The sequence below is a fragment of the Pimephales promelas genome, chromosome 16 (assembly GCF_988280905.1).
Source record: "Pimephales promelas chromosome 16, fPimPro1.hap1.1, whole genome shotgun sequence".
In the NCBI taxonomy this organism is placed as follows: Eukaryota; Metazoa; Chordata; class Actinopteri; order Cypriniformes; family Leuciscidae; genus Pimephales; species Pimephales promelas.
In genome coordinates, this window is record NC_142784.1 from 17,228,804 (window position 1) to 17,372,982 (window position 144,179).

The following is a 144,179-nucleotide window of genomic DNA, read 5'->3' on the forward strand; positions in this document are numbered from 1 at the left end:
TTTTTCACCCAAAAAAAAAAAAACGTAAGGGGTACCACTGTCGTTTTTTTTTTTCGGGCCGAATTTTTGAGTTTCGATATCTAAGCTCTGGAAGGGGCTAGAGCCTCCATTTTTGCACTCAGGTCTAAGTCTCATGGCCCTCTATCAGAATCCAGAGTTTTGGGAAGATTGGAGAAACTTAATTTTTCGCCCAAAAAAAAAAAAACGACAGTGGTACCCCTTACGTTTTTTTTTTTTTGGGCGAAAAATTAAGTTTCTCCAATCTTCCCAAAACTCTGGATTCTGATAGAGGGCCATGAGACTTAGACCTGAGTGCAAAAATGGAGGCTCTAACCCCTTCCAGAGCTTAGATATCGAAACTCAAAAATTCGGCCCGAAAAAAAAAACGACAGTGGTACCCCTTACGTTTTTTTTTTTTTTTGGGTGAAAAAATAAGTTTCTCCAATCTTCCCAAAACTCTGGATTCTGATAGAGGGCCATGAGACTTAGACCTGAGTGCAAAAATGGAGGCTCTAGCCCCTTCCAGAGCTGAGATATCGAAACTCAAAAATTCGGCCCGAAAAAAAAACGACAGTGGTACCCCTTACGGTTTTTTTTTTTGGGCGAAAAATTAAGTTTCTCCAATCTTCCCAAAACTCTGGATTCTGATAGAGGGCCATGAGACTTAGACCTGAGTGCAAAAATGGAGGCTCTAGCCCCTTCCAGAGCTGAGATATCGAAACTCAAAAATTCTGCCCGAAAAAAAAACGACAGTGGTACCCCTTACGTTTTTTTTTTCAGGTGAAAAATTAAGTTTCTCCAATCTTCCCAAAACTCTGGATTCTGATAGAGGACCATGAGACTTAGACCTGAGTGCAAAAATGGAGGCTCTAGACCCTTCCAGAGCTGAGATATCGAAACTCAAAAATTCGGCCCGAAAAAAAAACGACAGTGGTACCCCTTACGTTTTTTTTTTTTGGGCGAAAAATTATGTTTCTCCAATCTTCCCAAAACTCTGGATTCTGATAGAGGGCCATGAGACTTAGACCTGAGTGCAAAAATGGAGGCTCTAGCCCCTTCAAGAGCTGAGATATCGAAACTCAAAAATTCGGCCCGAAAAAAAAAACGACAGTGGTACCCCTTACGTTTTTTTTTTGGGCGAAAAATTACGTTTCTCCAATCTTCCCAAAACTCTGGATTGTGATAGAGGGCCATGAGACTTAGACCTGAGTGCAAAAATGGAGACTCTAGCCCGTTCCAGAGCTGAGATATCGAAACTCAAAAATTCAGCCCGAAAAAAAAACGACAGTGGTACCCCTTACGTTTTTTTTTTTAGGGCAAAAAATTAAGTTTCTCCAATCTCCCCAAAACTCTGGATTCTGATAGAGGGCCATGAGACTTAGACCTGAGTGCAAAAATGGAGGCTCTAGCCCCTTCAAGAGCTGAGATATCGAAACTCAAAAATTCGGCCCGAAAAAAAAAACGACAGTGGTACCCCTTACGTTTTTTTTTTGGGCGAAAAATTACGTTTCTCCAATCTTCCCAAAACTCTGGATTGTGATAGAGGGCCATGAGACTTAGACCTGAGTGCAAAAATGGAGACTCTAGCCCGTTCCAGAGCTGAGATATCGAAACTCAAAAATTCAGCCCGAAAAAAAAACGACAGTGGTACCCCTTACGTTTTTTTTTTTAGGGCAAAAAATTAAGTTTCTCCAATCTCCCCAAAACTCTGGATTCTGATAGAGGGCCATGAGACTTAGACCTGAGTGCAAAAATGGAGGCTCTAGCCCCTTCCAGAGCTGAGATATCGAAACTCAAAAATTCGGCCCGAAAAAAAAACGACAGTGGTACCCCTTACGTTTTTTTTTTCAGGTGAAAAATTAAGTTTCTCCAATCTTCCCAAAACTCTGGATTCTGATAGAGGGCCATGAGACTTAGACCTGAGTGCAAAAATGGAGGCTCTAGCCCCTTCCAAAGCTGAGATATCGAAACTCAAAAATTCGGCCCGAAATAAAAACGACAGTGGTACCCCTTACGTTTTTTTTAGGGCGAAAAATTAAGTTTCTCCAATCTTCCCAAAACTCTGGATTCTGATAGAGGGCCATGAGACTTAGACCTGAGTGCAAAAATGGAGGCTCTAGCCCCTTCAAGAGCTGAGATATCGAAACTCAAAAATTCGGCCCGAAAAAAAAACGACAGTGGTACCCCTTACGTTTTTTTTTTTTGGGCGAAAAATTACGTTTCTCCAATCTTCCCAAAACTCTGGATTCTGATAGAGGGCCATGAGACTTAGACCTGAGTGCAAAAATGGAGACTCTAGCCCCATCCAGAGCTGAGATATCGAAACTCAAAAATTCAGCCCGAAAAAAAAACGACAGTGGTACCCCTTACGTTTTTTTTTTTAGGGCGAAAAATTAAGTTTCTCCAATCTTCCCAAAACTCTGGATTCTGATAGAGGGCCATGAGACTTAGACCTGAGTGCAAAAATGGAGGCTCTAGCCCCTTCCAGAGCTGAGATATCGAAACTCAAAAATTCGGCCCGAAAAAAAAACGACAGTGGTACCCCTTACGGTTTTTTTTTGGGCGAAAAATTAAGTTTCTCCAATCTTCCCAAAACTCTGGATTCTGATAGAGGGCCATGAGACTTAGACCTGAGTGCAAAAATGGAGGCTCTAGCCCCTTCCAGAGCTGAGATATCGAAACTCAAAAATTCTGCCCGAAAAAAAAACGACAGTGGTACCCCTTACGTTTTTTTTTTCAGGTGAAAAATTAAGTTTCTCCAATCTTCCCAAAACTCTGGATTTTGATAGAGGACCATGAGACTTAGACCTGAGTGCAAAAATGGAGGCTCTAGACCCTTCCAGAGCTGAGATATCGAAACTCAAAAATTCGGCCCGAAAAAAAAAACGACAGTGGTACCCCTTACGTTTTTTTTTTTGGGCGAAAAATTATGTTTCTCCAATCTTCCCAAAACTCTGGATTCTGATAGAGGGCCATGAGACTTAGACCTGAGTGCAAAAATGGAGGCTCTAGCCCCTTCAAGAGCTGAGATATCGAAACTCAAAAATTCGGCCCGAAAAAAAAAACGACAGTGGTACCCCTTAAGTTTTTTTTTTGGGCGAAAAATTACGTTTCTCCAATCTTCCCAAAACTCTGGATTGTGATAGAGGGCCATGAGACTTAGACCTGAGTGCAAAAATGGAGACTCTAGCCCGTTCCAGAGCTGAGATATCGAAACTCAAAAATTCAGCCCGAAAAAAAAACGACAGTGGTACCCCTTACGTTTTTTTTTTAGGGCAAAAAATTAAGTTTCTCCAATCTCCCCAAAACTCTGGATTCTGATAGAGGGCCATGAGACTTAGACCTGAGTGCAAAAATGGAGGCTCTAGCCCCTTCCAGAGCTGAGATATCGAAACTCAAAAATTCGTCCCGAAAAAAAAACGACAGTGGTACCCCTTACGTTTTTTTTTTCAGGTGAAAAATTAAGTTTCTCCAATCTTCCCAAAACTCTGGATTCTGATAGAGGGCCATGAGACTTAGACCTGAGTGCAAAAATGGAGGCTCTAGCCCCTTCCAAAGCTGAGATATCGAAACTCAAAAATTCGGCCCGAAATAAAAACGACAGTGGTACCCCTTACGTTTTTTTTAGGGCGAAAAATTAAGTTTCTCCAATCTTCCCAAAACTCTGGATTCTGATAGAGGGCCATGAGACTTAGACCTGAGTGCAAAAATGGAGGCTCTAGCCCCTTCCAGAGCTGAGATATCGAAACTCAAAAATTCGGCCCGAAAAAAAAAACGACAGTGGTACCCCTTACGTTTTTTTTTTCAGGTGAAAAATTAAGTTTCTCCAATCTTCCCAAAACTCTGGATTCTGATAGAGGGCCATGAGACTTAGACCTGAGTGCAAAAATGGAGGCTCTAGACCCTTCCAGAGCTGAGATATCGAAACTCAAAAATTCGGCCCGAAAAAAAAAACGACAGTGGTACCCCTTACGTTTTTTTTTTTTTGGGCGAAAAATTACGTTTCTCCAATCTTCCCAAAACTCTGGATTGTGATAGAGGGCCATGAGACTTAGACCTGAGTGCAAAAATGGAGACTCTAGCCCCTTCCAGAGCTGAGATATCGAAACTCAAAAATTCAGCCCGAAAAAAAAACGACAGTGGTACCCCTTACGTTTTTTTTTTCAGGTGAAAAATTAAGTTTCTCCAATCTTCCCAAAACTCTGGATTTTGATAGAGGACCATGAGACTTAGACCTGAGTGCAAAAATGGAGGCTCTAGACCCTTCCAGAGCTGAGATATCGAAACTCAAAAATTCGGCCCGAAAAAAAAAACGACAGTGGTACCCCTTACGTTTTTTTTTTTGGGCGAAAAATTATGTTTCTCCAATCTTCCCAAAACTCTGGATTCTGATAGAGGGCCATGAGACTTAGACCTGAGTGCAAAAATGGAGGCTCTAGCCCCTTCAAGAGCTGAGATATCGAAACTCAAAAATTCGGCCCGAAAAAAAAAACGACAGTGGTACCCCTTACGTTTTTTTTTTGGGCGAAAAATTACGTTTCTCCAATCTTCCCAAAACTCTGGATTGTGATAGAGGGCCATGAGACTTAGACCTGAGTGCAAAAATGGAGACTCTAGCCCGTTCCAGAGCTGAGATATCGAAACTCAAAAATTCAGCCCGAAAAAAAAACGACAGTGGTACCCCTTACGTTTTTTTTTTAGGGCAAAAAATTAAGTTTCTCCAATCTCCCCAAAACTCTGGATTCTGATAGAGGGCCATGAGACTTAGACCTGAGTGCAAAAATGGAGGCTCTAGCCCCTTCCAGAGCTGAGATATCGAAACTCAAAAATTCGTCCCGAAAAAAAAACGACAGTGGTACCCCTTACGTTTTTTTTTTCAGGTGAAAAATTAAGTTTCTCCAATCTTCCCAAAACTCTGGATTCTGATAGAGGGCCATGAGACTTAGACCTGAGTGCAAAAATGGAGGCTCTAGCCCCTTCCAAAGCTGAGATATCGAAACTCAAAAATTCGGCCCGAAATAAAAACGACAGTGGTACCCCTTACGTTTTTTTTAGGGCGAAAAATTAAGTTTCTCCAATCTTCCCAAAACTCTGGATTCTGATAGAGGGCCATGAGACTTAGACCTGAGTGCAAAAATGGAGGCTCTAGCCCCTTCCAGAGCTGAGATATCGAAACTCAAAAATTCGGCCCGAAAAAAAAAACGACAGTGGTACCCCTTACGTTTTTTTTTTCAGGTGAAAAATTAAGTTTCTCCAATCTTCCCAAAACTCTGGATTCTGATAGAGGGCCATGAGACTTAGACCTGAGTGCAAAAATGGAGGCTCTAGACCCTTCCAGAGCTGAGATATCGAAACTCAAAAATTCGGCCCGAAAAAAAAAACGACAGTGGTACCCCTTACGTTTTTTTTTTTTTGGGCGAAAAATTACGTTTCTCCAATCTTCCCAAAACTCTGGATTGTGATAGAGGGCCATGAGACTTAGACCTGAGTGCAAAAATGGAGACTCTAGCCCCTTCCAGAGCTGAGATATCGAAACTCAAAAATTCAGCCCGAAAAAAAAACGACAGTGGTACCCCTTACGTTTTTTTTTTAGGGCAAAAAATTAAGTTTCTCCAATCTCCCCAAAACTCTGGATTCTGATAGAGGGCCATGAGACTTAGACCTGAGTGCAAAAATGGAGGCTCTAGCCCCTTCCAGAGCTGAGATATCGAAACTCAAAAATTCGGCCCGAAAAAAAAACGACAGTGGTACCCCTTACGTTTTTTTTTTTGGGCGAAAAATTAAGTTTCTCCAATCTTCCCAAAACTCTGGATTCTGATAGAGGGCCATGAGACTTAGACCTGAGTGCAAAAATGGAGGCTCTAGCCCCTTCCAGAGCTTAGATATCGAAACTCAAAAATTCGGCCCGAAAAAAAAAACGACAGTGGTACCCCTTACGTTTTTTTTTTTTTTGGGTGAAAAAATAAGTTTCTCCAATCTTCCCAAAACTCTGGATTCTGATAGAGGGCCATGAGACTTAGACCTGAGTGCAAAAATGGAGGCTCTAGCCCCTTCCAGAGCTGAGATATCGAAACTCAAAAATTCGGCCCAAAAAAAAAAAACGACAGTGGTACCCCTTACGTTTTTTTTTTTTGGGCGAAAAATTACGTTTCTCTAATCTTCCCAAAACTCTGGATTCTGATAGAGGGCCATGAGACTTAGACCTGAGTGCAAAAATGGAGGCTCTAGCCCCTTCAAGAGCTGAGATATCGAAACTCAAAAATTCGGCCCGAAAAAAAAAAACGACAGTGGTACCCCTTACGTTTTTTTTTTTCAGGTGAAAAATTAAGTTTCTCCAATCTTCCCAAAACTCTGGGTTCTGATAGAGGGCCATGAGACTTAGACCTGAGTGCAAAAATGGAGGCTCTAGCCCCTTCAAGAGCTGAGATATCGAAACTCAAAAATTTGGCCCGAAAAAAAAAACGACAGTGGTACCCCTTACGTTTTTTTTTTTTCAGGTGAAAAATTAAGTTTCTCCAATCTTCCCATAACTCTGGATTCTGATAGAGGGCCATGAGACTTAGACCTGAGTGCAAAAATGGAGACTCTAGCCCCTTCCAGAGCTGAGATATCGAAACTCAAAAATTCAGCCCAAAAAAAAAAACGACAGTGGTACCCCTTACGGTTTTTTTTTAGGGCGAAAAATTAAGTTTCTCCAATCTTCCCAAAACTCTGGATTCTGATAGAGGGCCATGAGACTTAGACCTGAGTGCAAAAATGGAGGCTCTAGTCCCTTCCAGAGCTGAGATATCGAAACTCAAAAATTCGGCCCGAAAAAAAAAACGACAGTGGTACCCCTTACGTTTTTTTTTTTTCAGGTGAAAAATTAAGTTTCTCCAATCTTCCCATAACTCTGGATTCTGATAGAGGGCCATGAGACTTAGACCTGATTGCAAAAATGGAGACTCTAGCCCCTTCCAGAGCTGAGATATCGAAACTCAAAAATTCAGCCCAAAAAAAAAAAACGACAGTGGTACCCCTTACGGTTTTTTTTTAGGGCGAAAAATTAAGTTTCTCCAATCTTCCCAAAACTCTGGATTCTGATAGAGGGCCATGAGACTTAGACCTGAGTGCAAAAATGGAGGCTCTAGCCCCTTCCAGAGCTGAGATATCGAAACTCAAAAATTCGGCCCGAAAAAAAAAACGACAGTGGTACCCCTTACGTTTTTTTTTTTTCAGGTGAAAAATTAAGTTTCTCCAATCTTCCCAAAACTCTGGATTCTGATAGAGGGCCATGAGACTTAGACCTGAGTGCAAAAATGGAGGCTCTAGCCCCTTCCAGAGCTGAGATATCGAAACTCAAAAATTCGGCCCGAAAAAAAAATGACAGTGGTACCCCTTACGTTTTTTTTTTTTTGGGCGAAAAAATAAGTTTCTCCAATCTTCCCAAAACTCTGGATTCTGATAGAGGGCCATGAGACTTAGACCTGAGTGCAAAAATGGAGGCTCTAACCCCTTCCAGAGCTGAGATATCGAAACTCAAAAATTCGGCCCGAAAAAAAAACGACAGTGGTACCCCTTACGTTTTTTTTTCCAGGTGAAAAATTAAGTTTCTCCAATCTTCCCAAAACTCTGGATTCTGATAGAGGGCCATGAGACTTAGACCTGAGTGCAAAAATGGAGGCTCTAGCCCCTTCCAAAGCTGAGATATCGAAACTCAAAAATTCGGCCCGAAATAAAAACGACAGTGGTACCCCTTACGTTTTTTTAGGGCGAAAAATTAAGTTTCTCCAATCTTCCCAAAACTCTGGATTCTGATAGAGGGCCATGAGACTTAGACCTGAGTGCAAAAATGGAGGCTCTAGCCCCTTCCAGAGCTGAGATATCGAAACTCAAAAATTCGGCCCGAAAAAAAAAACGACAGTGGTACCCCTTACGTTTTTTTTTTCAGGTGAAAAATTAAGTTTCTCCAATCTTCCCAAAACTCTGGATTCTGATAGAGGGCCATGAGACTTAGACCTGAGTGCAAAAATGGAGGCTCTAGCCCCTTCAAGAGCTGAGATATCGAAACTCAAAAATTCGGCCCGAAAAAAAAACGACAGTGGTACCCCTTACGTTTTTTTTTTTGGGCGAAAAATTACGTTTCTCCAATCTTCCCAAAACTCTGGATTCTGATAGAGGGCCATGAGACTTAGACCTGAGTGCAAAAATGGAGGCTCTAGCCCCTTCAAGAGCTGAGATATCGAAACTCAAAAATTCGGCCCGAAAAAAAAACGACAGTGGTACCCCTTACGTTTTTTTTTTTTGGGCGAAAAATTACGTTTCTCCAATCTTCCCAAAACTCTGGATTCTGATAGAGGGCCATGAGACTTAGACCTGAGTGCAAAAATGGAGGCTCTAGCCCCTTCCAGAGCTGAGATATCGAAACTCAAAAATTTGGCCCGAAAAAAAAACGACAGTGGTACCCCTTACATTTTTTTTTTGGGCGAAAAAATAAGTTTCTCCAATCTTCCCAAAACTCTGGATTGTGATAGAGGGCCATGAGACTTAGACCTGAGTGCAAAAATGGAGACTCTAGCCCCTTCCAGAGCTGAGATATCGAAACTCAAAAATTCAGCCCGAAAAAAAAACGACAGTGGTACCCCTTACGTTTTTTTTTAGGGCGAAAAATTAAGTTTCTCCAATCTCCCCAAAACTCTGGATTCTGATAGAGGGCCATGAGACTTAGACCTGAGTGCAAAAATGGAGGCTCTAGCCCCTTCCAGAGCTGAGATATCGAAACTCAAAAATTCAGCCCGAAAAAAAAAACGACAGTGGTACCCCTTACGTTTTTTTTTTAGGGCGAAAAATTAAGTTTCTCCAATCTTCCCAAAACTCTGGATTCTGATAGAGGGCCATGAGACTTAGACCTGAGTGCAAAAATGGAGGCTCTAGCCCCTTCCAGAGCTGAGATATCGAAACTCAAAAATTCGGCCCGAAAAGAAAAAAAAGACAGTGGTACCCCTTACGTTTTTTTTTTTGGGCGAAAAATTAAGTTTCTCCAATCTTCCCAAAACTCTGGATTCTGATAGAGGGCCATGAGACTTAGACCTGAGTGCAAAAATGGAGGCTCTAGCCCCTTCCAGAGCTGAGATATCGAAACTCAAAAATTCTGCCCGAAAAAAAAACGACAGTGGTACCCCTTACGTTTTTTTTTTCAGGTGAAAAATTAAGTTTCTCCAATCTTCCCAAAACTCTGGATTCTGATAGAGGGCCATGAGACTTAGACCTGAGTGCAAAAATGGAGGCCCTAGCCCCTTCCAAAGCTGAGATATCGAAACTCAAAAATTCGGCCCGAAATAAAAACGACAGTGGTACCCCTTACGTTTTTTTTAGGGCGAAAAATTAAGTTTCTCCAATCTTCCCAAAACTCTGGATTCTGATAGAGGGCCATGAGACTTAGACCTGAGTGCAAAAATGGAGGCTCTAGCCCCTTCCAGAGCTGAGATATCGAAACTCAAAAATTCGGCCCGAAAAAAAAAACGACAGTGGTACCCCTTACGTTTTTTTTTTTCAGGTGAAAAATTAAGTTTCTCCAATCTTCCCAAAACTCTGGATTCTGATAGAGGGCCATGAGACTTAGACCTGATTGCAAAAATGGAGGCTCTAGCCCCTTCCAGAGCTGAGATATCGAAACTCAAAAATTCGGCCCGAAAAAAAAATGACAGTGGTACCCCTTACGTTTTTTTTTTTTTTTTGGGCGAAAAAATAAGTTTCTCCAATCTTCCCAAAACTCTGGATTCTGATAGAGGGCCATGAGACTTAGACCTGAGTGCAAAAATGGAGGCTCTAACCCCTTCCAGAGCTGAGATATCGAAACTCAAAAATTCGGCCCGAAAAAAAAACGACAGTGGTACCCCTTACGTTTTTTTTTCCAGGTGAAAAATTAAGTTTCTCCAATCTTCCCAAAACTCTGGATTCTGATAGAGGGCCATGAGACTTAGACCTGAGTGCAAAAATGGAGGCTCTAGCCCCTTCCAAAGCTGAGATATCGAAACTCAAAAATTCGGCCCGAAATAAAAACGACAGTGGTACCCCTTACGTTTTTTTTAGGGCGAAAAATTAAGTTTCTCCAATCTTCCCAAAACTCTGGATTCTGATAGAGGGCCATGAGACTTAGACCTGAGTGCAAAAATGGAGGCTCTAGCCCCTTCCAGAGCTGAGATATCGAAACTCAAAAATTCGGCCCGAAAAAAAAAACGACAGTGGTACCCCTTACGTTTTTTTTTTCAGGTGAAAAATTAAGTTTCTCCAATCTTCCCAAAACTCTGGATTCTGATAGAGGGCCATGAGACTTAGACCTGAGTGCAAAAATGGAGGCTCTAGCCCCTTCCAGAGCTGAGATATCGAAACTCAAAAATTCGGCCCGAAAAAAAAAACGATAGTGGTACCCCTTACGTTTTTTTTTTGGGCGAAAAATTACGTTTCTCCAATCTTCCCAAAACTCTGGATTCTGATAGAGGGCTATGAGACTTAGACCTGAGTGCAAAAATGGAGGCTCTAGCCCCTTCAAGAGCTGAGATATCGAAACTCAAAAATTCGGCCCGAAAAAAAACGACAGTGGTACCCCTTACGTTTTTTTTTTTTGGGCGAAAAATTACGTTTTTCCAATCTTCCCAAAACTCTGGATTCTGATAGAGGGCCATGAGACTTAGACCTGAGTGCAAAAATGGAGACTCTAGCCCCATCCAGAGCTGAGATATCGAAACTCAAAAATTCAGCCCGAAAAAAAAACGACAGTGGTACCCCTTACGTTTTTTTTTTAGGGCGAAAAATTAAGTTTCTCCAATCTTGCCAAAACTCTGGATTCTGATAGAGGGCCATGAGACTTAGACCTGAGTGCAAAAATGGAGGCTCTAGCCCCTTCCAGAGCTGAGATATCGAAACTCAAAAATTCGGCCCGAAAAAAAAAACGATAGTGGTACCCCTTACGTTTTTTTTTTGGAAGAAAAATTACGTTTCTCCAATCTTCCCAAAACTCTGGATTCTGATAGAGGGCTATGAGACTTAGACCTGAGTGCAAAAATGGAGGCTCTAGCCCCTTCAAGAGCTGAGATATCGAAACTCAAAAATTCGGCCCGAAAAAAAAACGACAGTGGTACCCCTTACGTTTTTTTTTTTTGGGCGAAAAATTACGTTTCTCCAATCTTCCCAAAACTCTGGATTCTGATAGAGGGCCATGAGACTTAGACCTGAGTGCAAAAATGGAGACTCTAGCCCCATCCAGAGCTGAGATATCGAAACTCAAAAATTCAGCCCGAAAAAAAAACGACAGTGGTACCCCTTACGTTTTTTTTTTTAGGGCGAAAAATTAAGTTTCTCCAATCTTGCCAAAACTCTGGATTCTGATAGAGGGCCATGAGACTTAGACCTGAGTGCAAAAATGGAGGCTCTAGCCCCTTCCAGAGCTGAGATATCGAAACTCAAAAATTCGGATATCTCAGCTCTTGAAGGGACTAGAGCCTCCATTTTTGCACTCAGGTCTAAGTCTCATGGCCCTCTATCAGAATCCAGAGTTTTGGGAAGATTGGAGAAATGTAATTTTTCGCCCAAAAAAAAAAACGTAAGGGGTACCACTGTCGTTTTTATTTCGGGCCGAATTTTTGAGTTTCGATATCTCAGCTTTGGAAGGGGCTAGAGCCTCCATTTTTGCACTCAGGTCTAAGTCTCATGGCCCTCTATCAGAATCCAGAGTTTTGGGAAGATTGGAGAAACTTAATTTTTAACCTGAAAAAAAAAACGTAAGGGGTTCCACTGTCGTTTTTTTTTCGGGCCGAATTTTTGAGTTTCGATATCTCAGCTCTGGAAGGGGCTAGAGCCTCCATTTTTGCACTCAGGTCTAAGTCTCATGGCCCTCTATCAGAATCCAGAGTTTTGGGAAGATTGGAGAAACTTATTTTTTCGCCCAAAAAAAAAAAACGTAAGGGGTACCACTGTCGTTTTTTTTTTCGGGCTGAATTTTTGAGTTTCGATATCTCAGCTCTGGAAGGGGCTAGAGTCTCCATTTTTGCACTCAGGTCTAAGTCTCATGGCCCTCTATCAGAATCCAGAGTTTTGGGAAGATTGGAGAAACTTAATTTTTCGCCCTAAAAAAAAAAACGTAAGGGGTACCACTGTCGTTTTTTTTTTGGTCCGAATTTTTGAGTTTCGATATCTCAGCTCTGGAGGGGGCTAGAGCCTCAATTTTTGCACTCAGGTCTAAGTCTCATGGCCCTCTATCAGAATCCAGAGTTTTGGGAAGATTGGAGAAACTTAATTTTTCGCCCTAAAAAAAAAACGTAAGGGGTACCACTGTGGTTTTTTTTTTCGGGCTGAATTTTTGAGTTTCGATATCTCAGCTCTGGAAGTTTCGATATCTCAGCTATTTTTTCGCCCAAAAAAAAAAAACGTAAGGGGTACCACTGTCGTTTTTTTTTCGGGCCGAATTTTTGAGTTTCGATATCTCAGCTCTGGAAGGGGCTAGAGCCTCCAGTTTTGCACTCAGGTCTAAGTCTCATGGCCCTCTATCAGAATCCACAGTTTTGGGAAGATTGGAGAAACTTAATTTTTCGCCCAAAAAAAAAAAACGTAAGGGGTACCACTGTCGTTTTTTTTTTTCGGGCCGAATTTTTGAGTTTCGATATCTAAGCTCTGGAAGGGGCTAGAGCCTCCATTTTTTGCACTCAGGTCTAAGTCTCATGGCCCTCTATCAGAATCCAGAGTTTTGGGAAGATTGGAGAAACTTAATTTTTCGCCCAAAAAAAAAAAACGTAAGGGGTACCACTGTCGTTTTTTTTTTGGTCCGAATTTTTGAGTTTCGATATCTCAGCTCTGGAAAGGGCCAGAGCATCCATTTTTGCACTCAGGTCTAAGTCTCATGGCCCTCTATCAGAATCCAGAGTTTTGGGAAGATTGGAGAAACTTATTTTTTCACCTGAAAAAAAAAAAACGTAAGGGGTACCACTGTCGTTTCTTTTTCGGGCCGAATTTTTGAGTTTCGATATCTCAGCTCTGGAAGGGGCTAGAGCCTCCATTTTTGCACTCAGGTCTAAGTCTCATGGCCCTCTATCAGAATCCAGAGTTTTGGGAAGATTGGAGAAACTTAATTTTTCGCCCAAAAAAAAAAACGTAAGGGGTACCACTGTCGTTTTTTTTTTCGGGCCGAATTTTTGAGTTTCGAGTAAGGGGTACCACTGTCGTTTTTTTTTTCAGGCTGAATTTTTGAGTTTCGATATCTCAGCTCTGGAAGGGGCTAGAGTCTCCATTTTTGCACTCAGGTCTAAGTCTCATGGCCCTCTATCAGAATCCAGAGTTTTGGGAAGATTGGAGAAACTTAATTTTTCACCTGAAAAAAAAAAACGTAAGGGGTACCACTGTCGTTTTTTTTTTCGGGCCGAATTTTTGAGTTTCGATATCTAAGCTCTGGAAGGGGCTAGAGCCTCCATTTTTGCACTCAGGTCTAAGTCTCATGGCCCTCTATCAGAATCCAGAGTTTTGGGAAGATTGGAGAAACTTAACTTTTCGCCCAAAAAAAAAACGTAAGGGGTACCACTGTCGTTTTTTTTTCGGGCCGAATTTTTGAGTTTCGATATCTCAGCTCTGGAAGGGGCTAGAGCCTCCATTTTTGCACTCAGGTCTAAGTCTCATGGCCCTCTATCAGAATCCAGAGTTTTGGGAAGATTGGAGAAACTTAATTTTTCGCCCTAAAAAAAAAACGTAAGGGGTACCACTGTCGTTTTTTTTTCGGGCTGAATTTTTGAGTTTCGATATCTCAGCTCTGGAAGGGGCTAGAGTCTCCATTTTTGCACTCAGGTCTAAGTCTCATGGCCCTCTATCAGAATCCAGAGTTTTGGGAAGATTGGAGAAACGTAATTTTTCGCCCAAAAAAAAAAAACGTAAGGGGTACCACTGTCGTTTTTTTTTTCGGGCCGAATTTTTGAGTTTCGATATCTCAGCTCTTGAAGGGACTAGAGCCTCCATTTTTGCACTCAGGTCTAAGTCTCATGGCCCTCTATCAGAATCCAGAGTTTTGGGAAGATTGGAGAAATGTAATTTTTCGCCCAAAAAAAAAAACGTAAGGGGTACCACTGTCGTTTTTATTTCGGGCCGAATTTTTGAGTTTCGATATCTCAGCTTTGGAAGGGGCTAGAGCCTCCATTTTTGCACTCAGGTCTAAGTCTCATGGCCCTCTATCAGAATCCAGAGTTTTGGGAAGATTGGAGAAACTTAATTTTTCACCTGAAAAAAAAAACGTAAGGGGTACCACTGTCGTTTTTTTTTCGGGCCGAATTTTTGAGTTTCGATATCTCAGCTCTGGAAGGGGCTAGAGCCTCCATTTTTGCACTCAGGTCTAAGTCTCATGGCCCTCTATCAGAATCCAGAGTTTTGGGAAGATTGGAGAAACTTATTTTTTCGCCCAAAAAAAAAAACGTAAGGGGTACCACTGTCGTTTTTTTTTCGGGCTGAATTTTTGAGTTTCGATATCTCAGCTCTGGAAGGGGCTAGAGTCTCCATTTTTGCACTCAGGTCTAAGTCTCATGGCCCTCTATCAGAATCCAGAGTTTTGGGAAGATTGGAGAAACTTAATTTTTCGCCCTAAAAAAAAAAACGTAAGGGGTACCACTGTCGTTTTTTTTTTTGGTCCGAATTTTTGAGTTTCGATATCTCAGCTCTGGAGGGGGCTAGAGCCTCAATTTTTGCACTCAGGTCTAAGTCTCATGGCCCTCTATCAGAATCCAGAGTTTTGGGAAGATTGGAGAAACTTATTTTTTCGCCCAAAAAAAAAAAACGTAAGGGGTACCACTGTCGTTTTTTTTTCGGGCCGAATTTTTGAGTTTCGATATCTCAGCTCTGGAAGGGGCTAGAGCCTCCATTTTTGCACTCAGGTCTAAGTCTCATGGCCCTCTATCAGAATCCAGAGTTTTGGGAAGATTGGAGAAACGTAATTTTTCGCCCAAAAAAAAAAAACGTAAGGGGTACCACTGTCGTTTTTTTTTTTCGGGCCGAATTTTTGAGTTTCGATATCTCAGCTCTTGAAGGGACTAGAGCCTCCATTTTTGCACTCAGGTCTAAGTCTCATGGCCCTCTATCAGAATCCAGAGTTTTGGGAAGATTGGAGAAATGTAATTTTTCGCCCAAAAAAAAAAACGTAAGGGGTACCACTGTCGTTTTTATTTCGGGCCGAATTTTTGAGTTTCGATATCTCAGCTTTGGAAGGGGCTAGAGCCTCCATTTTTGCACTCAGGTCTAAGTCTCATGGCCCTCTATCAGAATCCAGAGTTTTGGGAAGATTGGAGAAACTTAATTTTTCACCTGAAAAAAAAAACGTAAGGGGTACCACTGTCGTTTTTTTTTCGGGCCGAATTTTTGAGTTTCGATATCTCAGCTCTGGAAGGGGCTAGAGCCTCCATTTTTGCACTCAGGTCTAAGTCTCATGGCCCTCTATCAGAATCCAGAGTTTTGGGAAGATTGGAGAAACTTATTTTTTCGCCCAAAAAAAAAAACGTAAGGGGTACCACTGTCGTTTTTTTTTCGGGCTGAATTTTTGAGTTTCGATATCTCAGCTCTGGAAGGGGCTAGAGTCTCCATTTTTGCACTCAGGTCTAAGTCTCATGGCCCTCTATCAGAATCCAGAGTTTTGGGAAGATTGGAGAAACTTAATTTTTCGCCCTAAAAAAAAAAACGTAAGGGGTACCACTGTCGTTTTTTTTTTTGGTCCGAATTTTTGAGTTTCGATATCTCAGCTCTGGAGGGGGCTAGAGCCTCAATTTTTGCACTCAGGTCTAAGTCTCATGGCCCTCTATCAGAATCCAGAGTTTTGGGAAGATTGGAGAAACTTATTTTTTTCGCCCAAAAAAAAAAAACGTAAGGGGTACCACTGTCGTTTTTTTTTCGGGCCGAATTTTTGAGTTTCGATATCTCAGCTCTGGAAGGGGCTAGAGCCTCCATTTTTGCACTCAGGTCTAAGTCTCATGGCCCTCTATCAGAATCCAGAGTTTTGGGAAGATTGGAGAAACTTAATTTTTCGCCCTAAAAAAAAAACGTAAGGGGTACCACTGTCGTTTTTTTTTTCGGGCCGAATTTTTGAGTTTCGATATCTCAGCTCTGGAAGGGGCTAGAGCCTCCATTTTTGCACTCAGGTCTAAGTCTCATGACCCTCTATCAGAATCCACAGTTTTGGGAAGATTGGAGAAACTTAATTTTTTTCCCAAAAAAAAAAAACGTAAGGGGTACCACTGTCGTTTTTTTTTTCGGGCCGAATTTTTGAGTTTCGATATCTCAGCTCTGGAAGGGGCTAGAGCCTCCATTTTTGCACTCAGGTCTAAGTCTCATGGCCCTCTATCAGAATCCACAGTTTTGGGAAGATTGGAGAAACTTAATTTTTCGCCCAAAAAAAAAAAACGTAAGGGGTACCACTGTCGTTTTTTTTTTCGGGCCGAATTTTTGAGTTTCGATATCTCAGCTCTGGAAGGGGCTAGAGCCTCCATTTTTGCACTCAGGTCTAAGTCTCATGGCCCTCTATCAGAATCCAGAGTTTTGGGAAGATTGGAGAAACTTAATTTTTCGCCCTAAACAAAACGTAAGGGGTACCACTGTCGTTTTTATTTCGGGCCGAATTTTTGAGTTTCGATATCTCAGCTTTGGAAGGGGCTAGAGCCTCCATTTTTGCACTCAGGTCTAAGTCTCATGGCCCTCTATCAGAATCCAGAGTTTTGGGAAGATTGGAGAAAATTAATTTTTCACCTGAAAAAAAAAACGTAAGGGGTACCACTGTCGTTTTTTTTTCGGGCAGAATTTTTGAGTTTCGATATCTCAGCTCTGGAAGGGGCTAGAGCCTCCATTTTTGCACTCAGGTCTAAGTCTCATGGCCCTCTATCAGAATCCAGAGTTTTGGGAAGATTGGAGAAACTTATTTTTTCGCCCAAAAAAAAAATGTAAGGGGTACCACTGTCGTTTTTTTTTCGGGCCGAATTTTTGAGTTTCGATATCTCAGCTCTGGAAGGGGCTAGAGCCTCCATTTTTGCACTCAGGTCTAAGTCTCATGGCCCTCTATCAGAATCCAGAGTTTTGGGAAGATTGGAGATACTTATTTTTTCGCCCAAAAAAAAAAAAAACGTAAGGGGTACCACTGTCGTTTTTTTTGTCGGGCCGAATTTTTGAGTTTCGATATCTAAGCTCTGGAAGGGGCTAGAGCCTCCATTTTTGCACTCAGGTCTAAGTCTCATGGCCCTCTATCAGAATCCAGAGTTTTGGGAAGATTGGAGAAACTTAATTTTTCGCCCCAAAAAAAAACGTAAGGGGTACCACTGTCGTTTTTTTTTTCGGGCCGAATTTTTGAGTTTCGATATCTCAGCTCTGGAAGGGGCTAGAGCCTCCATTTTTGCACTCAGGTCTAAGTCTCATGGCCCTCTATCAGAATCCAGAGTTTTGGGAAGATTGGAGAAACTTAATTTTCCGCCCTAAAAAAAAAACGTAAGGGGTACCACTGTCGTTTTTTTTTCGGGCTGAATTTTTGAGTTTCGATATCTCAGCTCTGGAAGGGGCTAGAGTCTCCATTTTTGCACTCAGGTCTAAGTCTCATGGCCCTCTATCAGAATCCAGAGTTTTGGGAAGATTGGAGAAACGTAATTTTTCGCCCAAAAAAAAAAAACGTAAGGGGTACCACTGTCGTTTTTTTTTCGGGCCGAATTTTTGAGTTTCGATATCTCAGCTCTTGAAGGGGCTAGAGCCTCCATTTTTGCACTCAGGTCTAAGTCTCATGGCCCTCTATCAGAATCCAGAGTTTTGGGAAGATTGGAGAAACGTAATTTTTCGCCCAAAAAAAAAAAACGTAAGGGGTACCACTGTCGTTTTTTTTTTCGGGCCGAATTTTTGAGTTTCGATATCTCAGCTCTGGAAGGGGCTAGAGTCTCCATTTTTGCACTCAGGTCTAAGTCTCATGGCCCTCTATCAGAATCCAGAGTTTTGGGAAGATTGGAGAAACTTAATTTTTCACCTGAAAAAAAAAAACGTAAGGGGTACCACTGTCGTTTTTTTTTTCGGGCCGAATTTTTGAGTTTCGATATCTCAGCTCTGGAAGGGGCTAGAGCCTCCATTTTTGCACTCAGGTCTAAGTCTCATGGCCCTCTATCAGAATCCAGAGTTTTGGGAAGATTGGAGAAACTTAATTTTTCGCCCTAAAAAAAACGTAAGGGGTACCACTGTCGTTTTTATTTCGGGCCGAATTTTTGAGTTTCGATATCTCAGCTTTGGAAGGGGCTAGAGCCTCCATTTTTGCACTCAGGTCTAAGTCTCATGGCCCTCTATCAGAATCCAGAGTTTTGGGAAGATTGGAGAAACTTAATTTTTCACCTGGAAAAAAAAACGTAAGGGGTACCACTGTCGTTTTTTTTTTCGGGCCGAATTTTTGAGTTTCGATATCTCAGCTCTGGAAGGGGTTAGAGCCTCCATTTTTGCACTCAGGTCTAAGTCTCATGGCCCTCTATCAGAATCCAGAGTTTTGGGAAGATTGGAGAAACTTATTTTTTCGCCCAAAAAAAAAAAAACGTAAGGGGTACCACTGTCGTTTTTTTTTCGGGCCGAATTTTTGAGTTTCGATATCTCAGCTCTGGAAGGGGCTAGAGACTCCATTTTTGCAATCAGGTCTAAGTCTCATGGCCCTCTATCAGAATCCAGAGTTTTGGGAAGATTGGAGAAACTTAATTTTTCACCTGAAAAAAAAAAAAACGTAAGGGGTACCACTGTCGTTTTTTTTTCGGGCCGAATTTTTGAGTTTCGATATCTCAGCTCTGGAAGGGGCTAGAGCCTCCATTTTTGCACTCAGGTCTAAGTCTCATGGCCCTCTATCAGAATCCAGAGTTTTGGGAAGATTGGAGAAACGTAATTTTTCGCCCGAAAAAAAAAAAACGTAAGGGGTACCACTGTCGTTTTTTTTTTTTGGGCCGAATTTTTGAGTTTCGATATCTCAGCTCTGGAAGGGGCTAGAGCCTCCATTTTTGCACTCAGGTCTAAGTCTCATGGCCCTCTATCAGAATCCAGAGTTTTGGGAAGATTGGAGAAACTTATTTTTTCACCCAAAAAAAAAAAAACGTAAGGGGTACCACTGTCGTTTTTTTTTTCGGGCCGAATTTTTGAGTTTCGATATCTAAGCTCTGGAAGGGGCTAGAGCCTCCATTTTTGCACTCAGGTCTAAGTCTCATGGCCCTCTATCAGAATCCAGAGTTTTGGGAAGATTGGAGAAACTTAATTTTTCGCCCAAAAAAAAAAACGTAAGGGGTACCACTGTCGTTTTTTTTTTCGGGCCGAATTTTTGAGTTTCGATATCTAAGCTCTGGAAGGGGCTAGAGCCTCCATTTTTGCACTCAGGTCTAAGTCTCATGGCCCTCTATCAGAATCCAGAGTTTTGGGAAGATTGGAGAAACTTAATTTTTCGCCCAAAAAAAAAAAACGTAAGGGGTACCACTGTCGTTTTTTTTTCGGGCCGAATTTTTGAGTTTCGATATCTCAGCTCTGGAAGGGGCTAGAGTCTCCATTTTTGCACTCAGGTCTAAGTCTCATGGCCCTCTATCAGAATCCAGAGTTTTGGGGAGATTGGAGAAACTTAATTTTTTGCCCTAAAAAAAAAAACGTAAGGGGTACCACTGTCGTTTTTTTTTCGGGCTGAATTTTTGAGTTTCGATATCTCAGCTCTGGAAGGGGCTAGAGTCTCCATTTTTGCACTAAGGTCTAAGTCTCATGGCCCTCTATCACAATCCAGAGTTTTGGGAAGATTGGAGAAACGTAATTTTTCACCCAAAAAAAAAAAACGTAAGGAGTACCACTGTCGTTTTTTTTTTCGGGCCGAATTTTTGAGTTTCGATATCTCAGCTCTGGAAGGGTCTAGAGCCTCCATTTTTGCACTCAGGTCTAAGTCTCATGGCCCTCTATCAGAATCCAGAGTTTTGGGAAGATTGGAGAAACTTAATTTTTCACCTGAAAAAAAAAACGTAAGGGGTACCACTGTCGTTTTTTTTTCGGGCCGAATTTTTGAGTTTCGATATCTCAGCTCTGGAAGGGGCTAGAGCCTCCATTTTTGCACTCAGGTCTAAGTCTCATGGCCCTCTATCAGAATCCAGAGTTTTGGGAAGATTGGAGAAACTTAATTTTTCGCCCTAAAAAAAACGTAAGGGGTACCACTGTCGTTTTTATTTCGGGCCGAATTTTTGAGTTTCGATATCTCAGCTTTGGAAGGGGCTAGAGCCTCCATTTTTGCACTCAGGTCTAAGTCTCATGGCCCTCTATCAGAATCCAGAGTTTTGGGAAGATTGGAGAAACTTAATTTTTCACCTGAAAAAAAAAACGTAAGGGGTACCACTGTCGTTTTTTTTTTCGGGCCGAATTTTTGAGTTTCGATATCTCAGCTCTGGAAGGGGCTAGAGCCTCCATTTTTGCACTCAGGTCTAAGTCTCATGGCCCTCTATCAGAATCCAGAGTTTTGGGGAGATTGGAGAAACTTAATTTTTTGCCCTAAAAAAAAAAACGTAAGGGGTACCACTGTCGTTTTTTTTTCGGGCTGAATTTTTGAGTTTCGATATCTCAGCTCTGGAACGGGCTAGAGTCTCCATTTTTGCACTCAGGTCTAAGTCTCATAGCCCTCTATCACAATCCAGAGTTTTGGGAAGATTGGAGAAACGTAATTTTTCGCCCAAAAAAAAAACGTAAGGGGTACCACTGTCGTTTTTTTTTTCGGGCCGAATTTTTGAGTTTCGATATCTCAGCTCTTGAAGGGGCTAGAGCCTCCATTTTTGCACTCAGGTCTAAGTCTCATGGCCCTCTATCAGAATCCAGAGTTTTGGGAAGATTGGAGAAACATAATTTTTCGCCCAAAAAAAAAAAACGTAAGGGGTACCACTGTCGTTTTTTTTTTCGGGCCGAATTTTTGAGTTTCGATATCTCAGCTCTGGAAGGGTCTAGAGCCTCCATTTTTGCACTCAGGTCTAAGTCTCATGGTCCTCTATCAGAATCCAGAGTTTTGGGAAGATTGGAGAAACTTAATTTTTCACCTGAAAAAAAAACGTAAGGGGTACCACTGTCGTTTTTTTTTTCGGGCCGAATTTTTGAGTTTCGATATCTCAGCTCTGGAAGGGGCTAGAGCCTCCATTTTTGCACTCAGGTCTAAGTCTCATGGCCCTCTATCAGAATCCAGAGTTTTGGGAAGATTGGAGAAACTTAATTTTTCGCCCAAAAAAAAAACCGTAAGGGGTACCACTGTCGTTTTTTTTTTCGGGCCGAATTTTTGAGTTTCGATATCTCAGCTCTGGAAGGGGCTAGAGCCTCCATTTTTGCACTCAGGTCTAAGTCTCATGGCCCTCTATCAGAATCCAGAGTTTTGGGAAGATTGGAGAAACTTAATTTTTCGCCCTAAAAAAAAAAACCGTAAGGGGTACCACTGTCGTTTTTTTTTCGGGCCGAATTTTTGAGTTTCGATATCTCAGCTCTGGAAGGGGCTAGAGCCTCCATTTTTGCACTCAGGTCTAAGTCTCATGGCCCTCTATCAGAATCCAGAGTTTTGGGAAGATTGGAGAAACTTATTTTTTCGCCCAAAAAAAAAAACGTAAGGGGTACCACTGTCGTTTTTTTTTTCGGGCCGAATTTTTGAGTTTCGATATCTCAGCTCTGGAAGGGGCTAGAGCCTCCATTTTTGCACTCAGGTCTAAGTCTCATGGCCCTCTATCAGAATCCAGAGTTTTGGGAAGATTGGAGAAACTTAATTTTTCGCCCTAAAAAAAAAACGTAAGGGGTACCACTGTCGTTTTTTTTTTTTCGGGCCGAATTTTTGAGTTTCGATATCTCAGCTCTGGAAGGGGCTAGAGCCTCCATTTTTGCACTCAGGTCTAAGTCTCATGGCCCTCTATCAGAATCCAGAGTTTTGGGAAGATTGGAGAAACATAATTTTTCGCCCAAAAAAAAAAACGTAAGGGGTACCACTGTCGTTTTTTTTTTGGTCCGAATTTTTGAGTTTCGATATCTCAGCTCTGGAGGGGGCTAGAGCCTCCATTTTTGCACTCAGGTCTAAGTCTCATGGCCCTCTATCAGAATCCAGAGTTTTGGGAAGATTGGAGAAACTTAATTTTTCGCCCTAAAAAAAAAACGTAAGGGGTACCACTGTCGTTTTTTTTTTCGGGCTGAATTTTTGAGTTTCGATATCTCAGCTCTGGAAGGGGCTAGAGCCTCCATTTTTGCACTCAGGTCTAAGTCTCATGGCCCTCTATCAGAATCCAGAGTTTTAAGAAGATTGGAGAAACTTAATTTTTCGCCCGAAAAAAAAAACGTAAGGGGTACCACTGTCGTTTTTTTTTCGGGCCGAATTTTTGAGTTTCGATATCTCAGCTCTGGAAGGGGCTAGAGCCTCCATTTTTGCACTCAGGTCTAAGTCTCATGGCCCTCTATCAGAATCCAGAGTTTTGAGAAGATTGGAGAAACTTAATTTTTCGCCCAAAAAAAAACGTAAGGGGTACCACTGTCGTTTTTTTTTTCGGGCAAAATTTTTGAGTTTAGATATTTCAGCTCTGGAAGGGGCTAGAGCCTCCATTTTTGCACTGAGGTCTAAGTCTCATGGCCCTCTACCAGAATCCAGAGTTTTGAGAAGATTGGAGAAACTTAATTTTTTGCCCGAAAAAAAAAACGTAAGGGGTACCACTGTCGTTTTTTTTTTTTTCGGGCCGAATTTTTGAGTTTCGATATCTCAGCTCTGGAAGGGGCTAGAGCCTCCATTTTTTGCACTCAGGTCTAAGTCTCATGGCCCTCTATCAGAATCCAGAGTTTTGAGAAGATTGGAGAAACTTAATTTTTCGCCCGAAAAAAAACGTAAGGGGTACCACAGTCGTTTTTTTTTTTCGGGCCGAATTTTTTTAGTTTCGATATCTCAGCTCTTGAAGGGGCTAGAGCCTCCATTTTTGCACTCAGGTCTAAGTCTCATGGCCCTCTATCAGAATCCAGAGTTTTGAGAAGATATGAGAAACTTAATTTTTCGCCCGAAAAAAAACAAAAAAAAAACGTAAAGGGTACCACTGTCGTTTTTTTTTCGGGCAGAATTTTTGAGTTTCAATATCTCAGCTGTGGAAGGGGCTAGAGCCTCAATTTTTGCACTCAGGTTTAAGTCTCATGGCCCTCTATCAGAATCCAGAGTTTTGAGAAGATTGGAGAAACTTAATTTTTCGCCCGAAAAAAAAACGTAAGGGGTACCACTGTCGTTTTTTTTTCGGGCCGAATTTTTGAGTTTCGATATCTCAGCTCTGGAAGGGGCTAGAGCCTCCATTTTTGCACTCAGGTCTAAGTCTCATGGCCCTCTATCAGAATCCAGAGTTTTGAGAAGACTGGAGAAACTTAATTTTTCGCCCGAAAAAAAAAAACGTAAGGGGTACCACTGTCGTTTTTTTTTTTTTCGGGCTGAATTTTTGAGTTTCGATATCTCAGCTCTGGAAGGGGCTAGAGCCTCCATTTTTGCACTCAGGTCTAAGTCTCATGGCCCTCTATCAGAATCCAGAGTTTTGGGAAGATTGGAGAAACTTAATTTTTCGCCCAAAAAAAAAAAAACGTAAGGGGTACCACTGTCGTTTTTTTTTTTGGTCCGAATTTTTGAGTTTCGATATCTCAGCTCTGGAAGGGGCTAGAGCCTCCATTTTTGCACTCAGGTCTAAGTCTCATGGCCCTCTATCAGAATCCAGAGTTTTGGGAAGATTGGAGAAACTTATTTTTTCACCTGAAAAAAAAAAAAGTAAGGGGTACCACTGTCGTTTTTTTTTCGGGCCGAATTTTTGAGTTTCGATATCTCAGCTCTGGAAGGGGCTAGAGCCTCCATTTTTGCACTCAGGTCTAAGTCTCATGGCCCTCTATCAGAATCCAGAGTTTTGGGAAGATTGGAGAAACTTAATTTTTCACCCTAAAAAAAACCGTAAGGGGTACCACTGTCGTTTTTTTTTTAGGGCAAAATATTTTGAGTTTCGATATTTCAGCTCTGGAAGGGGCTAGAGCCTCCATTTTTGCACTCAGGTCTAAATCTCATGGCCCTCTATCAGAATCCAGAGTTTTGAGAAGATTGGAGAAACTTAATTTTTCGCCCGAAAAAAAAAAACGTAAGGGGTACCACTGTCGTTTTTTTTTCGGGCAGAATTTTTGAGTTTCGATATTTCAGCTCTGGAAGGGGCTAGAGCCTCCATTTTTGCACTCAGGTCTAAGTCTCATGGCCCTCTATCAGAATCCAGAGTTTTGAGAAGATTGGAGAAACTTAATTTTTCACCCAAAAAATAACGTAAGGGGTACCACTGTCGGTTTTTTTTCGGGCAAAATTTTTGAGTTTCGATATCTCAGCTCTGGAAGGGGCTAGAGCCTCCATTTTTGCACTCAGGTCTAAGTCTCATGGCCCTCTATCAGAATCCAGAGTTTGGAGAAGATTGGAGAAACTTAATTTTTCGCCCACAAAAAAAAACGTAAGGGGTACCACTGTCGTTTTTTTTTTCGGACCGAATTTTTGAGTTTCGATATCTCAGCTCTGGAAGGGGCTAGAGCCTCCATTTTTGCACTCAGGTCTAAGTCTCATGGCCCTCTATCAGAATCCAGAGTTTTGAGAAGATTGGAGAAACTTAATTTTTCGCCCGAAAAAAAAAACAAAAAACGTAAGGGGTACCACTGTCGTTTTTTTTTTTTCGGGCAGAATTTTTGAGTTTCAATATCTCAGCTCTGGAAGGGGCTAGAGCCTCCATTTTTGCACTCAGGTTTAAGTCTCATGGCCCTCTATCAGAATCCAGAGTTTTGAGAAGATTGGAGAAACTTAATGTTTCGCCCGAAAAAAAAACGTAAGGGGTACCACTGTCGTTTTTTTTTTTCGGGCCGAATTTTTGAGTTTCGATATCTCAGCTCTGGAAGGGGCTAGAGCCTCCATTTTTGCACTCAGGTTTAAGTCTCATGGCCCTCTATCAGAATCCAGAGTTTTGAGAAGATTGGAGAAACTTAATTTTTCGCCCGAAAAAAAAAACGTAAGGGGTACCACTGTCGTTTTTTTTTTTCGAGCCGAATTTTTGAGTTTCGATATCTCAGCTCTGGAAGGGGCTAGAGCCTCCATTTCTGCACTCAGGTCTAAGTCTCATGGCCCTCTATCAGAATCCAGAGTTTTGAGAAGATTGGAGAAACTTAATTTTTTGCCCGAAATAAAACGTAAGGGGTACCACTGTCGTTTTTTTTTCGGGCCGATTTTTTGAGTTTCGATATTTCAGCTCTGGAAGGGGCTAGAGCCTCCATTTTTGCACTCAGGTCTAAGTCTCATGGCCCTCTATCAGAATCCAGAGTTTTGAGAAGATTGGAGAAACTTAATTTTTCACCTGAAAAAAAAACGAAAGGGGTACCACTGTCGTTTTTTTTTTTTCGGGTCAAATTTTTGAGTTTCGATATCTCAGCTCTGGAAGGGGCTAGAGCCTCCATTTTTGCACTCAAGTCTAAGTCTCATGGCCCTCTATCAGAATCCAGAGTTTTGGGAAGATTGGAGAAACTTAATTTTTCGCCTGTACCACTGTCGTTTTTTTTTCGGGCCGAATTTTTGAGTTTCGATATTTCAGCTCTGGAAGGGGTTAGAGCCTCCATTTTTGCACTCAGGTCTAAGTCTCATGGCCCTCTATCAGAATCCAGAGTTTCAAGAAGATCAGAGAAACTCAAAATTTCGACCCGCCAAAAAAAAAAAACGAAAGGGGTAACACTGTCGGTTTTTTGGGGGGGGGTCGAAATTTTGAGTTTCTCTAATCTTCTTGAAACTCTGGATTCTGATAGAGGGCCATGAGACTTAGACAATTCTGACTTTATATCTCACAATTCTTACTTTATATCTCATAATTCAGACTTAATATCATGCATTTCTGACTTTATATCTCACAATTCTGACTTTATAACACGCAATTGCGAATTTATATCACACAATTCTGACTTTTTATCTCGAAATTCTGACATTATATCACGCAATTCTGACTTTATCTTGGAATTCTGACTTTATATCTCACAATTCTGACTTTATATCTCGCAATTTTAACTTTATAACTCACAATTCTGACTTTATATCTCACAATTCTTACTTTATATCTCATAATTCAGACTTAATATCATGCATTTCTGACTTTATATCTCATAATTCTGACTTTATAACTCGCAATTGCGACTTTATATCACGCAATTCTGACTTTTTATCTCGCAATTCTGAGAAATAAAGTCAAAATTGCGAGATATAGAATTGTGAGAAAAAAAGTCAGTATTGTGAGATAAAAAGTCACAATTATTTATTTTATTTATATATTCAGTGGCGGAAACAAGCTTCCATAGGTAGGACATCATTAGACCAACATGACAAACATTTTTTTGCTCCTGAGACTTCCATAGAAAATACTATATGTATTTTTTTTTTTTATATTTAAACGACTTTTATTATTGATTGTATCAGGGTGAGAAGAAAGTTTCAACCGATATAAAAAAAGTCTCTAAAAAAATGTCCTACCACAGCCCTAATCTGCTTAGTTGTGATTGCAGAATACATAACAGTGAAAATACATGCTCAATTTCAGTAAACAAAAACAGACAAAGAAACAGGTTTCTGCTTGAGGAATCATTTATTCACAGGTTTGGCTTGTTGCTGAATGCACCACTGTTCAATGCTACTTGGAAGCAAAGACTCTTCTTCCAGGAAGTCAAGCCTAAATAACATTTGATGGGACAGACAATGGACAAGCGATGGGTGTACATCTATACAAATATACAATGTGTAATCAATGCTTGTGCACTGAATTTTGCATATGAGCTAGATTATTTCCTTTATTATAATGACTTGATCTACAACCTATTCAAAAATAGGTCGATCACGGATTGTTTTCTAGTCTAATTTTGACAAGCAAGTACAGAAGATACATTTTAATTAAAAAGCAAATACATGCTATACCTTAAAGAACTACTCATTTGGACTTTGTGCTTTTCATTTACCCCTTCACGGCGTCACCGGAAGCCTTTACATGCTGGAGGCTTCAATAAGCAGTTTAACAATGTTAAATATCGAGAAGCAACAAACAAAACCAAGACTGGTCTTCACTGAGACTAGTTGCTTGTGGATGGGGTCAACATGTAGGGCTACTGATGGTACAGTAATGGATATTAAAATGATTATCACTCATACTCAGAACACATGCAAGACTGACACACTGTCCTTTACAGTGAATGTGCAAACATATACGACATTTTGAGCCCAGAAGATCAATTTATTAGTGAACTGTATGTGTTTGAGTGTGTCTGTCTGTGTGTAGCCAACTACTATGTTGGGTCCCACTTTATATTAGGCATCTTTAACCTCTATTTACAGTATTTACAACACAATAATATTGTTACTGTATATACTGCACAATTATTAAAGTACTTATTGTGATCATGTTGTATTGACAAACACGTTTGCTGATTTTGAGATGGGAGACTGGTAAGGTAAAAGACAAGTTTTGTTAAGTTTAAGAGTAGAATTAGGGGTAGGATAAACAGTGTTATTGTACAGTAGTTCTCATTACAGAAATGACATGCAGGTATTTTATAATGGTACAATGTAAAAACACATGCTTGTAAACAATAAGTGCATTGTATCAAATGACTAGCCTAAATGTTAGTATGTCTAGTGGTTTAATACACTTGGGTCCTAATATAAAATGGGTCCATGTGTTGGAATTTAAACAGTTATGAATAAACTGCTTTTAAAAATGAACTTAGTTATCACCTTCATTAAGATATCCATCCGCTTTTTAAATTGTTTTACAATCTTAAGGTAAAAAGTGAATAATGATGTACTGTTTTTTCTTGTCTCCACCACACAAAATGCTTCTGATCAATCAGTGGTCGTATTTCAAAAACAACGAACGATACATTCAAATTAAAATTGACCTTTTGCTAGTCAGTTCACTTCTGAACACACACACACACACACACACACACAAAAAGTTATTTTGACTATGATATTACATAAAAAAGACAAATATGTACAATCTTAGTCCAACCATTAAAATCACTAGTTAAAATCGCTAGCGTACATTTAGAACGTTTTTGTTTCCCATTACATTACAATTTTTAAATTAATCAATTAAACTGTTCTCTTGTCAACCGGTGTGCACTCTGAACACAAATTCCACGAAGTAGCTTTACAATCTATCAATCTATTTATCTTCATGGAGAGTGTTGACAGAACCGAATTTACTGACGAAGATATTAATTTAGCAGCAGCAGTTGGGCTCATATATATATATATGCGTAGATGCCACATTCAACCGCTACAGACACATGTGTGCGCCCGTCATCTTGGAACAGTCAGCATGTCGTCACTCACAGTAAGAATCAATGATGCCACAACATTGCAGTTTCAGGTATTGAAACCACTGAGATTTAAACACCCGAAGAAATGGGATAAACTTTCACAGGTGAGAATGTGTTGGTTTGTGTATTAATATGTATTAACTAAACATTACATCTTTTTACTATGGTACTTTTTAAGGTTTACTTTTACTATGCCAACTTTTTAATGTATAGTTAGCTGACAACTTTGTCTTTTTGTATTGTGTTAGTTTAGCAAATTCATCTGTTAAAGTGTATTGCAGATATACAGATTCATGCGTCTAACTACGGTTGCAGAGGCTCAGTCAGCTTTGACTGTTCCAATCTGGGGGACGGTTAGTTCACAAGTGAACTAAAGGGATAGTTCACTTTGAAATTAATTTTTGATATGTTTTAGCTCACCTCAAGGGCATCCAAGATGTAGGTGTCTTTGTTTCCACAGTATTTTCAATTTTGATATTTTTAGGTCAAACCGTTCTTGTCTGTCAGTCATATAATGGAGGTCTATGGGGTCCACCTCAAAGAGCATGCACAGAGAAGTACACAAACCGCAACAAATCTCACACAAACCGCTCGTTTTGTGTCTTAGGCCATCAATGTGTACTTACATTTACGAGTCATTAAATCATGTTTCATTTGAACTTCTCTGTGCATGCTCTTTGTGGTGGTCCCCATATACCTCCATTATATAAGTGACAGACAAGGAATGGTTTGACCTAAAAATATCAAAATTGAAAATACTGCGGAAACAAAGACACCTACATCTTGGATGCCCTTGAGGTAAGCTAAAAAATATCAAAAAATTATATCAAAGTGAACTATCCCTTTAAGTCGCTAATGAGGCATCTACGTTCTAGTCATTCAACGTCATACATTGTAAACCAGCACCGATTATTTTAAGTTCAAACAAGCATTTCTACAGCCACATACATCAATAAATCTTCAACTATTCAGGCATTTTACACATTTTATAAAGAACATTCTATAGTCTAACTGACAGACAGAAACCAATATGTTTCTCAAAAATGCTGAAATAAATAGTTATAAAGTTAAAATAAAATGTATAAACCTTAAATATTGAAAATATAAAAAGTTAATACAAAAGTTAAAAGCCCACATACAAGATTTTTGCACTGAAAGAGGAAATGCTAAGACATCGGAGACTTTTTAGGGATCAAACAGATGGCGTGTGTGTGTGTGTGTGTGTGTGTGTGTATGTGTGTTCACTTGAAACCGAGTGGTAGGTTTGGCTGCATTACTCCCTATCCAACACTAGAGGATGCACAAGAGAGGTGGTTTACTGTACTAGGCAAGATACGAAGGCAGATTGTGACCAACTCAATCTCATCCTATGGCGTCACATAGTGACACTTATGACAATGCGTATACATCCAACGCACATGGCACCCTTTAGCGTCAATATAACACGCTTCGATTATGGGTAGGTTTAGGTCTTGGGTAGGGTTAGGGTTAGACCACTATGAGGTGTCTTCTGGCCTATATATATCTGCGTCTCATATTGACGCTAAAGGGTGCAATGTGCGTTGGATGTATACGCATTGTCAAAAGTGTCACTACGTGACGCCCTAGGATGGGAACGTGCTGTTGTGACAAGAGGGGCTGCGTCCAAAATCGCATACTCTCTTGAGTAGGTACTTATGCACCTGCTAAAGAAGTACATTCTATATAGAATTAGTGTAGTATGAATGTAATACTATTTTTTATCATGTGACCAACCATGCGTCAGTTACGTCGCTTCACTGCAATTTACAAAACCTCTCCCGTGGCCTCATGGGATAGTAAGCTGTCCATCATATGCACACTTCGGAATCTCGCCGGAAGTAGGAGGTCATCAGGGTACTTTTTTTTAGCCTATAGTACTTTGAATTCAGACATACTACTCTTGTGACATGCTGTTTTTCGCCTACTATATTAGTAGAGAATGTAATTTCAGATGCAGCCATGGTCTACAAACAAAACCTCATGTAGCACCAGACATGTAGTTACGATGAAGCGAAAACTCTGACAAGGACTTCTCCTTTCCGATGAAAAACCGATGCTAAAAGTAAAAGATTATTTTTACACCTATTCAGGTGTGCTGCTTCCTTCTCCCATCCTCTCCTAGTTAATCACATCGGTTCCACGTAGCAAAACGTTCGATTTCAAAAACTGTCATCCTTTGCTATTCACACTTTTACTAGTCAATTTACCTTTTACTTAAAGGTCATTTTCCATCCATTTCTGCCCAGACTGGGTGTGTGCTTAAAACGGTGATGTGGGAGAGCGGACGGTCTCAGCCGAGCTGGGGGAAATGTCCTCGGACTCTGAGGTGAAGTCTGCCGGCGAGAAGGTCGGGCCGGTCCCGGGGGTGCAGGGGAAGGTGCTCTGGGTGGCTTTCACATCCTGGTGGCGTCTTCGTCTGAAAACCTGCCTTTCCTTATCAAGAGGGGTGGTCTGGGGAACACGAGAGCATGGGAGTGTTATTAACTGCTCAGGAATCAACGGGGGGAGAGTTCGGATAGTGCAGAGATAAACAGGTGTGGACACGACACTTGGTTGTGTGGATTATAATTAAACAGTGACTACGAAAGACGACTTAAATCAAAGTCTTTGAATTAACACTGAACTGTGGTTAAAGTGTAAAAACAAGCAAATATGGTGGTGAACTATTTAGATATAGTGCACCAAGCATAGTGTACTCTTTATCTGATTAATAAAAAGGCTCATTTTCTTTCCAGCATTTTTTTTCCCTAGAATTATTTGTTTAGCTATGAAGAGTTCAGATGCAAAAGCCTCTAAATGCCATTTGAAATTTTCTTCTTTAATGATGATTTTTATCAAACTTGTATATTTAAATTCAGTAATTTCACTTAAATAACAATTAATAGGTAATTATCATTGCCATTTAAGTGAAATCACTGAACTTAAATTTACAAGCTTGATAAAAATTATCATTCTAGAAGAAAATTTCAAATGGCACTTAGAGGCTTTTGCATCTGAACTCTTCATATATATATATATATATATATATATATATATATATATATATATATATAGACTACATACACATACATTACCATAAATAATGTTGGGGTTGATCTGATTTTTTTTTAGTAGTAGTAGTCTCTTATGCTCACCATTGCTACATTTATTTGATCAAACATACAGTAGCCTAAAACAGTAATATTGTGGAATATTAAAATAACTATTTTTATGTATTTTAAAACATAATTTATTCCTGTGATGGTAAAGCTGAATTTTCAGCATCATTACTCCATTCTTCAGTGTCACATGATGCTTCAGAAATTATAATATGATGATTTGCTGCTTAAGGAACATTTATTATTCCTAATGTTAAATACTCTTGAGTTTCATGGCAGGATACTGAAATATAATTTTTCTGTAACAATCTGTACTGTCCTTTTTGGTCAATGTAATGCATCTTTGCTGGATATAAGTATTATTTCTTCTTCCCAAACCTTTATATATATATATATATATATATATATATATATATATATATATATATATATATATATATATATATATATATATGTACACTGATTCTTATCTTAGGACAATTTTGATTAACTGTGGTGACTACTATATTGTATATATGTTATTGTTATTATATATTATCATTTTTTATTATCTGTAAATCTTTCTTTTGTAAAATTGTAACATTAAATTTAATTCAACAAGTATGGCAATAAATTGTTTTTATTGACAATTTACACAAACATTAAATCTGTATCATGAAGGTTTTTTTTTTAAGGTTTATCTTTGAACTTTTTTTAACTAATCAAAATGAGTTTTTTTTTTCATTGTGGATTTTACTTTCCACCAACACATGCTTGTGTACTTTCAGTGTGTTCTATATCCAGCACAGGACCGCACATTCAAACTAGTGTTTAACCCATAACCAGCAGTGTCATGCATAAATAAGTGTACACTTCAACTGTACAAGCTTCTTAGACCAGTAACATAGAGCAAAGAAAGGGAAAAGTGAAGCACTGACAAACACAATTCAGCACAGCACCACCAGAAAGCATGAGCTGAGAAGCATGAATGGCATCCCCACTATATGGACTATGGAGACTGCCAGCACGTTGCCATGGAAACACTGATGGTTTGAGCCGCTCTGTGGGCGTACCTTATCCAATACATCCCTGGGTTCGGGTAGCAGTCCAAAGACCCTGAACGCTTGATGGAAAACCCCTCGTCCGGCTGAGCAGGGAGAAATGAGTGGAACTCAATAGATTAGATTTGTATGTCACCGTGTAAAACAGCACAAGCTTTGAGCCATGAAGTGCTGTTCAATAATGGTGTGATGTTTAGAGTTTTACAAAACAGTAGCAGTGAGCAAACCAAGTGTTGAGAATGTTTCACCACTTCTATACAAACACTCAGTTTGGGAAATAAAAACAACTGTATGTGAAGCTAATGAAACGGTAAACATGCAAAGCAATGTGCTAGCAAAGTATGCTAAATGTTCATATATATTTGGGGTCAGTAAGAAACAACAATATTAAAGGAGAACTCCATGCAGCGCAAATGAACCTTTGGTCTAATTACACATTGGTACCTACAGTAGTCGACCTGGCTCTGAAATTTGTTTTCATGATAATCAAATGAAAATGAAGAGTTTTATCTCTAAAAACGGTTTAGCGTATACGCTAGTATATGGGGGCATAAGTAAAGAGAAATTGATTATCATGAAAACAAATCTCAGAGAACGGTTGACTTTTTACCGATATTTTATTAGACCAAAGGTTCATTTTGCGCCAGAGTTCTCCTTTAAGCAGCACACGTATTTTAAACAGCAATAAGAAATATTTCTTAAGCACCAAATCAGTATACTAGGATGATTTCTGAAGGATCATGTGACACTAAAGACTGGAGTAATGATGCTGAAAATACAGCTTTGACATCACAGGAATGAATTGCATTTTAAAATATATTAAAGCTGCAGTCCGGCATTTATTCTCTTTGTCGCCATCTCTGTTCGAAATGTGCAATTGCTGTCATTTGTGGCGATCAGAATATCAGTTTTGTTTAAACTTTTTTGTTTGTTCAAAATTAACAAAATTTAAATAATGAGTCATTAATTCAATCCTTCTTCTAAAACGTGTTGTCTTACCCTGGTTCACTGTGGTAAGCATATTATTAGTGTTTATATCTTAGACCTTTACATTTTTACCTTTAAATTTACATAAGGATTTAGTCATTTTATGCAATTGTCCGAAAAGAAAAGAAAAAAACTATTTGGGCTAATTTGATCCAGTCCCTGACAACAGTGCTGACAGTCGTTATATAAGCAGAAAGCAGAGTCAGAGGAGGAGATGTCACAGCCATAAGAAAGCAGAAGGATGAAGTCTGCCAGGAGAGAAGAGGAATGAGAGAAGAACGGCTGATGGATGAGTTATAAGATAAGAGCACAACCTCCAGAACACTTTAAAACCTCAAACTATATTTAAGAATAATGTTCCAAAAGACAAAGGCTGTTGAATCTCAAAACAATGCTAATTGCATAAGTTGATTTTTCACATCTCTTGCAGAAAAGCTCACATACCTGAACAAGAGAAAAATACAATCCTTTAAAGGGATTGTTGAAAATTATCCCATAATTTACTCACTCTCAAGCCATCAGGTGTATATGAGTTTCTTCTTTCCGGCCAGAGGTCACTCTTCCGTCGAAACTCAACTCGCGTACGACTGTTGCCGAAAGCCAGTGATTATAGTTTATAAAGTTATAAAAATGGATATTGTCTTACAAAAACGTATCGCTTTGCTTCAGAAGGCATTTATTAAGCCTCTGGAGCCATATGCATTACTTTTATGATGGATGGATGCACTTTAAATTGTGCTTCAAAAACTCCCCCTTGAATCTACTCACTCCCACTATAAAGCTTGTAAGAGTCCAGGATATGATTGTATTTGGCTGATAGAAGCAACTCATATACACATAGGATGGCTTGAGAGTGAATAAATTATGTGATAATATAAATTTTTGGGTGAACTAACCCTGCCATGCCAATAATAGTCCACTAAAATATAATGGCTGCCTATAAAGTGATCATCTGTGCACCAATGATTGATTTGAGAATATTGGCTTTAATTCAAGTGGATGATATAAACTGTCATAAAGAATATAAACATTTAAACATAATAGCTACAGTATATAGATGATTCTTACTGCTATGACAGTGACTCCTGCAGTGGTGCTGTTGGCTTTGGGCCCCGTGTTGAAATGTTTCTTAATCTTGCCGGCCACAGACAACTGGTGCTGATTCTCACACATTCTGTCATCCTGAGAAAGAATAGGAAAATACCTCCATATATCATTTACCTTCCAATAGTACATATCCATAAATCTGTAATTTAAAAAAAAAAAGTCTTACATTAACCCAGGGATGGTCTAACACCTGTAGAGCTGTGTATCTCTGGTCAACGTCCACCTGTAGCATGCAGGTGATAAGTGTCTGTAGAAAAAGCAAGTAAGAAAGAGAGATAGTGAGGTCAATCTTTTTTTCCAGAACTTTCAAACTGTTTTGTTACACCAACCTTTGCAGAGTCAGATACATTGTCCCAGTATGGAAGAGGAAAATCCAGCTGTCCCATCAGAATGTGCTCAAAAAGAGCCTCCTGATTATCTGTGCTCCTGGACAGATATGCAAATAGTTTATGAATATTCATAAATATTTATTGTGCTGTTACAATAAGAACTGAAGGCACATCTCAAACTATCTATTCTTGCATATGTGCATGTCAAAATAGAATGATAGAAAACGACCACTAGAGGGAGTAAGACATCACAATTTAACTTTTTTTTTATTCAAGCAAAATATATTTTGTACAAATACATGTATTAAACATTATGCATACAATACAAAAAAAGAAAAAAAATATATATATATATGTAAAAATGGAAAAGAAAAGGGGCAAGGGGATAATTAAATAAATATCGGAATAAAGGTGCATTTAGGTATACAAATATCAAATCAATATTTTGTAAAGCTCACAGATTTTTTAAGTCTTGACAGCTTAATTATTGTATTAGAGTCTTATTATTATTTTGAATAATAGTCAAAATAATTAATATTCTTAATATTCTTATAATTGTCTCTGATACTGTTTACACAGCCTTACTTTAGTCAAAAAACTCACAAAATTGGACAATTAAACTGCGTTCTACTTGTATAAAATTTGAGCTGAAAAATTCTCTAAATTGAACCTATGCTTAAAAGTCACCAAGAAACGAAAATAGACAATTGTTATTTTTTTTATGAAATATTGCAGCATTAATTATAAATGGTTTAAATGTGCAAATCAGTCTCAAACTTTTATGAACTTCCCCTCCCATTTGCATTGCTTCTCCTCTGATTACGCGTTTATTGGCGTAAGGGCGGGACAACCTGTCACTCAGATGAGATCGACCTATAGCAAGCCACAACAATCCAATCAAGTCCCGCCCTAGTCTATTCCCGCCGCAAGTCTATCACAACTTCTGTTTAATGCTGACTTTAACTTACAATGATGCTGTACTTACTCGCGGAAAGGAGGGAAGCCACAAAGCAGAATGTATGTTATGACTCCTGCCGCCCAGATATCTACCTTCAAGCCATACCTGTAACATGGAGAGAAAAACACAATATGACTTTCATACTGACCATATTTGAATAACACTCCCAATGCTAATGAAGACGTGACTGACCCAGTCTCTGCGACAATCTCTGGAGCTACATAGGTCGGGGTGCCACATATAGTGTAAAGTGGACCGTCCACAACTGTTGCCAAGCCAAAATCCCCCAGTTTCAGAGATTTGCTCCCATCTTGGTGCTCATAGACCTGAAGGACATATAAACATAAACAAATCTACATCAACCTACTTGATATTTAGGTTCTTTTTTAAAAATACAATTATAATTAAAATATGAAATATAATTTTAAATGAAAGTAAATAAAATATATAATACAATTAAAGCTGCAGTGTGTAGTTTTTCCTCTTAGTCGCCATCTCTGTTTGAAATCTGCAATTGCAGTAATTCATGGAATTATCAACTTTACGTGGGTTGTACTTCGACACGGCACAGCGCGGATGAATCCAATATTTTGAGGATAATGTGCGGCTGTCAATACTGCCATTAATAAGTTTAATTATCCACCAGTACCACTGGAATTAGAAACATTACTACAAGTTTACCGCTTTGAATCGAGCTACGGGAACCAGATAGTTTTGAACACTGGCTGGTTATGTACTTGCTCAAAAATTTATTTTGGATAATTTTTTACTCAAAACAGTTACGGACTGTAGCTTTAAATAATATAATTTGCTTCATTAAAATATAATGCATTATAAATCAAATAAATACAATTTTATATTTTAGCACCTGTTGAAAGGGGAAGCTCAAATGCTTTGTCTGATTTGTTTGTCTGAACAGTTTGATGGTGTAGAACTGGTTAAAAAAAGTGAATCTCTGCGGAGTCAATTCAGAGCATGCATTAACCTTATTGGTCACAACTTGTGTATATGTGATAGGCACAATAGCCTTTGTACATGAGTTTCAACACAGTGTTGTGTCTGATAAGACGGGTAAAATAGTCTCAGTATTCAGTTGATCTTGTTTTAAAGCTTGAGTAAGAAGGGTTATTTAAGGTTTCTGTACTAGAGAGGAGGGGGAAAAACATTTAAGTTCTGACATTTATTCCAAAGTGCATTTGTGAAAGTAACACTGAGATCCTGTCATTTATAGTGACAATATTCTCTGGTCAATACATTAACACCCACCAGGAGATTCTCAGGTTTGATGTCACGGTGAACAATGTTAAGGCAGTGCAGATATTTGATAGCGCTGGACAGGTTATACAGCATCCCGCTGGCGTCCCGCTCTGTGTATTTGTTGGAGGAGGTGATGGCATCAAAGAGGTCGCCACCCTGTTCAGGCACACACAACTTCACAGATTATACAGGAACAATATCTGAGCAGTCAAATTTAATGCATCCTACAAAACTTTACTGAAAAGTAGTCAGTTTTATATTCTAAGAAGTCAAACAAAAAATAAAAATAGAATATAAACTTTGTTATATATATATATATATATAAAGATGTCTCTTATGCTGTCCAAGGTTGCATTTTCCATTTATTTGATCAAAATATAGTAAAAACTTTAATATTATAAAGTATAATTAAAATTTAAAATATACATTTTCTATTGTGATATATTTAAAAAAATATATTTATTCCTTTGATGGCAAAGCTGAATATTTTTAATATTATTTGGTGCTCACACATAATTTCTTATCAATGTTAAATCATTTGCTGCATAATATTTTTATGTATTTTTATCTATGATTATTTGATGAACAACAAAGCATTTGAAAGAGAAGCATTTATTTGAAATATAATTTTTTTTAACATTATACTTTTATCTACTGTTACATTTGATTGGTTTAATGCATCCTTGGCCTTGCTTAATAAAAGTTACTATTAAATAAAACATTTTAACTTAGGCGAAAACTAACAGGACTCCAGACTTTTATTTTTTAACTAGGAGAACTGTAGCCCCTTACTGAACATTTTAGGAGCACAAGCTGAAAATGTACAGTCACACCTTAAATCTAAATACTTGAAAAGTACTTGAAAAGTGCACGAATTTCACTCTTGAAAGGTTGTATAAACCCTGAAATGAACAATGTAAATACATTTGACTATGTCGGTCACAATACCATGATTACAGTTAGTGTTACTGCATTAAATCCATGGTGAATGTTGGTGATTTGTGGACTGAAAAGCCTTCTATAACTTCGTTCATGGCACAATGTTTCTCCTGGTTTTCACATCAGCACTGTTTGATCTGATATGGTTTATAACAGAGAATTTTGCGCAGAGTTTGAATGCTTCTCACTAGATCTTGCAGAGATGTTATAAATTCTGCTGTGAATTCAAATACTTTCACAATGCATCTCCCAGTTCTGTGTAATAACAGTGTCGTGTGACCGTGTCGTGTGATCTAAGCAAACAAGTAGCTCGGTTTCGTTCCACTTTCATTACATTTACATTGTTTGGTGTTTCTAATATCATATGCAACAAAAATGGCAGCTCTTATCAGTTGGACAATGTGGTGGTCACGCCTGTGCGACATCTAACAAAATTTGTTCGCACCGACAGGAGAAAAAAAAAATTGCTCATAGTCTGGAGCTTTGACTTTTATAATGTGAATGTCATGTATCACCTTGACCAGCTCCATGACCAGGTAGAGCTCACTGTATGTGTCCATTTCTTCAATCAGCAGAACAATGTTCGGATGCTTAACTCTCCGAAGAATAGACACCTCGTTCTGGATCATGTGTTCCTGCGAGCCACAGAGAAGCCATGCAATGTGATATAGTGATCTTGCATTCTTAAGTGCAAAGTGCACACACATATTTATGCATTTGACTGAACAGGATTCAGAGATATTAAAGTCTCACTTTTCCCCTGCATTTGCTCTTGTTAATGATCTTCAGAGCGTAGTCTCGGCCTGTGGATCTCTCCATACACTCTCGGACCACGGCGAAGTTCCCGTCGCCAATCATTCGTCCCACTTTGTACCTCTCGGCTATGGAAGCAGGAACCTGAGGACAATCCTCCATCAACTCAGCTAGAAGGGTAAAAAGATGTGGGATGTAACATTCTGATGAAGATGATAAAACAATAATTACAGACTTTTGTCAAAGTTTCCCAGGTTCCTCACCTTCACTGCCCGGCCCATCGCCTTCATCCATGGAGCTGCACACCTTGGTAGAGGCCAGAGAGAGAGAGGAGCCACTGTGCTGAGAGCCCTACCAGAGAGAGGCAGTCATTTTACAATGTATTTTGGACCTAAAGGATTATTAGGAACACCATACTAATACTGTGTTTGACCCCCTTTCACCTTCAGAACTGCCTTAATTCTACGTGGCATTGATTCAACAAGGTGCTGAAAGCATTCTTTAGAAATGTTGGCCCATATTGATAGGATAGCATCTTGCAGTTGATGGAGATTTGTGGGATGCACATCCAGGGCACGAAGCTCCTGTTCCACCACATCCCAAAGATGCTCTATTGGGTTGAGATCTGGTGACTGTGGGGCCATTTTAGTACAGTGAACTCATTGTCATGTTCAAGACACCAATTTGAAATGATTCGAGCTTTGTGACATGGTGGATTATCCTGCTGGAAGTAGCCATCAGAGGATGGGTACATGGTGGCCATAAAGGGATGGACATGGTCAGAAACTAAGCTCAGGTAGGCCGTGGCATTTAAACAATGCCCAATTCGCACTAAGGGGCCTAAAGTGTGCCAAGAAAACATCCCCCACACCATTACACCACCTCCACCAGCCTGCACAGTGGTAACAAGGCATGATGGATCCATGTTCTCATTCTGTTTATGCCAAATTCTGACTCTACCATCTGAATGTCTCAACAGAAATCGAGACTCATCAGACTCATTAGAGAATATATATATATATATATATATATATATATATATATATATACACACACAGTATATTTACAATGCTAACAGCACATTAAAAGTGCAATTTCACTTGTTTAATCAACAGAATGCAAACAAATACATATAACAGAACATCATCAGTTATTAGAACAGGGTAATGTTGTCAAAATGTTGTTGTAAATTAGGTCAATCACAGAAAGAGTGGAAATGGAGCAGGCACACAGCCAGGTCAAGAGTCTGGTCTGCTGTTGCTAGGAAACATTTTGAGTGAACGTGGAATAATTTAATATAGATGTGTTCAGTTGCAATTGAGTTTGATTCAGTACTATGTTGGCAAATTAAAGCACCTGAAATATAATCAGAGTCAAACAGAAATATGAAAGTGCTTGATGGTTTTGCTTGATGCAGTGAAAGACACTACACATATGAACAAGGCAGTTCCACATAGACCAACATCATATAAATAAATGGTATTTTATTAAAAGTCTTTTTTAGCACATTACAGCAAATGCAGCAGATGCGAAATATCTTTAAAGTGACAGTTCTCACCCTTCGTCTCCTCAGACTGGCTGGACTGGTGGGAGATGGACTGGGAGATTTGCCTGACCGTGGGGTCGATAGCTGACTTCCTGCTGTTCCATTAGCTGAAATTCAGAGGAACAAGTTGGTAAATGTCAAAGATTTTATTAGGAGTGTCCTAGTCCTATTTCACCCCAAAATGACAATATATTTTGCACAAAGAAATATATATATATAAAAAAAAAAACATTAATTGATGCATTAATTATTTCAGTCTTATATGACTTTTGGTGATTCTATGGGTCATCTCTCGCCATAATATGCAAGATGATTTTCTCAGGTTGCCATGTCTTTCCCCTACCTCCCCTTTACATGGCTCGGGACTCGCACACAAATAATAACACAAATGGACAATTTAGCGTCTCCAATTCACTTACAATGCGTGTATATATATATATATATATATATATATATATATATATATATATATATATATATATATATATGTGTGTGTGACACTGGACCACAAAACCAGTCACATCACAATTTTGAAATTGAGATTTATACATCATTTGAAAGCTGAATAAATAGGTATGGTTTGTTAGGAGATGATAATATTTGGCCGAGATACGAAAAACTGAGAAAAATTGCCTTTAAAGTTGTTCATTTATGTTTACGATTGTGTTGCATTCACTTACAAAAAATAATGTTTTATATATTTAAGGTAGCAAATTTACAAAATATCTTCATGGATCATGATCTACTTAATATCCTAATGATTTTTTGGCATAAAAGAAAAATCAACCCATGTACCCATTTAATGTATTGTTGGCTATTGCCACAAATATACCCGTGCTACTTGTGACTGCTTTTGTTATCCATATATATATATATATATATATATATATTTATAACATATATATATATAAAACAGTGAGTATATCTTCCATAAAATTATAGAAGGCTTTTCAGTCCCCAAATAACCAACATTCACCATGGTTTTATTAATGCATATATTTTTTTTTGGTATTCTTATTTGCATAATATAATTCAATACATTTTCCATATATTATATTTCCTTTTATATTTTATATTTCCTTTTATAGATATATTTCTAGTAAAGGTGTTGATTGTTGTTTTTATTTATTTATTTTTAGCTCAAATTGCACATTGCACTGTGCTTTACTTGTTTTAATATATTGAACAGGCTTGTATAAATATAGGCACATAATGCAAAATGCAACCAGTCAGTAAAGGTAAGAGTGCTATAAGAAAATGATTGAAATATACACACAGGCGTAAAGGCTACTTCAAGCTATCTCACACAACTTACACAAGATTGCTTAATATTTTAAAACAAGTCATGTATGGTATTTTAATTGCAATATGAAATCCAAGTATTGATCTCTACAACACTACAACAAACAGTTGCTTCAATATTAGAAGCATACACATGTCAGGCGCTGCTTCGAAATTAAGACGAAAACAAGCCTCACAGCCATAATATTAACCCTTCATTTAGATACAATGACAAACAAAACAAAAATTATCGCCTACTTCAATTCCTCTTCATCACCTCAAAACAAGAAAAACAAATGAAAACCAAAATATCTCTCCAAAAGAAATCATTTTTATGAATTTGCCGCACAACACAGTGTCCTACCTGCTAAAAAGTGCGGCAGGCGGCCAGAGCAAACTGCGATTCCTCCTGCGCTCATAGTGACTGTGAGGATGAATGAGTGTGTGAGAGGAGGAGAGGATGCATGTAGTGTGTTCCTGCTGGCTGCGCACACCTTACGTCATAAACAGCCACAGAGGGAGGAGTTTATCTCATAAACATGCCATATCGTAGTTGCACTGCTGTCTGTGTGGGTGACTATAAAGATCTCAGAAAAGATCTCATGGCAAAACACTGTGGAGATGTTTCCGAACGGCGTAAGTGCAGCCGAGTGGATGACGTGGTGTTTCGAGTGGATATCTGAAGTATCACCACGGAGTGTGTGAATACAAATTAAGCTGTTTGAAGCCCTGATTATGCTATGATTCAGATGTTCGGCCACTAATGTGATTCCTTTCAAAGCTTCCCAGAGCACATCAAGTAACCAATAAAGCAATCTCAGTCTCAAATATCAATGTTACTCTATGTTTGTGTCACTGTGATCCGCATATTAATAGTGCTCCCTCGCCATCTGTGATACACTATCACAGGCGGACATAATTCAGCATGTGGAGAGTGAGACTGCATCATCATAATGTTATATTTGGAATGTAAAACAGATTTGAAGGACTATCAGATCAGCCTTCATTTATGCGTGTGATTACCGAACAACAAATTTGGGTGAGTAAATGCAGCTAGAGTGGGGAAAATTAGTCAGAGAACTTCACTTTCAAACTAGATCAGACTTCATATATAGTTTCTGATGGGTGGATGTTGGTGATTAGAGGAAAATTTTATTTTATATGAACTATTTTAAACTAAAAGTTTGTGGTGGGTAATGTTTTTTAGTGTTTTGGAAAGAGGTCTCTTTTGCTCACCAAAGCTGCATTTATTTAATCAAAAAAGCAGTAAAAACAGTAATATTGTGAAATAATATTTTCTATTTTAAATATATTTTGAAATGTTATGTATTTCTGTGATGTTAAAGCTGAACTTTCAGCATCATTACTCCAGTCTTCAGTGTCACATGATCCTTTAGAAATCATTTTAATATACTGATTTGGTGCTCAAGAAACATTCATATTATTATCAATGTTTAACATAGTTTTGCTCCATAATATTTTTTGTGGAAACCATAATATTTTTTTTTACAGAATTCTATAATGTTCAAAGTTTAAAAGAACACCATTTATTTGAAATATAAATATTTTAGAAATCATTACAGATGTCTTTTCTGAAAAAAAAATAAATCGTACCTCAAACTTTTGAACAATAGTTTATATCTATATGCAATAAAACATAATTATTGTTATGATCCAGCCAATTTCACATGTATAAAATAAGGTTCTTGTCTCACGCCATATTTTGTTCTTATTTAACATAGAATACTATTTTATTTCATGATATAAATATGTTGTATATAACAATAAATATTCAACTTGGCCATTTGACTTCCACCAAGTCAAATGGCTGGCAAATATCATTTATTTAATGTAAATTGTCGATTTTAAATTTAAAAAGGCACAAAAACATGTTAAATAAAGTACAATCAGTAAAAAAATCCATATATTTAAGCATAGCATAGTCTTAAACTACTACTACATAAGTGATGGCTTATGATTTTGGTGGAGAATTTTTTATTTTATGGCAAATGTTTATACTCAAATCTTAACATGAATTGTGGGTTTCCTAATAAACAGATCTTTCAGACAGCTAAATCAAGCCAAAATGAAACAAGCACCTGCAATGTTCTTGGGGTTCAAAATCATTTTAGTATATATTTTCTATAAAAACGTATTAAAAAATGATAAATTGTACATTTCTTCCCACACTAGCCCAAAAGGGAATGACTAACCCTATAGCATATCAAAGTGCATCAAACTTCAAGATTCAAACTTGATGTTTACAGTGTTCAGCATTTTAATATCCATTAATTCACTTCATTGTTTTTGCTTAGTCCACTATTCTTTTCACTATTCTATTGTCTTGAAATAAATACAAAAGGCACCAACAATGTATTGCCAGCCAACACATTTTCTAATTTAAATATCCATTAAAATATCTCATTTTCTTCCATTTCATTTACTGATTTAAGCATCACAACACCACACCAAACATCCCTTTTATCATTTAGCAACTTTTTTCCTCTTATCCCCAAGGTTGGTGCTGTTTGAATGAGCTTTCAGATCAATAAAAAACAATAAATCTAGGTTTGTTTGTCCAGACTGCATAGCAGATCTCTGTTCCTTGAGACCTTCTGCCAGATTGTGGATGAGTTATATTTGAGATAAGGTACCTCTGTTCTCCCAAAACAACATTAGCAATATCTCTCGTAAACAATTTGGCCCGACCACCCAGTTAAAATGCTCATCTACGTTATGTTCAGACTGTTTGAACTATTTCAGAGAATGAGGTTGATATACTCATACTCGTACCGCCTCATTACAAAACAACGTGCGTGCGAGTCCATTCTAAGGGCTCATTTTGTACCTTGCCGGAATACTATATTTGAAGAACAGGCTCGAGCTGAAGCACAATAATTGTTCTGTTTTTGTTGTTGTTTTTGACATGTCTCTATACTGCTTACAAAGTGGCGGATGAATGCCTGGTGTTTACCTGGAACATCAACAACAGGAAGTGATGACTCATGATCTCCTGCAGGAAAAATAATGAAACTTGGATGTTCAGGACAACTTTTCATGGATTTGTTGTTTAGTTAGGAACACATACACACAATCCTGTTTTAAACTGAAAACACACTAATGGACAAATGCACAAAAATAGGCTGTCTAATTGCATGTAACCGGAGATGGTTGTAAAACGTTTGAGCATCAGTACCTCAGTGGTTGTTTGTGCTAGATATCTCAAAATTTCATATATGGTTGCTTGCCACATTTGGCTACTGCAAATATAACTCACTTGGATATGTACAACACAATCAAAGGTAATGTGAAAAATACAAAGAGTTCTGTTGTTACTATGGGTGAGTTGTCACTTGCAGGGGATAGATGTACTGAGAGGTAATTTGCTGAGATAACACCCACACTATGCAATTTTTTGCATAAACATCATTGAAGAACAAAGAAAAACTAACGTGAACAATTTAAACTGACAAAGAACTTTTTTTTTTTTTACTTTAAAATGTAGTGCAAAACAATTGCCACGTTTGTTTGTGTGGGTGTGGGTGTAAGTGTACTGTTTTCCTGTCAAATAAGGGTTCAGTCACTAGCTATGTTTCCATGATCCATATATTTCTATGTGAATTATGAGATATTGCATAAAAAAAACACTTGATGAAAGCATCAACCATAAATTCTATGAATGTGCACAAAAACCTTTGAACATTTACTCATCAGAATTTATCATATGGGTTGGTTGTAACATTTTTAATAAACTGCCCCAAACAGCCATAACATAGCTAAATGTTTTAGCATGTAGAAGTTATAGATAAAGCATCAAATTAAACTAGAGAAAAAGCTACTTCAGGTCATGAAAATAATTGTATCTACAATTCAATGATTGTCTTTCTTACCTGAAAATCGATTTTTTCGAACATAAAATCTACACATTTACTAACAGTCACATGCAATTTCTTCTGTGAGCTCAAAAAGAAGATGGTAGTGTATGATAAAGATGATATTACCACAGCTCTTTTCTGACCTGTCAAACTGACAGTGTTATCTAACCCCGTGTTATAATACTCCCCGGTCTCCCCCCACACAAAGATCAGAAATGTGTCAATATTGCACACGTATAATGTAACACAGCAAAAGGGTGGCAATGTGTCATAAACAGAGAAGCATCCAGAACCTTGCAGAAAAAAAAATGTCTTAAACTAGTCTAAGATCAGGTCTCCTAGCATGACCAAACCAGTTAAGACGATCTACTTTGCTGGTTTCAAAATAGTTTGGGCACATTCAGTTATCCAGATTGGGAGATCAAATAGCCAACAGATAAACTAGTTAAACTCCAATGAGAATATAATATAATATAATATAATATAATATAATATAATATAATATAATATAATATAATATAATATAATATAATATAATATAATATAGAATTAAAAATAGAACAGAATAGAACAGAAAAAATATAACAAATATAAATATAAATAAAACAAAAATAAAAATAGACTAGCATCTTTATTTTCTATTCAAGAAATGTTCTGGTTTTGGAGTTTGCTTGAGCAGAGCAAATTAAATTATTATAATTTTTTTTTTGACAGACTACAGACTACAACACAAAATGCAGATAGAATAGAATAGAATAGAATAGAATAGAATAGAATAGAATAGAATATTTTCTGGCTGTTAGTGTTGGAGTCTGCTTGAGCAGTGCAAATAAAACCAGTTATACGCTGAGTGAGTTCAAATTGGTTCAGTATTTTAAGCCTCCATTAGGCTGTGTAGGATGGAATTCAATTCTAATCATTCACTTTTGTAAAAGTTAGTTTTTTGACATTACCAAAACTCTACAGTTACTCTACAGAGCTCCAGCCAATCAGATGGAGAGACTATGAGTAAATGACGAGTGTCAGGCAAATTAGTTGCCTAATTTGGGACATCACTCCTCAAGCCTCTTCTGAGAATGCTGAGAGTGATTTGGAGATAATTAAGGCTATAAATCACACTCATCCATGTTTAAAATGTACAACTTTGAATTCTGAGACAGCAATGAATAAACTGACAAGCACCCAGTTTAGATTTCATGAATGTCAGCCTACTACACTCAACCTACAGTTTACAGCTAAATGCTTGTGTACTGTATAAGCATGATGGGACTATTAAACAACAGTCTGTTCTGAAGAGACGTACCTGAGCAGCTGGAACCAGGGGACTTGCTCCTTCTCGAGCGTCCACCGCTGCGGGGAGAGCAGCGGCCCTGCATGGGAGAAATACGGCCGTACGACTGCGATTTCATCACCCTGCACTCTGAGAAAGGGAGCAAAAGAGAAACACATCTCAATTCAGTCAACACTCAGATCCTCCTGTCTCTGTAACACACACCGAAGAGAGTCTCATCTGTGTGGACGACCCGATGCCACTGCCAATCAATCAACCGTAACCTCTGTCGGGCTCCTGGAGGTCTGATCAGAGGAGATCTGACAGGCTGGGTTGCTCTCAGACCAGATCAATATGTATATCAATAGGATTTTGAAATAGCTCATAGTCTGATGCCTGTTTCTATATTGACGACATCAATGCCAATTAATTTAGTTTTAAAAGTTTTTAATATAGTAACTGTGTTATAATAATAATTAATTACAAATGTCAGTAAATTGTACTGCTAAATAAAAATTCCTATCTTAAAATATTATTTTGTTTAAGAAGTGGGATTTTAATGGTAAAGCTTTCAAATATATGCAAAACAACAACAATGAGACAGCAGGAAACAAAGGCTACAGTCAGCTAATTAAAAGATTATTATCTAATGTTATGAATTCGACTTTCAAATATTAAAATGTTGGAAAATATGTGCATTAGTCAAAACAGCTTATTTAAATTTAAACCTAATTGCTAACCACTAAAACAGAATTTGAAGCTACTTACTTATTTTGACAATCACAAAAGTAACTGTGGTGAGTGGTACAGTTGTTGTTGGTCTTAAGAAAACAGTCACATTTTAAAAAGGGAGGGATACATTATCCATTAACTTACCACTCTCATCCAAAAGGAAGTCATCCTGGTAGCGGAACTTCTCTGGGCCGCAGGCAATAAATATATCATCCTCACCAAAGAAGTCCTGAAGGCATGATATCTATGAACACAGCACAGGTAGACTTATTATTCACCTAAACATCAATGCATTTGAAAGAACATTTCTGTTCAAAAGTTTGTGGGGTCGTAAGATTTTTTTTAAAGTCTCTTTTGTTCACCAAAGCTGCATTTATTTGATCAAAATACAGTTAAAACAGTAATATTGTGTGAAATATGATTACAATTTAAAATAACTGTTTTCTGTTTTAATATATTTTAAAATGTAATTTATTGCTGTGATGGCAAACCTTTTCAGCATCATCAGTAGTCTTCAGTGTCACATGATCCTTCAGAAATCATTATAATAGGCTGATTTGTTGATCAGGAAACATATATTATTATTATCAATGTTGAAAATAGTTGTGACGCTCAATCATTTTATGGAAACTGCAATACCTTTTTTTATAGTTTTTTTAGACAATATAAACGATTTTACTGCCACGTTTGATCAATTTAATGTGTTATTGCTTTATAAAAGCATTGACGTATATTATTATTTTTTTTAAAACCTTTTGACCATATGTATTTTCTGAGATCATTATATAAATATAAACTTAAGCGATTCCCAATATAACATTCATTATAATAACATAATTGATATATATATATATATATATATATATATGTTGCATGTAAATAGATGTGTTTTTAAATTACATATAAAAGAAATCGCATAAATATGAAGCTAAATAAATGAATTGGCTAAAATAGGCTAAGTAAACTAATGCATTCATATTAAGTCAATAAATCAAGGCTCAGAATGTTAGGGTCATTTTGATCAGTGTTTTAAACCGTGTTTGAAATTCTTAAATTGTAAAGGTCAGTGATCAGTGATTCATACAGCTGCATGAATGAGAAGGCGGTTTAGCATCTCACTTTTATGCATCATTTACACATACCATTGAGAACATGTTGCTGTAGCAACTGTGACGTCATAACCAAGAGCAGAGTAATGACTCAGTCAGGTGTCAAAAACTGACCTAATGCTCAAGCTGAGCTCAAAAAGAATGAATCATCCGATATTCAGTGATATTACAGCAGTATAAATGGCATCACTGATGAGCCTAATGTATACTGTAAGTGATCTTTTGCGTGCAAGCAGAGGGTTAGTTGAACATAATCTTTTGCACATTTAGCCTACTGTAAATGTCAAAAATAAAAGTTACTCATGGGGGTAGTTTGCATTTTAGAATAAAATAAAAAGAGCAATGTTGTGCATAAATTACAGTTAGAAAGAGTTTAATTTGCTTTAAATCTGAAATGTAGGCTTAATACCTTTCTGTAAGCCAAGGAGTGTGAGTCCAGCTCACCCTCTCTGGATGTAATTTGGGTGGAGCTAGAAATTCCAACTAGACCCCAACCCTACCCATAATAACTATCCCTCCAACCATTGGATCAACAGAGGTGGAACCAAATACTGAAGGTCAAGCTCAACCGATGATGTCCAGACAGAGGGTGCTGGATGTCATTTGGCTCTGCAGTGAGCATAAACGCCTCATCTATTTGATGACATGCGTGTATTGTCAACAGAGGCTCACAATGCGGAGCAAGGCAAAAGGAATTGCAGAAAGTCATGTCTATAATGCCTTAATGCCTTCAGACCCTGCAACCATTCCAATGGACAGCACATGGTTTTTGGATCATGTTTTTTAGACTAATTTATACATTGAAGAAGTTTACATACATTTTTGATCATTATAAACATTTAGGTCTGTAGTTTAAAAAGGACTGGGCGATATGACGACACATGTTGCTGATAAATTAACAATATTGTTTGATATTAACAAGACAAGACCAAAAAACTTCCATTGACTAATTTAAACTGCACACAAAACCAAATAATAACTTTAAACATGCCATTTGCAATCCAGTGATCATTTCTCCTGACCACCACAAGATGGCACAAGCACTTAATTTTGCAGATGCCACGAAGCAAGGAGTCAGGACTACAGAACTAATTCTTATAAGCAATACTTGTTCTTCCTCTGCCCAAGATGTCAGCATTTCAACTCATCTCTAAGGCTACTGTGGGCACCTGCCATTTCTCAGCACCTAAATATCATACAGTAGTAACAAAATGGGCTATTTGAGGGCACAGTGCAGTATGGCACACTTCAAAAACCTGATGGCAAACACCACTCACATTTAGGTCAGAAAAATCAAGAACAGTCTAGGTTACTAGTAACATTCAAACAGACAATGTTATTCACCTAATATGGCATCAGATTACATTCAATATATACAGATCAGATAAGCCAGTCTGGAAAACTAGCCTCCCTACATTTTGCTTTGATTGCAGTGTAAATCTTTTGGCTTTAAGTCAGTCTGTTGGCAGGAACCGCTTGTACCAGGCAGGAGCTGTGGAACCTCAAAAACATACACTAATCTGATGAATCATGTTTTTAATCCATATCTGCCATCTGAAGTGATGACTAAAACTGCACAAGTAAAGCACTTTTCAAGTGAAAAGATGCCAAGATATGATGTACACCTACTCCATTCATTTGGATAAGACTCTGAACCTCTTAAAATATAGAAAAAAACGTTTTTCAGACTTCAATGTGGATGCTGGTTGAATTTATAGCCTACTAAAACAAAGCTAGTAGGTAGCATCAAGTCAATGTACCAGTGTTCAGAAGGATATAACTGGTCAGGAATTACAGCAAGCACCATCTATGAGGATGTATCATCAATAAATCAGGGTGATACAGAGACATGACCTTCTCTGTGGTTCTTTAATTGTGATTAGCAGCTGTATGCGAGAGTTAATGAGCACGTCCTGCAGGTTTATGTCCTGTTTGACAGGAAGCTTTTCACTGGGACTTCCTCAATGCATTACTAGGAGCAGCTCATCTGCAAAGCCATTACTGACACTTATCTAAAGAGAATCTAATGCAGAAATGCATAGTGGATAAAGCCTTTGAGAGGTTAGGCCCAACTATCAAACCAACATGTTCTCTTTACAAAAAACAGAAAACCCAAATGGCAAACATGCATCCATAGGTCACAGTATCCACAAAACGCTCTTCTTATTGTTCACATTTCACAAGGTTATTTGTCTCTTAATACATCTGGGTGGTACGAACGGACACACACGATTAATTCACTATTTCCAAGGATACTGTTAAAGGTGCATCTTCTGTAGCTTAAAACCTTAAACTTAAGGCTGGCCCTCACTAAAATATTCAAAATGTGAGACCACAAACATGATGAAAAAAAAAAACAAAACAAAAAAACAATCATGATGATAAAAAAAAATCATTGATTTAACAGTTTTGTTCCTATAGAACACATGCCGCAATGTGACCAAGACAGCACAATACACACAAACTGTGTGAACACGGGAAATCTCACAAAATCTTTAGAGTAAACAAACATGGCGGACAATGGGCAAAAAGAAATGTAGGGGTTGGGTTTTTCCAAAAAGGAAAAAGGTTTGAATAAAGTAGTATTGCTTACATCAGCTCGCTTTCTGATTGGGTTTGATTTCGGTGCGATAAATCAATAAATCAAAGACATGGTAATAATAGTACAAACTAAGCCTTTGTCAATAATTTATAGTGTTTCGCACTGTGATGTCCCAAATTTCCATTACACTGCTATCAAAGTTTTAGATCACCTGTGTGGGGGTTGCCTCCCATTTCAGCAGAAGGATTTTTCTCAAGGAAACACATTAGCATATTTGCTAGAAATAGTCTGTCTGGGTTCTGAGGTCCTGTGGGGGAGGAACAGCGCTGAATCTGTCATTGGAAGAGTAAGGGAAATCCGGGTCAGATTGAAGAATTGCACACTGCACAGACAGACTAGATGCTGAGATGAAAACTGGATTAAATGAAATGTAATCTACCATCATGTTATCAGAGTGAAACTACATTTCATTATGCTTTGGTTGAAAGAAAGTATGTGTAAATTAATTGGGAGAATGGATACAGTTGAAACTATCATCACTGCTGTATTTAAAGGATTAAAAGCACTACCTTAAAGGTTGTATCAGTGATTTCAAGCCCAAACAAAAATGATCACATTCATCTAATTTTCCCTAACGATCCGCTAGTTGCCCGCCCCATAAGCATGCTGTCAAAAAACGTGTCTCTGTAGGCAGCCTAGGCGCTGAGATCTGCACACAAAAACAAATGGGAACAACCACCACGCAAAATCAAAATAAATAGTGTTCTAACTAGAGCCCGACCGATAAAGGATTTTGAAGGCCGATACCGATACAAATATTTTTGGGTTTTAAAATCCGATATTCCGATATATCGGCCGATATTTTTTTTTATTAAATATTGTTGGATTTCACACACATGTAAAAGAAAAGCTAACTTTTCTGCACAAGATACGTTTGATACTTTTTCTCTATGTCTAAATTTTCACTCCTCGCAAGTATAACTTACATTTTACAATGCAGAGACTGTAACTAGAGTTATGCTAGTTATAAATACAGTAATCATTACTTTATTTAGGCAGAAAAAGTTCATTGTGGTTTCCAAGCTCATTAATGTTAACGTTAGCGGTCTTCCACGGATGATAGTGGCATTAGCCTGCTTTGTGGTTATAGTCTATGATGAGCCAGAATTTAGCAATAGAAAACATCATACTGCAAGTTGTAAAACATACATTTTCAATAAAACAGGCCAAGGAGAGATGATTGAAGCGTGTTTCGTCCGTTTTTATTGTATTTTTTAAATATTCATTTATCGGCCATTATAACTGCCGATACCGATATTATGGAAAATGCCTAATACTGGCCGATAATATCGGCCGGCCGATATATCGGTCTGGCTCTAGTTCTAACCAATCGCCTGCACACAAAGTCGGACCTGAAGAAAAAGCCAGCATCTATCAACGGACCAGGGAGGAATACTGACATTTTTCGCCAAACAAACAAATAATAATCGGGAAGAAAGGCTTTTGAACGGTGGAGAGAACTCAAAGAATTGAACATTTTTAAATCGGGGTTCGGGGAAACGATGTTGCACTGTTTCTTCTGGACAGGTGAGCAGCTTCTAGTGCTGACTTTTTTGTATGTGAACTGTGTGTGGAATATAATTCTTTAAAAAATTATGAGTGAAGCTCGACCAAACTTGGTTAGCTCTAGCGAATATCAGATTGTGATTTAGTGTGTGAGTTGTGTTTGTTATTTGTGTCGACTTTGATGTGTGGCCGCAACATTGCAAAATTAGCAATAACACTAGCCTACGTTCAGGACTAACTTCAGCCGAATAATAATAATAAGCTGTTATAATATTATTCCAGAGAGCTGTTGTTACCATGAGTTTTCCCCATAACGTTAGATCTGTGGCAATATGACTGATTCTGATATGTTTTATCATACTGTTGTTTCCAGTGAAGCACCAGCAAAGCTAGCTGTATGATATGACATGGTTCAACTGCAGATTTTATATACATCATTATACTTTGTAATAAAAGCAGCCAAGTTCACATTTTACAGTTCACAGAATGAGCCATCATTGAGGTAGACTGTCAATCTGAAAATAGAGTGCTTTTGTCACTTTAAGAAATCATGATGCACGAAACGGGAGGGAGGGGTGAGCTAACTTGGTTTATTTGGGATCTCACTTCAAACACAAACAGAAGTGACATTACCCACAATCACTGATACAACCTTTAAACTCATCCAAAATAAAAATGCTGTCATTATTTACTTCCCTCATTTAATTCCAAACCCATAAACTGCTATTTTGTTCAGAGGATTCTGAAGAACATTCATTCACACAGTTCTTTTCCATACACTTTAAAAAAATGAAGGTTAATTGATTGGAATTGATGTTTCCATGAATGTTCACCAATTTCCTGGTAAAATGTCCTGATAATTTTTCTCAGGAAATTTTAATTCTGGAGTAAACTGAACTAATCATTTAAGATCAATTGAACATTTTAAGTGTAGAAATGGTTCTTTATGGGAAAATACACACTTCAACATCAACATGTTAGTCTTGTCTGCTCTATGGCCTTAGTCTTTTTCAGTAGTTCATTGAGGTTTGACCTCCAGCTACCACACTGTACTGTGCGTGCTACTATAATTCAACCCACCTCCCACTGAGACTTAATGGAGGCAGATGGGCAATCACAGTTCAAACACAGCCAGATTCCCCTATAGCAGACATCTGTTCATTATCATCTGTCACAAAGCAAAACAAATAAAAATTGGATTTAAAACGAGACACTAAAATATGGTTCATTTCCCTGCCATAGATCTGAACGAGAAAACACAAAATAAAAAGTGAACACAACAGCCAAGCCAACCACAGTAAGATGGTGCAGCTGGGAGAGTATTGATTTGCTCTCGGCACGGACCCAGTGACACAGCAGCAGCAGTGCAGGCCGCCACGTGTCCCAGCAAAAACCCACAGAGCATCGATCTGGACACACTCCCGCTGTTAACACTCGGAAGCTTTCATCGGGAAACGCAGGCAGCCTGTGCTCACCCATGCCACTCAGAGTCTCTTAAACAAGCTAAAAACACCAGGGCAGGACTGTGGAGGGGACGTTTATTCAATCTCAAAGTTTTACTTTCCTAATGAGACTCCAATGTGACTATAAAATATCAATGAGTGACTACATTTATTTATGAGGGGTGCAGTGTGCATTAATAAAAGGCCATTCGCAAATGATGTCTAATCTACACAATCAGAAAATACTTCCTGTGTTGGGTATGGGTAATAGCATCCTGGTTGAGAGTTTTCATTTATTATTGAGAGGTTTATGGGGTGGGAATGCACCATTAGACTTAACCTTGCATGCACTGCTTCAGCATGATGGCCAATCAGAAGATAAGGAATCGCGAATCTTGTTAGAAATGTTTACAATCCTGAAGGTGGCACTTGCGGTGCTTCTTTACAGACGGGTTTCTTTTTAGTTGTTGCTGTTAGGACAATAATGCCACTTTGCAACATAATGGACAAAAGGTGTGGAAACCCTGTGAATAAGATATATGAACAAAGGAAATTGAAAACAAAACCAATTCTTGATGCTGACCCATGTATGTTATGTCAGTATATTTATGTGCTTATAATTTGAAATGACCGTTGAAAAGCACTGTTTGGTCTGAAAGGACTTTAAAAATGTAAAAATACATTGAATATTGAGGTGCATTACATAAGTCCAGCAGTGGCAGATAATGAGTAATGACTCACTCCATAAATGCAAGTCAGCGTGTTGCAGTAACATGTGGCCCCGTTACACACACACACACACACACACACACGCACACACAGGTTTAGAATGGAGTCAGCGTACTGTCAGGAATGACTGTACATTTACATGGCTTACAGACCTGATTTAGTGTTCAAAACCAACAATTAAAATCCTGCTGGTAGATGGGGTATTTATACATTTCATTCTAGATACTGGTTCTTGTTTTTTTTTTTTTTTTTTGGATGGCTCTTTGAAGTTCTAAGTAATATCTTTAAAGTTTGCAGTTTGTTTAGTACTCTAAAAAACTAAAATGCATTATAATTTATTTTCATATATATATAACCAAGGAGAGTATATAAACAAATAATTAGTGCACAAAAAAAGAGGACCATTATTTATTTTTTTAAGACTGACTGAAATCTGTTCTAGACTTTTTAATAACTAAACTAAGAAGCCACTTTTAATAATTATATCTCACCACTCTAAATGTAACCTAAAAAAATATAATAAAAGGAATTGTAAGATTTTAATTTGATTCCATTTTAATAGACTAATTGTTAATAAAATGTTTTATTCCTTGATTTAATTACCGTAATAATAAATATGATAATAACTATTGCACAACACATTTTATTATTAATAAAGCTTTATAATTTTTTTTTACTTTTTTTTAGGCTAGTCCTGCTTTTTGATTATTTAAATTGAACTGAAGCTTAAAAATGGAATCAGAAAAAAAAATAACCAGAAAACATGACATTATGATAAAATTAGCAGAATTTGGAAGAAATAAATTAAAATTAAAAAATTAAACTGATTTCAAATAGTCCTAAAAATGTGTCCTAAAAACTTTTATCAAATTACTAAAATTGTATTGATTTAAGACATGCTTTTGTTTACTACAATTTTATGTAAATATATCACAGAATACAAAATACATTAAAAAAAAAATCCAGAAAAGATTTCATGAAATCCAGAAAAAAGAAAAAAAAATCACTATACTGATTCTACTGACACAGCTCTGCCAAGTGCTCTTCACGAGAGGGACATCCTGTAGGCAAATGCTTCATTCAACCCCGCAAGAGTCTGACACAAGCAGAAAAAAAAATCCTCTAATCCTACACAGCCACTGTTCAACCCTCATGAGCATGACCTCCTGTGGAAATCACATCATTGTCCTCTCAGCCTTCATTTATGGCAAAGGCGACAGGAGACACATGCCACCCAGGGGAATTAAAGGGGAAATGCCTGTCTGTCTGCCCTCGGGCTGTCTCACTTGATAAGAATAATCTTACATAAAGATGCCAGTGGCATCATCACAAAAGGCTTCAAAAGAATGGTGGATTATAACCAGGGATCACTTCACTGTGCTAAGTATGAAAGAAACTTATGTTTCTTTATTGTTGGCAGATTAGTGGTGACATAAGTCTATGTGTAAGCAATGTCACCATTCCTTCCCATTCTGACATTCAGTTTGGAGTTCAGGTGTTTGTCTTGACCAGGACCACACCCCTAAAATGCATTGAAGCAACTGCCATGTGATTGGTTGATCAAATAATTGCATCAATGAGAAATTGAACAGGTGTTCCTAAGAATCCTTTAGGTGAGAGTATGTTTGTTTGTATTTATTATTTCTGTCATGACAACTCAGATTATTTGGCATGGTAATGTTAACATGTTTGGTCAATAGAAAACGCTGGCTAAGTATTTGAATGCCGAGCAGTGAACTCATTGGCTACTGATGCAGCAAGAACCAATCAGCTGTGCTCTTTAGAGAATGATATGATTGCAATAAGATTGAGTTAAGGACCTATCAGCCTGCACCATCTAGATCTATTTCCATACACCATAATTGCTTTGGATAAAAAGTACGGAGATAATAAAATAAGTATATACTTTAATTAAATGCTATCTTTTAGTTCACATATAGATTCTGTCAGGCTGAGCATTCAACTTTTATCAGAAATCTCCATCTGGAGCACTTTCACCAAATGCAAAGTGTGATAGCTTGCTCATCAGGAAGCATTCCTCATAAATGCTTGTCAACAGATCAACAAACCAATAATAACACTCTAACACATCTCAAAGCTTGCATCAGTCGCTCAGAAGATAGGGCAGGAAGTAATTGCCATGTAAAAGCCACATTTTTATTTCAGGTATTGTTTATAAGAGAACAATTCATGGTGAAATGCCCATCTCACTAAGTGCTTTCACACTAAGAGGCAGAGGGCCGTGGGAGAGCGGGACGAGGCCGGTGGCGTGAATACTGATGAGCAATACCTATATCTCGTATCTCTCACGGAGGAGCGGAAGCATAAAAGGAGGAACAACAAAAGTGGAGAGATGTCTCATCAGATGTCACTCCACCTCTCTCACGGCCCTCGGTCTCGTCCTGCTCGCCACAGTGAATCTTCTAAATTTCCGCTCCATGAAATATCTAAAGGCGGTCTTCCTTGAGTTGATTCACTGTGAATTACAAATTGCACTAGCTTCTAAACACTAACATGAAATGTTTTGAATGATGTAGAAATAAAACAAATATTATATAGCATTCTAAAGCCAATTTTGCCTAATTAATGCTTCGCATAATCAATGCCTCATGAGAGATGCCTGTTTCATTGTAAATCCTGAGCATCCATCATCCCAACCCAGGCCTGTATACCATCACCACTGCACCCCTCCTGCCACAGAGGCTGTTCCTAAGCAACCACCCCCAGCAACCAGATTGCCATAGAAACCGAACAGAGAGAAATTACAGAGAGGGGAGAGACACACTCGGGATGTGGAAAATTGGGGGGATATTCCACACTGTTTGCTTATTACACCTAAAATTTTGATTTCAGGATGTTTAGGTAAATGATATATATTTTAATGGCCTATATACGTAATATATCACTTGAATAAGTGTGTGTGTGTGTGTGTGTGTGTGTGTGTGTGTGTGTGTGTGTGTGTGTGTGTGTGTGTGTGTGTGTGAGTGCTGTCAAATCAATTGATTGTGATTAATCGCATCTTAGACAAAATGTTATGTGTGTGTGTGTGTGTGTGTGTGTGTGTGTGTGTGTATTTTATGTTAGAAGCAATTCATCGATTTAACAGGACAGTGCAAGTTTGAGATGAGTAGTGCATCACCAGTGTCTCTGTATTTGCTGCGGTGGCTTTAAACAGAAGGAAATAATGTCACTGAAGGCCATCGTGTTTAAGGCCCTCAGGAGACAGCTTATCACTTTATCAGCCTTTACCTTGCTCTGTCAGATCTTCTTCACCACAGTATTTACCTTTCTCTCCCTATCAGATCTCTTTTGCTCTTATTCAAGCAACATTAAACACAAAAGATCCAGGGAAATTCATATCTCAGCATGATAACCGCAACAATTAAATGAGTGAATATACTGAAAGCACCATAATATGGTGGCTTAGTGGTTTAATATATGAGCTTGTGAAGCTGCGGGATCAGAGGTCAGAAGAGAACTTTGACTCTTGTGCCCAGAAGTAAAACATTTAAAGGTGCCATAGAATGTGAAATTGAATTTATTTTGGCATTCTTAAATAACAAGAGTTCAGTACATGGACATGACAGTCTCAAACACCATTGTTTTCTCCTTCTTACTTAAATCTCATTTTTGAAAAATACCCCTGAAAAATAGGCGAATCTCCACATAACACCGACTGTGACGCAACAGTATGACTCCAAACATTTGCACATGCCAGCCCATGTTCAATGAAAGGTGGAACTGCGCAGCCGAAGCATGGCAGTCGCTCAGTGTTTGGATGTACACATGAACACAAAAGTATTTTTTAGTTCCTTCATCCGAGCCTCTGAAGAAACAATGGGTTATTGGGTTGTTTCTTCAACTTGGGCCAAGTGCTGGAGTCGTTAATCTTTCACTCAAAATCGTTCAATACTGTATGCATCAGTAAGTCAAGCCAGTGACTAAAATATCAACTTCACATCGTTTCTTTTAGTAGGATGAAAATAATCTTAAGTACAGAAAATATATAAATTATATACAGAAAAAATCAATTATATAAAGAAAGCGATCAAAGAACAATCTTTCCACACTTGCCAAATTCGTTATGAATTCAATGACGCACGTTACACTGCAGAACGAAGCTCTTACTGTGTCATCATCGTGTCTGCATTGGTGAAAGCATTAGAGAGAGTGCAGAAACTGCTTTGCAATGATAATCTCTTCATCCTCGCGATCGACAGACTGTCCTATGCTTGCTCAATGCTCATCACGGCAACATTTTATGTGATGGGAATAGACCTAAATACTTCAAAAACATCTCACGATTCGTTAATCTCGTTAGCTGTAATAGTAAAAAGGTATAATAGCTGTAGTAAAAGTATTCGAGAGAGTTTCACGTGTAATACATAGCTATTTCATATGCAAGCATGTCAGCCAATCACAGGAGAGGCCGGTTACACACAGCAGACACGCCCCTTCAAACTGAGCGTTCAAATCAGAGGCTAAAATCAGGCTAGGAAAAATGCCTTTTATTTATAAATTATGACTATTTTTGATCTAAAAAAAAACTTACTAACACTATAAGGGCAACCCAGGAAACATAAAATAATTAAAAACATTCTAGGGAACGTTTAACCACACGTTGCTTCAATTTATAGAAGCTTGATTTAGCCACAGATTTTTTTTTTGTTTTTTTTTTTTGCAAAGGTAATAAAAGTGAAGCTATTTGCAACTTTTTAAATGAAACTTTAAAATTTTTTACAATTTTAAATTTTTTGTAATTATTTTTTTCTCCTCATAATTGCGAGTTTATCTCTCACATTTTTTCCCTCTAATTCTAACTGAGAATCGCGTAATATAAATTAAAATGCATATAATATAAATTCAAATTTTCAAAAAAAAATTCAAATTTGAGATAACTGCAAATTGCAAGATGTAAACTTGCAATTCAAAGAGAAAATAGAAAAAAAGTCACAATTACTTTTGTTTTATTCCATGGTGGAAACAAGCCTCCATACCAAACAGTTCATCCCTAGTAAAATGTATTAGTCTTAATAAGAAAATTACTAAAAAAAAAAACAAACAAACAAAAAAAAAACCTGAAAATCTAACAATAAAAGCTAATTCAAAACATTAATGATTACTATGATGGTATCTAGATAATCATAAAATTACACAAACTTAAAATTACAACAAAAAAGTATTCTTCACACCACACCACACTTTAAAGCAGAGAGCATCTCATCTACAGTTCTCCATGTTTGTTTGGAATAATGTTTGAAAGTAGTCCCAGCATTTAACATAACAAATTAGTCTCAAAACCACCAACTATTACTAACACAAACAGAAAGCTCTAGCAACTGTTTTCACCAAATAAATAAAGGAAAAAGCAGGGCACTGAAGAGGGAAAGAGTAAGCACACCACTTTACAATTGGCCCGAATGGCAGTTTATGAGTAGATCAGAGTGACCTCTTTGAGATGATGACGCATTTACCTTTAACCCTTTGATGCACAACATGGGTCTAAATAGACCCGACTCAGTTTTCATTTTCTATATCTTTGCAAGAAATTAATTTCATCATTCAGTATTCCAGGTATTCCTCAATTAACTTGTTTTTGATCATCACAAATCCTTATTTTTATTTTTCCTTTCTTACTTTTTGAATAAAAATAGTTTTTGTATAGCAACCCCTCTAATGCGCAACATGGGTCTAAAAAGACCCGTATTCATTTCCTATGGTATTTCAGTGATGGCTGAGTGTTTTCTTTGCTGAATCTTTAAAATATATGTATTTTATCATTTGTTATTCCAGGTATTCATTAAATATCTTGTTTTTGATTTCCACAAATCATTGGGTTTATTTTTCCTTTCTTACTTTATAAACAAACACAGTTTTTGTATTTCTACATCAATTTTACATACATGGGTCTAAAAGACCCGTGTTCATTTCCTATGGTATTTCAGTGATGGCTGAGTGTTTCTTTGCTGAATCTTTAAAATATATGTTTTTTTTTTATCATTTCTTATTCCAGGTATTCATTAAATATCTTGTTTTTGATTTCCACAACTCATTATGTTTATGTTTCCTTTCTTACTTTATAAACAAACACAGTTTTTGTATTTCTACATCAATTTTACATACAAGGGTCTAAAATGACCCATATTCATTTGCTATGTTATTTCAGTGATGGCTGAGTGTTTCTTTGCTGAATCTTTAATTTAAAATATGTTTTTTAATCATTTCTTGCAGGTATTCATTAAATATTTTGTTTTTAATTTCCACAAATCATTTTGTTAGGGTTTTTTTTTTATTATTATTTCTACATCAATTTTGCATACATGGGTCAAAAATTATTATTAATCTTATTTTATTTTAACCACAGACTTTTTTATATATATTGTAAAAGATTACAACATAATATCTCAATATTAGGCTATGGTTACCTTGACCTTGTAAACCTATTGAGAAATTACTTGTGAGAAGGAGAAACATGTCCAATACTATTAGCTAGCTAGCTTTTGACATATTCTAGCTAGCTAATGTTAACTATACACTAAAAAAAAAAAATGTTTTTTAAAGCTTATTTACATTTAGTAGGCCTAACAGTTCATAATCATTCATATGCTGAAATGATTCTTATACTGAAATCATTCTATGATTGAAATGATGCCCAGCTTTGCTAAAGACAGAAAAGTCAGCAACTGGTGTTCCCAGAGCACCAGGCCTGTGTGCAAGGAGCACAAACATGTAGTTGTCATTTGTGAGGCATGTAAGCACTAAGATGGCAATTTGAGATGCCGCTGTACCAGTGTGATTTTATTTTTTCTGTTTTCTTTTCTTTTCTTTGATCACATTCACCACAATTCAATACAGTTACACTACACCACAGTTCAATTTCAGTGTTATCAGTTATCAGTTATCTGTGATATGTGAATGCTATGCGAGACAAAGTGGCAAATAAACATTTCAAGTGTTAAATGTGTTGTCTAAATTACTTCGATGATTAATTTAACAAAATGTTGTCTTTATTCTTTTGTTTTATTATGCTTGATAAGTCCATTTGATATAGTAACACAAAACCTATGAAAAAAATGAAAAAAAAATATTTTTGGTAATTGAAAAAAATATTTTTTTAATATTTATAAATCATGAAATTTATAGATAATGGAATATTAAATGCTTAAATAAATTGATCTCAAAAGATAAAAAGAAAAGAAAAGTCCAGCCATGCATTAAATAACATAGCAAATGAATACGGGTCTTTTTAGACCCATGTATGTAAAATTGATGTAGAAATACAAAAACTGTGTTTGTTTATAAAGTAAGAAAGGAAACATAAACCCAATGATTTGTGGAAATCAAAAACAAGATATTTAATGAAAACCTGGAATAACAAATGATAAAATACATATATTTTAAAGATTAGCAAAGAAAACACTCAGCCATCACTGAAATACCATAGGAAATGAATACGGGTCTTTTTAGACCCATGTTGCGCATTAGAAGGGGTATCCATAGCTTGCGCATCAAAGGGTTAAGGAAACCAGGACACACACAAAAATCTTGTTTGAGTAACCAAGGTTAGACTCATGAGACTAACTTTGCTTTATTTAAAGCTGAATGAATTAAATTAAAGCTGCATTTCTGAACCACAAGCATCTCCTGATCTGGCTTCTGACAAATAAAGCTTATATAGTGCATCCACTGATCTATTCAAATAGTACTTTCAACCAAACAATAGTGTCATTACTGCTACATGCATCCAATACAAAAGCTGAATTATCAACTTAAAAGACCTCTGTACCTACCAGTTTACCATCCACCGAATAAAGCCTCTTGACCACTCCAGAGTCCAGTTTGATGGCATCTGTGATATCTGTGAGAACCTGTTCAAACGAGTGGGCCGTCTTCTTGTTGAGAAGGATGCGCACGGCCTTCCGAGGCTTCACCCCGCTGCGGATTATGGTCACCAGTTTGGGCCGGATGAAATCCTTGTTATCTTTGATTTCTAAAGACCCACTCTTGGCGCTAGCCAGAGAGGAGGGCACACGTGCTGATCCAACGGTCTTGGCGTTGACCGACCAGTTGGGGTTGACATTCTTAGTGTATTCCAACTTCTTGTAAGGCTCAATTGATCCACACACATAGCTCTCCCCTGTGATACAAAATAAAATCACAGAAATAATCAGTGAGAATATAATCAGATTTCTAAAGGAATCATGCAGGTTGGTTTTCTGAACCGTTTCAACAAGATTCACAGAACATATTTTTTTTTTACTTTTTTTAATTCATGAATCAGAAATTGAATTTCTCTCATTAAAACATAAAGGTTTCAAAAGGTGGTTTTCACAGTGATGCCATAAAGAACCCTATTTGGTTCCCCAAAGAACCTTTCTTAAAATAACTATTAAAAGAACCATCTTAGTGTTTAAGAAATAAACAAACTTTACTGTAAGGGAATGTTCCATGGATGGAAAGGTTCTTCATTGGACTGTAAACGCCAATAAAGAACCTTTATTTTTTAAAGGACCCATGACGTGGGGTTATTTTATTATTTTATAATGTTTCCTGGGTTGCCCTTATAATATTAGTATGTTTTTTAGATCAAAAAAAGTCATAATTTAAAAATAAAAGGCATTTTTCCTAGCCTGTGGTGCCTCTGCCATGGTATGGAGTACAATATGTGTCTCGCATGCACGCTCGCTCAAGATTACTGGATATTTTAACTAATTTACGGTATAACTAGTCGATCACGAGTGGCTCAACAGGTAGATCTATAGATAAACTCATCTTTCAGGCATTTGACCGACCGGGTTGACACTTCAGCGTGAGAAAATTGTTGCTTGGTAGATCAGTCGATTTATTTTCAGACGTTCATCGAGGCCAGCTCTGTATTGGCCCAAGTTGAGGAAACATCGTCGATGAAATGTTTGGACCGTACAAAACTTTGGAAAGTTGTGTCACCGCATTTCCAGAGAAAATACAATTAACCCATTGTTTCTTCATTCGAGAGGCTCGGATGAAGAAACTAAAAAATACTTTAGTGTTCATTAGTACATCCGAACACTGATCAACTGCCATGCTTCGCTCGTTTGCAAGCCATGATATCTCTCGAGGAAAAACTCAAACCGTGTTCGTACTTCCTAGCTCATTTTCTCATAGGTGAGCCACAGTCTCTGGACGGGCAAAGCAAGGGGAGATTACCTTTCCTCCGTATGACGTCATATGGAGGAGATTCAAGATTAGCCCGTCTGAGCTTCCATTTTCTCAAAGGCAGAGAAAGATAGACAAAGCTACACCGATTGAAATTTCTAACCACTGGGGGTAATATACAGGCTAGGGGAACTCATATAATGTTAAACAAAAAAAAACAGAAAGTGAAAATTTCATGGGACCTTTAAGAGTATTGACTTAAATCTTTGTTCATCATAAACAGCTTTTGTCTGGCTTTGGAAAACTTGTATGAACCACTTTTATATGTATTTCTTTCTTCTGCTTTGGTTAACCATATTCTTAAAACAAACCCTAACAGTAACTCTATAGTAAGTACATGCAGTTTATTAATATTAGTCCATACTTATTTGTGTAAGTACAATGTAATACATCACCTTCAAATAAAGTGTAACCCATAATTCTATTATTGGGTAAACTATGCCCTTAATGAGACTATCCTATGTTTAGTAACATGAGGACAGAAGAAATTTCATACATGTGAGTTAAGACAGTCAATAGACATTTAAGCTCCTAAAAAGTAGTCCATAATGACGGAGAGGTCACACAGTGAAGGTTAAGTACCCAGCAGAGACTAAAATATCCTACAACTCCCTCATTTACATTCATTCTCATTGCTGCCAGGTGTAGAATAAATTAATGAATGAATGGTTGGGTGGCCCACAGAAAACACCAGAAATACCACTGCTATAATCAAATCAGAGTCATTTAACACTCAATTCAAGGACCAACTTATATTTAATGATTTCAGCTCTCAGGCTTGATCTATTGGTCAACATTGAGAGAAAGGGTCGGGAGTGGTATGGAGATGAAGAAGCAGTTAAATATTGATGAGGATTTTAATGTGATTGGTTTACATCACAGGGCACTCTGGTATCCGCTCACAGACAATACAAGTTTGATCCTTGTTCAGGACTACAACCCATGCTCTGTTTGCGGAGTCAGAGACCCTGGATATAAACACAACAAGTAAATAATACAATGACTTTTCACATAGTAGATTATCTGATTGTTGCACACATCGCATATGTTATGTGCTTAATGGGTTTTGATTGGGTCAGAGGAGCATATGAAAAGAACTGAAAAATTCATAGAACTGAAAAACCCATATTTTGCATCAAATTTTAAGTTCAGTAGGCTACATTTGACTTGCAGTAAGCTAATTTTTTTATACCTTTTTTACACTTTAATTTTTAGAAGCTGATTCTGCAATAATCTGATGAGAGACATTATGTATGATTCATGACTTATAAACCATTTAAGTTTAGATCTATGTTCAAAAAAGGAGGTGAGGTGACAGTAAAATAGGTTAATGATGTCCTCAAATGGAGAATGGGCATTTAAAACCCAAACAATCTAAATCAAGACACACGTGATGAACAGCACCATGTGCCTCAAACTGAAAAAGAAACGAAATGTATAGCCTACTGATGTCCCTAAACCTGCCCAGGTTACTGACACCCAGTCTCACCTTCCACCAGCTGCTCCATGCTGGTAATTTTCGACCCGTCAATGGCATAAATGGTCCGGACCCCCTGAGGCAGATTTACATTATCTGATAAGGAGCGGGTGAGGTCTGCGAGCAGAGCGTCGAAAGACCTGAATCTGTCGTTGGAGATAGCGTACACAATCCCTTTAAAGTACCGGTCTCCATTGCGGTAGAAGCGGACTTTCTTGGCTTTCTTCTCGGAGCTCAGAGTCTGTAAGGTGCGGGTTCGGTACAGGCTGCAGTGGGCGCTGTGCGTGGGGCTCGGGAGGCCGTTCGCCCGTGAACCAGCGCGGCTGTATCTTTGTGCTTTGTCCCGTTCGTCGAAATGCTCCAGCTCCATGTCAACACCTGGGACTGTAGGGTAGCTATGGAAAATTGTGTGGAAAAATGTGAGCAGATGAGTCATATTGAATTATTGTTATTTATTTGCATTCATTAACGTTTTTTTTCCCCACTTCTTTTGTTTGCATACTTATTAATACAATGCAATGCATTTTAGGCTATAAAGGCTAAATAAGCTGCTGGAAATATAGCCTACATTTCCGTTTGCTTATCAAACTGACAAAATAGGCCTATTTAATACAATTAAATAATAAAATTAAAAAAATATATAAAAATGATCTATTTGTGTTTTAACAATAAACATTAAAGTATTAAAACACGATCTTTTAATAATTCATACTATTGCAAGTTATTTAAACACGCCCAAAGGATAGGCACAATGAAGAATTCGCGATTTATCAATTAAAAAGCGATATTAATGCACTAATAAATCCAACTGTGCCATGTCTGATATGGTGCATCTTGATTAAAAGACAAAAAAATATATATGCATCTTACTTGTGCGCGTGTAGCTATCCGATGAGCACAGTCCAAAGCACACATCTAATAGCTTGACATCTCTTCGAGATGCTGGTGATGGGATGGGCTGCAGCCGGTGTCTTTCCCTCTAATACATTGCAGAGAGACTGGCGGTCTTTGTCGTATTCGTGGAGAAATAAATCCCTCAATGAATGAATACGAGCGAGCAGGGCTGTGTCTCAAAACCCAGTTGCCTACCTAGACAACTTAAATGCGGGTCCTCGTGGGTGGGGAGCTGTCCGGCAGAGACGCTCCAATGGTAAGCTCTATTCAAACGGTCTTAGTTAAATAAATTAGCTATGATAGCATGTTAACTATCAATAGTGAACACCCACTATTGTACGCTTAAGGGAGATCATTTAGCCTATTGCACCAATGAGAATCGTATATGAACGTTATAGGCTAGAACCAGTTATTTTTCATAACAGCATACAAGAGACGCCTGGTCATGAGTTGGATATTGTTTGCATATTTGTTATTTTTTTTGTATTTAAAGTTTAACCCTACTGCAGGTTATAACCTATATATATAATTAATATTAATTATTAAATTAATAATTATTTTGGAATTTAATACCATTTTACTATTTGTATAGCTACAATTACGTTTAGCATAAATATTTACAATTTTAGGATATACAAGTATACTACTTTTTAATTTAAGTCTAATTTTATTGGTTTATTTTTACGTTTCTTTAAAAGTGGATGAAATTCACCTCAAACTAAGACGGCTAGATTTCCATTTCATTCCAGGACATCAACTGACATTCACAACATTAAAAAATGATAGTAATGATTAATGAGATGTCTAAAAACAACACCATTTTAAATATATGTAGAAGCTAACATCAAGTCAAAACCTACACGTGACATTTGCTGGAGTTCCATCTAAATATGGGTAAAGAAAGTTCATTTGCTACATATGCAGCTATCTTGTATCAGTCATTATAACAACATAATGCAACTTTTCTTCTAGTGAGCTGGTACAATTTACAAAATGTAACACTAGATGGCAGTATTTACTTAAAAATTAATTAATCTGAAAAAAAAAAAAAAGCAGCAATAATGGATTTCACTGGATACAAACTAGATTATATATGCAGTTTAGATGTGAACCGGAGGCCAAAAGGAAATATTTATACATAGAGAAAACAATGTTTTGTATGTAATAAAAGCTGTTTCGGGGCACTTTGATCAAGCTATAGGTTGACCTCATCAAGAGTCTTGCCTATACAGCAGGTCCATGAATCAATTCAAAGCGATTATTCCAATAAAAAGAAATTTAACATCACATTGTGTTTAAATTAGAGTACATACAAAAAAAAATAGGTTTTAAATGTTTAATTTATTATGTCAGATTCAGTCATTGAGCAAATCTAGACTTGTGGTTAAACGTAAATAATGCTTAGACATTATTTATGCTGTCAGTACATTGAAATGAGACAACTATTTTGAGAAGACATACACATAGTGTTGATGCTTATAGTGAGATGTCATTACAGTTCAAGGTAACATTTATATATTTTTCTATAGTCAAGTTAAAAGATTAAAAGGAAAAAGTGCAGCCATTTTTTAATGAGAAAAAAAAAAACGACAACTGCATAGAGATGTTTGATGAGTGGTCAGTATCTACAGTGGGAGAACACCACATACAGTCATGTTGCTGTTTATATTAAATATAAGCCTCTTTAACTTAAAATGTTATTAAAATATATACTTTAAACTACTAGATTTTACACATTTTCCAAAAAGTCTGATTTCTCTGGCTTTTAATTAATCAGATTTCTAATATCGGACCTAATCCAACTCCATATGCAGTTATATTTTTATTGCACTTATTTTCGAAATATCAGTGTCTGTTCCAGTAAGGGTTAAAGTGCGTTTTAATATTTTAAAACATGAAAAACCCTGAAAGTACCAAGAGCAAACAGGTCTGAAGATAAAAAAACAACTACCATAAAGCATTCTTAGAATATATATATTAAAGCTTAGATATAGATTTCTTCTTAAATATAAGAATATTATATTTGTTAAGGCTCTATGGGAAAATCATCAATTCCACCTTTGGCTCGCACTTTGTTTTAAGGGTCCATTTATAAGACACAAACCACACAAAACTACTGACGTTTACGCAAATATGATCCATCTAAACAATGGATATGTGATATTTAGAGTTTACAATGCTGGTGAAGTGTAAGGCAGGGTCAGGAATATTGGCATGGCAATCAGTCAGTCAACTTGTAAAGGGAATTTTTGACTTGAATTTACCAGTTTAACCAGTGAAAATAGTAAACATGACAGCACAATTAACTGTATTTACTGCAGTGAGGCCTTTGGAATTCAGTGTCAGTCACATACAAATAACATGGACAACGATCCATTCACTTCTTCAATCTTTTTTTGAAAGCAAAGCCTTTTGGTTTGCTCTTAAAAATGGACACCCGAAACAAGAGGTTTGAATCTAAAACTCTACTTTTGGTCTTTATGTTTCTCAACTTGACTGTCTGGCTCTTTGACTTTATAGTCAGCCAGAATGGCATGGGCAGTCTCTTTGCCGGTCTTCTTGACCATTGCCTTGATCCCCAGGTTGTCGATATTGAAAGCGGTGACGCCCACATTGATGGCTGAGTTGACAGCATGGTCTGTGGCCTGGCCCGCTTCCGCCCCATACCTTGATTATAGACAACCCAGATTAAGTAAAAGAGAGGATGGGGTGATGAAAGAGGTGATTGAAAAATAAGCTTTAGGAGATGAAGAGTACCCAATGCAGAGCAAAGCGGTTAAACATACATGCAGGGATTCAGTCATTTCTCTAGAGAAAAATTATCTGATTTAAAAAATGTCAAATTAATCCTACAGATGGCATACAAATGTTTATGTTGTAAGTGCAAAGGTCTAAATTAAAATGGCCATTACTTTTAAGCACAGTTAGAAAAGGGAAAGATGGTTGTTAACAAAAAAAGATATAAAACGAACAAACTGAATATGATCTTATATGAGCTATATCACCAATTATTTCCCATTTTTAAATATTGGATAATTATTGAAAATATTAAAACATAGAATGGTATTTAAACTTATTAGTACAGTATAAGAGGATTTACACATTGTTCAAAAGTTTGAGGTCAGTAAGATTTTATATTCACCAAAGCAGTGTTTATTTGAACAAAATGACATGCATTAATATTGTGAAATATTATTAAAATATTATTTAAAATTCTTTTAAAATGCAATGTATTCCTTTGGAGTAATGATACTAAAAATTTAGTCTTCAGTGTCACATGATCCTTCAGAAAGGTGGTGGTTAAAGACTTCTTATTATTATCAATGTTGAAAACAGTTCATATTTTGGTGAAAACAGTGATACTTTTTTCCAGGATTCTTTGATCAAAAAGAGCATTTATTTGAAATATAAATTATGTCTTTACTGTCCCTTTTGATAAATTTAAGTATTAATTTATTTAAAAAAAAACTCACTGACCATAAACTTATGAACAGTAGTGTTTATACTGTATACTGTACTGTATATCTTGGTCAAATTGTGATTATGTTTGCCATCCGATCCAACCCGGTAAAACGTTCTGCTGATCCAACAGCATAATGAAAGTCATAATTCAAAGGTTCAAAAGTTAAGAAAAATGAGATGAATTACTTTTGCTGTTAGAAACAGATATTCATTCCATCACTGAGCTATGGATCAGTGTGCAAAGCAACACAGGATGCCAATGGACGTGATTTTATCATGTCCAATAGATCATTAGCATTGCGTGCAAGAGCTGACTGATTCAGACACATCCATAAGCTTCAGCCATGCTCCTGACCATTAATTAAGGCCATTTTACAGGGTGCAGGGGAAAAAAAATCTACTTGTTTTCAATTGGGGTGTCTGAAATGTTCCCCAGACCCCTAAATCTGTAAACAAATACATGGAAGAAACTAGTGTGAGAGCAGTTTATTTTTCTGATCAAAGTTACTGGTGAGCAACTGCAAATGCAGAAAGTTAAAACATTGGTACGAACAACTTAAATGCAGGTGAAATGATCTGAGAACCTTGTGGAGTTACTGTACTTACTTATGTTTTACCGTGGTAACCGTCTCTGCAGCAACACTCTTTGCAATGTTCTTTGCTGCAACCTCCAACCCCGTCCACATCGTTGCAAAACCTGACAAAAGTATAGAGGCTTCGTTAGTAGTGTAATGTGATAAGCACATTTACTGGAGCACTGGCAGCATTTAACTTTTGTAATAAATGTATGTTTGCAACCTTAGTCTTGGTATTTATCATTTCAATGATTGTCATTTACTCTCGGTATTCAATTTTTTTTTCCGAATAAATCACTTGGCTTGCTTTTTTTTTCTAGGGTCTGAACTGTCTGATCAATAACGTCAATGAAACAATAATTCTAGTTGCTTTGGAAGGAAAGAGTCTGACAGAACATAAATAAACAGTGAGTAAAGTAAGTGTATGTGACCAACAACAGCAAACAATAGCATAATTTCTGGGTTAAATGATTCACTTCACCTTGAACTCCACTTGCTGCAACCACCATGGCACCGTCAATATTGGAGCGTCCATCCCTGTCTTTCTTCAGAGACTCTGGGATTAGCTTCCCTCCGTGTTTCTTCACATGGGGTGCCAGCTCTCGGCCAGCATATCCAGCAACAGTGCACAGTCCATCCACTAGAACAGTAAAGAACGTGTTTTTTTGCCCAAATCATCCACGGTAAATTAAGTGCATCTCATATTTATTGACTACTGGTTTTATCAACAAAATGAGGAATTCCCAAAGATAGTAACATGATTTGACCTTCCTTACCAAGGAACTGGCTGACTTTAACTGCTCCTCCTGTGGCCTGTTTGGCCACATGGAGGCTTCTGGTTACCGTTGGGCTGACTTGGGCAGGTTTGTCCTCTGGAGTGATGTGGTCTCGTAGTTTGGATGCCCCTTTATGTATGGCTTTCCCCGTGTACTCCGCCCCCTTCACCAACCCCCAGCTCAGCCAAGAAGCCCCTGTCGATATATTTCAAGAAGTAAACAGACTACGCTGCTTTAAATACTGTACATTATAAAGTGTTTCCTGTCTCTTTTATTATACAATTCTTTGTTTCTAATTCTTTGTAGGACTTTCTAGGGGTATTTTTGGTGGCAAGTAACAATTGTTTAGGTTTTTGTAGCACAACACAAATAGTTGGACAATTAACCAACTGTCCTAAATGCTTAAAACACTAGGGCCCGGTTTCACAAAAAGGGCTTAGACTAAACCAGGATAAGGCCTAAGCTCAATTACAGTAGGACATTTAAGTGCTTTTATAAACTTGCCTTAGAAAAAAAACAAACAAAAAAAAAAAACTGGTGTGCATCTTGAGAGAAAACAATGGCAGAGACATATTTTATGATATGCAAGTACAAGTTGCTTTCAGTAAAAACAGCTCAAACATACATTTTAGCCTGGGACTAGGCTTAAGCTTTATCTGTGAAACCGGGGGGTTTATGATTTCTAAATCCACAAAGTGATAAACAATGACAGTTTTCAGTTTTTATGTGTTGTCAATGTATTTTTTATTAATGATCCTAAAAATAAAAAAAAATCATAGGCATAACTGTTTATATGTCTATTTGGCATCTGGTGAAAATATAAGTTACTTAAGCATTATGTAAATATAAGTTTTTACTTAAGACATTTGAAAAAGCTGTTGAATTAGAATACAACTGATCTGAAGATACTCTACTGTTCAACACACTTTAATCCCATAAGGATACAATTAATGATCCAAAGTGACAAATATATTTATAATATTACTTATTAAAGATTTCTATTTTTAAATAAATGCTGTTCTTTTTAATGTTAAATTCATTCAAAGTTATTCATTATATTTATATTGTGTGTATATATATATATATATATATATAGTATACACACACACACACACACACACACACACATATAACGAATATATAAATGAATATAGAATACACACACAAACGAATATAGTGAAACTATTTTTAACATTAATCATGTTCATGAGCATCAAATCATTATATTAGAATGATTTCTGAAGGCTTGTGACACTAAAGACTGGTGTAATGATGCTGAAAATACAGCTTTTCATCACAGGAATAAATTACTTGTTCCTAATAAAATACTTGTAATTAACTAATATATAATAGAATAGAAATATGACTTTTTATTATTTGAAATCTTAATAATATTTCACAAAATTCCTGTTTTTACTATATTTTAGATCAAAATAAACAAAGCTTTGGTGAGCATGAGATATTTCTTTAACAACCCCAAACATGTTAAATAGGTCTCATTCATTATTTTTATTCAAGCCTTATTTAGGGAGATCAGACCCCCCGGCTTACCAGTCAGGATCCCCTGAGCCACCTTCTCGCTCCATTCAGGAAGAACCTTGTCCTCCTCAGCAGCAGAGGGTGCTGCTTCAGCTGCAGAAGGGCCCATCGGCACCTTCTGACCCAGGTTAATGGTATCGGCTGCGCCATCTGATGCCTTGGAGACACAGGATAGCGGGCAACAGTTAAAACAGAGCATACTAAAGAGTGCAAAAGCAGGCTCAAGCAACCACTAAAAGCAAATGGTGACTTGTAGGATGACTATATGCACATAAGCTGGTATTGTGAATGACACAAGGAGGAAATGCTTCCAGATTTTTCCCTGTTTGCCAAAAAAACCCTTTGTTGTCTCTAAACACTTGAGCCAGTGAGTCAGCATGGTCTGCTACAACAACCTGTTATTTCCACAACAATGGGGGTGTTTGTCCTTTACAGGGAACAGCGGCACTTGGTTCCAAACTCAGCAGCAGCTGCTCTGTGAAATGACTTCTAAAAACATTATAATGTTGTTGTTTTTTTCTTTCTGACTCTCATAACCACAATAATATGATTATGACTCAATATAAAGCAACTGAATTTAAAAGACAAAGAAGAATGATGTGGGTGAGCTACTGTTACACTTGGCTGCGCTCTCGTCGACAACTATCCTGTGGTTTGAAGGGAAACAAAGGTGTTCTTGGTTTGCTAAGAGCATTACAGCTAATTAATTCTCCTTCTCATGTATGCTCTCAATCCATGGAACCGCAGGGGAGTGTGCCAGATAAAACGCGCAAGCCAAGCCCGCTCACTATTTCATGATTAATGAACATAATACCCAAAGCCAAAGTTGTAAGAATGGTCTTGAATATCTGTGTTACAGGCAAAGCAAGCAGCATTAAGCATAAAAGCACTGTAAGGACCACATGAACTGTCAAGTGCATTAAGTGATAAAAGATACAGCACATCAAACAACTTGAAAGTATTTTTTTAAATCAAGTAATAATGTAATTCTAGAAAATCTATCTATCCATATTAGTACTGGCCATTAATGTGCCTGGAGTCTTTGTCTTATGTAAGGGGTAAACATATTTGTTGTAAAACCTTTTAGTTAGTCCACTTTTAAGTCTAGCACTCCAATGTGATACTTGAAGATCAATCTGCTGTGTTGTTATTTGTAGCATACATATACACAACCCAAATGCACTTGTCATTCAGTGGTCCTGCAATGCTTTAGTACCTTATATATATCTTTTAAACTCTCAAATACACCTGAAATCTGTGAAGATAGTAAAGGGTTAATGAGGCAGGCAGGTGCAATGAAATGTGCCCAATGCAAGTAACATGCAAAAATCCGATTTAAAGGCCATTCCAAACACATGCACTTAAAGTGTGTGAACATTATGCATCTAAAATACATAAAAATGTTACCACAGTGTAAAATTCTTGATTCTAGTCTGTTCTGAAGAAAAAAAGAAAAACTCAAAAAAATACCAAATAGGGGCAGCAACAAGTGAGATACTGGAATTAATATTAAAAGCAGCAGAGATTGAGTCAGAGACAAACACAAAGTTTGAGACGATGTTGAGCAACCACACCTGCTCTGAAGCCACAGCTGACCCCCGTGTTTCTGAGGTGGGACCTGAGGGGACACAGGGACAGCTCACCTGGACACGCAGGTCAGTCAATTGAGAAAGTACATTCTGGAATAGTTCAAGTTCCTTCTGGGGAAGCTCGGAAGAAAGGACCACCCCAACATACGAGCCCGGGTTGGGAGCCATCATGTCAGGGAACATGTAGACCCCAGTGTTGCACAGCAGGACTGGGGAGTCAGAGGCCATCAATGGGTAAAGCCAGTCACAAACCTGAAATTAGAACAGTTTTAACTTTTAAAGTACCTATACAATCAAAGGGCACCTACTGGCTGATATGAATGTGTCGTAATGTTGGGCCTTACCCAAAATCCACCCAAATGTGGGCAATAAAAAGTTGATATAAATGATCATATAAATGATTTATCAAAAATATACAAATCACGTGTCTTATTTTTAAAAAAATACCTTAAACTAATATTAATATCGCCTTAAAAATAGTGATTTTAAAAGCCTTACTTTACAGACCAAAATTCTACTAAAATCTAAGTACTAAAATTCATTTAAATAAATATTCTTTTAAAGTAGCGCTTTTAAAGTACTGTCTTTGCTTGTGAGACCTGTAGTGACCTGATATTGCAGACTATTGAGCTACAAGAAAAAAGAAAAAAAAGAAAAAAACATTGCTGTTTCTCATCCAGCTGCTGACTGACAATATCTTTTCTTTAGTTAGATATGTAAAGGCTTATCTATCTAGAAGGGTTGCTATTTATCTAGTGCAAAGTTATAAATGGAAATTGGCCCTTGTATTTCTAGGGAGGATCACAATCTAAAGTTCAGGTCTGGATTTCCTTCAAGTTGAAATGGTGGACAGCTCTGCAGTTGATTCATTCATCGTGTCCTCATGACTGCTAGCATTAAATTGGATTACCGTCAAAGCCTAAAGCGCAGCAACTGGAGGCTCTTTATTCAGCTTCATGACACAGCTAATATATGACCTCAACGTCCATGTGGAGAGATGATACAGTTTACTTTAGGACGTTAGAGTCTTTGGGCCAAGGGTCCAGAAGTCATGCAAGGCTTACATATTAATACTCAATTTTCTGATTTCCATACAATCACCTAATGTTGTGAATTGTGAATTTACATTAGGCATATTATCAAAGGTTATCACAAACAACAGCATGGTTCAAGTGTAAACTCGTCTCATATTGTGTTGTTTATATTGTCTCTCTTTAAAAAAATAAAATAAATACTACCAAGTCATTAAGCTCATTCTGTAACACCACTCCACCAGATAACTGGGGCTGTCCCAGGATGATGTCACTCGGTGAAAGCTTATTGGATATTAGCAGTGAGCATACACTCACATGACACCATTAAAAAACAACAGATGAGGTCAGCCTTTATTTAAAACAACACCATCTCAAAAGTGAAGGGAGTTTTAGAGCCAGACAAATTGTTGTGAAAGTAGGTTACAGGCACCATGACTTGAAACAAGCCTCCTTGGACCATTATGTCCAAATTCCTGGAATTTAATAAATCTTCTAGTCTCTATGGGTGAAAAGAGCATGCAGAAAGCAACAGTTTTTGGTAGAATATCACAAAACTTGCCTAAACTGTGTCTGGGTCACAAAAAACCTTTTGCTGATAATTTACTCACCCCCATGTCATCCAAGATGTCCATGCCTTTCTTTCTTCAGTCGAAAAGAAATTAAGGTGTTAGATAAAAACATTCCAGGACTTTCTCTATAATGGACTTCATTGGGAACCAAACGGTTCAAGGTCCAAATGAGAGTTTCAGTGCGGCTTCAAAGGGTTTTAAACGACACCAGACGATGAATAAGGGTCTTATCTAGGACCCTTCGAGTCATGACTCGAAAAGATTTTTTCATTTTGATGAGCGAGTTCGAACAGGAGAGTCACGAACGCTCATCACAGAACTGAGCAAGGCGAGCATTTGTACTTATAAAACTTAAACTTTTTGGTCCCACTTTATATTAAGTGGCCCTAATACCTGTGAACTTACATGGTTACTATATATGTACCAAGTATGTAAGTACAGTGTAAGTACACATTGGTACATAGTATTTACAGCTGTAATATTTGTGTGACTACACAAATGTAATAACACACTGAAAGGTATGGGTAAGTACAAATGTGTAACAGGACATTAGTAACAACACTTTTTTCACTATAGTAAGTACACATGTGTAACAGGCACTATGTAACTACATTTTGTAACAATAATGTATTTACACACGTTCTTCCACTTCCACACAGTCTTCAATACTGTAGTTACTAGTTTGGAAGGCACTGAAACTCCACTGAAATCATGATAATTCCTATCATCCCAAGACGTCATATAACTGACGTTTTGGGACGTCTTTTGACCATACGTCAATATTCGCCTTTTTAGGGCCCCCTTAAACGTCGGTAGATGAGGTTATGGGATCCTAACTCTACCCCATACCTAAACCTAACCCTAAACCTAACCCGTCACCTACCTGACGTTAAAGGTAAAGCGTCAGTTGTATGACGGCCCGGGATTGCCATCTACCGACGTTTAAGGGGGCCCTAAAAAGGCGGATATTGACGTATGGTCAAAATACGTCCCAAAACGTCAGTTATATGACTTTTTAGGATGAGACTGTGTTAGTGTATACCATGTATTTATTGTATGACTGGCAGGACTCGTGCTGAATTACAGCTAAAGTTTCCCCTTGTGGTATTAGTGTACTGTACTTACACGGTAACTCCTCAGTAACTCTGCAATTGATTGAATGTGTTAAACAATCATAACTTACTGTGTATAATAAAAACAACTAGACCTCTGTACAACTCTGTGTTAACAGTGTACTTACATGGTAACTCCTCAGGAAATGTCTACTTAACATAAAGTGTAAAAGGGCCATAACTTACTGTGTATAGTAAAAACACCAAAACTCTGTACATTGTATTAAGTTAACTTACACGGTAACTCCTCAGGAAGTGTCTACTTAATATAAAGTGTAAAAGGGCCATAACTTACTGTGTATAATAAAAACAACCAAACCTTTGTACAACTCTGTATTAACAGTGTACTTACACGGTAACTCCTCAGGAAGTGTCTACTTAATATAAAGTGTAAAACGGCCATAACTTATAGTGTAATACACAAAACCCAAAGCTGTGGCAACACTCTATTAACAGTGTTACATGGTAACTCCTCAGTAACTCTGCACTTGATACAAAGTGTAAAACAGCCATAACTTACTGTGTATTATACAAAACCCAAACCTCTGTACAACACTGTATTAACAGTCTACTCACGTTGTAACTCCTCAGGAATGGTCCACTTGATGCAGTGTAAAACGGCTTCAACTTAACGAGTAATATAAAAAAAGACCCAAACCTCTATGCAACACTGTATTAACAGTGTTACATGGTAACTCCTCAGTAACTCTGCACTTGATACAATGTGTGAAACGGCCACAACTTACGGATTCATCATGATTTCAATGGAGTTTCAGTGCCTATTGAAGACTGTGTGGAAGTGGAAGAACGTGCGTAAATACATTGTTGTTACAAAATGTACTTACATAATGCCTGTTACACATGTGTACTTACTATAGTGAAAAAAGTGTTGTTACTAATGTCCTGTTACACATTTGTACTTACCCATACCTTTCAGTGTGTTATTACATATGTGTAGTTACACACATATTACAGCTGTAAATACTATGTACAAATGTGTATTTACACTGTACTTAAATACTAAGTACATATCTAGTAACCATGTAAGTTCACAGGTATTAGGGCCACTTAATATAAAGTGGGACCAACTTAAACTTTTTTATTTATTTTTTGAATGGCCGATCGTTTTGCTTGATAAGACCCTTATTCATTGTCTGTTGTTGTTTAAAACCCTTTGAAGCTGCACTAAAACTCTCATTTGGACCTTGAACCGTTTGGTTCCCATTGAAGTCCATTATATGGAAAAAATGCTGGAATGTTTTCATCAAAAACCTTAGAAAGAAAGAAAGACATGGGAGTAAATTATCAGCAAAAGATTTTTTTTAAAGTGAACTACTCCTTTAACCCACAAAACGTAAAGATAAAAATAAGAAATTGTACGCCGTGGGAATGGAATAAGGCCGGTGGCGCAAGTATTAAGCGCCACTTGCACCCAAAGATCGGTCTCAATGCCCACGGAGGAGCTCCAGAAGGACAAAAAGAGGAGTGATGACAGAGGACCAGGCCCTGAATTTGTGTTTCATTTCATTACACTTGATGTGGCAGTCATCCATGAGGCAGTCATGTGTTTTTATTTGGGGGATTATATATAGATTAGATTCATATAACATTTTTGCATATTAAAACAATGAAAATTTGGGGAGGACATTGTAATTGTCATTAAAATAATAATAATAATAAAAAAAAAAACTTAATGTTCCTAAAACAGGCTTAAATTTTCACACGCAAGTATTCCCTATTGTGATTTCTTACCTGTAGGAAGGCAGGTGGTCTGTTTGGAATCCTCTCTGAACACTCATTGGTGAACTTTACGATGCGTAGGTACCCTGGGTAAGAGGGAGCGCTCACTTGCCCCTCAGGGGTAACAAAGAAGATCTGCACTCCTTGAGGAAGGAAAAAGAGTTCCTCCCCATCCTCCCCCAGACTCTGAAGAGAGGGTGTGGAATTAGACGTTTGGCTGTAGAACTCATCACCAACCAAGGAGAGCTCGCCAGAGTCGGTGCCGTAGGAAATGGTCAGGTGTCCGTCAGCGGCCTGAGGGCTGTACTCAGGGGGCTGGTCGCTTAACATATTGGGTTGCATAGTTGTTGAGACCGGAACAGGCCCACCTGAAGCCCCTGCAACGTTGGAAGGGAGCATCTGCGGTGGAGTTGGCCTCTCCGGTTTGACTTCAGGGTAGAGTTTCTGAGGGGCTGCGCTGCTATCCGAGGTCCCCAGCATGGCTAGACGGGTGGTGATGTTGTTGAGGGTCTCCTGCATCTTGCGCTGCATCTGCCTAGCCGCTTCCCAGGAGGAACCCACACACTCTACACCCTGCGAAGGCACACTAAGAGCCCTGAGGAGGTGCTGCCGTCCCTGCTGGTACAGTTTTAGTGCCTCTGCGTTGTGGCCCGCCTCATCCTCAGTCAGGCCTTTATTGATGCACTCAAATGCCTTCTCATACCCATCTTTGATCACTTGCAGCCTGGCTTGGTCAAATGCCTCTTGCTTTGCTTGCTCCATAACTGAAAGTAAAGGTCAGAGTCAACTCCAAGTACTTTAATATGTTATAATTGTGTAGGCTATCATGTTCCCACTATAGTACTTTTCTAAAGAAAGAACTTATCAACTTAAGTTCAATTCAATTATTATGCGTATTCATAGAAATTAAGTCAAACAACCTTTTCTGCCACATCTTTCCTGGCTTATAAGCACTGAACCAGCTTACACAGAACATGACCGTGTCATATGAGAATTTACAAACAAAACACCTACTTAACATTGCGACGTGACATTCAAAATAAAAGAAGAGCTGGTAGTTTATCGAGTGAATCTTGAAACACGAGTAACTTATTAAGTATTAAAGCCACAAAATCCAACATAATAAGAGTGTAACTGGCTAACAAGCTTTCATAAAGCCCACAAACCCCTGCCTCTCACTGGTAACATTCAAGGCATTTAACCAAGCATTTCCATTTGGTAACTCACCAGGAGATGAGATAAATGACGTGAAATATGGAGTTTAATGTGTGTTTCGCGTTATTCCGGGTTTGTTGATTGAACAGCTTCAGCTCTCTGACAGCTGAGCTGCTGCTAGACTTGTGCGTGTCTGTAGCGTGATCAAATAAAGAAGTTTATCTAGCATAGATTGCAGCCCGTCCACTACACATGCACTTCCGCGTTCAGTCACCTGCTGCGTTTTGAGGTTCCTGATTGGTCAGAGGAGTTTGCTCGCCTAGTTCACGTATTTTAGTCAAGCGTTTTTTCCACCAACATTAACAACAACAGCAAAAAAGTGTATTTGGTACTAAAGTAACGAATATGCTTAGTATACGTTAACAGATAAGCCAACCGATATTTAGACGAATCTTTATTTAAGACTGACATCTTTCTGTAATTGACACTTTGAAGCTTATTCCTATATGCCTTTAAATCAGATTATATTTGACGTTTTAATTCTCATATTGTTGGCACATGAAGTTAGTGTTAGGAGGTTTTAATTTGTCAACTGACAGGAATTTCCTGCAGTCTTTGAAATGCCTATAAATGTTCAGAGCATGTTTTTTTCTCCTTTTAACTTGATTAATAGCCTAAATAAAGGCAGGTTTTCTTTGTGTTTGTTTTCAATGTTTCCCACCCCATCTAATTAAGAGCAGTCACTTATTAAAAAAAAAAAAGTATAATGTGCTTTAGCATTCAAATATTTGTGTTTATATTCCAGACATAACCGATTAATTCCAGACAGTTTTAGGTATGAAGACAATTCTTCACAGACAATTGCTGTGTTCATGATTGATTTCAGGCATAGGCCTAGTTGCCTGAAAGAAAATGATCTTGGGCAGACTGGTTTCCCAGATAGCAAACTGACATTGAATCAACGTGGAAATATGACATTGAAACAACGTTGATCCGACATTGTTTTGCTCATCGAATTAACGTTGAACCAACGTCAGGCGCGTCATTCTTTCAAAACTAACGGAAAATCAACTTGAAATCAACGCGTTGTTTCAACGTTATGAAAGCAAACCAATTTTCGATTTTCATTTAGCTTTGAAGAATGCCGCGTCTGACGTTGGTTCAACGTTAATTCGATGAGCAAAATCAACGTTGTTTCAATGTCATGAGAGACGTCGTTTCCACGTTGATTCAATGTCAGTTTGCTGTCTAGAGGCCTAAGACTTTATTTAAGAAACCCTATTCCGGAAGAAATTAAAATTAACTAACAAGCCAATAATTTTTTTTTTTATGTTATGACCGATATCCAATAAATGATGGATATATAAATTATATACCTTTTCTCTAAAATATATAATAATAATAATAATAAATAAATTAATTATTTATTTGTGATGCGCAAAATGTATGCATCACAATATTATAATAGCCTATACATTGTAAAAAATGAATATTCATTTTGGGATTTAGGATTTATTTTACATTGTTATTAAATTATTAGTTTAAGTGAGCATTATGACTGTAAAGGTAATCTAAAACTAGTCAAGTGGGAACGTTCTCAGAAATGTGGCTAACGTTCATGAACAAACATTCAGTCATGACAAATTGACAATACTCTCGGAGTGACCAGCATTTATTGGCATTTGGCATGAATAGACTTGATTTTGGTGGACAAGATCTGCTATGCTGCTGCTGAGCAAAAAAACAAACAAAGGAAAGGCAGATCTCTACAGGTGGCGCTGGGGAGGAAGAAGGATATCAAAAGCTAGCTTTCATCGCGCAACCGATTGCAGGCTATGGTAAGACATGATTACATGGCTTTGGACCTTCTGATTGGCTGGTGACACAGTATTGGAAGAATCAATCCACATTCGGTTTGAGTTTCATGCCTGAACTATGTATTTATGGTATACGCTTTGAACATGCAGGAACATTACTAAAACATTCTCTGAGAGAGCATATTTTAGGTTGCTGGGAACATATGCAATACCAACTAATCTGATGAAAAATCTCTTATATCACAATATATTTATAGCCATTGATCGACAGAGGGCGCTGTATATACATGTTAAACTCCAGCTTGAAAACAAGGGGTGTTCGAGGCTATGCAGTCCATGTGTAGTTTTTTTTGTGTGTGTGTGTGTGTTGGTACAGTACACTGGAAAACACCTGGAGCTGGAGGCAAGTAAAGTTCAGTGTAAGAAAATCTCTGGCTGTGTTTTGCAAAAAAAAAAAAGGGGGGGGGGGTGGGGGTAGTATAGCAAGCTTGAGATTTTGAGACAGACAGTTGGCGACCCTCATGAAGCTCTCAAGGTGCATACTACCACATCTGCTTCATGCATTACTTCACCTTTGAAAGGCCTTGTGTTCAACATTAGTAGCGGCATCCGCCGACCAGCTGAACAGCAAAATATATACTTCCCACAGACAAAACTACTTACATGAGAACAAGCAGGAAAATCATTTTTGTTGTTTGTATACACATGTGACACACTCACACAAGTGCTAATTGATTACAGAACATATAGACATGTAAAGGGTGAGAAATGAAAACATACGTTAAAATAGACTCAAAGTGCATGACATCACTGCAAGCATGACATCAAAACACAGTCAAACTAAACGACTGCACTATATCGCAGTGCACGTACAATAAACAGGAATTCACATAAACCCCCCCCTGGGGAAAGAGAAAGTTATTGCCCTATAAATCTCATAAACTGTCACAACAGTGCCCTTAAAGTTTAGGAGTGAAGGATCCAAATTCAGGGACTGTAAACAAGCATGCTTTCTAATATGTATATAAAAGTCATATTACATTCTTAAAACTGTATGAAGTTTATGGTCAACATGTATGATCCTTTATACACCCGCCGCCGCTTCACATTATGTTGCTTGGATGATATCACTGGGTCACAGGAGTTGTGATGTTTTTCACAGAGCTCTCTATGCAGGTTTCTGCAAGACCACATGGAGTCCTATTTATAAAACGCTGCTTAGGGCATATTTACACAGATTTACACACAGCGGTGTGCATGAGATCTGGACCAAATGCAGACCATATGGACCATATTGACCATAAATTTTGGCACTGGTCTTACCAACACTGCACTAACTAATAGTCGAAAAAATGTTTTATAAACATATGGAGGCAAGTAAAAAGAAAGAGGAAAGAATTAAAGAAACACAATAATACTATTTCAAGTTATACATTTGACACAAGACCCCAGAGAGCATGGTAACATTGATACAATGTTGAGTTTTGATCCATCATTTTGGTTGGGATTGAAATTACAAAGTTTATTTATGTTGAATCAACATAGAAATTTTGATGAAAGCCAAGAGCCAAAATAGGTGATGACGTCAATTAATGTCTATGACTAATATTGATTTGTAATTGTAAATGGGTTCATTGGTGCTTCTTATTTCCTTAATTGTGTATCCTTAAGGAGGCGCAAGCTCAAGAGAATTTTACATTTGCTCAAAAGTCAACATAAATTCTGCACCCCTTTCAAATATGTAATCATTTTAAATCTTCAGTTTAAATAAACCATAAATGTCACATTTTTATCTTTGAGATTTATATATAAATATATATATATTTGTTTTACATATATATAAAAACAGATCTTGTGTATAAATAAACAAATACTTGAAGTAATGCTTGAGTGAGGAGGGATATTTCAATTTATAAATACACATCCCTTCAATCTCCTCATTTTTATACCCTTTTCTTGCATGCTAGGTTGTAACTAGGATATGAGGAAAGGAAACCAAAGAGAGACTTGGGGACGCACATTAGTTACATTGAGAAATACCCATGTGTATGGTTTCTGGAAAAACACAAATGTATCCTGTCAAATCTAGTTTAATGAAATGCCTGACATTCTCTTGCACAATTTCAATAATCTACTATTATTTTTATGCTCCTTTTTTGTTGTATCTTTATTGGCTAGTTCCCCTTCGCCAGATCACTGCAACATGAGTCAGAATTGATTCTGACGAATGGGGATTTCTTGCGAGAGAGCCTATCTACTTCGAGGGATAAAAAACGAGCCAATGCACGTTGGCATGCGATAATTGCACCAGCTGCTGTGCATTGTGGCGCAAGCATATAATAAGCAGCAGGTGCGTTCGCATCTTTGTCTTTGGCTTCGGAGTCGGTGAATGCTGTTCTGTCTCCTGCTTTCTACATTTCTACTCAGTGTTTATCGAGTCTCTGCGAGGAAGCCTGTGTGTGTGGTGTTGGTGTGGTGACGCAAACAGCGGTGGTCGCGATCGCTTCGTGTCAACAGTTGAGAGCAAAAACAGCTGTTTTCATAGCTTTGTTGGTTTGGTGGGCATGACACTGAAAGTCAGTATACTCACACAGGATTGCACTATTCCCTTGTGTGAAGCCGCGGCTATCCCCCTTTGCGTTTCAGCAACTTCTAAAAGAGCAAACACAATCGCATCTTTTTAAAGATGTCATTCAGATCATGTGTGTCTGGATGCGGTCAATGTTTGATTCCGACTGACAGGCATAATCGCTGTATCATCACATGCTTGGTGTATAGGCACGCTAAAATGGCGCTCATGGATGACTCATGTTCTCATTGTGGGAATATGACCATCGTGGCGTTACGGTCGAGACTCCACAAGGGGGTAATCCATCGACCGGAAGTTGAAGCCTCGCGGGAGCTGACATCTTGTAGCAGAACTTCACTTGCGTTAGCATTCCCATTGACTCCGATTCATTTTGGCGTCACTTTGACAGCGAATAACTTTACATCTGAGGCGTTTGAAGACCCCATTTGTCCTTTATTTATTTCTAAAGAAACACGACAATGTATAAATAGCTCCATTACCTTGTAGCTTATGTTATGGCCCCGTAGAAGCAGTTTTAGTGAAACTGGCTAACGATTGCGTCATACGCATGCGACTCTCTGTCGCACAGTAGAGAGATTACCGTGTAGACACGAGAAGAAGCTCGCGTGCAATCGGGGAAACGTGGAGGCAAAATGACAAAATAATTAATCAGAATACCTAGCAAAATTGTCTCCTTCTCCTAGCTCATGGACAGCTCCTACTCTCACTCTCCGCCTTTGCATGTTTCGGAAGGGAATGATTCAGATTTCACATGCCACAGCACGAGAAGACAGACGGGTCACTCACGTCCCACTACGTAGTCAAGCTCTGTTTGAGTCTGCGCGTCAGGGACGGAAGTGCTAAAAAAATCGCCAAAAACGGGCTTCAGTCATCTCAATGGAGTTCCAATGAGATCGCTCCGTCCATTTCTTTTACTGTCTATGAGACTCCATTACCTCGAAAGAGATGTAGCCCCTTCGCTTATTTCCCGATCTAGCGCTGATGAAAGTCATTGCACGCTCCCTGGTTCGGGTGACGTCCACATTAGTAGTCCAGGAGCGACACCTGTGGCTGAACCTGGCAGGGGTTAGGCATGCGTGTGCCCCAACAAAGTGCGGTTCCTCAACGCCCCTCTCTGCCAGGCCGGCCTTTTTGGTGACACTGTGGAAAACTTTGCCCAGCAGTTTTCTGTGGCACAGAAGCAGATGGAGGCGATTAAGCACATCCTGCCCTGATGACCAGCTGATGCCTCCACCCAGCACCGAGGGCGCCCCCCTGCATCCGCCTCCGCCCCTGCTCAGCCTAAGCAGCAGCCTCCACCAGGCAGGAGGTGACTAGACTAGAGCCTATGCCAAGGAAGGAATGTTAGGGATAGCTAACTGTCTAATTTCTTGTAAAGATATCTTGGAGTGAGTGATTCATTGCTGTTTTGCGTATGCTCTCTTTTCTTCATCCAAGAAACTGACAAGACACTAACATTCAGCAGAGAGGTAAAACACGGCCACTATGTCTTCAGATATGCCTATATTTCTTTATTAAAACCATGGCAAGTTGAAATTTAGGGTAAACTTGTAAAAGCAAATCTGCGACTGGAAACCGTTTAAGCTTAGACCTAAATTGCACAGATTTTGCTTCAAGATGAAGAAAAATTGAGTCTAAGGAACTTAAAAGATTTGTCCAAGGATTTAAACTTCTTACAGTTGATAACAAAACGTACTAGTAATAAATTGACCAAACCTAATGTCTCATTGTCATTAGGGGCCACATTTGGATAGCAGCCACTCTGTTCATCATACACAAACATATTCAATTTATTTCTTTAAAAATCCTTTTAGGCAATAAAATGCATAAAATATTACGTCTTAATAATATCACACACAAATGTAATCATTTATGTTTATCCCGTCATGATCAAACTCTGTACAACTGATGTGATGTGGCTCAAGATCAAAAACACCTATGGTGTTGAAGTGATAAAGAATGGCCTGTTTGCAGCAATATGTTTCTTGGGGAAGAGAGAATAACTGGATGTTCTATTTTTTCAGACACGTCTCTCTCAGAAATGTACTTTGTGTTCTTGGAGCATGCAATGGCAAGGTTTACTGCCCTACAAAATGAGCGGCGGTAATATGTTCGAGATATTGACGTTTAATTGGATGCTGCATTCTGAAATAGCCCTTCAGCCCGTTCTCTATAACTTTAATTAGCAAATTATGTGAAATGTGTTCTTTATGGAGTTTGGCCTAAAATTTCATTTTATACAACTGGAAGGTGGGAAGTGCAAATGCATACGTTACTCAAGCCAAATGCACAGAAGCTGACCCCATTTTTTATTTCTCTCTTATTAAAGACACGTGTACTGTATAGTTGTGTTATGGCTCCCTGCATGTTTTGACTGATAATCTGAGAAGGTGTGTACATTGAGATCTTTTCCTTTCGAGTTAATTTCATTTATTTAACTTGTGTGCTTTGATTATCAATGAGTTTCACAGGTATAAAAAAAGAAAACAAAAAAGATAGGGGAAAAGGTTCAGAAAATGAGTGGCCCACATTAACTAACACGTAATGTCATAACGTGTTAATTACATGGCCACAACAACAACAACAACATAATAATAATAATAATAATAATTTGTAATTTGAATAAAAATAAGCCCCATATTGCACTATGTTGTAGTACGTACCAAGTCAAAATAGGTTAGCTTCTATACCACAGCTCCAATATAAAAATAATAATTATTGTAACAATAATAATAGGTAATAATAAATATATGTAAATGGTAAGAAATATGTTCCAAAAACCAAATGTCTACTCTAAATCTTACTACCCTGAGACAGAGGCCTGTAAAGTCCTTCAAAAGAGGCATATTCAAATACCTTCTGGGTCTGTTAAAATATTAATGATCTGTTGTGAGACAAGTTTTGGTCTGGATTGCAGTCTGTAGCACATGTGATCTTCCACAGACCTGTCCCTTTCAATTTACATAAAATTTCTCTAGAGGCCATGGTTATGTGTTCCGTGTGCATTAAGATTCCAGAGAAAGCCTTTGAAATGTGTCTGCTGTGAGGCCATTACATGGATTAAGTTGGACCATGAGTTCACTGGTGGACATAGAGACAAAGCATCATAGTATTTAAGCTGAGTTTGGTTGAATCTAAAACTCTTAGTTGATTAGGAGTGACTCCATTAGCCACAGGGATTGTGCATCTTACCGCACATCAGGGTACCAGATGCTACCCAAACCACCACCGAAAGCCTTGACTAATTCTGCCCAGACATACCTCAGTCTCACACACATACACACACACACCTCACTACATCATGGTTATTAAATGGATACTGACTCCCTGCTTTGCTAACCAAACACATTTTGGAAAGGTTTTTTGTCTTCCATTGGTTTGTTGTTTTAACAAAAAGACAGAAAGTCAAAGCGTGTGCTGAATAATCTGATCGGTTTCTATGCACTGTACAAATATGGAAGTTTTAATGCTGTGCCGGTGACTCAGGGGCTCGCTTGACATTGCTCAAATATTCATTCAGTAGGTCAAATGTTTAATCTTAGCTGTTGGGAAAATATAAAGGTGGTTTCTTTGTATTATCTTCATCTTGAACTTAAAACAAAAGGGTGAGTGCTGCTAATGGTCTATCCATCATCTGTCTGATCGCATATTCAACTGAGCTTAAAGCTTAGCTATAGATTAAAGGACAAAATAAAAATCTCAAATCTGTTATCATTTACTCACCCTCTTTCCATTCCAAACCTTTATTACTTTCTTCCGTGGAAAATAAATTCTGAAAAAAAATAATTTGTTTTCTGTTTGTCACACAAAGATTTTGATTTTAGAAAATAGTCTAGTCAAGTCACCTTGGCATCTTGGAGGTGGTGGGGATGATGGAGGTAAACGAAAGCGTCAGCATCTGCAAAATCAAACGTGTAAGAACCGGTCTTTTATACCGCAAGTATTAGACGATTGGATAGATGAGAAGGTAATAAGTGACGTCTTTGAGCAATTGAGTCTTCCTGGCAGAACTTAACGTTTAAAGCTTCCATTTCTCCTCTGGCAAATCATACAGTGTATGATTATGATTCAGGCAGCATTATAGGTCATAAGTCAGATCTGGTTTGGAATAATCAGAATAGTATCCAGTTCCATCTGGTTGAAGATCAGAGTCACACTGGTATGGAGACGGGTTTGTTGAGGATCAGTGCCTAATAATCATTTAACTTGAATAATTGGAATGTATAATTTTGTTGTATGTATGCCAGGTTAAAGAGTTTTTTGACTAGATTTAAACTGAGCGAGTGTGTCTGCTTCCTGGACAATGTTAGGAAGACTGTTCCAGAGTTTAGGTGCCAAATAGGAAAAAGGATCTAGCCCATTCTCACTCCCAAGGCGTCACCTAACTGACGCCTTGGGAAGCATTTGGACATGCTTCAATATCTGACGCTTTAGGCGCCCTTTAGCGTCAGTTAGATGACGCCCTAGGATCGCGTGTACCCTACCCCCACCCCACACCTAAACCTAACCGCGTCCTCTAACAGACGCTTTCCTTTAGCGTCAGTTAGATGACGCCGTAGGATCGCGTCATGTAAATGACGCTAAAGGGCGCCTAAAACGTCAAATATTGAAGCATGGTCAAAGGTGACGCCTTGGGGTGAGAATGCGTTGTCTACCACCAGCAGTCGATTTTGATATTCTAGGTATAATCAACTAGCCAGAGTTTTGAGATCGCAATAGATGGGAAGGCCTATAATGCATTAAGAGCTTGCTCAAGTACGGGGAGCTAAACCATTTAGTACTACTAAGCAATATTTAAAAATGTATAAAATGTTTAATAGAGAGCCAATGCAGTGTTTACAGAAGTGGGCTAATATGGTTATAGTTCATGCTCCTAGTAAGAACTCTAGCTGCTGCGTTTTGGACCAGCTGTAGTTTGTTTATTATGCTTGCAGGGCAACCACCCATACGTGCATTACAATAATCTAGCCTTGAGGTCATGAACGCATGACCTAACTATTCAGCATTTTTTTTATTGAAAGCATATGTCGTAATTTAGATTTATTTTAAGATGGAAGAATGTGGTTTTACAGATGCTAGAAACGTGGCTTTCAAATTAAAGATTGGTATCAAAGAGAACACCCAGGTTCCTAACTGCCGACAAAGACTTGACAGAGCAGCCATCAATTGTTATACAATACTCTTCATCTTGCATAAATATTTCTGTGAAACATGTAAAGTTGCACAGCCCTGTACAGTTTAAGAAGCAGAGCCATAGGACTATTATTTTGTTGAACCTGCATTACTGATGACGTCACAGGCTCAGATTTGCTTGACCAATCGGCTGAAAGGGGCGTCTCATGACCACCCACATGTGCAAAACGAATTTTAAAGTAATTTATCTGTTTTTGACCCGTTAACCAAAAACGTTTTTGCTTATTTCATTTCAAATCGGAAATGAATTAGACAGAAGATACCCTGATTAGATATACTCTTTTAAAACTCTTAATCTTTGTATTTATTTCTGGGATTTGATCCATGGGTGAAATAATTGAACACCTTAAATCTTTTTTAATCTCTTGGCCAATTTAAGCTTGTTCTAAACATGTGCCAAGTTACATTTTCTTTAGCACATCAGCATACAATATAGCAGGGGCCTGGCATAAAGCCATTGCTTTCACATTAAAGTTAGCTTTTTGGCATGCATATAAAATTCCTTTAGCTTTATATTAAAATGAGTCATGCTAGCACAAATACAAGAATGCCTCAAGCTGGAATAGGGGCCATAACAATCCGTGTTGCCTTTGAAGCAGAGATAGCTTGAATGTCATTGCCCAGCAGCATATTTTCTATATACAGGCAATTGCTTCGATTCATTCCAGACAGACCATCGCATTAGTTTGTGATTTTTAGTGACTCTTTCTGAAAATTACATCGTTGTACCAATAAGCGGTGACAAAAAGGATTAGGTGTGTTCAACTTGAAGAGGTGTACAGTATGTCACAGACCGAAAGGTTCGTGGTGCGTCAAGTTCAAGTGTTACTCTTTTCGCTTAAATCCATAAAGTTTTAAATAAGGATATTTTTCTTACACAAATGCATCGCTTCACTTCAGAAAGGCCTGGGGGGCACTGACGCTTGGAGCACTTTAATCACGAATAGATGCTTATTGATGGACTTCCAAAGACATCCAGCCATTCCCATAAAGCTTTGAAGAGCCTAGACATTTTTTATATAACTCAGATTGTATTTGTCTGAAAGAAGAATGTCATATACAATTAGGATTGAGGGTGAGTAAATCATGGGCTTTTTTTTTTTTTTTTTAACTATCCCTTTAAGGTTGAACCACTTTAGTCACATGGACTATTTTAACAATGTCTTTATTACCTCTCTGGGCCTTGAAAGTTGTTATGACGTTGTAGTCTATGGTGGGTCAGAGAGCTCCCTGATTTCATCCAAAATATCTTAATTTGAGTTCCCAAGACGAATGAAGGTGTTACGGGTTTGGAACGACATGAGGGTGAATTAATGATAGTTCTTTAATTTTTTGGGTGAACTATCTCTTTAACGGAATGGGATCAGTACGTGACCAAGGCAGATATGAACCTGTATTTATGTAAACAACTCACATGAGCCATGAGCTCTACTCATGTCAATTTGCTATTTGACATGATCTAGCTGTGCAATAATACCCTTTAATTTTCAATTATTTATTATTATTACGGAACAGTCACCATATTATATACAAAAATGCTGATTCAGTGATCTCATTTTGGTTGTTGTGATTGTATACTTTCACAAGTGACCATATTATTTAGAAAGTTCTGAAATGCTTCAAAAAAGACATCTGTTTTGTCAATTTTCTGTTCCCTTTTCCGGATGGAAAAATGAGTGAGGGTTATCATCCAGTCTGTTTTCCTAAGTTTTGTAGTTATATAAGTTTTTCTTTAGCCTTCGATAATCAGAACAAATTAATTCAAGATCTACTTATGAGTATATGTATTATAGAAATACTAGTGTTGTTCTCCAAGCAGTTGCTGTTGACTTGGATCAGCAGAGGGACAAAGACTTGGAACAGCGCTCGGTTTTTGCAGGCTGCTGGCCCTCAGTTGCATGACACATATGCTGTAGTGGAAACCTGGCCTCAAGGAACAGGGATCCCCATCTACGTGGCTTAAAGGGATAGTTCACCCAAAAATGGAAATTATACTTTAATTTATAATCTTTCAGCCTAACACAATGCGAGTTGTACAAAAAAATGGTAACGGCCTTACGCGAGTCTAGTTTCGGCTGAAGAGTGACCTCTGACCTGATGCATGACGTACTCATGAACACGGAAGAACAAAGGATTGCAAAACAAAACACCGGTCATGAATTAGAAGGCAGAATGTATACAATTAAATTCAATGGAATTCAATGGCACTCGGAGGCTTTTTTTGGTACTACGCCTGAACAAAATCTCATGGGAACTTAAATTTTTGTGATATCAACTTCAAATTTGGAACATAACTTGGATAGATTTATGTCTTTGATTTTATAGTAATTTTAGAGTAAAAAATGTTTTGTGAAATATATTTTTATGTAAAATAAAAAAATATATCGTACAGTATATTTGATTTACTGTAAACTTAAACTTCCATAACTTTTTCATACTTTCATTTTTTGAAGTGTTTTCACTTCAGCAATAATCTGCTAGTATTTTCTTTAAAACAAGACCAAACTTGGATATTCCAAAGCATTCTTGAATTACAACCATTTAAGTGTGAATAGTGCATTTTAACCCCCATTCTCAAAAAGGGGGGTGACAGCTAAGGGGTTAAATAGATGCACAATAAACCTGAATTATCATTCAAACATCCCACAACCAGCTACAATTACAACCAAATCTGGACTGTAAAATATTTTTTATTTACATTGGGTCTGCACTTAAATTAGTATTTGTAACTTGATTGAATGCATAATGGTTCAGTGAGCATTCAGCTTGATATAATCTGTCTGCTTGGGACAGGATTTTAGTCTCTGCATGCCCAATTAAAAAATAAATAAATAAATAAATAAATTAAATCGCATCCAGGCCATAAAATATTCTCCATTAGAATTCTTTAAGCCACTTAGAATGGAACTGTCCATTTGAAAAATGTTACCTATTAGTTTTCCATTTTGCAGCACTTAAAAGTTTATTGTCTGATTGTCTCTTGTATATATATACTGACACAGATGTTCATTCAACTTGTGGATACACTTCTCAAAGGGAGTTAATAAGAATAATATGTCCTCTTTTTCTGGAACAAACATGACAAACAATCAGTTTCCCTTACCATTACTTAAAATAACAGGGAGTGATAAAACGTTTTGTTGAAAGAGCTGTTTATATGAACATCTTGAATGTGTATCATTTGTGTGACATTTTGCACAATCCTTGGATAATGCTGAAATACAGTTTTATATGAAAGAGAAAAGATACTTGGTGTATTAAACCTTTCTTGGCTCATTGCATTGACATATAGAGAATAAAATTAAATAAAGGTGTGTTTTATAGGTGTATTTTACCCCCGGACTACAAGGTTTAACTTAAGGTTAAGATTCACTAAATAAAAAGATTATGTAACACTTTATTTCGATAGTCCACTTTAGACATTCTACTAAGTAACTTTTCAACTATATGTCAACTAACTGTCATTAGAGTTTTAGTAGACTGTCAGCTTAATATCTGCTAACACTTTATTTTGTTGGTCCCCCAACAGACATTCAACTGACTATGAGTAACTTGGCGATTACAAGTAAACTTATTCTCCTAACCCAAAGCCTAACACCTAACCATAACCTAACAGTCTACTGATAGTCTACTATAATATACTAATACTCTAATGAGAGTTAGTTGACATGTAGTTGAAAAGTTACTTATAATTAGTAGAATGTCTAAAGTGACCAGCGAAGTAAAGTGTAACCAAAGATTAAATAAAATTTGCCCTTGCACAGGCATGACTGATCTTTTGTTTAAGTTCAGTTTCTATTGCATAATAATAAATCATGTTGTATAGAGACTTACACATTCATAGAAAACAATTTAAGTTTTCCTTGCAAAAATTTTCAAGAATTTCAGATGGCTCTCAGACACTGTTTAAAACTCAAATGTGAAACTTCCACAACCCTTTTGCTTTTTTTTTGTCATGTTAGAATCATCTATTTAATGGATGTAACCACATCGACAGAATGTCAAAACTTTGCCGTCATTCAGTGTGAATAAATGAGGTATCATGTGAGATCAGTGTAATCCACATGTGTGGAGAAATTCATCAGCACCTAGCTAAGTGCTAATGATTAATTCGTCACCCTGACATGCGGAAAAGCCATACGAATTTGGCAAAGGAAGTGCTTTCCCAGTAGCTGACCTTCAGGGGATCCTTCCTCTTTCTTTTCCTAACATATGCACACAATCTTGAAAAATGAAGAGGACCAGAGTTTGGCAGCTCAGGGCAAGTGTCTATAACATCTGCTCTATCTCTCAGACAGGCTCAATCCTTCAGCATAAATAAATGACTCTCATGTCAAAAAGGGAAATCCAGTGCAGCTGGAATAGGATAGCACACGTAAACTGACGGACAATAGAACACATGGTATGAAAAAAAAATAGGTATTCAACTTAAAAAAAAAACTTGCATGGAAATTGTACTGATTACATAAATGTATGCAATGAACTTAAAATACAAAAGGGTTAGTTCACTTAAAAAATGAAATTCTGGAATCATTTACAGTCTGTGGAAGAGACATTTTTGCATGGACTATCTCTTTAAATTGCCATGATTCATATATTTCTATATTTTATACAGTACAGGTGCTGAGCGATAAAAAAAAGTTGTGATAGTTAATAAATTATTAGTGAAAAAACTCTTACATTAGATGATGCAGTAGTCTGAGCATGTTAACAGAAGCTTTTATATCAGAAGACGTTTTTAGAATGATCCATTATAAGAGCTTAAAGTCTGTTATTCAGTTTAGTCTGACATGAAATCTGGCTATTTGGGGGGATTTTTATGGGAATGTCACGCTTTAGGGCTTCAATTCTTCAGCTCTTCCTCTTTGAAGCTTAAAGTTAAGATCCTCAGAAACGTTGAGTGCTGTGTATTATAAAACTAACCACGGGATGAGCAAATACTGTTAAAGTGAACCATATTTGGCTCCAATTTTATAAAAAAAAAAAAGACTGGATACAGGACGAGACGAACTCAGGTGAGTAGATTGGTAAGTCTGACATAAACCAGTGTATACTGCTGAGCCCAGACACTGATGTGAGGGTGATGCAGGTTAATATAGGCAGGTGCAGGGAATCATGCTGCGTTCCAGGCAGGTTTTTGAACACGTAAATCACGACTTCAAACCACGACTTATGACTTTGTAGCATGTAGCAAACCAGCATGGCGGACCTCTTGCGCGTTTGTAATATTTTCTAAGGCCAAAGGTGCTTACTCCTTGTTTATTTGTGGGAAACTGAGGAGGAAAAATAGCACATGAGGCAAGATACGCTGTTATACTCTTTATTTTACTTTATTTGTATATTTGGAAATGTATTTGGTATATATTTGTCGTTGTACTCAATGGACTGAAAACTAGTTGACGTTATATTGTCCTAAAGTGTATTCTCACCGTGTAGGCTACCGCCTGCAGAAACACTGCATAAATAGGGGCTGTCATTGGTTCGCGGGCTATGTGACGTCAGAACTCGTAACTGGGAGTACATTGATCTAGTACGAGTTCACGGGTGGGAAGTCACGAGTTTGACTGCCGTTCCAGTGCACTTTCACGGGTATAAGGTTGGAAAAACACGAGTTACAGGTTGCCTGGAACGCGGCATCAGTATCTGGTGATTATTAGCAGCAGGTGTGGTGATGGCTAACTGAGTGCAGGTGGGGACCAGAAGGGATGCTGGGAAGTGAAGTGAAGACAGGTTGTCAATTGTGACAATTATATTATATGATATTATCTTGAATGTTTTTGAGTCCCTAACCCAAGCCCATAAGCAGTGCACAACAACGTATACAGACAGATCAATGTAAAATAACAATAAACATAGCTTTGTGTGAGAAATAATCTGTTAATTTGCCAGTCAGCAGTAATTTATGACAATTAACACCAAACAAATAAGTGATCAAATAGGCTAAATGAACAAAATGGAAAGAAGACTAATTAATACCGGATTGTGATGTAGTGAAGCCAGTGACTGATTTCTGCTGACTGAAATCAATCATCCTACTGCTTATGTAATATAATGGCAATAATCCACCAGGATTCGATCAAACTGATTTCTTCAAAGAATTTATCGCTCTAATACTTGCCCTGATACATATGGGTTTAATGTAGTTTCACAAATACCATGTGGAGACTGTCTGATCTCCTACAGCATGGGACACAACGGAGCCTATTTATATTATATTTTATGGCTTTCAGTTCTGTTTGTGATCAGTTTATAAATACCGGCAATGGATTAAAAGCAAGTCATGCTGTTGTAAATGTGTTCTGGCAGGTGGCAGGTGAATGTCCTCCAGGTTACAGCATTATGTAACGTGTATTGCAGGCTGCACCCGTAGTCAAGCACCAAATTGATCAAAAAATGATGGCAATATGAACACTGAAAATTTAAAACATTTTTCAATCATTTTTTACTTTTTTCTACTGCTCACTTTTATTTACAGGATCACAAGTGAAGCACATCTTCAGGGAGCGAAGGCCAAAACAACAAACACCAAACAAACTCAGACAGAATCTGAATCAGAATCAGAAACTCTGACAGAAACAGCTAAATTCCCAATAGAAAATAAAAATACAATAAATGATCCTCCCTATCTAATGCAAAATGGGAGAAAACAGTATTTACAAAGGAATGGATACTCGCCCCCTACAGCTTACAAGTGTGGAAAAGATATTTTTAAATACATGAGATTGCCATCAATATATCAACTCAAAACCAAAATTCACACTGCACACAACAGGCAAGCTAGCAACAGCAACACTGTAGCAAACTATAAAAACATAATTACATTGATATGAAATATAAAAATGCATTCCATGATGACACAATAACAGTAGCATTTCGAATGATCGTGGGTTTTCTCAACGCAGTCTCATCCCAAGGCGTCATACAACTGACGCTTTTGACCAAACATCAACATCCGACGCTTTAAACGTTGGTTAGATGACGTTATCTAATCGCAACCCTACCCCATACCTAAACCTACCCTGTCACCTAACTGACGTTAAAGGTAAAGCGTCAATTGGATGATGCCCCAGGATCGTCATCTAACTGATGTTTAAGGGTACCCTAAAAAGGCGGATGTTGACGTATGGTCAAAAGTATCATATGACGTCTTGGGATGAGACTGTGTTAGTTTTCTCCTCCGCCATTGCCGTTCGTTGAAAGAAATGCTTCTCCCTGAGAAGATGAACGAGGCGATATATACATGTTATATAAATTTGCCATGAGTACTTCCGTCCATGCAAGACCAGACTGAAAATAATAATAGTGTTCTTTGGACACATGGCCATATTTAAAAGAGAGAACAGGAAATGTGTTTTTTATACAAACCATGTGTGTGGAAAAGACCGTTCTCCGGTGTCACACCTACACTTACATCATAACGTGACACCCTTAACTCTACAATGTACTAAGAAGGATTTCACAGTGGGCTGACAGGTTTCCAAAACTACTGCTGCGGAAATATCTGCAAAATATTAAGCAGGCTACTTACCAGAAGCATGGCAGAGAACTGCAGAACAAAATGTCATGCCACAGAGCACTTCAGCAACAGTAACACAGAAAATTCCTTTAAAAAAATCATTCTGCTGTATGTCACTGTCTGCAGTTTGTCCTTAACTGTTTCCATGCAAGTTTATTGTGGAAGAATGTGGCGCCTTGTCTGATTTATTTTGGCCAAATCCAGCCATAAATATCATACACCTCTTTGGGATGCCCTGTTACTTACAGTATAGTCAGTGGAATGTCTGTTGGGGGACTAACAAAATAGCAGATTGTGTTAGCAGATATTAATACCCTCATGACAGTTAGTTGACTTGTAGCTGCAAAGTTACTTATAGTTAGTATGTCTAAAGTGGCATACTTCAGAGTGGATACAGAAAAAAAGAGACTGCAACCGGACCCATGCGAAAACAAGGATAATATCGGAAGGACATTACATAGTCACACAAGGCTGATGCTGTTAACATTAACAATTTGAGAACAAAGTATAATTTGTACAGTTTGACGATTTGATAAGCGGCCGTTAGATTTAATCAGCGCGATTTACTGCAATGCTTTTTGCGTGCAATGCAATTCAATGCAAAGTGGATGTTACTTTCTTAGTTCAGATGACACTTTCCAGTGAAAATTCTTGTGTTGTTTATACTTCCGAAAAGTAGAATCTGTGATATGCCAGTATCCACACCGGTGACAGCCACACATTATCCTCAAACATTGGATTCATCCACACTGTGCCATGCCGATGCACAACCCATGTAAAGTAGATAATTCCGCAAATAACTGCAATTGCAGATTTCGAACAGAGATAGCAACAAACAGGAAAAAACTATGAACTGCAGCTTTAACAACATTTTTTTTCTTTCAGTTTGGAATCAGTAAAGGACTACAATTTGTAAGTAATCTATATGTGCATATACTCAGTGTTTTGATTATTCCGAATTATGTTATGTCATGTTTTGACTACTATGTTTATGCAGAATCTATTAGCATTGAAACTGCTGGAAACTGAAAACATCTGGAAACCCAATTATTTGTATATGCAAAGTCAAATGGTCTTTCTTTGAGAAGATAAACAACTTATAAGAGGGCTCTAATGAAGATTTAGCATGCACTGACCATACAGTAGGTGTTGAAAGCTCTGCGTTAAATGCACTATTTATGTGGCTTTAGTTGGTATCAACATGTGCCATGTCTGCTGTGAAGACAAATGTGAGATCACTGACCAAAAAAAAAAAAAAAAAAAAACAAGAGATAAGATTTGGAAATCCAAAAACTCCACATTCTGGTTTCTTCATAGAGGTTATGTAAAGATAGCGTTTCTTGGATGGCGCTTCAAAATCCTTGTGTGTATGAATCCAACTGTTCTGTATTGGAATGCTGATTCATGTGGAGCTGTTCACGAAATTATTACCTTATTATGTGCGAAAAAATTCAGAGAGCTTAAGATCCTCCAAGACCAGGATGGAGAGCTAGATAATTCCTCCCACTAGTCAGCTAAAGAGGCTGCCAAAGTAAAGGTAGTTCCAATGAAACCAACAGAATAAAAATATTATGAAAACAGCTACATAAATGAACTGATAATAGATAAACCATTGGACATTACCTAAGTTTAGTGTCCTCCCAAAATATTATTTGTATATATAAAAGTATTTGTATTCTCCAGCATGCAAAATATCTCATGACAGCTGCTCTCAATCTGAAGGCTTACATGGGAGAGACAGTTCTGCATGACAATATATTTTGTTTTTATGTATACTCTTGATGTCAGCTTTGATATAATAAAATATGAGATGATTAATCCAGTATTTGATTCATTTCAAATGCTAAAGTAGATTTTTTAGGATTTCCTATAGTGTGTGTGTAACACACTTGCTTGTGGAGAAGTACTTGTACATTTATTCAAGTATGTAGTAAAAATGTTGATAACCTAAACATATGCTTCATGTTGTAACATCTAAACTAACCAGTTTTACTTAACAGATGATGTGATAGAGTTGTATTGTTTATGCCCTTTCATGTGGAGCTGCAACAGTTAAAGTTGAAAACTGAATCACAGACGGGAACTAATGAGAAAAAAATGCAGGATGTGGTTTTACAAAGAACAACATACTTAAGGTCATAGGATAAACAGAATACTGGTCCAGTTCTGTTAGGTCAGTATGATTTTTTTTTTTTTTTTTTTTTTTTTAAAGAATTTCATTCAGCAAGGATACATTAAATTGATCAAAAGGCAGTGAAGACTTTTATAAAACGGTTAGTTCCAGTCCTGATTGGTCAATGATACCCATGTTATATTCATGACTGCTTCTCTCAACGGTTTTGTAACTTATAAAACTGTTCCAAACCTTGATTCTGATTGGTCAATAGCTGTGCTTTATTCACGATAAAACACAGCTATGATCGCGTCACCCAACGGTTCTATTTATCGCTGCGCAACACTGCGGTTCCCATGTTGTTTTTATTTGAGCTTTCATGCATATTACACATTGGAACGTTGTTGCTGTTCACAGATTTTTTTCTAGCGGAAGGAAGGCATTTAGTGATTTTACATCATGAAAGTTACACTAATACATATTTTTTTTTTACTTTAATATTTGTATTGTGTGGTAACCATTTTATAAAAGCAATAAAGTACTCAGGGCAAATGCTGTATCGTGAACAAGTTACGGTTTGAGGGGTTTCAGTTGCCTTTCAGTCGTTACTTATTAAAGATACAGCACAGCCTCTTGTACCTTATTGCTTACACAGCACCCTTAGCAACCCCTCTTTGCACAACATGACTTGCATAAACATAAACGCCACTTTCAAGTCAAGTGGCGTGTTATACGCAATTTGAGCTATCCACGTGTATGCATGTGTGTCTACGCCGTTTAATGTCCGAGTGATTCCATGCATACACGCCGTTAAATTTCCGAGTGAAACGAAGCAAAATGTAGATCTACATCTGGGGAGCGATATTTTTTTTTCCTAGGATGGTAGGGGAAGACTCATAAATGGTATTAACCCCAGTGATGTGTAAGTTTAGGGACGGGGTTGGGGTAGGTCATATATTTATACAGTAACTTCAAGTCAACAGCGTTCATAAAATAAAGCACGCCAAAAATGGACATGAATTGGAGTGTCATACATACGCCATTTCATGAGATCAGTAGCAATGTAAACAAAGTTATCATTGATATTGATCATTGAAGCTTATAGAGAAGTGTATTGTGAGAGATCGAGTAAGGGAGTATACCTGCATTTACAGTAGATACAGTTGAACATCTTGTCCTTTTAACAGTTAAGGGTTTTTTTCCATGCCCTAGTCATTTGTCTGTTGCGACTTTGCTTCTCCGTGTTCACAACAAGTTTCATTCCTTTCAATATAAATGTCATCTCTACTGACTGACTCACTAATGGCGAAATAATTTAACTTCTGTTGCTATTTGTTACGATGCAGCAGACACAAGGGGATCGAGTCGCAGCATTTATTAGAGCAGTCAAAACAGGCAGGGGTCAGCAACAGCAAACAGGCCAATAGAGGCAAGGCAGAGACAAACCAGATACAAGCGAAGGGTTGAGGCAGGCAGAGAGAATCAGAGTCCAGGCAGAGAAGGGTCAGCAACGACATACAATCCACAGGTCAACCACCGGATTTAAACTCGGATTTAAACTTTGCAGTGAGTGAATGAATGAACAAGGTATATATAGACAGACTAACAGGAAGAGACGCAGGTGAATGCAATCAGTGAATGATGTACAGGTGAGTGTGATCAGTGATAAGTGATAGTGAGTCCAGGCAGTGAGTTATGGGAAATGAAGTTTCTGAGTGATAATAGCCTAATCTGGAGTGCCGTCTGGTGGTTCTCAAGGGCACTCCAGCTGGTGACCGTTACACTATTCACTACGGGGTACTATGTTTTTTTTTTCAACGAAAGGCAGGCTTTTTAAATTTTACTTCATGAAAGTTGCATTGATATATATATATATATATATATATATATATATATATATATATATTAGGGCTGTGCAAAAGTTAATTGCGATTAATCGCATCCAAAATAAAAGTCTCTGTTTACATAGTATATTTGTGTGTGCTGTATATAATTATTTTGTATATATAAATACACACACATGCATGTATATGTTTAAGAAAATGTGTTATTCCTATATAAAATATTTATATTTGTATAATATAGATTATGTATTTATACAGAATTTAAGCGCAAATAATTCTTAAATATATACATGCATGCATAGGTATTTATATATACAATATAATTATATACAGCACACTCAAATATATTATGTAAAACAGACTTTTATTTTGGATGCGATTAATCGCAATTAACTTTTGCACAGCCCTAATATATATATATATATATATATACAGTATATATATATATATATATATATATATATATAAATATTTGTATTTTGTGGTAACCGTTTTATAAAGATACTCAAGGCTACCCTTGTGAAAAAGAAGTGTGCTTAATTGTATTGAAAGTGTACTTTTTGTGTGCTTAAACTCATAAAAGTATGCTTTTTGAAAAGTGTACTTGCAGATAATATAATATAATTAAAATGAATGGGGGATGTTTTCTTTGCATACTTTAGGCCCCTTTAGGCATCGTTTAAATGCCAGCTCAATCTCTTCCATTCTCAGATAGGGGTATTACTTTATTTTATTTTTACTCTATACTGTTTTAATTGTTCTTATATTGATTGATTTAATTCGTCTACTGTATGTAAAGCACTTTGAATTTCCATTGTGTATGAAATGTGCTAAATAAATAAACTTGCCTTGCCTTGCCTATCGTGTTGTCCTTGTGTTTGTATTTCTTGTGTTTCCTTTCTGTTTAGTTGGCATACCTTCTTAGTTGCCATTTTCTGAAGACATTGTAAAAACGGTTGGTATGCCAACCGTTGGTATGGTTGGTTTTATGTTCATTAGTTTCAAACAATTCTCCCATACCATGAAGGTCCATTCAACCACACTATTAAAGAAATTAAAATAAAATAGGAGAATAGAAAGCAAGTTAAGTACAACACTGTATCATTAGTAAATACAGCATTCCATTTCACTCATAAAGTCTGCAAAGTAGGGAGTCCATGAATAGCCAACCAAGGCCGGTAATTTCATCCGTTCGGTATTTTAATGATACAAATTGGGTTTTGTGGGTATTAATAAATCCAGTGATGGTTCTTCCTCTTCAGTATAACTCTCCATTTCAGACATGTCACATAATTGCAATGGTTGGAAGTAATTTGTTTAGTGTCTGTTTTGTTAAGATGTAGAGGTAGTACTTGTGATTTTTACATGTACATTTATTCATTTAGCTGACGCTTTTATCCAAAGCGACTTACAATTGCTATGTCAGGGGTTGGACACCTCTGGAGCAACTAGGGGTTAAATGTCCTGTTCGCTGTCTCTCAATGTCTCGCAGTGGATTCGAACCTGGGTCTCTCACACCAAAGGTATGTGTCATATCCATTGCGCCATCACCATCACCACCCCATGATTTTTGCCCCCTTAGGCATGGCTGAACCTGTTTAGGTCTGTTCATATGCACATATGCGTGTACATTTGAAAGTTGTCATGAAATGGAAGTTGCAATAGTATTTTCTTCCCTATGTGACACCCATGCCCATACTTTTTTAGTTGTATTCATTCATTCATCCATTCATTCATACAGTTTATTTTGTCATCGTTACAGGATAACAACAAAAAGTTGTTAGAGCAAAAAAACAGACAGGCATATTTTAAATTGTTCACCCATTTGCCTTATCAATATCTGTCCCCATAAATTAAATTTAAATTACCCATGACTTTATACCTAGTTTAACCCCCCATATACCCATATAGAAAACCCCAAAGTGCTATGTCCAGTAAAATAAATGATGCAATTAGTAAATCTAATAAAGGTAAGGTGGTTGGAGTGTTTGAAGGTTGTATTGTACATGTAAGTCTCAAGATGTACTGATTCAAAAAGCAACATTTTCGTATATTTCATTTTGTATTATTCATTCGTTATATCATTTCAAATATCCGAATTGCTTTAGAGGGAGTGTATGAGTTGCAAACCACCAGAATGTTCCGAACAATCAGTTTCCTATAGCTGGCTTCTTTGCGATGCCCCTCTTGCCTGAACAAGCTGTTGAGGGCTGGGCTCTAACAAAAATGCAGCTCAGGGCTGTAGCTATAGGGGATCCGGGGCCCCAGAGCAGGTTGTTGCTGTGAACCTTCCCCCGGTGAAAATCACTGGGGCCTCCCCCAAAGCCAGGAGCCATAAGAATTGTGACCACTTTTCTCCCCTCTAGCGACGGTCCTGCTGCTAATGAAAGATTGTGATATAGCATTTGCATAAATAAAATGCTGGAACAAAAGCTTGGGAAATGATCACAAACTTTGCAGCTCTTATAATTACAATAGCTGAAGTGAGGTGGCTCAAAAATCACTTGTCAGAAACATCATGCTGATGACTGTGGTTCTTGGAATCAGCTCAAATCAATCCATCTACATTGAATGCAAACTTCAGTGGGATGCATGTCACCACTAGCCCCCGTCTGAAATGTCCCACTTTGACCTCCACCTTCATTATAGAAAAGAACAGCAGCAAGTTTAGTCTTGCATTCTGAAAAAAAAAATGCTCACAGCCTTTGATTTCTTTGTTGGGATGGCTGTTTACATTTACATTTAGTTAATATATGTATTTGATCATTTAACTGGTCCAAACTGTGAAAGAATGATTATATTTTTGATACAGTTAAAAATATAACAATACAGTATTTAGTAAAAGTTAACATATTGCCCATTATCTTACATCTTACATATTCTTACATTATCAAACAAAACAGAATGGAGTGTTTTCAAAAAGTTGTATAACAGCTAAAGAAGTTGAACAACTAAGCTCATACATGGATTCTTTTTTTTTCAGACTTTCTCGCTACATTCCATATTGACACAAAATGTCAGTGTATGACATGCTAAAACAAACTTATGGAACGAATTCTGTAATAGATATGCCTTGACTTATCCCACATTACAGTGACAGCTTGAACTCAGGCAATAAGAATGAGCTGAGGGAAGACAAAAAAAAAAAGAGGACAAATAAATGGAAGTTTATGAATGCACAAATACATTGGACGCTCTGAGAAATTTATAAAACACATAAATATGGACATTTTGTGCAGATTTCTCTCTGTGATAAAATATTAATTAAATACTGGAAATGGTCCTTTTCTTAGCTTCACATTTGACATGACAAATATTCTCTTCCTCGAGTAAAACTTGGCAAAGATTGCACTTCAGTGCTAAAAATATTTATCTATTTTATTCCTAATTAATATTTGATATTTTATTGTTATACTTTTATCTAAAATATAAAATAAATAAATAATAACAATACCAATAATGAAATAATATTAACATTTTGTTACTTCAAAAAATGACACACAATTATGTCTAAAAGTTGAGTTTATTATGGAAATTGAAAAGAAATGCAACGTAGCCAAAACCTGTTTGTCAAATTAACCTTGGACTGGTAACATAATTCAGCACATTTGTGCACGGTTTATGCAAAAGGACACACATACAAAACAACAAGGAAGAACAATCATACATCTGTCACACAATGAAAATAAAATCAAAATGTTTTAACAAAACACTGCAACATCATTTCTATTTTATTTTAGATTTTACACCATCTAAACAAGAGCACCATGAAATCATTGTCCATGCAACTGTAAACCGTACCCCAGAAAAATGTGTTACTTTTAACTGTTCCCTATACCATCCATATGAATGTTTCCATTTTTTGAGTTGTTTCATACAAACGGTAATGCGTGGTTGAACAAATGTTTCCAAATCATGTAACAAAAACATCAGGAAGCATCAGATTTTGTTTTGTGTAACATAAAAACATCATTTATTCATGACGAAGATGAAACTGTGATTTTTTTTTTCAGACCATACTTTACAACAAAGAGAGAGAGAGAGAGCTTATGTATACGCATTTGGGGAATTTTGTATCCCCATGTGGACCAAATGTACTTGAACAAAAATCACCATTATGTTTAGAAGAAACAGGACTGATCAGTATTGAGTATGTTTTTCTTTTGCCATAAACTCAACTTCAACCTGGTAGGTTCTGGACCACTGCACAAGTAAACGAAGGAAGTACTCTTCAGGTCTTGTTTTCTACTTGAGCTCTCTCTGTCTACCCAGTCTAGATCTAGACTCTCCTCCGGGGTAATCCTGAGATTATAAATAGAGAGGTCACAGAGATCAAAGTTTGTAGCAAATTGCTTGTTTAATCAATGTGCGTACAATACTGTATAAAACATGACAAAATCTCAGAGTGTCAAACTGATGTTTAGTGAATTATTTACCTGGCCTTCTTCCAGGCACCCTTCTTCCCTCTGGAAACAGATTAGCAAAAGACAGAGAGGTCAACCAAGTTGGGACAATTTAGCTTGACATACTTTTGCAAATGTTAGAATCTCACCTTGAATGAAACTAGTGATGGTTTCAGGGTCCTCACTGAAATCTGGTGTGAAAGAAGAAGAAATTATGAATAATACTGACATTTATCTGGTTATACATGTAGGAGTTGAGAGAAAAGGAAAAGGGAGTAGAGTTCAGTGGTTGACTGGGTCGGCTTTACTCCGCAGCTTGTAGCATAGATAATTCTAAAAGAGTATAAAAGGAAAAACAATAAATCCAAAGTTTTAGTTGTCTTTTACCAGTACCCTTAGCACCATAGAAAGATATTATATTCTGTAACCTGGAATAGGACCAACTTTAAGGAAAAAAAAGATTTGGAGTGAAGACAAAATGAGATCAACTGTTAGCTCTGATGCTAGCATGCTAATAAAGGGTTCAAAGTGTCACACTACCATAAAGCTCCATATCAGAGGAGCTGGTGACTGAATATTCAGGACCTGTTGATACAAAACATTAAGCATGTGTCAATACTTGGGAAATCCAGGTCCAGGAAACGATGGGTTCATTGCTTTTGCAACACGCACTGTTGGGAAATATCACACTTGGTTTCATAGACATATTCCAAGTCACATTATCACACATTTGTCCTTTGGAGAATGACCAAACATTTGGAGTATGACTAAAAGGCAACATATTGAGATGTCATTCATAGTTATTAGGGCGGTTATTTATCTATGGGTCCATTTGGCCCAGTGGATTTATAAAATCAATGCATCACAAGAGAATTCTGTTATTTGTTTAATCATCAGAACATTTTTATGTAACACATCTTATATTGTTGTATTGTGTTTAAAGGGATAGTTCACCCAAAAATTTAAATTCGGTCAGTATACTGACAGAATTTTCATTTTTGGGTGAACTATCCCTTTAATAGCAGTGTGGGGTGAAAAGTACATTTTAAACATTTTAAGAAAACAATGTTTGTCATTTCCTAGCTAGCATTTTACTAACACCTTTTGCAAACTTAAACAATGTAACAAAAATAAGGCAAATTTGACTGTAATACTGACAAGATTACAACAAATATATTTACTTTAGGGCTATCAAACGATTAATCTCGATTAATCGCATCCAAATAAAAAGTTTGAGTTTACATAATATATGTGGGTGCACTGTGTATAATTATTTTATATATATAAATACACACACATGCTTGTATATATTTAAGAAATAATATATATATATATATATATATATACTGTATATACATTTATATATAATTTATATTATATATAAATATAAATATTTTATATATAAATAATATTTTTTTCTTAAATATACATGCATGAGTGTGTATTGATGTATATACAAAATAATTATGCACAGTGCACCCACATATATTATGTAAACACAAACTTTTATTTGGATGCGTTTAATCGCGATTAATCATTTAACAGACCTAATTTACTTTACGTACATTTATCTCACCAAGTAACTTTTGAAAGATCTTTAATTAGTCAACAAATTGTTGGTTGTGTTAGAAATGGCACAACAGATCAGTGAAAAATTGGTATAAATCCTTTTTCATTCAATGAAAGTGGTCACAAGTTAGATTTGGGTCTAATTCTCACTATTAACAATGACTTTTGCCTCAATAAACCCCTAATTATGGCTTATTAATAGTTACCGAGGTAGTCGTTTTGTTTAGGTATTGGGTAGGATAAAGGGATGTAGAATATGGTCAAGGCATTAACATGTCCTTTGAAAGTGCTTATAAACAGCCAAAATCCTAGTAATATGCATGCTAATAAGCAACTACTTGATAGTGAGAGCTGGACCCTAAACTAAAGTGTTACACAGTAAATTTACGATTGCTTAACATTGTTTACATGACAATAGCTTCAATGCAACGATATATGCAATAACTATCATTGATTTAAGGGTGTTTACCTTCAACGACTCTGGTGACTTTGGTCATAGCTGGATCACTTTCGATGACTCTCGTAACCTTAGTCATGGAAGGCTGTCCTTCGATTACCCTGGTGACTTTAGTGATACTAGGTTGACCCTCAATAACCCGTGTCACCTTGGTGATGGTAGGCTCTCCCTGGATGACTCTGGTGACTTTTGTAACATCACCAGGAACTGCATAAATAAGAAACAGAGTACTCATTAAACAAACGATCTTCATGCAGTGCAGAGTAATAATTTAGCTCTCTCGTGAGTAATGAGTTCCATTGGTGTCAATTACCTGTGATTACTCTTCCTAGAGGGAAAAGGGTGAAACATGAATGTCAGATTTCAAGAAAACCGAATCTTTGAGCAAACAGATAAAAAGAAACTGAAATGAAAACCATTTTCATTATACATACTCATAAATGTCAGAGGGATCTCCTGAAATCTGTATCCAGAAACATACTGCAAAGGAAAGAAACTACACGTTGCCAAAGAAATTCACTTATGAAAATATCCTGTCTATTACATTGGCATGGGAGTAAAATTACACAAATAAAAAGAAATGGCATTAGGATCCCACTGGACATCTGTTTTGTGAGATCATGTTAAAGGATGAGAACGGGCTGGATCATATTATGGCATGAAGGCTGAATTTGGTTGCACATAATCGAGTCCAGATCCTCAGGGCAAACAAGCCCCTAAATGGGTGTTTCTGTGAACGACTTCATGCTTGTTGCATGTTGCAATTCAATACCTTAATCTGGATGTATCGGATGATCCTTGTCAGGAGTGCACGGAGTTCCTGGCTGCCAACAGGTATATCTTTTAAAATAAAACAGACATTTAGTAGTTGAAAAATGGACTTGATTTCCAAACAGAATAGAAAGAAAAGAAAAGAAAAGTAACCGCAATTTTAACTCTCACCCTCAGGGTACAGAAGAGTCCTGACGAAGTGAACAACTCCATTTGTGGCCATTAAATCAGACTCAGGAACTTTCACAGTGTTGACCTGCATGCTCTGATTTGCCTGTAAATGGCAATATATTTGTAAAATAATTCAGTAAAATAATTCAGATTGTCTGGTCCATGGACATCACCTCATCTGGATTGCAGGAAAAAAATATTTGCACTTTGGTTTGGTTTACCATTATGACAAAAAAGTTTTGTGATAACATTTGCATAATCAATAACATGATATAACACAACTCGGACTGAGAACAATTAAAAATACCAATTTACCTATATATATATATATATATATATATATATATATATATATATATACTGTATACATAACATTTAAAAACATAAATGTAAAGAATGGTATTACAGATTGGTGTTCGCTAATGTATTCGGATTTAGTAATATAAAATAATATATTGACAGCTAATTTAGACTTTTTATGTTACTTGGCTGTACCTTTTTAATACTTCCATATATCAAATACATTCAGATTGTCTTGTACTTATAAATGTTGTATCAAGGTAAGTGGTTTACAACAAAGCTTGGTTTAATTTTACCCACAGGAACTTCCCACCATAAAACACTTTATTACAGAGTAGAATCATATAATCAGATGAAGGTTCTTGCATGTGTTCCTATAACAGATGTTGTGCCTTGAAATTAATTTCAAGGCTGGACTGCAGGAGTGCTTGATACTTACATACAACACCTTCAAATTGCTGCCCTGGAGAGTTTTGAGGAGGTTAGTGACTCCAGTCTCCAAGCCTCCACCGATGAAGACGCCGTTACTGAAGTGATAGAGCAGAATGGCTCTGAGGGCGTTAACGTCACCTGATCACAGAGAAGAAACGCTGTCATATCCTGCATCCTCCGTCTTTCATCTTTAATCTCATTAATCCTGAATAAAACAAAGCTGAACAGTAATTCTAGATGTGGTGTGCCTTGAAAATGACATGTATGAAAGAACTCACTCTTCAAAAGAGACAAGTCTCTCTCGCTGAGCCCTGCAAAAGCCTCATCTGTAGGGGCAAAAAGTGTGAAATCTCCTTCCTGTTTGAGCAAATCAGTCAGACCAGCTGCTTCCATCAGAGACAAAAAGATCCTGCAGCGATGAAGTGATAGTCATAAGGACAAGAAAGCGATCTTCACTTTGAATTGATAAAGATTCACTTTTTCTTACTTGAATGCTCCGTTTTTCACCAGAAGTTGGTACATGGTGGACTCTGGTGCCGTGATCAGGGTCTTCATGAGATGGAGGGCACCATTGCTTCCCTCTTTGCTTCCTCGGATGAAGCAGGCGTTTTCAATGCAGACTGCCTTCATAGGGAAAATATTACAAGACAGTTCACTTCCTCTGAGTCTACTAATTGAAACTATTTGAGCTATTACAATGCCAATAAATGTCAGTGAATGTCCTCCCCCTGGCTAAAATATATTTAAAATGTATTGTAAATATGTGTTGTAAAAATATTTACTTAGGTAAGATTATACATTTTGAATACAGTTCAGATATACGAGCACATAGGGAGAACAAGAACAAATACTGTACATGAATTTTTTTTTTAAGTTTTATAAAACTATTGGTGTGTTTATCCATCCTTAAAAGTTTTATTTTAGTACATTGGAGAAATATATACATGTATATTTTTCTGACATATTTTGAATTTTTTTTGCATATCACAATTTATAAATTAATAGATTAATTCATACCTAAATATGTATATTGTTTGCCAAATGCACTGTAAAAAATATTTTCAAGATTTGTAATCACAACATTTTTTCTTTTGTCAAATCAACTTAAATAATTTATTTAGTTGAGATAACTTATTATTTTGAGTTTTTGATGATTAAATCAATCTCCTTCATTGTATTAACTCACTTTTTCCAGTTCAATCAACTTAAAATTTTAAGGCAACCGGGTACTTAATTTTTTAAGTTAAACCAACAATTTTTTTTTTTACAGTGGATTCTAAATCATAAGAAAATCAAGAACAAAGACATATAAAACAACTGACTGTGCGGTAGAGGAAGACTCTGAGAAATTTCCCTGCAAGTGTTTCCAGGCGCTGACCGTTGTAGAGCTGACTCAGCACAACCTTGTTCTTGATTATGTGATTTTCAAGAATGATCTTCAGGAAGCTCTGGTCCATGGACATCACCTCATCTGGATTGCAGAGAAAAGAAAAAACATATTTACACTTGGTTTGGTTTACCATCATGACAAAAAAGTTTTGTGATAGCATTTGCATAATCAATAACCCAACTCAGATTTAGAACGATTAAAAAGACCAATTGACCTCTTCCACAATAAAACACACAGAGGTTGTAACCTTAAAACATTATATATTTCAAACAGCAACATGTTAAGACTTGGTCAGCCTTTGGTAGTGAGCAGTTTGTAGAATGTGCATTCCCAGACAGCACTTTCTGTTATTGTAACCCCAGGCACTGTCCCTTTCCCCCATGCAGCCTAGTAAAAAGAACGATTTAACCCTGTAAATATAATGTGACGAATATGTTCACATGTCATTAACCACAAATGACCTGCAAACATGTGATGATGAGGTGAAAGATCCAGCTTAGCCTCCTGTGAGGTCTGAAATGCTCTGTATGGGAGGTGGGATATCAGAAGTTTTCATCTTCTCTTCATCTTTCAACATCTTTTCAGTGCTGGAAGCCTGATGAGCCCCATAGATCAACAGAAGCTGCCATTTTCCAGATACAGGCATTGACTGAATCATATGTTTTTACACCTGCTATCCCACGAGGAATCAAAGTTGTAGTTATGGGACAGCAGAAGTTAACAAAGACAAGGTACATAAGCAATTGAAAGAACAGAGGTCTTGCTAAGGTAGAATTAAAACAGACAATGACGGAGAAGAAACAAGCAGCTAAGTAAAGGCAAAGAGACTATGGAAGTTAGTTAAACAGAGGGAAAGGGAGATTGACATGTATTTGCTCACCGTTGAAGGCTGCGTTGATGGGAGCCAGGAGCGTGTACTCAGCCTGGGGTCTCATGGCTGAAGACAAGCCTAGCTCTGTCAACATGTCACCATAGGTGCTCTGAGATTGTCCAACCAGCTCCAAAACCTGTTTAGCTTTAAAAAAATAAATAAAAATAAAATCAAAGCATTTAAAAGCTATTTCAGTCATTTCTGCACTCTCAGGAAAAAAAGATAAAAGAGACTGATACGATAAGCTTACCAGAGTCGGGCATGAGGACTTGATCGATGAGGTGGATGACTCCATTGCTGGTGACAATGTCCTTCTTGAGTACCATCTTTATGCCATTGACTGTAAGGCTATCGCCATCACAGCCAATCTCAATATTGCTGCCCTCCAGGGTCTCGTGAGACGTGCCGGCCATGATGGCCTCAGAGCACTGAACAGAGTTCAACAGATGGTAGTTGAGGAGAGCTGGAAGAGAAGAAACACAAGTCACTGTCATCCAAGCACATCTGTTATTCCTCTTACACGCCTCTTGAGATGTGAGGAAATCGTGGAAAAATGATATTATATATTTTTTTGGTGTTTAGAACATACCACATCAGGTAGAAATCACAAATGGAAAAGAGTCTGTCAGCAAATGCTTCATACAAACATGCTAAATGACAATTTTGCACAGTCATTTAACAGTATTTGCTTTAAATTAATGTGCATGAAATCACCTGCCAAGCACAGTTTTCCTCAGAGAATGGTTGTAAATCGCAAACGCATTTATCGGCTAGGCTTACACTAGCATATAGACACAGTAGCTTCAACATGGACTTTGATTTCATGTCCTTTAATATTATTTAAATTCTGTGATTTAATATATACATTATGTAGATATGCATGCAATCCATTATGTCATTGCATCTCCAATTAGTTCCCAAAAGGGAATCCTGGTGGAGCCTTGGGAGCCTTTGGGTCCTCTCTGAGTAAGTCTCTCAGCAGCAACAAACCATTTGACTGGAAATAGAGCGAGTCTCAAGTCAAAAGTCTAGGGACTAATAAGAGAGCAGAGATCCCATCGCCACCATTTTTCACTGGATCGTAAAGCTAACAGCTGTTTCCTGTCTATAGGTCTCTGGCAAGACAAGGATTATGCTCTTTTCAGAAGGTCTTAGATCTTTCTCCTTTGGCCCTTGCAATGAACATTATTGCTTTAATGGCTACAAAATGTATTCCGCATCACTCTGGAAAACATGAACCACTGGAGCCAAATGGGTGCATATGTTCAAGCTGGCTATCACCTCACTGTATTGTTCATTGTGTTAAATGGGTTGGTATTATATGCAGTCAATGGCTAACCGTACAAAGCATCAGTATCTAGGTTAAGCTTGGAGTTTTTCTTTTTCATTTCCATGGCTTCCCTCAATGAAAGTTGCATAAGCAGCAGATCAAATGTCTTTCCGCTTGGCACTAAAGATTTGGCCATAACATTAGTTTTATTTTAGTTTTCACACAAGCAGTTAATGTAGACCTTAGGGCATTTCTGACAAACTTTATATTCATGAGAGTGGGGTATTATGTCATTATTTTACATGATCACTGGGAAAGTTAATGCAACTCCAAAGCAAACCTCAACCACAGCATTCTGAAAATACTGTAAGACGTACCCATAAACTTCAGTTCTGTTGCCGAGCCGAAAACCTTCAGATTTGATTTCTTCTCCAAGTGGCTCAACTGTAACCCTGTCTAAATCTCAAAGTAGTCCTATAAGTGTTGTTATGGCACTGATTGCCAACTGTCTGCGAATTCCAGGCCTAAAGCTCAGGGTGCAGCAGGCCCATCTGGTTTGAAAGGGGGCAAAATAATCCTTGGCCTCACTCAGTTGACTCATATCAACAAACACGGCACGAGGGGAACTGCCAGATCCTTGATTTCCTGCATCTTTGTCTCATTAAATAAGAACACAGCCTTTCTTTGTGCCAAGTCTGCAATCAATATGGGATTTAACGTGTCCCCTTCGACAACTTAAAGCGCATTTGAGAAGAGAGCAATGGGAAATCATGTGTGCTTTACGTCTTGGGTTTACCTTGGAGGGAAACCTTGTCTTTCATAAGCCTGTCCATAACCTCTCTATCCAGATTTTCAAAGGCATCGTTGGTGGGGGCAAACAGGGTGAAGTGTCCAGGCTGACCCAGCTTCTCGATCAAACCGGATTCAGTAGCCACAGTCTGGAAAAGAAACGGAGCATTAACAACTTTTGGTTCATTGGTTTGTGTGGCGAGCAGGACGAGGTCGAGGGTCTCGTATCTCTCCCACGGCCCTCGTCCTGCTCGCCACAGTTTGGTTCATGAACTACACAGCTCCAAGTTTCCTTAACACTTACACTCAAAGTGCTTAGTTCATCGTCGACTTCGATTATATCCTGAATGGTGTTGCCAACAGCTGTGATGACGCGGTCAATGACGTGGACCACTCCGTTGGTGGCCACCTGGTTGCCGTGAATGATCCTGGCACAGTTCACTGTGACAACCTGAACAAGAACCATGTGTAAATGAAGTCCCTCACAAAGAAAGTGAAAACTGAAACATAACCCTCCATTTCTCAAGATATCAAATTACCCCATTGGAGTAATGATTGATGAGCAGGCTCAAGTCGTTGTACATGGAGGTCACGGTCATTCCGTTCTTGAGGTCTTTGGTGAGAAGCCGTTTGTTGACCATGTGGTAGTGCAGAGCATTGTACAGCTCGATATTAACATTGCTCACCAGACCATTCCTCACTTCCTATAGAATAGAGAGGAAGCCAACGCAAAACAGTCAAGGAATTACTCAACTTCCATGTTTGTGCTGAATATAGAAGGAACGTGATGATACCGTATCCAAAAGATCCCATGCATCATTACTGGGTGCGAAGAAGGTGTATGACCCGGAACCTTCAATCTCTTCTCGTAGTTTGGATAAAGCAGAGTATTCCTGGGTATTCGTGGCTTTGACCAGGCCGAGGGTACCATAAACGTTGTCAATGGGAGCAACTGCAAGGAAAGTGACACAGATTAGCCACCAGATTGCAGCCTAATAAAATTATTTTCCTACATTATAGCATTTAAATTATATATCGATCACACTTACCATACTTATTGGAAATTTGTATTTTATTGACAATATAACCAGACTTTTATGACATTCCAATGTCAGACTTGTCAGTAAGTAACTTTTATGAAATCAACCAACCTGCAGGACAGCCTCTCAAGCCGTCCAACTTCATGTAACCTGGGCAACACTCATACAACACGGTCCTGGACAAAGGGAGAGAAGACATAAATCCAGAAGAACATGTGTTAAGTGAATAGCGAAGCCCAGACATTTGGTGCCACTTGAAAAAACAAAATCAAATTCATTATTTTTTTCTTCCTGAATTCCATTCTCACGTCGTTACAAGCTATCCCGGTTTTAATGATAACACAGTTCATGGTATTGGACAGACAGTCTTTCCATATGGCAACTATTAACTGTCTTTGTACATAAACATGCTATGTGGTCCCGAGGTTTGTGCCTTATTCCACTATCATTACGGTGTCATAGCATTGCATTAATACTTAAAGTGCCCTAAAGCCAAGTGCTGAGACCAACTTGGTGGTTTAGTAAAGCGGTATTTTTTGGATCCAGGAAGCCTTTAAAGTAAATTTATAACCCAGTGAAAACCCTTGGTTTGGAAGTTACAATGTACAATGGGAAGGAAATGTCGAATCAGCAGTTTTCCAGTAATGGAGGTTGCATTCTGGTTTTTCTGTTTTCATTGAAAACGGCCTTTAAATCTTCAAACCAAGCTTGTAAATATGTTTCCATGACCACACAAATGGAATCTCATGGATGAGAGGTCATTTTGCTCTGTAGCATTAAAAAACAAAAAATATAATCTAAAAAGAAAATTATAAAACTGAAATTATCTTAAAAACTAATAATGAACCGTCTGAATATATATATATATATATATATATATATATATATATATACATTTGCGCTTTTAAATACAACTATTTTACTGAGCATCATGTAAAAGAAGGTAATCATCACTGTTGTACTTTACAACTTGAATTGCCACCATAAACATCTTCTGTCAGTATTTTTGTCCATCATTATTTTTTTTCCCCATTCCCTTTACTGTGTGTTTAGCCAGTTGCAAGTTCATGTGCATTATAACAGGCTCTTAATGTGAATAATGGGTTCAATAAAACTCACCTAAGCTAATTATACCAACTATTCAGCAGCCATATTGTAATGGCTGTTAATGGGAAACAGGTTTTTTATAAGGTCCTCTGAGAAAACACCCCTGGAGTGTTACAATCCCTTGAGAAGTTCTCAAAGCTGCTGATAATCAACAAACTCCAGCAGTGGTGGAGATTCAGAGAGAAACACTCGTCAAAGGTTAGTGCACATGGAAATCTGTCGGTGGTGAGTTCTGTGGAAGAGTGGAAACTGACAAGTCCCTTAGATTGGGCATTCACGAGACTAATACGGATTTTAAAGTGTCCTCCATGTGACCGCCGCACTGAGGATCCAGAAGGAATAGTTTTGGCTCATGGCTGGACTCCATGTCTTCTATAGAAGTAAAGTGCTGGGAAAGGATAGCTGATGAGATCATTTGAGCCTCACTAGAACATGAGCTTCTAAAGTATCTCTCCCCAAAACGGGAGGAAAACATGACTCCTGTTGACCAGACATGCTGAGGAAATGCATACACATGAATCATTAGGGAGAAGGTCAAATTTTCCAATTGAATTTCTCCCTTGTGAGTCACCAGTTCAAAGGATCTACAACATAATGCATATGCTCAAACCATTAGGATAGATCTAAAACCATCAGATGGTGGAGATTTCTAAAACAAATATAAGCTTTGCACTAGATTGAACATGACTTCAATGAAAACAGACACTACAAAATGTAGTAATTCTTCAACTACTCTCATCTGCACATTGAGACACCATCAGTGATTTAACTTTTTTTCACCAATCTTTCAAGGAGATCTAAGACTGTCATTCTCATCTCAGTTATGGAAGCTAAGCACACTAAACCAGATATTTACAAAGATTGCCAGACCGCTATGTAATGGTCTACTGAGAGCAGAGAAAATCCCCAGAGCAGAACAGTTCTTGGCTTTTCGATATACAAAACTGCAAGATAAGCAGAAAATCTACAGAATATCTCAGGCAAGTCTGGCTTTGCAACTAAAGGAAGTTTGAAACCTCTGGAGGTTAGTTCACATCGGTGCTGTTTGGTCACATATGAGAGGCCCGGGGAAACTCTTTATGTTGTTATTCCACTCTTTTCCAACCACAGAAAAAGGAAAAGAAACCGGAGGCATAACATACAGTACTCTACATGAATCAACGGTTGTGGTTGACCATGTTGGCCTCCAGAAACCACAACCTCATTACTCGAGCATTCACAGTAGGACACTGCTGCTCATCTTACGGTATATTGTTGATCTAGATGTTGAAATCTTGTTTTGCTTTTGTTGTTTCACACATCATTAAGTTCTTTAGTTTTGCCAAAGAGCTTCTCAAAAAACAAAAGAGCCTACTGACATTTCCACCTTGTAGACAGCTGTGTATTTTCGCCCTAGGACAGAAATTTCAAGAAAGGTGTTTCAACACAAGCCAAGCACTCCAGGCGAGCTCTACTGCTTTCTTTAATCATTGATGGCATGTCCTGACAATGTCAGTGGGTCTCACCATTTTATACCAATTAAGGTTCTGCAGCTCTCTGGTGGTTTGTGCCGTAGAAACACATGGAATTTGGTTTGTAGCTAGAGCAATTGTTTGTCTTTGTTTTGGGAGCCATGTTGAACTATAAATCCACTGTTGCTGTATATTTCTGTATTTTAAAAAGTCATTTGGATAGGAAGCATTGTAAATTCAACCAGCTTGAAGTGAACTCAGCTTAAGTAGGAATTCACCTGTGAATGTAACTTGAAAGTCTTCACACACTCTTACCAATTGGGACAGCAACCTTTCACATTTGACCATTGGAGCAGTTGAAACTTTCCAGTTTCTGTCAAAGAGACAGGATTTGTAATAGCCTCCAGAAATCATAAACCATCACACTTACGCTTTCTTTCCACAGATGGCCCCTTGGTACCAATTACGGCAAGTGCTGAAGTATTTCTTCTTTGTCCCCACAACTTGCTGGAGAGCGCACACATTTGGTCTGCAGAGAGGTAAAGGTAAGACAGGATGAAATGAGTAAAGCTGGCAGGTCATACTTTAGATAAGGGTCCAATTCTCACTATTAACTAACTATCGAGGACTTTAATAATAAACTCCTTAAATCCTAATTACTGCTTAGTAGTTAGTAAGTTGTTAAGTTTAGGCATTGAGTAGGATTAAGGGATGTAGAATATGGTCATGGAGTTGTGCTTTATAAATGCTAATAAACAGTCAATATCCTAGTAATATGCATGCTATTAAGCAACTAGTTCATAGTGAGAATTGGAGTCACAAGTGCAATAGATGTGTGAAATTGTTTTGTTACTGCATAGTGCTTTTCATTTAAACCTGGGACAATAATGTTTGACTTTGATGTAATAAATGTAAAATTTAAATATAAAGGTCTTAAGAATGGATTGAAATTGGTAATATATATTAAAAAAAAAAACACAATGATTTACAAAAGCCAGTATTTAAAAGGATTAAATAATTTACAAAATATATAAAAAGAAACCTTTTGTCAGGTAACCTAATTGTATACTAATAAAATCAAGTATGTCATTTAAAACTATGTAAATATATTTATATTTTGTTAGTCAATAATATTATTTAGTATGATAATCAACCTGACTAGATTTGGTTACATAAATTAATAATAATAATAATAATAATAATAATAATAATAATAACATTTTCACACAGTTTGCATATTTGTTTCACAAAGACAAAGAAATCTTCAGTTATACAAATATACAGTTATAAAAATAACAGCAAAAGTATGCAAATTAATTACCATATGTAAAATCTTTAAAATATATTTGAAAAAAATATATAAATTATGAAAATTATTCTTAATTGAAATATATTTAAATGATATATGCTATTTATAATATATTAATTGAATGCATCAAATGAATAACTCTTACCCTTCTTTCTTTGCTCGAATTCGACTATGGGCAACTATCTTGTCATAGGCTGAGGAGTCTGCCTGGTCAAAGGCAGACAGCACAAAGAGTGCAAAAGTGGCCACAAAGAGTTGCTTCATCCCTGCTTTCCTCACTGTGAGTCTTCAGAGCAAGAATGGGCTCCAGCTGAGGGGGAGAGGGCTTTTATAGCTCTGCTCTCAGCAGCAGGAAAGACTGTCAAACTGTCAGTGCACCAGCCTCTCCTGTTCACCAGTGTGTCTCTATGACCTCACCTCCAACACTGAATAAGCAAAACACAAAGAATGGAGGATTAATTCAACAACGAGCTGAAGTGTGAGGAGGAAATGATGTAGAATTCCTAACAAAAGAATTATTATATACAGTACATGCAGAGCTATTTTACTCCATATTAGGACCGGTGTGGAACTTTTTCTTTTTAATTTGATAATCGTTGTTCTGTGCTGGTGATATTTGGCATATGCAAAAAAAGAAAAAAAAGAAAAAAAGTTCTTTCTTGCAAATTTTCATTTCAAAGCTTATTTCTAGATATGCTACATCTTTTTTAAGTATAGGCTAACTATTCCAAAGAGAATCCCAAATTTTCACTATTGTCTCAGATTTTCCGACCTTGTTACATTAATCTACATTAATCAGGTATATTACATAATGTAAATATATTTTAAAGAAAGTCTATTGGTAAACCTGTTACTGTAAAATATTTTAGAAATAAAACACGAAGAACAAAATTCTGCAAAAACCAAGGCTGCAGGAGTGATATATAAATCAGTTTTACACAACGCCATAGCTTCACTCCAAGTATATTGACACCAATACAAATCAAGCCCTGAAGGATCAGTCATTTCATCCAGATTCAAGTCTCTGTACTTGGCTCACTCTTGTGGCCAGATGCAAACATAACTTTGGAAAGATAGTGGTATCTTGAAAACCTAGAATGTTTTGAATGGCTCCATCCTGTGGAAAGCTATTGCAACAACAGCAACACATAAATAAATGAAAAATAAAAAAACACAGAAAAACAAATATTGTTTCAATACATACTGTACAGACATATTAGTATGTTTTTTAAGGATGTCACCCAATTTGAAGTCAGCCATTTCTCTGCCTAATGCTACCCCAACTTTGTTGGCCCTGAACATCCAGAAGAAGTTATACAAGGGATAAAGGTGAACATAAATAACCACCTTACGAACAAACATGTCACAAAAGATATCAACATTAGAGGGCCTTTCTTTCTTCTGACCTGCAACAACCAAACTGTTTGATTGACCTAAAAAAATCCCAGAAAACACCAACTACATCAAATTAAGATTATTATTTAGAATAAAACGCACAGAAACATGTTCCTGAAGTGAAAATGTGTACATGAAGACAGAAGAGACACATCTGGAAATAGCTCCTGTGCTTTCTTCCCACTCTTTCACTCTTCCCTCCCCTCCCTGTCTGCGCTTTTATTTATGACTTTTGGACAAGCCGTGCTGCAAGTGTTGCATGCTTTCCTGGCGAGCTGAGAGACATTGGTAGTAAATATCAGAACATGAACATAATCCCCTCAAGCTGCGGAGGGTTTCTGCTGTAAACAGATAGGAGAGCACGAGATGTGAATGAAAATTACAGGGCAAAAAGAACAACAAAAAGCTAGAATTTAAAAAAAAAAAACACTAAATTATATAACAATATAAAGCTCACTAAACTAAAATGACCTCCACAGTCACCGGATCCAAAAGAGCAGCTTTGGGATGTGGTGGAATGAGAGATTCGCATCATGGATCAAATCTGCAGCAACTGCGGGATGCTATCATGATTCAAGTACCAAAATCTCTGAGGAATGTTTCCAGAACCTTATTGAATCTGTGCCATTAAGGATTAAACCTTAAATGCATGAATGTTTTGCCAGTCTTTACATATTTGGGTCTTCAGCAACCTGGACTTATATCTGACACGCATGGATCTCAATACCTGTCTTGATAATATATCAATTCTGATATTACAGTAACAATTACAGAGGAGTAAAATAAAGCATATTTTGTTACCTTTTGGAGTTTGGAACGGGTTCCATTCGAGCAGATGTTTTAAACCATCATCATGTCCTTGTCAGAGCTAAATTCCCAGTAGGCTACATTCAGCATCTGGCTCATATTCGTGATCTAAAACATATTTTCAACATCTTTAAAATCAATATTTTGCTTCTTCACCAGATCCAGCATCAAGTGACAGTGACACTAATATTTGATTGCGTTCAAATTGCTCTGCAGTAAATCGCTCATCCATTTCAAGTTTTGCTGATGATATTACCTAATCTTTTGTTTTCTGCCTGCGGTAACTATAAGTGAAACTATTCATCGTTGTGTATCAGACAATGCCACCTTGTGGTATAAAGGTGAACTGCACTTATTCAGGCAGCAAAGATTCAATTATTGTTGTGCAGAAAAACAAACTTACACTGTGTTACACACCTCGTTAGTGACCTATACAATTTTACAGAAAATTCATGGGAAAACAGACATTCTTTTAATTGCATTATTTGTTTTCTTGTTATATTGATTAATATGAATTGATTATGGAATAATAAAAGGTTGTTCCCTTTCGCGGAAACTCACAATGCGTCAATGACGCTGTGGGAACGCCCCTGCAAGAATGCCTCTGAGCACTTGTGTCAACTAGTGCAATGGCGAGAATGAGCATCACGGGCAGGTGACGTCATGACCAGGAAAGGATAAAAGCACATCCGGAATCGCCCCGCGTCAACTTCTGTGCCTCAGCAGCGCTCTGTTTCTTTGTCTGTCATATTGTTGTCTATCCTGTTAAACAAGCAGATTATATTAAATGGCGTCCAAACAGATATTCAAGCAGTGTGTTTCTCCTTGCCCTCGTTTCCTTACGGGTGGGGATACACACAAGCTTTGTGTTATTTGTTTGGGAGCGGAGCATGCGATGTCAGCCTTCGAGGGGACATTGTGAGAGGCTCCCGCTTCGCACACTCCGCTCTCGGCTGTCACACTTTGAGGGTGTTCGGGTGACCGTTCCCTGTAGTTCGGGCCCGGGGATCGCAAATGGATCTCCCAGTGCTCTCTCTCCGGAGTCAGAAGCCTGCGCTGTGGTTCCTTCTGCTTCGTGAGAGGCATCGGTGCCTCAACTCTCTAATTCTGAGGAACTAGACGTTTTAAACTTCGACATAGGGGAAGAAGAAATGCCAGCTTATTACACACAGTGGTACACCCAGATCAGTCTCTGGTGATGGAACAAGAAGTGAAAACACTTTTAGCGAAGGAGGCTATAAAGGAGGTTTCTCTGGCCGACAGAGACTCATGGTTCTACAGCTGGTACTTTATTGTTCTGAAAAAGGATGGGAGGTTGTGTCCCATTTTAGATCTTTGTCTTGTCAATCGTCCAGTCATGAAGTTGAAGTTCAAGATGCTTACATTGAAACAGATAGAGACCTAAATCAGATCCAAGGAATAGTATGTCACAATAGATCTCAAAGATGCAGATCTAACTTTGAGATCTTCTAATAGTGCAGCTCTTCTAAAAGTGTACTTTCTCCTGCTCAGACAACCACCTACCTAGGTGATAATGAGGGCCGTGCTCTCGCCTGTCCGTGTCGCTTCGATCCTCACAGCCGTAATAGAGATAAGGCTAGGCCAGGCGCTCACTGTAAAACAGTTTCAGAGACTGCTAGATGGCAGCTGCCTCCAACATTATTCCGTTCGGCCTGCTGTACATGAGACCCTTACAGTGGTGGCTCAAGACAAAAGAGTGAGTGTCTTTTTAGTAGGCCAGGCTGAATTTGGTTCTCAAACCTTATTTCTATTAGACGGTCCTCCCTTGGAGCTGCCGGTCAGGGGGGACCTTCTTTTCTCAGGTTTAGAGATTCCCCATCCTCACTTAGAGGCATTCAACCTGTGGGTCTTGCCTCTGAGGGGGCCCGACACATAAAATCTGGGCTCTCAACTGAGGTTGTAGACTCCAGAGCTCCATCCACGAGGAAACTTTATGTTCTGAAATTAAGAATTTTTACCTCTTGGTTTTTTCAACATCAGTGGGATCCAGTTAATTGAGTTCCTCCAAGACCGTTTATCGTCAGGGTTATCCCCTTCTACTCTGAAGGTTTATGTTGCGGCTATCACTGCCAACCATGCTCCCTCTCGGGGTTTATCTATTGGAAAAGATCCTCTTATTATTAGTTTCCTCTGTGGCACCCTGAGGCTGAGGCCTGCAGTTCGTTCCAGAATTCCATCCTGGGATCTAGCTGTTGTTTTAGAAGGTCTATCTGTTGCTCCCTTCGAAACCTCTTGTGTCTGTCTCAGATAAATTATTGACCCCCAAAACCGTGTTCCTTCTAGCTATTTTCTCTCTAAAAAGAGTTGGAGACCTCCAGGCCCTGTCTGTGTCTTCTTCATGCCTTGAGTTTTCGCCTGGCATGGCTAAGCGTTCCTCTATCCCAAACAAGGTTGTCTTCCTAAGGTTGCAAGACCTATTGTACTGCAGGCATTTTGTCCTCTCCTCTTCAAAGATTCAGACCAGGAGAAACTGAACCTCATGTGTCCAGTCAGAACACTGGATACCTATGTTCACAGATCTTCACGTTGGAGAAATTCTGATCAGTTGTTTGTGTGCTTTGGTCAAGAAAGGCCTTCCTGCATCTAAACAGACGGTTAGCAAGTGGATAGTTGAGGCTATTTTTATTGCATATGAGGTTCTGGGCCATTATTCTCCTTTATCTATCAGAGCCCACTCTACTAGGGGTATGGCGGCTTCTAAAGCCTTACGTTCAGGGGTATCTATTCAAAAGGTTTGTGACGCAGCTGGCTGGTCCTCACCACTCACGTTTGTTAGATTTTATGACTTGGATATTGATACCCCGGAGTCCAGAGTTCTCATGCCTTGACATCGTGACAGGTTCTCGGATGTATGCCATTCGGGTATTCTCGTTCCCACAGCGTCATTGATGCATCGTGAGTTTCCTCGAAAGGGAACGTCTCAGGTTACGACTGTAGCCATAGTTCCCTGTGATAGGGAATAAGACAATGCGTCACTTTGCCATACCTCCTTCATCCCTGAGATCTACTGCTTTGGCTTTTGTAGAAGCTGATGCGGGGCGATTCCAGATGTGCTTTTATCCTTTCCGATTCCAGATGTGCTTTTATCCTTTCCTGGTCATGACGTCACCCGCCTGTGACGCTCATTCTCGCCATTGGACTAGTTGAGACGCATTGACAAGTGCTCAGACGCATTCACGCAGGGGTGTTCCAACAGCGTCTTTGACGCATCGTCTCGTTCCCTATCTCAGGGAACTATGGTTACAGTCGTAACCCGAAACAATATCAATCTTTAAAAAAATGTACGAGGAGGAGAGTAGTGAATGATGTCCCTGGTATGTATAGGCTTACACTCTAAAAAAAATGCTGTTTTTTTTAACCCAACTTTGGGTCAAATATGGACAAACTCAAACATTGGGTTAAAAATGTCATTAAAAATTTAACCCAATGGCTTGGTTTGTCCATATTTGACCTAAAGTTGGGTTAAAACAACTGAGTCACCACCTAACAGTTTCTGTTCTTGGACTTATCTATAAAAACATAAAAGGAACATTACTAGAACATAACAAATTCGCACCAATACCACTTTTACCTCAAAAACACTGGGAACATCACAGGGAGTGACACATTTCAACAGAAACAAAGTATGAGAAACTTTCTGCTGACACTTTATTCACTTGTAATTGAAAACAGCATGGTGTGCCCTCAGATAAAGGAACTACTGTGAAGTCAATTAATTAAAGAACAAGAGTGGGCACTGTGTTGCCATGGCAACAAAAGACGAATAGCAAGTGATTATAAGAGTAAAATATTCTCTGACTGCTGTAATATCAGTCAGTTAGCGTAGTGCAACCAGCCGCTCAAGACTGGAAAAATTAAATATGACATTGTGTGCATAGAGAAAAACTCCAGTAAATGATGTCTTCATTTTTCAAATTACAATAAATGTAACAAAAGTTTGATTATTAATAGGCAAGTTTTACAATCGATGTTTAATATGAAAATTTAAAAAAAAATACTAAATTGGATGCTAGCAATTGTGGGCAGTTTGTAAGCAAAACATAAAGATAAAAAAAAGATTTCCGAAACTTGGAGCATGTTGCCATGAGAGTTTTTTTTATTTCTCAAATAACCTGAATTATTACTGAATGTCATGTGGCCCATGAAAGTCCTGTAATATGAGCACAGCAAATTTCAAGAGTTAGATACTTATACACAATATTGAGGATAGTGCTTAGAAATCTGCTAACCTGACCCACAGACATCTGTATTATGAGTGCTATTATACTTAAATTGCATAGTCATTATTCTTTTTAAATTTGGCTGTGCATCACATGGAAATACATCTAGATGATTTGGAGCTCAAATGCGATTGAACTCCATTCTTATTAATTTATACACTACCGTTCAAAAGTTTTTGGTTGTACGATTTTTAAATGTTTATGAAAGAAGTTTGTTATGCTCACCAAGGCTGCATTTATTTGACCAAAACACAATAAAACCATTAATATTGTGAAATTTTACAAATATATTTTTCTATTTTACAATAAAATGTTATTTATTCCTTTGATCAAAGCTGAATTGTCAGCATCATTACTCAAGTTTTCAGTGACACATGATCCTTCAGAACTCATTCTAATATTTGCTGAAATCAGATACCAAATATCATACTTGCAAGACCATATATTATTATAATCATCAATGTTAAAAATTGTCAGTGTTCAGCCCTGGCAGCCTTGTCTGATTTGATGTGGTTTCATGTTTCTGTGTTTGAGCTCATGGCTCTTGGTCTCTGTTTGCTCCTCATGTCCCACCTCCTTGTTTCCAGTTACCACACCCCCCTTTTTTAGTCCTTGTCCTCATTTCACTAATTGTGCTCACCTGATCCTCATCTCTGGTCTCTTTTCCTCATAGACATCATATAGATAGATGCCCTATCGACCGCTATTGCCTATTGGCATGGATGAGCCGTGGGGCCACCATCTTAAACCGGTCCACTCAGTGTAATCTGTATGGCAGGCAGTGTTGTGCAAGTTACTTCCAAACTGTAATACATTAGGTATTACTTGTTACTGTTATTTAAAAGTAATTCATTACCTTACAATATTACTGTCTCAGAATTGTAATGCGTTACATTACTCATGTATTACTTTTGAGTTACTTTCACCAAAATAACTAAGTAGAATTTAACTTTTGGACTGTAACGATATGCAATATGAAACCGAAATCGCGATTCGCCACACGACTCAGATCCACGAACCTACAGAATCGCGACACACCTCTTCCGACTCCAGCGTTATTCTCCTTACCGTCCAGATCCAATGCTGCCTTATCTTTAAATTAGGCTATTAGTATTATTTGAAGTTAACATTTGAAGTTAACCACAAAACTAGTTGAGGATAAATTATTGAAAATTGGGGAAGTCCAGCATTATGGACATGACATTTGCAGTCAAAACTTGAAATAAAAATTCTCAGAAAATACATGTATTGAAACATATATAGGCTACTTCCTTAAAGGACTCCAGACATTAGACAAATATCAGTCTGTTTTATTTTTAATATTAGGGGAAAGACACACATTCATGCGTGACAAAAAAATAGGAGGCAAAATATATTTTTTGTAATTCTGTTAATTACACTGCGCAAATCGGATGAGGGTTGGCTCTCCAGTCTCCATAGAACTTAAAATATTAATTTTATTTTAGTTTTCGTGTTCGCATTTATGAGGAAAAAACAATGTTACAGACGCGACCGCTCTGAACTGGCACTAAAAGACTGCTTTAAAACTTTCACACAGTCTGTTGCCTTTAAGAAGTAAAAGCAGACAATACACTGTAATACAACTGTAATACAAGCCTCACTGAACATGTAACGAGTAAAATATTACTGAAAATTGATTAGTAATGCCTTACACTACTGCGTTACAGCAAAAACTAATATGTTACTGTAATGTATTACTTTTGTAATGCGTTACTCCCAACACTGATGGCAGGTGACATGACCTGTCAGCGCATTTACTGTAATTAATAATATCTCACTGAATACCGAACTGATTTTCACGCAGGGTTTTTTGCTGCAATGGTCATACATGTAGCTATGATACAGGAGACATGGGGTATTTTCTTCACAAAATACAACCAATAGTCCGGTAATGTTAAATCTTACTTGTGAAAAGTAAATCCCGAAGGATAGTCCGCCGATTTGAGAAGCAATATGCTGCACAGTGCTCTGGCATCCAGTGATGCTATGCAACACGATAGGAATAAGACCGGTTCAAGATGGTGGGTGGATTTCTCAGTTCCCAGCCACCAATAGGGCATCTAGTCTGCTTTTCCTCATGTCTTTGCAGGTTTGTCTTGTGTGCTTTGTGAGTTATGCCTGTATATGGTTAATCCTAGTCCTTGTTGTAACATTGAACTTTCCAGCTCTAGTGTATCATTGTTCTTTTTCTCTTTTGATTTTATTTATATTCTAGATTATCGTGTCTAGTTCCCTATCAGTTTATTTTCCTTTTGATTGCTAGTTTCAGTCATTTTATTCCTAGTTCTTTTGTTTGGCTTCTCTAGTCATTCAGTTTTCGCTTCAGTCTTTATTTTATATTTTCTATTTAATTTCATTCTTGTCTTGCTTTGTTATCTTGTTGTGTCTTGTTCAATGTGAGTCTTGTGTTTGTCCCTGCTCTGCAACCTGAGCCTTCCAGACCACTGACATTAACTTCATGGCAGTTTGACCAGTGTTTCAGCAAACAGATAATCAAGCCTCTGGTTCCTACACTCTAAAAAATGCTGGGTTGTTTTAACCCAATTTTGGGTCAAATATGGACAAACCTGAAATGTTGGGTTAAAAATGTAATGTAAAAATTTAACCCAACGGCTGGGTTAGTCCATATTTGACCCAAAGTTGGGTTAAAACAACCCAGCATTTTTTAGAGTGTATAGTGGTCCTCACCATCACTCCACCTGGTGCCGCCTTTTCTTATGCTGACCTCAAGCCTGTGTCTCCCAAGAATGGTTTCAGTGGTCTTCATCCTCCCCTCTCTTCGTGTCGTCAACCTGAACCGTTTCTCACCTCATTCTCCTTGTGCCCCGTCTATAGTCTTGTCAATAAAGCCCCTTCTCTGCTCTTTTGCATCTGGGTCCTATCTCGTGTAGCATCTGAGAAAAAAATAGTGCTGCACTAATATTTTTGTGGAAACCATGATACATTTTTAGGATGCTTTGATATGAAAAAAAAAACTGCATTTCTTTGAAATAGTAAAAACAATTATGTTACAAAAGATCTGTCACTTTTGATCAATTTAATGCATCCTTGCTGAAAAAAACGAAAACATTTTTTTTTTTAATAATACTTAATACTTTTTTCAAGGAATAACACAATTGTTGTTTTCCAATCTGTCATGAAAAGAGTGAAAGGATACTGCATTGTGAAAATGTGATAAATATTTAAAATAAAAAATACAACTCTTTAGCAGGTCAGTTGGACACTGTATAGTGCTTTCCCCACTTCTCTTCCAGATTTATGGTTACTTTTGGAGTCTGTAGTGCTGGGAAGTTTCTGGAGTCCAAAAACAACCAAGCAAATATCTTTTCCTGAGACAAATTTCATCTCTGTCCAATATCTGTGCATAAGAGAGGATACTTCTCCATCTCTGACAAAATACTTCAGCTAAATAGGAGATTCAGATAATCCTTACAAAAGGTCTGTTTATCTAATGTGCATGTGAAGATGCAATGTGCTCTTTCTCTTGGTCCTCCAACACACTTCCCTCTTCCTCCATCAGGCACTTTGATTCATTCTCTTCCTGTTCAACCTTTCCAGCCAGAGGTATCTCAACCATTTCCTCTCTCACCCAGTCTAATATATCAGGATCTGGTTCATTTGTTGTCTCTTCAGCGAGTGAGTAGATCTTATTTGGATTGAAACTGGTATGTTTCTTCGGGAACAACCCAAAGTCTGTAAAATCTTTAGGAAAGTCCTTCCTGGCTTTGTCTTTGAGCATCGGCTCAGTCAAAGCTACCGGTGATCCATTGACCAGACAACCGAGAGACTCCCTTGTCTCCTCAGTGTTTTGTTGCTGTAGCGCTGCAGTGACATCGTACAAATGTAGTTTGTTCTGCTGAAGAGCCGAAGAATACTGAAGCGAACAGTCTGAATGAGAAGCATTGGAGGCCGCAGTGCCCGGCTTATTCGCACGAGTACTTTCCCGGCTGCTTTTCATCATTCCAATGACTTCATAACGAAAGCTAGATATGTCCTGCTTCAGCTCCTGTTGAAGTGATGACAGTCCACAATTACTTATGTCTCTTAATTGAATCACTTGTTTAAAAGGTGCAGATTAAAGGTTTTCATTAAAAAAATTCTCACAATGACTGGAATTTTGATAACCAGGTTAAAAATGTTCATTTAAATGAGATGAATACTAATTTCAATGCACATGTGTACTAATTTGATACAGGAAAAAAAATGTATTCAACCTAAGAGAGGTCACCTCATGGTGGCTGCCATGTTGAAATCACATTCAAAATACATTAATCAAGAGTCATTTCATATAGGGTTACTTCTACAATGGCACTGATACAGTAACTCAAACTTTTGCTGTGATGTAATGCTTCATCAACACCAATAAGTGTCAGAGTAAAGGACAGTAAAGTACTACTGTTGTATCGATTGTTTTTAAGAAGAAAAAAAGGGCCAGTGAATCTTGAGCAATATATATATATATATATATATATATATATATATATATATATGGTTTCACTTAACCAATTTTAACACATTCTGTTGACTAAAGTAACTTTGCACTTACATATCTAACACAATTAACTTAGTGTTAGTAGACTGGTAGGGATTGAATAAGTTGACATAGTTGCAAAGTTACTTATAGTCAACATTTTTTTTTACTAAGCTGTTTGTAGACAAATAATTTTTTCAAAGCTTACTTTAAAATTTTCCTCTGTGAGACCCTCCTCAGTCTTGGCGTCTCGAATCATGGCGGCCACATATCGTTTTACTAAGTTTCTCAAGACTTCCTGGATTAAAGGGAAATAGTGGTACAATTAACTGGCGAAACAATTACAAAGAAATTAAATCATTGAGTGGAAATCATGAAGTTTTTTGGTGGAAAACTACCTGGTATTGGTGATTGAGTCTCACATTTTCAGCAGCTCTTCTCTGAAAGGACAAAATGAAGGATATTTGTAATAGATTAATTCTCGGTCCCCAACTACATTAAAGTATCAGCTGATTCAAAGACAAGCAAGCACACTAGACATCTCATGACACATATTTAGTTATGAAATTCCCCTTAAGCCATTACATAATATTAACCTTTTCACTAAAATGTTAATAAAATTCACATTTTTGTGATGTCTGCGATAATTCATTTAAAGACAATTTAAGACCAAAGAAGAAGAGATGTAAGATAAACATAAAATAGACAGTTTTTCACAGAGTCTCACCCCTATTGTCCCAAATGTCTCAGTCCTCTTTGACCTCCTCTTGAACACATTCACCTTAATCCATGCAATCAGGTAACATATGGATTTGGGACTGGGGATAATGTTGAAAGGAGGTGGCAGGGTGCCTCCTTCCTCAAAATAACTCATCCATAATTTAGTTCTGGCAAATTTCCATTCAATATCAGCATGGTCCTTCAGAAAAGCCAGAACACATAAATATGAGAATCTTTTCTCTCAGCAGATGCTTTCATAGAAAAGAGACTAACAAGGTACCACACAATGCACCTTATTTTCCAGAATATAAGTCACATCTTTTTTATCATCTGAAATGTATTGCGACTTACAGTACATTCCAAAGATATTTATATAATGCAAATAATGTCAAAAAATGAAAGAAAAGTTCACATATTTCGATCCGTGCTGAATAAGAGAGAAATGTGAGTTTCCCACAAGCCAGTAGTTTAGCTTTTAATAAATTTGTTTCAGCTTGGCCTTTTTATAATTTATGTTTGTTTTACTTTTCATTTTGTTCTGCTCTGAATACTGTTAAATTTAAAGGATTTGGTATGCAGTGAGGGGAACTAAAATATACATTTATATTTAATGTTGGGGAAAGTTGCTTTGAAAATTGCATTACTTAGTTACTTTTCAAGAAAAGGAATGCGTTATGTTACTTGTGCATTACTTTTTTCCCACCTGGGCTGGGGTTTGCTTTTTTTATAACAAAAAAGTGATTATTTTAGCAAATGTAAAGACCTTTCCCCAACAAAAGTGAAATAATAAGCCTCAGGCTGAAGGAAATGAAAATTCATGTGTGTACAGTAGAGGGTCATTCTGGTTAACGGAAGAATAGGATGCAGGAGAAGCACTTTACCGATAAAAACAAAAAAAATCTATAGTCATTTTTGCTTATGGTTTAATTTAATCATCGAAGGTCAGAAGCAAGTACATTGGTCAATAAAGTGAGATCAAATGCATTGAAAATTGTTTTATTTAACATATTTATGTTTGCATAGTATTCTGATTCTGTATTTCACTGATTTTATTCATTTTAGGAATATGCAAGTGAGATGAGTAAATGCAAGCTCACATTTAGTCTCTAGAACAATAATAACCGTCATGTTTACATACAAAGCCTCTGCACTTCAGGACGGGAGAGCTGTCAGTCAATAAATGTGAAAAGTAACTCCGATGTTTTGTTGTAAATTTTAAAAGTAACATATTTTGTTAAGAAATATAAAAGCAATCTGTTTACTAGTTACTTAGAAAAAGTAATCTGACTATGTAACTCAAGTTACTTGTAATGAGTTACCCCCAACACTATTTTTAGTTTACTGTCTGTAAATATTTAATATGGTATTTCACATTATTTCTGAATATAATAATAAAAGGAGACTTAAACACTGATGTGACTTGCTGTCATAAGTACCTTATTTTTCAGAAAATACGGTATATATAATATGCAACAATTTGACATTATGAAGATATGTCTACAAGTGCTCAGGTCAGACCTCAGAGATGACTTACAGCGATATGTTGATATGAATTGTTCATCATGGCAATAAGCATATTGAGGAGGACCACCAAGGAGATGACGTTATAGGTCCCAAACATTGTGGCGCCCACAAATTCTGTGAACTTGTGGTCAGCTTGGACATTAGTCACATACAGACTGATCAATCCAAAAATTGACCAAAACAAAGACTGCAAGGTCTCAAATAGCCTACAAATGGAATACAAACACAATTAGGATGTGCAGCTGCAACTTATACACAACTTTTCAGCTTTCATTGTAACCTAGGGGATGATTAACTAGATTTAGCAGATTTATAAACGTAAACATGTAGGTGTAGTAGGCTATGAAAATAGATCAATTATGTATTGAGATGTGAGGTATTAGAAAAGTAGATACTAGACCTTTTCCAAGACTTACGTTGAGAAAGCATTGTTTTGACGTTCGCAGCGAATGCCTTTGCAGCTCATGCCATCACTAGTCTCGTAGTAGAAGTAAAGCTGATTGAGTCCATTAGCAAAGGCAAGCAACACCAGGCAGTAGATGAACAGGAACTTCAGGATGTCCAGGAGCATCCGCCCTAAGGATATCTGCAAAGGACCTAGGTGAGAGTTGGCGGTGAAAAGCGAGATGAGGCGTAGAGAGCTGAAGATGTTGGCAATGGCGAACACTGCCTCAGCCACCAACGTGGGGTGCCACATTTCCCAGGTTTCCCTGGGTTTGCAACCACTGTACTGTTAGGAAACAAGGAAGAGTAACTTACTCTTGTTCCATTCCCAAGTGATTCCCACCAGTGATTGTTGTGATGTAACATACCTTGACATATGCAACAATCTTCAGTGAGATGGTTGCAAGATACAAGGAATTCATCACAAAGTCCATAAGATTCCACCAGTCATGCATGTAATCTTGAAAGCCGCCATCCCACATCTGTTTGATCTCCGTCCATATGAATCCTGCAAGAGCAGCCAAGAGATTTTGTTGGTTCATGTTCAAAGAACTTATTTGTTTTCTGGTCCAAGAAGAATCTGGCAAATGTTGCATAGATAACATATAGCATGTTTAAAGAACAAAACATGTTTAATTGTAGTAATATTTCACATAATTATTGTTTTACTGTATTTTGATCAAATAAATACAGTGAAACTTTAACCTTAAAGAATGCTGTAAAATGTTAATGAAATAAACTTATTGTAAATGGTAATTATTACTATTATTATTATAAATAATACATAATCCTACGGTATTTTGGTATTTTTGCCTTTTAAAGTATTGAATCACAATTCTAGCTATGCACTAGTGTATACTAATACACAAACAAATACAGTAGCTCAGTTTAGGACCAGATTATGAAATCATATCAGTTCTGTAGGGATGTGGTGTTACCTAGAACCCATGGTAGGATCATCCACTCCACCGTGGTGGGCTTTGGTCCTTGACGATCAGGATTGTTAGAGACTATGTGCTGGGAGGTCAACAGCAGGAGGAAGAGGAAGGTCAAATAAGAAGCGGTGTGGCAAATAAACTTGATGAAAGGCTTGCGGATGAAGAGGCCATAGCGGCTCTTGGGTGCCACCAGGTAACAGAGGGAGAGCAGGGGGAATAGGAGGCCGATGAAGACACAGGTGATGAACTTTCCAGCCCAGTGTCGTCTCCTCCAGCCAGGAAATTCATCATACCAGCGAGAGGCCAACAGCTGCTGGCAATTTGGCTGTGCTACAAACTGAGAGAGAAAAGAAAAGAGGAGAATACAGGGAATCATACGATACAATCCAAGTATGAACAGGTGGTCTGGGAAGCAAGCTGCCAAATCAGTCATTTTCTGGTCAGATTTCCCAGAATATTCATTTTTTTTCCCCCATTTACAAGACTTACTAGAATATTATGTCTGTGTACATATATTACTCTGGCATAGTTCTTTTTAATGACATAGAGGCATCAACTTAAAGAAACATCATTACGCCATGTATTCCAGTCTAACTGAGCAATAAACTGTCAGTAAAATTAAATTACAGCACAAGCAAACTATACATCAGTGTTTTCAGCAGTTTGCCAAAGCCAGACTCCAGGATATACCCATGTAAAGCGAGCATTAGTGCCTCATAAAGTCAGAATGATGAAGTGAACATGAACAGTAAAGCAGGAGGTCTGAGTTTCTCTCATTTATTCCCCATCAGACTGTGCCGAGCAATACAGTCAACATGCTGCTTCACACTGCATGGCAGTCAAACACAAAGGTTTGTAACGTGATTAGATAATCATATTGTTGTAGCCAAACAAACAAAGAAGCCATTTAGATGCCAAGATCCAAAGGCATAGATTTTGTGAAACGCTAAAAATGCTGTATTATCCATGTCCTTTATTAGACTTTTTTTTTCTCTGTAATACAAGTTATAAATATTCAATCTAAAAATGAAAACTATAAAATACAAAAAATAAATAAACTAAACTAAACTACAGTTAAACTAGCAGTCACAGAGTGAAAAATAACAAAATGTAAATGTAAAATCAAAAGGACATTCTAAGAACAAAATATAAAAGATAAAATTACTAAATTAAAATATGATAATATCCCTTTGTAACACATCCACTGACTATATCATTCGTGAGCATGCAGAATTTAGTATAGGCCTATGACCAAGTACTATACTCTAAGCCACCTACTCTAAGTTATATTAAAGTTGTTGTTGTTTTTTTCTCAAAGCAATAAATTCAGATCTCTGAACAATTTGTTTATTGTACTTCACCTCTGATTTGAATTCCTTTATTAGAATTGCATGTTTTTTGGCACATGTGTGCAAAAGAAGTAAAGTAAGTATTGTCTAGAATTTGCACAGTAAATAAATGCACATGGCTTGTTGATCAAAACTGATGAGTTGATTTAGGTGGCATTGGCCAATTCACTGACACAACAACTATTTGAAGCAAGAAGTCAATGTTTTGGGTGAGTAGGGAGGGCGGGGCTTAGCGATGGGTCAATTGAACTTACAGATTAGAGATCGTTAAAAAATGTGCCAAAGCGATTGAGAAAATAAGAAGTTATATAAGCTCATAGTCTTTACAATATTTGAGATAAAAATTCATAATAATTTTTTAAATACGTGCTTGGCCCTGAAACTGCCACTTGGAGCCATGCATTGACTCTTGTTACAGCTGCTTATTTGTTCTTCTCCCTCATCCTCTTCATCTTGTCTCCTGTGTTCAGCCCAAAGCCATTACCAAAGCATCTAAAATGTCAAGCGGAAGTGGGAGGGCGCCTAACCAAATTACAAACAAATGCATCCTCATTACAGCAGAGCCAGTCATTCTGAAGGCGATGAGGTCAAGTCTGAGATGAGTTTAAGTGTTCTCCGTCAGGGCCGATTAGCGAAGTGCAATCTGTTCTCCAGATCAAATAAAGAACTCTGTCAAGGGGCTGCTGTGCACCTTAATACACCTCAACGGGACAAATAGGGACGCCACTTCAAATAACAAGAAACATGCTACGCAAACACTCTGGAGTGGAACACGTACATTTTTTACTGCTACGCTCAAGCAACCAGTAAAATAAAAATAAAAAAACATGCCAGCTGACTTTATACAGGACCACGTTTTTTCTCCTGTTTCTTTTTCAGAACTAAACATGCAACAGCTTCACTGTAAAAAAAGATGTTAATGATTTGTATATCACAACATTTTTTCTTTAGTCAAATCAACTTAAATAATTTATGTGGTTTATAATATTTTGAGTTTCTGATGATTAAATCAATTGTATTAACTCAATTTGTCCATTTCAATGAACTTAAAATTTTAAGGCCAACCAGGTTACTTCATTTTAAACCAGCAATATTTTTTTATAGCGTATTCACATAACAAATAAAACGCATTTTTTCGGAATATGAAAAGTGAGGAAAACATGACAATCTACATATTGCATGGCCTTTATGTGAGTTATGAACTATTTAAGCACAAAATGCTTTACCTCCACAAAAAACATGCTGCCATTTCCCACTCCATCAGATTCTTTAAGGAGGTTTGGCTATGATATATAGGCTCTGATCAGATCTCCTGCAGATGTAAGACCACCACGCCATCATGTTATACAAACTTTGAACATCTGGCACATGAAAGCCCATGTTCTTCTCAGAGCATTGTGAACAAGTACAATTTCCAAGCAAATCGGATACACCGCCGCACAATGCATGACAATCTGATAGATGGATTGATCGATAGATAGCAAAGATATTTTTAATTCCATCTCCACAACTCTTAGAATCTAATGATCAAAAATCTGAGGTAATACAAAGCATGCTGCTTCTGATCTGATCTCTGATTTTATAGTGGATATTCACATGCTTAATTGGAGGCATTCTAGTAACATTTATAATAATAAGATTAGTGCCGGTGTGACCGTCTCTGCCATTTACAATGATTTTACTGGAACAAATGGCATTTAATCTGAACTGGGTCATGTCTAATAAAATCATGGGTTGAGAAGAATGACCAATGGATATTTCTGGAACTCGCATCCAATATTAACGATTTGACTGCACTGAAACTATTGGCTGAGAACTCCGCTTAGCTGGATGATGATGACGACATCACCGTTTTCTGCAGAGCTGCTTTATAGCTGAATTGAACTTGTTTCATAATTGATGTACTTTAGGCTACACAATGCACTTTACTGAATAATGACAGGTTTACTTTTTTTAGAGCTGCTTTACAGCAGAATTGAATTCTCTTTGCATCATTGAATCGTTGTTTTCCAGTTTATCACGGTAAAGTTGCTTTAAAACAATCTGTATTGTAAAAAGCGTTATATTATAAATAAAGGTGACTTGATTCGCTTACAGTATGCAACAAAACAAATCAAATATGCATAGATTCATCTAAAAAAAGCCAAAAAGTATTGGCAAAAGGTGGCAAAATTATTTTAGCAAAATGGCTGCAGGATATTTCAGAAATTGCTGTGTTTAATATCACTTCTGTAATTGAAATTATAATACATTTGGAATTTGTAATGCTTCATTTTCACATTGTATTGAAAAAAAAAAGACAAAATAGCAGATGGGCTGGTAATATGGCTTCTGGATGTGGACTATTTTCGAACAAATCAATGAAACGGGAACAGACTTGATTCAAGAGGCAAAGTAATTAATAGCTATATGAACCCACAGTACATGCTGAAAGTGGATGACTCTTCACGCCTACACTGCAGTAAGTCAACACAGGTCAAAAGGGCATCTTTCATAAGATCCTTATGGCGCTGAGGCATGTGATGACCATGTCAAGTGTGAAGAAATTTACCCGATTTTTAGTTTGTGCTTGTAACACTTCAGTACTTTTAAATTAATGCACAATAGAGGCTTGAGTTTCATCTGGGATCCCTCAAGTATTGCTAAGAGGACTTTCTTAACATTAAAATGTGGGAGTTCAATTGTCCTTAGGTTAGTCAATCTTAGTAGAGTGTTATTGACAACCAGCAAGTTTTTATTTTTTTTTATTTATTTATTTTTACCCACACTGTAAAAAATTAATCATGTTCATGATTTATTCTATCTTTTGTCAAATCAACTTGAATAATTAATGTGTTTCTTTGTATTAAACCGATCTCCTTAATTGTATAACTCAAATTTAAATTTTAATGAACTTAATTCTAAGGCAACCAGGTAACTTGCTATTTTAAGTTGAACTAACAATATGTTTTACAGTGCATAAAAAGCCCAAAAATATCTGGATATTTTAGTTACACATAAACATATTGAATGTCACTGTATTATATAACAAAAAATCAATCCAAATGGCATTTAAGCAAAAGTAAGTAGGCAAGTAAGCAAAACATCTAATAAAAGTAAGTTTCAGGTTTCTAAAAAAAGTGTCTCGCATGATAATTAATTGTACATTGGATGCAATTACAATATAGAACAGAAAAATATAAATCCCTTAAGGCTACTTAAGTTTGAATGATCACAAAACTATATTTAAATGTGCAACTTTTCTGTCAATCGACGTCAAGCAGGTTTCGAAAATATATATAAATGATCCTGAACCAGTTAGTATTAAAGCAAATGTAAAAATATGTTTGGCGATGGGTTTGTGTTTGTAAATGCAACTTGGTTTATCCATTTTAGGTGTCCAAATACTTTTTTGACCATTGTAAGAAAATACATCATCTTCAAAACACAACTGTACCTCTTTTTGGCGGTATTTGATAGCCAATTTCAGACGAGCCAGCTCATTATTGGCCTCATCCTGCAGCAGGTTGACATCATCACGGAAATTGAGGATCAACTCCAGCTCGCGTGAGGACCGGGTCTGGTCCAGGAGATCCTTTGCGAAGCGTTTGCACTGACGGGAGAGCTCCTCGTATTCAGTTTTGAACTCGTTCTCCACTTTACTGAGTTCCTGGAGCTCCCAGCTGAGTTGGAACGCGGTGAGGAAAGGATCCTCGCTGGATAGGGCAACGAGAGAGGGGCTGGCTAGAGCCTTGTAGATGTTCAGTCGGGAGCGCGAGTGTCGCAGACTGTCCACGTCCGAACTGGAGACGCACTCTATGCAGTTACAGCGCACCTCATGAGGTTGGGGGACTGACACACCTTTTTGCACCAACATCTTGATGATCTCGTAGTTGTTGGTGTGGGCAGCCAGGATGATCGGGGTGATGTCAGGAGTGAAGTCTGAGAACTGTTTATCCAGCAAGATGGGTGGTACCTGGTTAGAAATGAGAAACGATGGATTAAATTCATCTGTTGAAACACACTGCATTTCACTGTACAGAGGTGACACATTTAGACAAATTCACCTAAAATATCCGAAAATCATTGCATTACATATGAAATAACAAATTTAAATATACTACAATTCTTTCAAAGGCCATTTTATTTTAGATTGTGTGATAAAATTTTGACTTGTGAATTAAGTGTCCAAATACTGTTGTACACTGTATATATTTGGTATAGGATTGAATTTGAAACCATTTTCACTCATAAATTGCTAGTGAATTTCACAAATTATTCCACTGAAATGGCAAGTAACACACTGAATTAAACATGACATTTTTAAATAAAAGACTGAAATAGGATTTTCTTGTGTATAACCTACTCCAATATTTTTTTTTTTTTAACAATGTAATTTTCAGTGTACAGAAATATTTATTAGTGACAGTAACACTCATAATTCTTCTGCCTCCAAACAGGGTTAGTGAAATTATGACCAAAAAGTTATATTTTGGTCTCATCTGACCTCATGACTTTCTCTCATGACTCCTCTGGATCATACAAAATTGTCATTGGCAAACTTAAGACGGGCCTTGACATGTACTGGTTTAAGCAGGGGAACCTTCCGTGCCATGCATGATTTCAAACCATGACGTCTTTGTGTAGCCAATTACCAACAGTAACCTTGGAAACGGTGGTACCAGCTCTTTTCAGCTCATTGACCAGCTCCTCCCGTGTAGTTCTGGGCTGATTTCTCACCTTTCTTAGGATCATTGAGAGCTTGCATGGAGCCCCAGTCTGAGGGAGATTGACAGTCATTGACAGAGATTGACATGTTTAGCTTCTTCCATTCTCTAATGATTGCTCCAACAGTGGACCTTTTTCCACCAAGCTGCTTGGCAACTTTTTCATAGCCCTTGTGGAGGTACAATTTTGTCTCTAGTGTCTTTGGACAGCTCTTTGGTCTTGGCCATGTTAGTAGTTGGATTCTTACCGATTGTATGGGGTGGACAGCCCTGCTGAAAAAAACAATAGAAACCATTACAGAAATTGTAATGGTTTCCACTTCAAAACCATTACAAACCATCAGCCGTTAACCATTAAAACCATTACAAAATGGTGTCCATTACGTAGTGTGTTTTGGGCCATATTCTATTCGGATGTATTGGTTTGTATAGGTTTCCATTACACATTTGTATTGGTAATGATATATTTAATGGTTTCCTTTAGAGTTTCTATTGGTTCTGATTTGTAATGGTTTCCATTACAAACATGTATTGGTCATGATTTGAACATATTTAATGGTTTCCATTACAAATTTGTATTGGTCATGATTTGAACTTATTTAATGGATTCCATTACAAATTTGTATTGGTCATGATTTGAATATATTTAATGGTTAGGACAACCTATGTGTGTGGGTCAGGTTTTGACCTGATCACTCCCGACAAGAGCTGTTAAACCTGAAATCACATGGGACCAATGTTTTGACCAATGGCTATGACCAGTTTTTAAAAACTGTATCTAGCCTATTAATCATGTGTAGCCTACATTAAATCATTATTATCAAACCAAAGGAAACACTAAATTTATTGGAGTCCTAATGGTTCATAATGGCGTCCAGTAGATACCAATATGTAACCTATAATTTTCAGAGGTGTTCTATTGGTCCTTAATGGTACCACCAATAGAAGAAAGCAAATTACCAATAGATAATTACTAGGACCATCACAGTTTCAATTAAAACCAATACAGAGAAAAAGACAAAACATGCCACCAATAGAAGAAAGCAAATTACCAATAGAGACCTACTAGGACCATTACAGTTTCCATTAAAACCAATACATTTCCCTTTATAACCATTAAAACCATTAGGAATTCTGTAATGGTTTCTATTGTTTTTTTCAGCAGGGAGGTGTCTTTATGCAGCTAATGACCTCATTTAGTAGAGGTGAACATTTTAAAGGCAGACTAACAGGTCTTTGAGGGTCAGAATTCTAGCTGATAGACAGGTGTTCAAATACTTAATTGCAGCTGTATCATACAAATAAATAGTTAAAAAAAATCATACATTGTGATTTCTGTATTTTTTTAGATGTCTCTCACAGTGGACATGCACCTACAATGACAAAAGTGGGAGAACTTGTAAAATAGCAGGGTGTTCAAATACTTATTTTCCTCACAGTAAGTAAAAAAATAAAACCAAAATAACACTGGTATTCAGAGCCCGTGTTGACAAGCGTTTCATGATGAAAACAATTGTCTTAATGAGGATGCATTTGCTTTCCAATTGCCATCTCACTGTGGATAGCTGAAATAGCCACCCTTGCGGGATAAAAACCTCACAATTAAGCCCGTGTCATTATTCAGATCTCAAATGTGAAGGACAGCTATGAGAATGAACACGAAAGAATATTCCAATTGCGAGAGAAAAATAAATGCATAAATCATGAAGAAGGCTCCACTGTTGGTTCAATCATGATGAAATGCAAGCTACATTAAATGACCCAGACATTTCAGGGGAAAAGGTCTTTCCTGAAAATCACATGAGAAAAAACGCTTAGGAAAGAGTCTACAGAGAGGCCTATATGATCACTTCGGTAGCAGAGAAGAGCCAAAAGTGACCCAGTTGCAAATGCAAAGGGAGAAGATTTTGAGAGCTTTTCTAGCCAAAGCAATATGTGTGGAAAATATAAAAGTGCCCACAACAACAAACAACAATACCTCCAATAAATTATGTTGGTTGAAGCACAACGCTGAAGAGATGCTATTCATCAGTAAGGATGTCACACCTTAGGGAAGAATCATAAACAGCACAATGTGGAAGAAAACACATCTGTTTCGGTCTGAGGATTGGGAGGAAGCTTATCTTCAGGACAATGATATGAACAAGCGCAATGATAAATTAACATCTTTAGCATCTTAAGAAGAAGATACTGAATGTCCTAAAATGCTACAGTTTAAGAACTAATCCATACGCCTTATCCAACCATGACGTGCATGCACTATTTAAATCCTTTCGCTCAAGAATAATCAATTATCCTAAGAAACTAGAATAAAATCTGACAGGAAGCCAGGCCAAAATCATGTGTGACATGCATGGATTGACATTAAAGACTTTAATATGTCAAGCTTGCCAAATGCAGCACTAAAAAAAAAAGATTATAATAACCTATAAAACAAAAATAAACAGCCTATTACAGTGTTTCAGTTTAACTATATAGAATCCGTTTCTAGCTTTAACTTGAAATATTACAGAGATCAAACCATCAAATAAACCATCTTTTAATGCACTACAATGAGAGAGTTGGTTAAATAGCCTATAGTTTAATTGCTGCACTGCTAACATCATGAAAAACACATTCAGAGGCCATTTACACAACAGTTTTCAACCAAAAACAGAAAACTGTATACGTATTGGCAGTACATTTACACAACAGCGGCATTTTGGGTGCCTAAAAATGCAAACTTTTGAAAACGGGTTTCAAAGTGCAAGTTTATGAAAATTATACTGTTATCATCTCCATGTTAAGTCATGGAGAAGTCATGTTAAGTGAACTTAATTTATATAGCACTGTTAACAATATGGGCCCTGTCCCAAATGGCGCACTTCACGCAGACTTTCGGTCTCGCGGACTTAAATTGTGCGTGCTCGCTGAGTCTACGAGTCCGTAGGCCATCCTATTTAGCATTTTAATGCTCTGAAGTGTGCTCAGCAGCGCCCCCTTTGTACCCTTGAATTGGTCTTTCGCGATGCCTGCATAGATGCAGGCTCCACGCACTTTAACTACCCAGGAATCCATGCGAAATGAAGAATCAGAAAACGGATGGGATTTCGCTCACGGACTGTAAACATGGAGGAGAAAAGAATATTTAGGGATAAGTATCATTATGGTTTTTATGACATCGGTACATTTTACCAGTTGATACTTAGTTTATACAAGCATTATCGACCAGTGGTTGATATCTCAAACATAGTGTATTAAATACGATCGCATTATGATTCATTATATAAATAGAACCGAATGTCATGGCTTTACTGAGTCATATAAATGTAGTATGAATACTGAAACCTATAAATTTTTCTTAAACTCATTGTCATTTTGTGTTAAAATTGAACACTATATTTACATAACCATGACATCTATTCCCATATAATAATGGCATACAATTATAAAACTGTAAAATCAGGCTGTGTAGTTCACATGGACACAAGATTTGGGAAAATAAAATAAATCCTGTTTTCAATGCTAAAGACTGTAATTTGTTTTAATGATATTTGTGATATTTTTCTAATAAAGGGACTGATGAGATGACCTTTAAGTTTATTCAGCTTCGTATGGAGAGGGCACAGGCATGAGGAACACAAAAATATGATTTCCCCGTATGAAAAGACATCTTGCTTTTTTTTTTTTTTTTAAATCAACAACAATCAGCGGCATATCACCCCGCAGCTCCTGTCCAACAACAACAACCAGGCCTTCTTCCAGTTTCCGGCGTGACGATCGAGTCTGCCCCAAAAATACCTCTCAATGTGCGGTTGCGGACTCGCGCTAAGGGCCCTATAGGTCTGCACTACATGACGTCACCAAAGCGTGGACTGAGTCTGGAGTGTGCCATTTGGGACAGGGCCATAGATTGTTTCAAAGCAGTAAACTAAAAAAAAAACTACAAAAAACGCATGTAAAATACAAAAACACAAATTTGTGAAAACAGTGAGGTGCGTAGTGTTTCTTTACAAAGTGACATGGTCAGCTACTGGCCTGGCAGGAATAATACAGCATTTTTTGTTTTGTTTGTGTGGATCTGTGTGAATGGGGATCATAGTTGTAATCTCTAAAACAAATTAAAAAAAAAAATGTTTTTAATACACCGTTTATGTGTAAACGCGCCCTCATAAAATAAAAAAAAAAGTATTGAAATGCTCAAACTATAGCACCAAACGGGGCTTGGACAAAACATTGAGGCATTACACACATAATGAAAAGACTACAGTATGAACATTCTAAACATACACAAGGCACACAAATGACTTTAAATGACTGCAAATCCCCCATTGCTTACGCTGTTAGCATAAATCTCAGCTACATTCTTAGGAAATGTCTGGACAATGTTTTATTATCACCCAGCAATTATGTATTGAAAGCAATTACAAAATGAATGCCTTTACAATATGTTCAATTCATGGTTATATTGATCAAATTCATTCCATGTCAGAACACGGAAGAAGAAAAAAAATGTTGCAGTTGTTGTTTTTTTAGACTGAAATTCAGTAGAATCAAAAATAAAATGTGGACAGACTTTTCATTTTTGCATGGACTATCCCTTTAAAGTAAAATCTACAAAACCTGCGTATAACCACTGCTTTAAAAACAGTGAAGTGGATAATACAGTATCTAATCATTTAGTTGCAAGTGTTGATGCAGTTAAAAATGGAGAGCTGTGAGATATACACTGCTACATGAAGTTCTGTGATCACACAACATTTGGGGGAGATGAAAAAAAAGTGAGAGACCGCAAGAAAGAGTGTGAAAGAGAAAACTAAGCAGCATGTGCTAGAAAAGGTGACTAACCGTGAGAAAGAATAATGAGTTAGGAAGGAGTGAAGAGAGAAAATGAATAGAGAGTTTGCCACATAAGAAGAAAAGGAGCGATTTGAAGGTAGGGGGACGGGGGGTGATTAGCACGTTTTGACCGATATCTCCATCCTTTTCACAAGAGCTCTAAGCCAACGGTGACAACAGCAAAAGCTTGACTATTTGGGGAAGATAATGAAGGCTCCAGTTGGAGAGACGTGTTCAGGCTGGCAGCCATACTGATTATCTACTGCAATATGACGCTTTGAAGCTCATCCTTAA

The 144,179-nt window shown here is 37.4% G+C and overlaps 4 protein-coding genes across 11 annotated transcripts in view; all 4 read right to left on the reverse strand.

The window, feature by feature from the left end:
- Nucleotides 1-26,602: 26,602 nt before the first annotated feature.
- On the reverse strand, nucleotides 26,603-66,784 carry dclk1b (doublecortin like kinase 1b). 3 transcript variants are annotated; one of them, XM_039670432.2, is made up of 17 exons: nucleotides 66,474-66,784; nucleotides 65,616-65,998; nucleotides 62,722-63,068; nucleotides 47,688-47,787; nucleotides 46,845-46,961; nucleotides 40,398-40,492; nucleotides 39,103-39,190; nucleotides 38,840-39,009; nucleotides 38,602-38,721; nucleotides 37,157-37,303; nucleotides 36,083-36,216; nucleotides 35,918-35,995; nucleotides 34,933-35,029; nucleotides 34,770-34,850; nucleotides 34,565-34,678; nucleotides 32,522-32,595; nucleotides 30,657-30,822 (listed from the first exon to the last, which is right to left on the reverse strand). In XM_039670432.2, the coding sequence occupies exons 2-17, from the start codon at nucleotides 65,971-65,973 to the stop codon at nucleotides 30,765-30,767; spliced, it is 2,178 nt and encodes a 725-aa protein (XP_039526366.1). In that variant the 5' UTR covers nucleotides 65,974-65,998; nucleotides 66,474-66,784; the 3' UTR covers nucleotides 30,657-30,764. The 3 variants fall into 3 exon arrangements, with proteins under 3 accessions (XP_039526365.2, XP_039526367.2, XP_039526366.1); XM_039670431.2 differs by lacking the exon at nucleotides 32,522-32,595 and having other exon boundaries at nucleotides 26,603-30,822; nucleotides 66,474-66,783; XM_039670433.2 differs by lacking the exons at nucleotides 32,522-32,595; nucleotides 46,845-46,961; nucleotides 47,688-47,787; ... (1 more) ...; nucleotides 65,616-65,998; nucleotides 66,474-66,784 and adding an exon at nucleotides 42,031-42,139 and having other exon boundaries at nucleotides 26,603-30,822.
- Nucleotides 66,785-67,819: 1,035 nt separating this feature from the next.
- On the reverse strand, nucleotides 67,820-80,292 carry spartb (spartin b). 4 transcript variants are annotated; one of them, XM_039671029.2, is made up of 8 exons: nucleotides 80,121-80,289; nucleotides 78,906-79,657; nucleotides 74,424-74,690; nucleotides 72,862-73,006; nucleotides 71,311-71,505; nucleotides 71,016-71,174; nucleotides 70,566-70,656; nucleotides 67,820-69,164 (listed from the first exon to the last, which is right to left on the reverse strand). In XM_039671029.2, the coding sequence occupies exons 2-8, from the start codon at nucleotides 79,653-79,655 to the stop codon at nucleotides 68,963-68,965; spliced, it is 1,809 nt and encodes a 602-aa protein (XP_039526963.2). In that variant the 5' UTR covers nucleotides 79,656-79,657; nucleotides 80,121-80,289; the 3' UTR covers nucleotides 67,820-68,962. The 4 variants fall into 4 exon arrangements, with proteins under 4 accessions (XP_039526963.2, XP_039526964.2, XP_039526965.2 ...); XM_039671030.2 differs by having other exon boundaries at nucleotides 74,493-74,690; nucleotides 80,121-80,287; XM_039671031.2 differs by lacking the exon at nucleotides 67,820-69,164 and adding an exon at nucleotides 69,171-70,405 and having other exon boundaries at nucleotides 80,121-80,292.
- A 24,333-nt stretch (nucleotides 80,293-104,625) lies between these two features.
- Nucleotides 104,626-118,873, reverse strand: postnb (periostin, osteoblast specific factor b). 2 transcript variants are annotated; one of them, XM_039670840.2, is made up of 22 exons: nucleotides 118,597-118,873; nucleotides 117,573-117,671; nucleotides 114,696-114,760; nucleotides 114,339-114,496; nucleotides 114,084-114,248; nucleotides 113,849-113,995; nucleotides 113,552-113,693; nucleotides 111,736-111,948; nucleotides 111,495-111,629; nucleotides 110,547-110,695; nucleotides 109,712-109,848; nucleotides 109,503-109,633; nucleotides 109,232-109,362; nucleotides 108,493-108,595; nucleotides 108,323-108,390; nucleotides 107,985-108,030; nucleotides 107,864-107,878; nucleotides 107,563-107,757; nucleotides 106,065-106,109; nucleotides 105,674-105,715; nucleotides 105,558-105,587; nucleotides 104,626-105,423 (listed from the first exon to the last, which is right to left on the reverse strand). In XM_039670840.2, the coding sequence occupies exons 1-22, from the start codon at nucleotides 118,713-118,715 to the stop codon at nucleotides 105,401-105,403; spliced, it is 2,358 nt and encodes a 785-aa protein (XP_039526774.2). In that variant the 5' UTR covers nucleotides 118,716-118,873; the 3' UTR covers nucleotides 104,626-105,400. The 2 variants fall into 2 exon arrangements, with proteins under 2 accessions (XP_039526774.2, XP_039526776.2); XM_039670842.2 differs by lacking the exon at nucleotides 106,065-106,109.
- Nucleotides 118,874-127,935: 9,062 nt separating this feature from the next.
- Nucleotides 127,936-144,179, reverse strand: part of trpc4b (transient receptor potential cation channel, subfamily C, member 4b) — a 19,899-nt gene continuing 3,655 nt past the window's right edge. For both annotated transcript variants that reach the window (XM_039670838.2, XM_039670837.2), the window contains exons 3-11: nucleotides 137,798-138,316; nucleotides 133,013-133,349; nucleotides 132,443-132,582; nucleotides 132,047-132,360; nucleotides 131,641-131,836; nucleotides 130,114-130,305; nucleotides 129,785-129,826; nucleotides 129,595-129,684; nucleotides 127,936-128,921 (exon numbers count right to left, since the gene is read on the reverse strand). In XM_039670838.2, coding sequence (XP_039526772.2) covers nucleotides 128,364-128,921; nucleotides 129,595-129,684; nucleotides 129,785-129,826; nucleotides 130,114-130,305; nucleotides 131,641-131,836; nucleotides 132,047-132,360; nucleotides 132,443-132,582; nucleotides 133,013-133,349; nucleotides 137,798-138,316 — 2,388 coding nt within the window. In that variant the 3' untranslated portion in view covers nucleotides 127,936-128,363. The remainder of the gene's footprint in view (nucleotides 128,922-129,594; nucleotides 129,685-129,784; nucleotides 129,827-130,113; nucleotides 130,306-131,640; nucleotides 131,837-132,046; nucleotides 132,361-132,442; nucleotides 132,583-133,012; nucleotides 133,350-137,797; nucleotides 138,317-144,179) is intronic.

Bases quoted from the DNA above. Each gene is read 5' to 3' on its own strand.
- dclk1b (XM_039670431.2), bottom strand. From the start codon at position 65,973: ATGGAGCTGGAGCATTTCGACGAACGGGACAAAGCACAAAGATACAGC. The intron at 63,069-65,615 runs GTGAGACTGGGT...TTTGTATCACAG, and splicing joins CATGGAGCAGCTGGTGGAAG to GGGAGAGCTATGTGTGTGGA. The intron at 46,962-47,687 runs GTAAGTTAATGG...TCCCTTTCTCAG, and splicing joins CTTCCTTTTGGATGAGAGTG to AGTGCAGGGTGATGAAATCG.
- spartb (XM_039671029.2), bottom strand. From the start codon at position 79,655: ATGGAGCAAGCAAAGCAAGAGGCATTTGACCAAGCCAGGCTGCAAGTG. The intron at 71,506-72,861 runs GTAAGCCGGGGG...ATATATCGACAG, and splicing joins GGCTCAGGGGATCCTGACTG to GGGCTTCTTGGCTGAGCTGG. The intron at 69,165-70,565 runs GTAAGTACAGTA...TCTATAATCAAG, and splicing joins GTTACCACGGTAAAACATAA to GTATGGGGCGGAAGCGGGCC.
- postnb (XM_039670840.2), bottom strand. From the start codon at position 118,715: ATGAAGCAACTCTTTGTGGCCACTTTTGCACTCTTTGTGCTGTCTGCC. The intron at 111,949-113,551 runs GTAAACCCAAGA...CTTCTCTTCCAG, and splicing joins AGACAAGGTTTCCCTCCAAG to CTCTCCTCAACTACCATCTG. The intron at 108,391-108,492 runs GTGAGAGTTAAA...TTATTTTAAAAG, and splicing joins GACTCTTCTGTACCCTGAGG to ATATACCTGTTGGCAGCCAG.